Source organism: Brachyhypopomus gauderio, chromosome 18 (genome assembly GCF_052324685.1).
Source record: "Brachyhypopomus gauderio isolate BG-103 chromosome 18, BGAUD_0.2, whole genome shotgun sequence".
In the NCBI taxonomy this organism is placed as follows: domain Eukaryota; kingdom Metazoa; phylum Chordata; class Actinopteri; order Gymnotiformes; family Hypopomidae; genus Brachyhypopomus; species Brachyhypopomus gauderio.
The window spans coordinates 2,329,310-2,436,912 of record NC_135228.1 but is presented as its reverse complement, the minus strand read 5'-3'; the positions used below and the strand labels follow the sequence as shown (position 1 = coordinate 2,436,912).

At 41.0% G+C, this 107,603-nt stretch overlaps 2 protein-coding genes across 8 annotated transcripts; one reads left to right on the top strand and one right to left on the bottom strand.

The window, feature by feature from the left end:
• Window positions 1-14,117: 14,117 nt before the first annotated feature.
• Window positions 14,118-91,548, bottom strand: LOC143481733 (NACHT, LRR and PYD domains-containing protein 3-like). 7 transcript variants are annotated; one of them, XM_076979839.1, is made up of 23 exons: window positions 91,455-91,545; window positions 89,928-90,044; window positions 88,650-88,766; window positions 85,847-85,963; window positions 85,092-85,208; window positions 83,663-83,776; window positions 80,636-80,752; window positions 79,881-79,997; window positions 78,414-78,527; window positions 77,201-77,317; window positions 70,846-70,903; window positions 70,473-70,677; window positions 68,604-70,350; window positions 64,493-64,669; window positions 62,360-62,536; window positions 61,724-61,900; window positions 60,956-61,132; window positions 55,011-55,187; window positions 47,610-47,786; window positions 18,760-18,936; window positions 18,397-18,573; window positions 17,939-18,115; window positions 14,118-14,396 (listed from the first exon to the last, which is right to left on the bottom strand). In XM_076979839.1, the coding sequence occupies exons 2-23, from the start codon at window positions 89,993-89,995 to the stop codon at window positions 14,306-14,308; spliced, it is 4,692 nt and encodes a 1,563-aa protein (XP_076835954.1). In that variant the 5' UTR covers window positions 89,996-90,044; window positions 91,455-91,545; the 3' UTR covers window positions 14,118-14,305. The 7 variants fall into 7 exon arrangements, with proteins under 7 accessions (XP_076835954.1, XP_076835957.1, XP_076835955.1 ...); XM_076979842.1 differs by lacking the exon at window positions 89,928-90,044 and having other exon boundaries at window positions 91,455-91,548; XM_076979840.1 differs by lacking the exon at window positions 78,414-78,527.
• LOC143481768 (uncharacterized) lies at window positions 23,247-25,431 on the top strand. The gene is made up of 2 exons (XM_076979916.1): window positions 23,247-24,078; window positions 24,205-25,431. The coding sequence occupies exons 1-2, from the start codon at window positions 23,951-23,953 to the stop codon at window positions 24,881-24,883; spliced, it is 807 nt and encodes a 268-aa protein (XP_076836031.1). The 5' UTR covers window positions 23,247-23,950; the 3' UTR covers window positions 24,884-25,431.
• Window positions 91,549-107,603: the final 16,055 nt, after the last annotated feature.

Here is a 107,603-nt window from a genome sequence, read left to right as displayed (position 1 = left end):
TCTTGGCAACCTCTAATTCTATCAGTAGATCTGCTAACTCCTGAAGTTTTTTACTATTTGGAGATCCATACATTTTATTAAATTTCTCCTAGATTGTTTTTTAGACCAATCAGGGGTTGTCTGACATTTACAGATCTAATTCTTAATGCTTGCATTTGATCATCAAATCCGTCTCTTCGTTTGCTGACAGGCTGGGGTTTTCAGCTGTATTGATTAAGGTCTCCCTCCAGGCTTGGTAAAGTTCAGGTAAGTCATCAAACTTAATCAGTCCTGAAAATATTAGTTGGTTCTTAGGGAAGAATTTGGCAAGATCAGCTGCAGTGACCTTGTGATTTACATTGATCAGATGTGATGGATTGTTAGGAGGAGCAGTGTGTTGCTGTCTGTGTTGTGGTAAATCTGTGTAAATTTGTTTTATGTCCCCACGTTGGTGCGGTCATGTTCTATTGATGTTCAATGTTTGAGCTCCACTCTGGCTAATATAATCTTGTTGAGCTGAAACTATTGGAAATGTGGGACGATGGGTACGATTTCCTGGAGCAACTGCCAGAAAGGACTGAACCTGATTCAACGTCCTCTTGTGAGCCACATTGTTTGCCTTTGGATGGGACCTCTACTGTCTTGTCTTTCGTGTCCATGATGACTGACTGCAGTGTAGCTTGTCTGTCTTCAAATCCTTCCTAAATCCCACAGAGCGTCGTCATCTTTTTACTCTACGACTGCTAAAGTTTGTTGCAAACAACTACGTTTTAAGCTATATAGCTAGCGAACAATACTCTTCACTCTTGCATCCTCAAAGGAATAGACAATTGTTGTATTTGGCAGGATTTAATAGGGAAAAATGTAATCTCTTCTTGCAAAACTGTGACAAAGATCCCATGTACATATTGTCTCAAGTACATCCAAAAATCAGAGATGTATAGTAACGAAGTAGAACTACTTCACTACTGTACTTAAATACTAAAATGCTGTATCTGTACTTTACTGGAGTATTATTTTTTTGTCCTACTTCCACTTTTACTTCACTCCATATTTTCCACCAGTTTAATACTTTTACTCTGTATAGTTGCTGTATAGTTACTCGTTACACTTATAAACATGTTAGCTGGCGCTGTCACCGGGTCAAGCAATCAGGCTGTCTTATGAGAAAACTGTGCATGCACTGGTCACGTCCTGTTTACTCTGCTGCTGCATAATAAGCTTGTTGCCGTTTTAATGTACATATATTGGCACCTTCCACACCTTCAACATCGAGTGATCGTGGTGGCGAGTGTGAGGAAGGAGACCACTCTGGCCCTACCTAGAGACAGTGTTTGCGTTTGCTGGAGTGGGAGGATCAGTCCCGAAGACCAAGGGTACTCCGCCTCCGGTTCCGCCTGCAGTCCTGGGAGGGTTTGCGTCGTTGGTCGCGCTCATGCAAGAGGGGAGAGTGATCTCCTGGCTGCCAGTACCTGTGTGTCTGTTAGTCCCGTTGTGTATTCCCAATACCCTTTTCCCTCTTGTGCCTCTTGTTTTCGATGTACCTGTGTTTGTGTCTATAAGCATGCCTGTGTTTAATGTATTTTCCCCTGTCTTCCCAGGGAGGGTGTTCTAGAGCTGTTCGCAGCGGTTCCCACCATCGGGGGAGACTGCTCTCAGAGGCTCGTGATCCCGGCGGCTCCGGACCTGCCTGTCGGTGTAGGTTCGGGGCTTTCCAGTTGCGCGGGACGCTCCGGGAGTAGCGAGCCCCTGGTGGCGGGCTCTGTCATGGTCACAGCTTTGGACCCTTCCCTGTGGGCGTGTCGTTATGTCGTCTGCGTGCAGTTATGTCCATGTTTGTAGTTCCGTGGGTGTGGGTAGTTTGTGAGTGTGTTCGTAGTGGCACCTGTGCCTTGTCTCGAGATCACGAGGGTATGTGTTAATCACCTATATAATGTGCGTTCGCGCAATGTCTTGTGCTCGTCTATGTCTAATGCTCGTATGATTGTAAGAGTGCATGCGCAATCCATGCCTCACTCTGTTAATTGTGTCACATTAAACGTTACATGTTGTTACCGTACCCGCTCGTCTTGCCTGCCTCTTCCCACCGTAACAACTTGTATTTGTGGTCTTTGACAGCTTTGATTTATAAGTGATATATAAAAACAATTGATAATCAAACTTTGGATTGGTGGGGTGAGTGTAAATTGTTGACGTGGTTGGTGAGTGTAAATTTGGGGGGGGGGGGGGGGGTGTAAAATGGTCACAAATTAAGTATTATATCGCGATCGATCACCAGTGGTTGGAGAACTAGTAACTCATTGAATGATAGATGTAGATCAGAGATAAATAAACTAGATTTTTTTTGGCATGAGAAATCAGATGTATGGCGTGTGAGCGTGTGAAGACAGTCAAATGCGTGTGTCTCATGCTCGTTGCGTGAGAGTTGGCAACCCTGTAAATGGTATGCCATGTTGGTTGTTGTCGTGTGAAGTGAAAGACGTTAATGACAACTTGATGACAAAACTTGCACTTTGTTTGATTCATCTTTATCTTTTTCAAAATACTCCCGCACTTTTGAAGTTTTTTTAGTAGCCATTATAATCTCGGCAGACGGTGACATCCTGTAGCATGTTCAGCTCCGCTCATTTGGATTGTGCAACTGCAGGGTGTGATTTATTCATGTGTAGTAAGGAAAAAGCCTATTGTTAATGCATCATTTAAAAATTTTTATTAACAGAAATTATTTTATTTGACAAAAGGCTATATATAACGAAAACAAAGACATTTCATGTAACAACTAATGCTTAGCAGCATCATTGGGCACCATGCAGTTAGAATGGTACATTTGACTATGACGTTCATAGTCGACTAGAGTCCTCCAGTCAAATAGTCGAATCAGTGACTATTGCAGGTCACCCCTACTGATTACAGAACACTTGGAGAACCCATGTGAATAAAAGTTCTGTCCTACTTCCTGTTTACTTCCACTTACTGACTTCTTCTCCAGATTACCTATTCACTGCCACCTAGTGGTGGCTGCAAACCATAAAAATAAACCAATGAATCTGGATCCAATACAGTTACCATTGGTTGCGTTTGTTAGTTATACAGTTGCCAGGTTTTTCATGTGTATCCATGTAACAATGATGCCTCACCATTCACGTGCAATCCGCATCAGTGCGACTAGGATTCAGGAGGCTACTGCCGCTCCTTTCAATAAATTGTTCTCTCAGCAGCATTTGTGTCCTTTTCTTGGTTCTCGTTAGTTACACTCATCCTGAGTATTATAAAAACTTTCATTTCATAAATACAGAATTTCAAATAAAGGAAATACAAAATCTGCTACCTGAGTTTCAAGGATGAAAAAATATAATAACAAATATAATCGATACATGCATTAATAAAATATGTAAGTGTAATCATAAGCCTTATAATACACACACCATTAGTTCACTACAAGTGCTAAACAGGTGTGTGTTTAGTGTTTGTGTGACGTTCGGGGCTGGACGAAGGACGAGACACGGGAATCCTTGTCTACTGACGTCACGGTTCTTTTATTCACAAATAAAGCGCACGAAGAACATCGACTCAATCACAACAACGTGTAAACCATAGACAACGACGAGCACAGGACACTGCGTGAGCGCACATTAAATAGACAAACCACATTAGCCCCACGTGATTACGAGACAAGTCACAGGTGATACTGATTATTCACACGACATGCCATAACCACGGATATCCATAGACGCAGACGATGCACGTAGACTACGTCAACACATGCCCAAAAGGGAGGGGCCGGGGTCCTCAACGTGACAGACGCCCCCTCCAAGGGCACTACCCGTCCCAGGGTGCCAACAGGACCGAGTGCCCCAAACCCACGACGATGGGTGGATCCTACGTGCTCAGTCCTGCGTCTGGGAGGTGACTGCCCTTGGCGAAGCGTCCGTCACGAATCACACCCGAAGCACACACTTGGCGAAGCACACCCTCCCTGGGAAGACCGGGGAAAAGACGTTAGACAGGTTGAACGGGACTTTCACAAACATACACACAGGAACGTTAACACATAGAGGAACAAACGGGAAAAATGGGTTTGGTATACACACGGGAAGACTCACAAACACTGGGACATACAAACACGTAACAGGCGCCAGGCTACGCGCCAGGAGGAGAGCGATGAGAGGGGAGAGGTCGGGAGCTGCAGGTGCTGCGGTGGGCAGTCCCCCTCCTGCCCTCGCTGCGAACCCTCCGCCGGGTGCAGCATGGCTGGCGGACGTGCCCGGTGCAGCGCGGCTGGCAGACTCTCCCCCCAGCTGGTCGTATGGCCCCTCCACCTCGCTCCACGACCCTCCTCTGGAGTTGACAGTAGGCGCTTCCACTTCCATGTCCTTCGCCTCACTGTCCTGGCTCCAGCTCATGGGCTGCTCCGGGCTGCCACCCCGGGAGCAGTCCATGCTCTCTCCTCCAGAGCGATTAGAGGACAGGGTCCGCCTCCCTTTAGCCTTCTCGGCCGACAGTTCCGAGGGGGGAGGGCTCTCCTCTTCCTCCTCGTCATACGAGCCCTCGGTCGGAGGGTAATCCCCGTATTCCCCCTCCCCCTCGTCGTCATCGGGGTCCTCCTCCCCACCTTTCCCTACGGTGGCAGAGGGACCTATGGGTGGAGGGAGATAATCCTCCTCCTCCGACTCCTCTTCCTCTTCACCGTAGTCGATGGTGGTGTCCTCGCTCACCGACGGAGGGTAGTCCTCCTCCCCCTCTCCACCATAGTCAATGGTGGAGACGTCGTCTAGAGACGGGGGGTAGTCCTCTACCTCCTCCTCCACCTCCGAGTCTTCTGACCCGAACTCGCTCTCTGGGGTGGCACCTATAACACAGGAACCCACCCGCAGAGGCGAGGGGGCGCGGGAAGGCGAAGGGTGTAGCTGCCACCATAGACGCACCGCCCCCTCGCGGAACATTTTCGCTGTTTCGGGGTCCCTGCTGTCGAGCCCCCGAGCCGCGGCCAGTTGTTGAGCGCACACGGGGTCCTGCTCCAGCTGTTCCAGCGTGGGCGTGTTCTCCTGGTGTGGGGCTTCGCGGCGCGGGGGGGAGGAAGATGCGCGGTGACGCCGCTTGCTGGGGCGCTGTGCCTTCTTCGGCCGGGTGGCATAGCCTGGCATGGTTAGGGTGTCTCTGACGGCTCGTCGTTCTGTGACGTTCGGGGCTGGACGAAGGACGAGACACGGGAATCCTTGTCTACTGACGTCACGGTTCTTTTATTCACAAATAAAGCGCACAAAGCGCACGAAGAACATCGACTCAATCACAACAACGTGTAAACCATAGACAACGACGAGCACAGGACACTGCGCGAGCGCACATTAAATAGACAAACCACATTAGCCCCACGTGACTACGAGACAAGTCACAGGTGATACTGATTATTCACATGACATGCCATAACCACGGATATCCATAGACGCAGACGATGCACGTAGACTACGTCAACACATGCCCAAAAGGGAGGGGCCGGGGTCCTCAACGTGACAGTTTGAAGACAATAAGGGACTACATTGTTTATTATTCACAACTTCATGTGTCTGGTGCAGCTTCTTATTTGAAGGAAGAAAGAGAAAAACCATAAACTTAATTACTTACAAAACAATGTATATATGTAGCTACAGATCTGAAAACAAAAATACTTGCCATAGTAAAAAAAAAAAGTAAATGTAAACATACTTACAAATAAAACCCACTTCACTTACGTTTGTCATTATACATTTATACCGATAGAGGAAGATGTGTGTAAGGTTGGTGCTGGTGTTAAATTAGCTGAGGTAGATGACTTAGGCATAGGACATCCTGTTTATTACTTCTCTGGGACGTTTAATGAACACCAGTGCAATTATTTCACCATCAAACAAGAGACCCTAGTAATGATAGCCCTACAGAATTTCAATGTATACCTTGGTTCAGGTTCTCTACCAGTGGTTTTGCACTGATCATAACTCACTTGTATTCCTCAGTAAGATGTACAACCAAAACCAGCGGCTGCTGAGGTGGTCCCTCATCATGCAAAACCTTGAAATCCGTCACAAGAAATGATCCGAGAATGTAGTCGTGGATGCTCTATCACAGGCTTTAAATCACTTTTAAATCACTACCATTTTAATCGTGAGTGATTTTTCGTACTTCTGTATTCGATATTTGCAAAACAGGTTTGCGATTTTGTGGGGTGTTTGTGGGGTGTTACATGTCTGGAAATCGGCTGCCAGAGGTGGCTGCTTATGGCTCATGGGTGCACTGGTGTTTAGTATCGTTGCTCTTTGTCTGTGCTTGTATATGGTATACGCTTGCTACCTTGTTAGTCATCTCCCTCACCCTTTGTATTATCTGCTCCTTAGTTTAATCCTCATTTGCATTGTGTTTCACGTCGTGTGCATTTGTTATAGGCCATAAGGTGAAGACGTTTTTCGTTTAATCCCGTTCCCATATATGGGGCCCTAAATAATTCTTTCTTTAATAAAATGAACTATTGGTGCAGAGCGCAATAGTAAAAGTTCTCCATGTATAATTCTGCAGTTGTTTTTATTTGTGGTTTAAATCGGCTATAGTTCCTTCTTTGCGTAGTAGTCTTTTCTTCATGAGTGATATGGATTCGCAGACTTACTTCCCTCTAGACCAATCAGGTGGCTGCATTTTGGAGCTGAAATCCAAAATGTCTGCGCCCGTCTTGTCAAGACAGAGTAGTGGAGATGAAGAATTTACGACAACAAAGTCTTCAAAAGTGCTTAAAAGAGGTGCAAAACAATGTTATATGCATCTTACATCTTTAAAGAAAGAAGAGGCAATTGCATTTTCACGAACGCGGTGGGATACATTCAGGATTAGCCTCAAACGGTGGCTTGGCTTAAAGCAGTGGTTCCCAAAGTGGGGGGCGCGCCCGGCGGGGGGGGGGGCGCGGAGCTTGGAAGTGTCGCCCTTAGCTTGCTCACTGGGGGCTAGGACTCGGCACTTGTAAAGCTGCTTTGTGACAACAACTGTTGTAAAAAGCGCTACATACATAAAATTTGATTGATTGATTGATTGAAGTAAAACGTGCACATGTGTCAATATTAAGAGGAGAGGTGAATCACTGACTCGTACTCGTGCTGGTGGTATTCCACTTAGTCCATTCTCATCTCATCTCATATTCTCATCTACTAAAGGGGGGCACGGCAGAAAAAGTTTAGGAACCACTGGCTTAAAGGGTGAGAGCCAGAGGATAGCAGAAACATATAAACATTGCATAGAAATTTGTTTGAGAATATTCCAGAAGATCCTGGGTATCACCCCACTTGCTACCGCCATTTTATAGACAAAAAGCGCTTGGATGCGACCGAGAAGCGACTTCTGAAGCTCAGGATACGGACAGATGGGAGTCTCTGCCATCCCCTGATCCTTCTACATCTTCCCCAACAAAGAAACTTAGGTCCAGGACGGGCCTGCCAGTCCCTTGTATTGGTCCTGTGCTTCCTGCATTATGCATAATATGCAAGAAAAAGGACAAGTATCTAACTGTTGGAGGCAAACGCCAGAAGGACCATCTGTCACAGGCAGAAATATTTTCAGCAGGTAAGTAAAAAAATACAAAGTTATAAAAATGTATTCATTGCATTAATAACACGTGGAAGGCTAAGAAGTAAAATTATATATATATATATATATATATATATATATATATATATATATATATATATATATATATATATATATTAGGGGTGGGACGCGATTAAAAAAATTAATCGAATTAATCGGAAGCTTTGTAATTAATTAATCGAAATTAATCGCATTTTAATCGCATTTCAGTATTTAACATGAGAAATATTAATTTAAGTTTGAATGATGAATGAATCAATGAACATAATCATAAACTTCAACATCTTGTTTATTTTTCCACCAGTCTACTACACAGACCAATATATGTGTAGTGTGCAGAAAACAGTTCAGAACATTGGAAATTCTGATCAAAAATGTTGTTTAATTTTGGGAGTTTTGCTCAGGATATTGGAAGAATTGAAGTAAATCAGAAGATGTTTTTTAATAGCATTTTAGCAATTTCTTTAATTTCCCAGGCCTCTGCCACAGGCATCTCCATAGTGCCTAGAAGTGGTCTTCTGCATGCTCAAAGCAAATGACTGGACCTTCATCATCTATAGATTCATCATCTATATGAGCTGTCACACCAAGATAATTCTTGTTGCTAACAGAGGTCCAGTGATCCCCAGTCAAAGCCACATTTGTGGCGCTCTTCACAATAACCTGTTTTACTTCCTATTCCTCATCATACAGCTGCTGGATTTTCTTCGACATTGTCTTTCTGGGGTGAGTTTCCTTAAACGTTCTTAGCGCCAAGTACTTCGTTACCTCATTCTTACGTACGAGGTTAAGAAGTACTTGGCGCTAAGAACGTTTTGGGAAACTCACCCCTGGACGGTAGTTCGTAACTTGCATCAGTTGACGCAATGTGCAGCGCTTCTTGTAAGTCTTTATCTTCGACCACAGAGAGCGGACAACACAAATAATGTGACACGTCATGTATAAACGCGGCGGAGTCGCGCGCTACGGCCATTCGCAAAAGTTTAATCCAGTCTTAATGGTCCAATGAAGGTAATTTAAAAACCAGGACATTTCCTCACAGGATATGAATTACGGACGTTTGGTCACCCTATCGTATTAGGAATACATTTAGCAGCTAAGTTATCATTACTGACCTGCGCATTAAGCTGGGCGTACACTGTGCGATTTTTGGCCCATTTTCAGCCGATTTTTCACTCGTTTCGGCTCAATCGCGTGTCGTGCATCGTATAGTTTACACAGGTAAACGAGGAACGATTCACACCTCACGACCAACTCCCGATCAGAAATCGCAGCGTCGCAAGAACATCAAACGTGTGAAATTCAAATCGCTCCTCGTGAGAGTATCGCACTGTTGAAGCAGCTCCACGAGCCGACTCTCCCTGCGATTTAGTCGTACAGTTTGAGCTGGAGTACACGATTTAAAATATCGTACAGTGTACGCCCAGCTTTAGCCGCAACATGTTTTGCGTTGAGGTGGTAACGAAGGGTGGAAGTGCTCCTGTGATAAGCGAACTCCTTCCTACATAAAGTGCAAATAACACTATTTGTGTTTGTACTTCCATCTGGAAGTTTCTTATATTTAAATTTCCCATCCACCAGCATAGCCTCTTCAGTTATCTCCATCATGATCTTATTGTGCGTCCATATAATCTGTATGTCTGGAACTCGTGCACTGAGAAACATTCCACGGTGCAAAAGTGTCTCGTCCGTTAAATGCGTTAAAATGCGTTAATTTTTTTTAGTGCGTTAATTTTCCTGTAATTAATTAATCGAAATTAACGCGTTAAAGTCCCACCACTAATATATATATATATCAGTAGCGAACCGTGACCATTAAACCTGGGCCCGCTACACCCCACCCCCGATTTTTTTTTTCCTCTGCTAATAAACTGCACTAAAGAATAAAGAAAAAACCGAGACAACAGTATAGCTTTAGAAACGCGTGTAGTGCGTTCAAATAACATTTGTACTAGATAACTTGTTAAGCAAAATAAGTTTCCAAAAAAAATAAGGTTTCACAGCTCCGTGGTTCTCGCAAGCGGAATATGTAAATGAGGACGTCAAAGGGCCGAATCGAAACTAGCTAGCGGTGGTGCTAACGACAGCTAGCATCGCCACAGCGGGCGGAAATTATCATACAGTTAAGCCCGCCCACTAAGAGGGAAGATATGATTGGTCAATTTTGCTGTCATTTGAAACTGGTATTGCGCTGAATTATAACTGCCAGGCCCTCTGTAAACGAACAGCGGGCATCACAGTGCTAATAGGGGGAGACACAGGCTCACAGGCTTCCTCTTAACCCCTCACCTTCCAACACAGATTGAATAGACATGGTTGAATATTTTATTTGCTTATATTTTTGTATTTGTTTAGATGTCGATTGTAAAACTGTATAGATAAAATAAAATTGGATAATTATATATATAATGTTTTAAGAATATTTAGGCCCTCTGAGAGGGCGTAGAGGGCCCTGACGGTTCCCCACTGATATATATATATATATATTTGGGGTGGGCATAGATTAATTTTTTTTAATCTAGATTAATCTCACTGAAATCTTGAAATTAATCTAGATTAATCTATATTAAAATGGCTCATATGCGTGCTACCCAAGTAATGACTAAGGGCGTACTCACACTAGGCTCTGTGATCCGGGCCCGGTTCCCTGCTAAAGCAAGGTTCGTTTGGCTAATGTGAGCGCTCCAACCGTGCCCGGGCCCGGATCAGTTAACCGTGCTCGGGCCCGCTTGAAGAGGTGGGCCAGGGCACGATTCATGTGGACTCGGTTCGCTTCTAGTGTGAGCGCTATCCGTGCCCGGGCCCGCTTCGTGCCTCGTGTGATTGGTTCATTTCGCTGGAACTCAAATATGACGCCAGTGATGCGACGCTCACGTTAAACAGTCATAGCGGCAAAGCGATTAGCAGACAATCGTTGTGTTAAATTATCGATGAATCTGCACTCCAATGCAATGCAATTGCCTCTTCTGCACTCCCAAAACGACTCCAAAAATACAATAAAAAGAGAATCGTGAACTCCATAGTGTTGTGCGAGCGCGCTTTTATTCCAAATAAAGTGGCGTTGTGATGACGTAAGCGTGCTCGGGCCGGCTTGATGAAGCCAGTGTGAGTGCAGGCCGGAGGGGGAGTGGGGAGGGGGGATAACCGGGCCCCAGCACGGAACCAGTAAACCGTGCCGAGTGTGAGTACCTACACCCTAAAAGTCAGTCATTGAGATAGAGGGTGCATTAGACCAGGGGCTCATCTCCTGTTTCCAAAATGCATCAATGACTGCTTGAGGAAGCTTTTCTACTTTGACACTTGAAGAAAAAAAACTTAACGAACGTATCAAATTAACGAACGCTGTTAACGCCGTTAACGGCCCACCACTAATATATATATATATATATATATATATATATATATATATATATATATATATATATATATATATAAGATATAGGATGTATATATGTATGTGTGTGCATGTATAAAAGAGGGAGATATGAAAGGTAGCATATTAAAGAGCACCATTTGCCACTATTTGTCCTTGTTGTGGAAATGAAATATCTTCTTTCTTTTATTTTTTAAAGGCCAATTGCTGAAAGCTGCCACGATGAAGGAAGACACTAGCATACTTGTTCATATTCAGGACAAAGACTGTGTGTCCCTGGAGGTGTGATACCACAAGTCCTGTTACAGACAGTACACCAGATTCTTGTCAAAGTCCACTGCAGTGACTGGGACCCCAGAAGAAGAACAGTAAGTTGCTATATTTCATATTGCATCAACTAATAATTCTCTGCCCTTAATAACAGTGTTTATTTATTTTTTGCAGAAATGAGTCAACCTATGATGCCAGCTACAAGATCTTCTGTGAAAGATACATAGAATAATTGTAAACCAAGAGATACTGTCAAGTGTCCCGTTTTGGCCGGGACAGTCCCGTATTTTACCGCTCTGTCCCGGCGTCATCCCGTATTTTTATTTTCCCGTATTTGTCCCGTATTTTCAGTTTTCAATTTTCATTTTTTTAAAGCATTCATGTGCCGGTCCAAACAGAATTCTGTCACTAGCCTCACGAGAACTGCTACCCAGACTACTGCAGGTGGCAGTTCTCACGAGGCTAGTGACAGAATCTGTTTGACGCGGAACATGAATGCTTTAAAAAAATATAAAAATTGAAAACTCGCGGGTTTAGTGTCGACAGTGGGAGCAAACCTGGAACAACAAATCAGAGATGGATTTAACGAGAGAAGGCAGTCCTGCCAAAAAAGCTAAGTGTACGTGTAAGTACCTTGACGAATGGGACAGGGAATTTACTTTCCTAAAGAGGAGCATGAAGGGGCATAGCTACTCATTCTGTAAGATATGTAGCTGTGATTTTAGTGTCTCTCATGGGGGAAGGAACGATGTCCGTCAGCATGAACAATCTGCCAAGCACAAACGCGGGCTAAAGGCACAGAAATATGCCCAGGAGATGTCCTCATTTGTAGCTAGAAATACCACTAGAAATTTTATTTTTTTATTCATTTGTAGTTCAAAACATATTTAGGGTGTTTTTTCTTCACTTTTTGCCACTCCAAAGATGTCTTCGGCTCTCCTACAGCCTCGATTGCAGCTATATGCAAATAACCGATTATGCAAATTAGGCGATTACGTCATATACGGGAAATGTCCCGTATTTTTAAATACAAAACTTGACAGGTATGAAGATACTTACAATGACCCAGCTAAGAAGGATCTTCATTAATCTGGTGAAGGACCATGAAACACTTGATGCGTCAAACTACAGGTATTTTAAATTTCATAATTATACCATCTTTGCTACTTAAAAAATGTTGTGCATGAAAACATTTTTTGTTAATATATTTATATACACTTCTTTTACTGTTTTTATGTTGCAGGCAGGATAAATTGAAGAGGAGGTTAGCCCGTGACTTCCCCCAGCTGGTGTTTTACTCTCCCAGCAAGCGCAACATGTGTCAGATGGTTTGTGTTGAGACATTATCTGCAGATACATTGCTAGACAGGCTACCTCACCCATTACACACAGGAACAACTGAGTCAACTGAGATAAGCCAAACTGAAAGTGACTGTGAAAAAACCCAAATACAACAGCTGGTCAGGAACAGTCAAGTTTAGGTGCCTCAGTGAATACTACAGAGGACACAAGGACGCTTTATAGTGCAGTACTGTAGTCATCAAGAGCCCTGATACTGATGTGGCAATAATTGCTGTAAGTTTGCAGAGAGCTTTACCTTGTAGGTTGTATATTTTCACTGGATTTACCAACAGAACAAGCATCATTGACATAGCCAAGGTGTCATCAGCTCTTGGACCCAGTGTGTTTTCAGCGCTTATTGGGATCCATACATTCTCAGGATGTGACTCTACAAGTGCCTTTCAGGGCAAGGGCAAAAGAAAGACATTTTCTCTTGCCTCAGAGAAAAAGGAATACCTGACTGCATTTACAGATTTGGGCAGTAGTTTTAACCTGGATCAGTCGACCTTTGAACTGCTTTGCAAATATGTGTGCCAACTGTACGGTCAGACATCTGCCAAGTATCTGAACGATGCCAGATACAGAGCATTCTGCATGTCAACCTCAGCTTTGCCAGAACTATCCATGCCACCAACAAGTGATGCCCTGTATCAGCACTGCAAAAGGGCAAACTACCAAGCAGCAATAACGAGACACTCTCTGAAAAGTAATGTGTGTGCCCCTTCACCCATTGGCAATGGATGGCACCTTGAGGATGGAGAGTTAACGGTGACCTGGATGACTAAACTCCGCCCCTGAAAGTGTGTTGCAGGTAATTCACTGCAGTTGTAAGCAGGACAAATGTGAGACAGGGAGATGTTCCTGTATGTCTGCCAGCCTGTGTCGTACAGATTTATGTAGATGCCAAAATTGTGGAAATACTTTAAAAGGAACAGAGCACATTGCTCCATGGGATGATTACTCTGATGATGACAGTGAAATGGATGAATAATAGTAATGAGTAAGAAAAGAACTTTGGACTTTTTTGGGGGTGGTTAAAAGTGTTGGATTTGGGATTGAGGGACAGTAATGTATTCAATGCTAGAATGAACCATGCTGTGACCTTAAGAGACCATTCTGTACTGTGTATAAACATATTTGAAGCTGTATATTGCATTTATTGTAGTGTTTTTATATTATTTTATTATTGTATTCATTATTTAAAACGAAAGGGGGTGCAGTAACGTTTTGATTTATTTCAGCCACCTTGGACCAAAGTCTGTACTTTTTTTTGCTGTCTCTGATTACACAGTATCTACTGAACATTTTGATATATAAAACACCAGTGTATACAACATTATATTGTGTTTATGCTTTATTTTGTGTGGTGTCAATTTCTGAAGTTTAAGGAAAAAATCTGCAAATTTGCAATATTCCATAATGTTAATTCACACTTGAGTTTACTAAACCATTAATACTTCTCTTATATGTTTAGGTACATGTATAGGTCAGAGATATATTTTAGGTTGTGAAAATGGAGATTAATTAAGTTACAAGCAAAACCAGCAGCATAGAAATTTAGTTTTTTTTTATTCACATATATATACATTTATGCACTGTGACAAAAAACTGCAGGATATTTTACAAAGAACTTTTAACTCAAGGTCAATAAGGGTATTGTCTATTCAAAAACACTTTTAAAAAGTAGTGCCCAGAAGTGGGAACGAAAATCACTTTCTAAGCACTTTTTGCTGGTTCACCTTACGGCCTATTAAACCTGCTTTTATTAACATTTTTAGCATTTACGCCCACAGCACCGACCCTTTGGTTTGATCCGAGTAGTGCACAGACACTGTAAGATAGAAAATAGGAGAGAATCATCAGACATGAACACACAGTCAACACAGTCAGAAATCAGACTACACACATAAGCAAAAGCAGTGTACCTTGATGCACACAAAATGCTGGTAACTGCCTGGTAAAAAGTCTCTGTTCTAAATGTCAAACATTTGATGACTCCTACTTGAGTTTTGTATGAGCCATAGACCATATACAGTATATATAAAGTGGATTGTATGACTGACTGAAAAGTGAAGCCTGTATGTGTCAGGTTCCCTCTAGTGGCTGGCTGCAGTACAACTTTTAATCCCGACCATTCTTGTCCAAGTGAATGGCTCAGATGACAAACTTCAAATAAGTTTGGCTAGTTATGTTTTGTCAATTCTACATGAGCCCCTTGCGTAAGTATCTCTTTAGAAGTTTTTCATTATGATAAACATGTTTTAAGTAAGTTATACTGTGTTAATTACAGAAGTGTGGCGATGAGGTGATTGACAGGTAATGGCTGCGTTGATTGACGTCTAATAATGACGATCAAATCAAACAACATGAACGCACTCTACATAGTATTTCTTAAACTTAACTTGAAAGCTGTCTTATACCTCGTTTTTACCTTTGAAGTGTGAGTTAACAACAACATTTTTTAAACAATGCTTTGTTCAGCAGTTAATGTTGTAACAGACCCTTAAGGGTCTTTGCAGTTCTTTTAGTCAGTGGCTTAGTTTGATGAGCTAAGAGAGTGAGGTAGCAAGGTAAAAATGCAAGATTTACTGAAATAAAGGACATTATTTTATGCTGACCTGCTTCTAGGTTGTGTTTAACAGCTGGCCATGTTATCAATGTTTTACTGGTCATTGTCTAAACCTAGCCTGTTTGTTCTTAGCTTCATTTGTTATTGTCAGCCTGTTGGTTTTGAGCATTTTGTCAGAACTTAGCCCCCATTGTTATTATTTTGTCCGTATTTCTTATTTGTACTTCACTGTGTTGTTTTTTTAATCATGTATTCTCTGTATAGTAAACTGACCTTGGACCATAATAATGACTCGACTATGGATTTGCTCTTAATCTCTTTGCTCTTTTCATCGACTTCATTCTCAATGCTTATTGTAAAATAAGTCTGTATTATACCCAAGTTGTCATCACAAAACATTATGTACTGTATTTTTTCGACTATAGAGCACACCTCAATAGAAGCCGCACCTACAAAAATATCTACTGAACTGAATACATTTAACTGAACGGTGCCTGTAGCATTTCACGTGCGACAGATTTGGCTTTCAGCCGATGTTGTGTCACATTCTGACTCCCCTTGTTTATCCACGCATAAAGTCGCTACAGATTATATTGTCGATTTATGTTTCTATGCATAAATAAGAGTTAGACTTTAATGCAAACGGCATTATCTATGTCCAAAGCCACACTGGCTCAAGGGTGTTAATTATTTTAAATAAAATACAAACTGGCTATACCGAAGTTCACCTCTGACCACATGACTTCGCAATATTACAGCAGTATTATGTCTAAATATCTAGCTAGGACAAAACTAGAGTGCTCAATGAACAGTGATGATAATGAAGTTATAATCACTGTAACTCCTGAATATAATCTGTAGCGTCTTTATGCGTGTGCAAATGAGGGGAGTCGGATTCTGCCGGGGAGTCGAAATTTGGCACAACACATGTTGGTTTAAAAAAAATTCTTCGTCATGCCTGCTGCTTGCATGTGCTAAATAAAAATGAGTGGTGTGAAATTCAGGGATGAGGTGAGGCAGGTACTGGTGGTGGTGTTCTGGATACCTGAGATGAGACTTCAAATGCAGTGAGGGATGTGGCTAGGAAGGTACTTGGTGTGACCTCAGGACAGAGGAAGATAGACAAGGAGTCGTGGTGGTGAAATGGGGAAGTTCAGGAAAGTTTGAGAGGAAAGCGGTTAGCTAAAAAGAATTAGGATTTTCAGCGAGATGAAGAAAGTAGACAGAGGTACAAGGAGATGTGTCGCAAGGCAAAGAAAGCAGTGGCAGAAGCTAAAGAGAAGGCATATAGCAAGCTGTATGAAAAGTTGGACACTAAGGAAGGGGAAAAGAATCTGTACAGATTGGCCAGACAGAGAAACCGTGATAGGCAGGATGTGCAGCAGGTTAGGATGATAAAGGATAAAGATGGAAATGTGGCAGATGGTGGACAGGTCCAGTTACAAGGAGTTGATTTGGTGAAGGTTGGTGGAGTTTACCTACTTAGGGTCGAGGGTACAGAGTAATGGAAGAATGAGAAGGAGAGGTAAAGAAGAGAGTGCAGGCAGGGTGGGGTGGATGGCATAAAGTGTCTGGGGTGATCTGTGATAGAAGGGTGTCTGCTAGAATGAAAGGAAAGATCTATAGGACAGTAGTGAGACCTGCTATGTTGTATGGACTGGAGACAGACAAAACAGACAAAGAAACAGGTGAGGAAGATGGAGGTGTCTGAGATGAAGAAGTTGAGATTCTCATTTGGAGTGAGGAGGAAGTATAGGATGAGAAATTAGTTTATTAGAGGATCAGCACATGTAGCATGTTTTGGAGATAAGGTTAGAGAAGCGAGATTGAGATGGTTTGGGCATATACAGAGGAGAGAGGAGAGGTATATTGGTAGGAGGGTCTTAAGGATGGAACTTCCAGGCAAGGCAAGTGGAGGAGAGGCAGACATAAGAGGAGGTTTATGGATGCAGTTTATGGATATGAGAGTGGCTGGTGTGTCAGTGGAGGACACTCAGGACAGGGCCAGATGAAGAAGTTTGATCCGCTATGGCGACCCCTAAATGGGAATTGCCGAAAGAAGATGATGTTCTACTGTGTCGGTTTAGATGTTCGTCCTTAGTCTGGTTGTCGTTTGTGCTCCACTCTCCCTTTAGTCATTGCTCCACTTGTTGTTATCTTTCTCCCCTTTGCGTCCTCGTAGTATGTGTTGTTGTAATGTTCTCGTATGTGTTAACTTTTCTTAGATGTCTTGTAATCCCGCTCAAGAGTATTATCTATTCGTTGTCTAGTGTAATCCCTATCTGCATTCTGTTTCAGTTTAGTGTTTTGTTGTCTTCTTTTTAATAAATACTTATTAACTTGCATTTGCGTAACCCCTGCCTCTGACAAACGTAACAGAGCACTTTCTTCTTTGATTTACAACTTTGACCTACCACCTGATTAACTTTTTGCTCCGCCCCCTGACGGGTGAAGAAAAATCTACAGAAAAGCTGCACCTCATTATAAGCCGCAGGGTTCAAAGCGTGGAGAAAAAAGTAGCGGCTTATAGTCCAGAAAATATGGTACTCACTTCTGAACGCAAGCAAAAAATGTCATGCTCTTTTCTGAATGAAACGGTGTAACAGTGGTTGGTATTAGAATTCATACAATTTTTTGTAATAACACAGATAAATGAATATGAACAGGATTTTTTGGCCCAGATTTATTTTACTTGTCAGCTAACAAGCCTAAGAAATAAAAATGTTGATTTTTCTGAAACTGAAACCATTTAGAATGTGTGTGTGTGTGTGTGTGTGTAAAGAGCCAGTAAGTCAGTAACTCACTGTAGTTTCTCCAGTGTACAGTGTGGATCCTCCAGTAGAGCAGAGAGCTGCTTCACTCCTGCGTCTCCTGGTTTATTACGGTTCAGATTCAGCTCTCTCAGGTGTGATGAAGGGTTTGACCTCAGAGCTGAACACAGAGCGGCACAGCCTTCCTCTGTAATGCTGCAAGTAGACAGACTGTAGGGAGATGGAGGAAAAAAACATTTACAGCTGAATGCACATACACAAAACATCTCTCCCACACCCTTGTACACATACAAATGAAGCTGCACCACTCTTCAATAAACACTCCAAACACATGTACTATGTTGAGTGAGAGAGATGTCATGATATTGTGAATTTGTGTACAAAAAGAGATATTGACCACGAGATAGGGAACTGTGTGTATATGTGTTTTATGTAAAGTGTGCGTGTCTGTGTGTTTGTGTATATGAAGAGACATCAAGCCAGTAACTCACTGTAGTTTATCCAGTGTACAGTGTGGATCCTCCAGTAGAGCAGAGAGCTGCTTCACTCCTGAGTCTCCTGGATAATTGTTGTTCAGATTCAGCTCTCTCAGGTGTGATGAGGGGTTTGACCTCAGAGCTGAACACAGAGCAGCACAGCCTTCCTCTGTAATACTGCAGCAAGACAACCTGCAGAGAGAAGGAGAAAAACTCCTCACACTTACAGATCAACACACACTAACATAATTTAACAATGTCTCTCCCAACACCAACAAGGTTGAAATGAAGCAGTCCCACCCTTCACTAATCAGCTGCGCCTATGTCTGTGAGAGAGAGAAATACTGATTAAGCGTGTACAGACAGGCATTAACTCACTGTAGTTTCTCCAGTGTGCAGTGTGGATCCTTCAGTAGAGAAGAGAGCTGCTTCACTCCTGAGTCTCCTGGTTTGTTGAGGTTCAGATTCAGTTCTCTCAGGTGTGATGAGGGGTTTGACCTCAGAGCTGAACACAGAGCAGCACAGCCTTCCTCTGGAATACTGCAGTTAGACAGGCTGTAGAGATAAAAACACATACTTGGCTCAGTATGTTCACACATAAGCATATACAAAATATTTCTCTCAAACACATTCTCACACCCACACTAAGAAATACCACCAGGCATCTAAACTTTCTAAAGGCTTTTAAAAATGTAATTTAAGACCAAATTTGCAGAGAAAACACAGTAAACATAATTAAAATAATGCTGGGATTGGCTCCAGCCTCCCTGTGTCCCCGACTAGCGGGATTAAGCGCTACGGAAAATGAATGAATGAATGAAAATAATTTTGAATACCTCTTGAATATTTTCTAAACATGGCCATTGAGGAAGATTCTTTCAGACTAATGTTGAAGGCTGATCATTTTGAGAGACCCAAGAACACCGAATAAACCAAGTGGGCCAGAAACAGAAATGACAGAAAAATCGCTAGTAACAAATACAGATCCATGTATCTAATCCTTTCTTACGTTAGTGGGACGAACATCACTTTTATTTATACAAACAAGAGAGCGCAGACAGCGCACGTATAACACGGAAACAGACGGTAACATTTAGACTCTGACAACGACGAGCACAGGACACTGTGCGAATGCACATTAAATAGATGAACCCCATAAACCCCACGTGATGACGAGACGAGCCACAGGTGGGACGGATCATCACGAGACGTTACCGCACCTACGAAAATCCACAGACGCAGACAACATAAACACACACCCAAAAGGGAGGGGTCGGGGACCGCAACGTGACAGCTTGTTAATCATAGCATAGTTAGCTAGTGAGCAATGTTACTTCACTATAACATTCAGTTGTAGGTACCAAGATAAAGAGCTAATTAAGTGATTTCTGAGAGAATCTTGAGCGATATTTGCAAAATATGGATGGTTAAACCCGGATGCGAGTGAATGCTGGCGTGTTTGTCGCCACTGCTCCCCCTATTTATCTTTTTAACCTGCTGCTTGTAAAGTATTTTAAGGTCATAATATCACCTGCTATCATGTTGGGAACTGTCTGGACTTGTTATATGTGCTTTGCTCTTTATATTACTCTACTCCTTGTTTATTGTCCAACGGTAGCAGAGCGGCTGTTTTACACATCAGCTGAGCTCCATAGGCTCCGTCTACATCTGCATGGACCTCCACCATCAGCTCTCTTTGACCACCCGGACATTCTCTATCTGCCCAGTCGGAAATACATACATCGAGGTTCGCGACGGATTTTCTGCTGTGCTGGGTCCAGCTCTATTAAGTCTACCTGGACTACTGTTCGCCGTCCACACAAAAACGATGCTTACAGCTCAAATCATGGCGTTTTGATTCGCCCTACTCACCCAGCTAACGTATCTACTGCGGCTCCTCGTCATGAAAAGACCATTAAATTTGGTCTTTTAAACATCCGTGCTCTTACGAATAAGGGGCAACTTATCCAGGATATCATATCGGACTGTAAGTTGGACTTTTTATGTTTAACTGAAAAATGGCAACAGCCAAACGACTTTGCTCGACTCAATTATGCTACTCCTCCGGGATTTGTTTACATGGCGAAACCTCGTGATTCTGGCCGAGGAGGAGGTCTCGCGATCATCTACCGCGAGAAGTGGAAGGTAGCGCCAGTAACTGTCCAAGTATACAACTCATTTGAAGTTACTGTTGCCAGCTCTCTGGACCAACTCCCACTATTATCGCCACCCTGTATCGAGCCCCGAAGTATAATAAGGATTTACATTAACGAACTTGCTGATTTCCTGACACACCTGTCCACAGTTTCACCTAACATAATACTTGTGGGAGATTTTAATATCCATGTGGACGATGATAATAATCCTCTTAAAAAGGATTTTATATCTTGCTTGGACAGTTTTGGGCTACAACAATATATTGATTTCCCCACGCATGTTAAAGGACATACTCTAGATTTAATTTGTTGTTCAGGTGTTAGACCTGTTGACTGTAAAGCTGATTCCTTTCCTCTTTCTGATCATATGTTGCTATCATTTGTTGTCAATATCCCACTTTCTAAATCTAACCCTCCACATAACATAATATATTGTAAAATTAAGGATATTAATCTGAATCATTTATCTTGTTGTATCAATAGTCTTCCCAGTATTGATCCATCTTCTACTTCAGATGAACATCTTTCACATTACAATACATCCCTTCACAAGCTCCTAAATTATCTTGCTCCACTCAAAACCAGATCTGTTTCATTCACTCGCACTGCACCCTGGTTTACTTCAACTCTTAGACAGTTAAAAGCAAAAGGTCGCCAACTTGAAAGACTTTACAGGAAAACTGGTCTCACCGTACATAAAGAGATGTATTTAAATCACATTCTTGATTATAAAAATTCAATTTCTACAATTAAATCCACATATTATTCCAATTTAATTAGTTCAAATGAGGGTAATTCCAAGGCCCTCTTTTCACTAGTTGCAAAGATTACAAAACCACCAGACTCACTTCCTCCCCATTTATATTGTTCTGACTTTTTGTAATACTTTAGTATCATTCTTCTCCTCAAAAATAGTACATATCCACCAGCAACTACTTATACCAACTGTTCCTTTGGCATTAATTTCATCCGTTTGCATCTCCTAATCTACTTTCAGCTTTCACTCTTCCCTCAGTTAATGATGTTTCTAAATTAATTCAAAAATCTAAATCTTCAACTTGTCAATTAGATCCCCTTCCAACTGTTCTTGTTAAAGCTAGTCTCTCCTCTGTGTCCCCTCTCATTACAGACATTATACATTCTTCCCTTACCACTGGTGTCTTTCCCCTTGCTCTCAAAGCAGCTGTTATAACACCAATACTTAAAAAACCCAGTTTAGATCCAAATGATAATTTTCGGCCTATTTCAAATCTTCCATTTGTTTCCAAAATTCTTGAAAAAACAGTTGCAGCTCAACTCCATGCTCATTTGTCCGATAATGGTCTATATGAACAACTTCAATCTGGTTTCCGTCCACTTCATAGTACTGAAACGGCACTTCTTAAGATCACCAATGATCTCCGTCTTGCTGCTGATTCTGGTCTACTATCTATACTTCTTCTGCTTGATCTAACTGCGGCCTTTGATACAATTTCACACGACATCCTCCTCGACAGACTCTCTTCTTTAGGCATTGCAAATATACCTCTTCAATGGTTCCTTTCTTATCTCTCTGGCCGCACTCAGTTTGTTCAGTTAAAATCATGTATATCTCACTGTTTTGGTTACCTCAGGTGTTCCTCAGGGCTCTGTCCTGGGACCCTTGTTATTTATTATTTATCTTCTTCCCCTTGGATATATTTTTCGTAAGCATGATATTCAGTTTCACTGCTATGCGGATGACACCCAGCTGTACTTTTCAACCAAACCTAATGCTACACTCCCACCTTCATCTCTTACTGATTGTCTCCTTGAAATAAAACATTGGTTTACCCTCAACTTTCTTAAATTGAATTACAATAAAATAGAACTTCTACTGATTGGCACTAAATCAACATTAAGTAAATGTCATAATCTCTGCATTTCGGTTGATAACTATTCCATATCTCCCTCTCCTCAGGTTAAGAGTCTGGGTGTCATCCTTGATAGCACTCTTTCTTTCGTTTCTCATGTTAATAATATCCCTCGGTCAGCTTATTTCCATCTTCGAAATATAAATCGTCTTCGTCCTTCTCTCAATCATCACTCTACTGCTCTTGGTTCATAATCTGGTTACTTCTCGTTTAGATTACTGTAATTCTCTTTTGTTTGGTCTACCTCAGAAAACCCTTCATAAATTACAATTAGTACAAAAATCAGCTGCTCGTATTATTTCACGGACCCCTACAATGCATCATATCACACCTGTTTTACAGCAGCTTCATTGGCTTCCCATTTCTCATCGCATTAATTATAAAATACTCCTTTTAACTTTGTATAGGAAATATTGATTATATTCATGTGTGATTCATGTTAATCATGTCCATGCAGACATTATAGCACAGTCTGTGTGAAAAGTACTGCTTAGTAATTAACTGTAACCATATTGAAGATGTTTTTCTGTAAGACTGAAGTTTTCTGTGCAGCAGCAGAGTTAGTGATAATATTGCTTATCCGTTTTTAAGCACCCAAGGTTGAATCGCAGGGAAACTGATAACTGCTCCTGGGAAGCAGCATCCTTAGTTTTTTCTACACACACACTTTGACTATAAGAATCTGGACTGAGAGAGACAGTTCAGAGTTACTGCATAAAGTGTATGCTTCACATCATACTTTTATACTTTCATACTTTTATATTAATATATATATATATAAAATACTGCTTAATATATTATAAGACCTCGGCTTCTGTGCCATCAATTCCACCACAACTTTCAAAGCTCTCCATAATCTTGCCCCTTTATATCTTTTAGACCTCCTTCATATTGCTACACCAGTTTGCACCCTTAGATCTTGTTCTTCTATCTATCTCACTATTCCACCTGTCCGTCTTGCTACTATGGGGAACAGAGCATTTAGTTGTGCTGCTCCATGCCTTTGGAACTCACTCCCAGCTGATCTCTGCAACACAGATTCATTACCAAATTTTAAAATCAAACTTAAAACTCACTTGTTTAAAGTTGCCTATGACCTGTAAATTCTACTTGCACTACTTGTTTCTTTTTTGTACTTATTTGTCACGTTGAGGACCCCGGCCCCTCCCTTTTGGGCGTGTGTCAACGTTGTCCACGTGCTTTGTCTGCGTCTGTGGAACTCCGTGGTTATGGTTATGTCGTGTGATAATGTGTCTCACCTGTGAATCGTCTCGTAATCACTTGGGGCTAATGTGGTTTGTCTATTTAATGTGCGTTCGTGCAGTGTCCTGTGCTCGTCGTTGTCTAAGTCTGCACGTTGTGTGACTCGTGTGTGTTTCTCGTGCGCTGTTGTGCAATATCTATTTGTTATTAAAAGTGACGTCTGCCTCGAAAGCAAGGATTCCCGTGTCTCGTCCTTCGCCCTGCCCGCGCGTCACAGAACGACGAGCCGTTCAAGAGACACCGACAGAATGCCAGGCTATGCCACCCGGCCGAAGAAGGCACAGCGCCCCAGCAAGCGGCATCACCGCACGTCTTCCTCCCCCCAGCGCCGCGAAGCCCCGCGTCACGAGGCCACGCCCACGCTGGAAGAACTGGAGCAGGACCCGGTATGTGCTGCTCAGCTGGCTGCGGCTCGTAAGTGCCAGGACCCCTGCATGGCGGAAGAATTCCGTGAGGGCGCGGTGAGAATCTGGAGACATTTACATCTGCCTCCTTCCCCTCTCGCCTCTGAGGGTGGAAGCCTGTGTCGCCGGCGCCACCTCATCGACCCCGGAGAGCGAGTTTGGGGAGGGGGACTCAGAGGAGGAGCAGGAGGAGAACTACCCGCCATCCGTGGGCGAAGCTTCCACCATGGACTACTGCGGGGAAGTGGACCCCGTGGATTATGGGGAGGGCGAAGAGGAGGAAGAGGACTACCCTCCCTCCGTGGGCTCTTCTGCAGACGACCACGGTGAGGGCGAAGGGGACTATCCCTCCTCCTTATACTCCGCTCCCACCATCGACTACGGGGAAGGTGAGGAGGACTACCCTCTGTCCGTGTGCTCAGGCGTGTCCGAGTACACGGACAGTGAACCTTACACGGAGGACGAGGGTAGCCCGGTGGCATCAGAACGCTCCGTGAGGACCGTCAAAGGGAGAACCAGCCCGGCGGTGAGCGCATCCTCGGACCCATACGAGGGGAGCGCTATGGACTGCTCTCGGGGAGGGAGTTCAGCCGCTCCGATGAGCTGGAGCTTGGGCAGTGAGGAGGAAGAGGAGATGGAAGCCGAGGAAGAAGGCCACACTGCCCGCTCTTCACACCCTCAATTAATGACATCATTTGTTCCAACAAAAACTGATGCATCTGTATTTACCACTTTACACAAAGACATGACGCTTCACCTTCACAGGTCATTACTCCAATCAGTCTGATCTCTCCTTATACACAACCACCGAATAGCCCTTTGACTAAAGCTGAGTAGCCCTATAAGCTACTTCTGATAACACCTTGACAGCTTCAGTTACCATTTGGCTTCAAAAGCCAAACTGCACAAACAGTGTGGATTGTGCTACAAATCTCAGAACAATAACTGTCTCTACTGGCCTTGGATGGGCATGCCACCTATATTCACTTCAGTTTGGGTAGTTTGGGTCAGGTTTCGTTCTCTTTTCTTTATTTCTTTCCTTTGGCACGGTCTGCAGTCCTCTTACAGGAAGCGATTGTACTTGTGCTTAATTTAAGTAAACAAAGTCTGGCTAACACCTATATAATTTGTCTCCTGGTTCTCACTCAACTCACTCACACTCCACCATCATTATTTGTCATTATTTGTTCGGCCGCCTCTAGCCCTAGACAGGGGCGGGTAATAACTGTAATGTAAGAATGAAAACAAACTTGTACCACAAGTCTCTTAACAACATACTTCAAAAAGTAGCCTAGGGTTAGGGTCATTTTCAGTAGGCACTTTTCAGATCCACAATTAGTGATTGGGTGACTGAGCTTTGCCATGTTGATCATAGGAATTTTATTTCTAAAATATGAATGGGCCAACAGCAGACAACTCTGAATGAAGTTGAAGACCATGTAATTTCAAATTTTTAACTAGAAAGGCAAAGTTCGTGGAACAAACTTTATGTTGGCTTGACAAAGCAGCTAAAAAGGCTGTTTTGAATGTTGATGACCTAATGTTAAAGGTTGTTTTAATGTTATTAATGTTAAAATGATGTTAAAGGTTGTTTAAATGTTGATAACCTGCTAAATAATGTTAAAGGTTTAAATGTTGATAACCTGCTAAATAATGTTAAAGGTTGGTTTAATGTTGACATCTTGCTAAATGATGATGAAGGCTGTTTAAATGTTGATAACCTGCTAAATGATGTTAAAGGTTGTTTTAATGTTGATAACTTGCTAAAGAATGTTAAAGGTTGTTTAAATGTTATCACTGCTGCCCATCTGCCCCTCTGCTCCATCTGCCCCTCTGCTCCATCTGCCCCTTTGCCCCATCAGCCCCTCTGCTCCATCTGCCCCTCTGCTCTATCTGCCCCATCTGCCCCTCTGCTCCATCTGCACCTCTGCTCCATCTGCTCCATTGACCTAATGTTAAAGGCTGTTGTTAAATGATGTTGAAGGCTGTTTAAATGTTGATAATCTGCTAAATGATATTAAAGGTTGTTTAAATGTTGATAACCTGCTAAATAATGTTAAAGGTTGTTTTAATGTTATCACTGTTAAATGATGTTAAAGATTGTTTGAATGTTGACATCCTGCTAAATGATGTTGAAGGCTGTTTAAATTTTGATAACCTTCTAAATAATGTTAAAGGTTGTTTAAATGTTGATAAACCTGTAAAATAATGTTAAATGTTGTTTTAATGTTATCACTGCTGCCCATCTGCCCCTCTGCTCCATTTGCCCCTCTGCTCCATCTGCCCCCCTGCCCCATCTGCTCCATCTGCCCCTTTGCCCCATCAGCCCCTCTGCCCCTTCACCCCTCTGCCCCATCTGCCCCTCTGCTCCATCTGCCCCTCTGCTCCATCTGCCCCTTTGCCCCATCAGCCCCTCTGCTCCATCTGCCCCTCTGCTCTATCTGCCCCATCTGCCCCTCTGCTCCATCTGCACCTCTGCTCCATCTGCTCCATTGACCTAATGTTAAAGGCTGTTGTTAAATGATGTTGAAGGCTGTTTAAATGTTGATAATCTGCTAAATGATATTAAAGGTTGTGTAAATGTTGATAACTTGTTAAAGGATGTTAAAGGTTGTTTAAATGTTGATAACCTGCTAAATGATGTTAAAGGTTGTTTTAATGTTATCAATGTTAAATGATGTTAAAGGCTGTTTAAATGTTGACATCCTGCTAAATGATGTTGAAGGCTGTGTGTGTCTGTGTGGAGTGGGTATGAGGAACATGTTTGTATGTGGACGTGCGTGTGTGGGGGGAGGGGGAGAGACATTCAAAATAACTGTCACTATCTCTGCTTGTCTGAGTTGAGAAGCCTTGTTTAATGTGATTTGCACCCTCCGAACAAACGGTTGTAGTTCGGGACCTGTTTAACTTATCGCTTAACCGAAAATATTGTATGAGAGAGGACCCCTGGCTGATCATTTTGATGTAATTTGTGTGTTGTTTGACCCAATATTGTCTGATTTATGACAAGTTAAAAACAGAGGCAAATTGTGAAAAATCCCTTAACTGACACTGTCTCTGCCACTCTAGAATGTGATTTGCACCCTCCGAACAAACGGTTGTAGTTCGGTACCTGTTTAACTTATTGCTTAACTGAAGATATTGTCTGAGAGAGGACCCCTGGCGGATCATTTTGATGTAATTTGTGTGTTGTTTGACCCAATATTGTCTGATTTATGACAAGTTAAATATAGAGGCAAATTGTGAAAATCCAATTCTGATGTTGAGAAATTAACATGGGAGTTAATGGGGCCGTTTTTTGTGTCTAATGCCAAACAAATGCTCATAACTCTAAAAGTAATTGATCAAATGATTAGATATCTTGGTTTAACAGAAAGGACAAGTTTCTCTCCCATTTAAAATTTAAATGGAGTTTCTAGATGAAAGTGGAAGGAATTTACAGCTGTTTATCCAGGAGATTTTTGATGATTTTTCATGACAGCACACTCTAACTGGGGACATTTCTGAACATTCCGCCATTCATTCCCTATGGGGAAAAGTCCACTTTGAGGACTTGTCCTGCGGACACCGTATGTCCAATATGTCCCAAAAGCACAAGCACACTATTCCCGTATGAGATCTGCGATCCTGCAAATTTTCAAGGTTCTAGCTCAAAAACTGTGACCTGTGAAAATGACCGAAAATCGGAATGGAAGAAGTACAATATAATACTAGAAAGGCAAAGTTCGTGAACAAACTTTATGTTGGCTTGACAAAGCAGCTAAAAAGGCTGTTTTGAATGTTTGATGACCTAATGTTAAAGGTTGTTTTAATGTTATTAATGTTAAAATGATGTTAAAGGTTGTTTAAATGTTGATAACCTGCTAAATAATGTTAAAGGTTGTTTTAATGTTATCAATGTTAAATGATGTTAAAGGTTGTTTAAATGTTGACATCCTGCTAAATGATGTTGAAGGTTGTTTAAATGTTGATTATCTGCTAAATGATGTTAAAGGTTGTTTAAATGTTGATAAACCTGTTAAATAATGTTAAAGGTTGTTTAAATGTTATCACTGCTGCCCATCTGCCCCTCTGCTCCATCTGCTCCATCTGCCCCTTTGCCCGATCAGCCCCTCTGCCCCTTCACCCCTCTGCCCCGTCTGCCCCTCTGCTCTATCTGCCCCCTCTACTCCATCTGCCCCTTCGCCCCTCTGCCCCAGCTGCTCCTCTGCTCCATCTGCCCCTCTGCTCCATCTGCTCCATTGACCTAATGTTAAAGGTTGTTGTTAAATGATGTTGAAGGCTGTTTAAATGTTGATAATCTGCTAAATGATATTAAAGGTTGTTTAAATGTTGATAACTTGTTAAAGGATGTTAAAGGTTGTTTTAATGTCATCACTGTTAAATGATGTTAAAGGTTGTTTAAATGTTGACATCCTGCTAAATGATGTTAAAGGTTGTTTAAATGTTGATAACCTGCTAAAAAATGTTACAGGTTGTTTAAATGTTGACATCCTGCTAAATGATGTTGAAGGCAGTTTAAATGTTGATAACCTGCTAAATGATGTTAAAGGTTGTTTAAATGTTGATAACCTGCTAAATAATGTTAAAGGCTGTTTTAATGTTGACATCTTGCTAAATGATGATGAAGGCTGTTTAAATGTTGATATCCTGCTAAATGATGTTGAAGGCTGTTTAAATGTTGATAACCTGCTAAATGATGTTAAAGGTTGTTTTAATGTTGATAACTTGTTAAAGGTTGTTTAAATGTTGATAAACCTGTTAAATAATGTTAAAGGTTGTTTAAATGTTATCACTGCTGCCCATCTGCCCCTCTGCTCCATTTGCCCCTCTGCTCCATCTGCCCCCCTGCCCCATCTGCTCCATCTGCCCCTTCACCCCTCTGCCCCATCTGCCCCTCTGCTCCATCTGCCCCTCTGCTCCATCTGCCCCCTCTACTCCATCTGCCCCTTCGCCCCTCTGCCCCAGCTGCACCTCTGCTCCATCTGCCCCTCTGCTCCATCTGCTCCATTGACCTAATGTTAAAGGTTGTTGTTAAATGATGTTGAAGGCTGTTTAAATGTTGATAATCTCCTAAATGATATTAAAGGTTGTTTAAATGTTGATAACTTGTTAAAGGATGGTAAAGGTTGTTTTAATGTTATCACTGTTAAATGATGTTGAAGGCTGTTTAAATGTTGATAACCTGCTAAATGATGTTAAAGGTTGTTTAAATGTTGACATCCTGCTAAATGATGTTGAAGGCAGTTTAAATGTTGATAACCTGCTAAATGATGTTAAAGGTTGTTTAAATGTTGATAACCTGCTAAATAATGTTAAAGGCTGTTTTAATGTTGACATCTTGCTAAATGATGATGAAGGCTGTTTAAATGTTGATATCCTGCTAAATGATGTTGAAGGCTGTTTAAATGTTGATAACCTGCTAAATGATGTTAAAGGTTGTTTTAATGTTGATAACTTGTTAAAGGTTGTTTAAATGTTGATAAACCTGTTAAATAATGTTAAAGGTTGTTTAAATGTTATCACTGCTGCCCATCTGCCCCTCTGCTCCATTTGCCCCTCTGCTCCATCTGCCCCCCTGCCCCATCTGCTCCATCTGCCCCTTCACCCCTCTGCCCCATCTGCCCCTCTGCTCCATCTGCCCCTCTGCTCCATCTGCCCCCTCTACTCCATCTGCCCCTTCGCCCCTCTGCCCCAGCTGCACCTCTGCTCCATCTGCCCCTCTGCTCCATCTGCTCCATTGACCTAATGTTAAAGGTTGTTGTTAAATGATGTTGAAGGCTGTTTAAATGTTGATAATCTCCTAAATGATATTAAAGGTTGTTTAAATGTTGATAACTTGTTAAAGGATGGTAAAGGTTGTTTTAATGTTATCACTGTTAAATGATGTTGAAGGCTGTTTAAATGTTGATAACCTGCTAAATGATGTTAAAGGTTGTTTAAATGTTGACAAACTGCTAAATGATGTTGAAGGCAGTTTAAATGTTGAAAACCTGCTAAATGATGTTAAAGGTTGTTTAAATGTTGATAACCTGCTAAATAATGTTAAAGGTTGTTTTAATGTTATCAATGTTAAATGATGTTAAAGGTTGTTTTAATGTTATCAATGTTAAATGATGTTAAAGGTTGTTTAAATGTTGACATCCTGCTAAATGATGTTGAAGGCTGTGTGTGTCTGTGTGGAGTGGGTATGAGGAACATGTTTGTATGTGGACGTGCGTGTGTGGGGGGAGGGGGAGAGACATTCAAAATAACTGTCACTATCTCTGCTTGTCTGAGTGAAGCCTTGGTTAATGTGATTTGCACCCTCTGAACAAACGGTTGTAGTTCGGGACCTGTTTAACTTATCGCTTAAACGAAAATATTGTATGAGAGAGGACCCCTGGCTGATCATTTTGATGTAATTTGTGTGTTGTTTGACCCAATATTGTCTGATTTATGACAAGTTAAAAACAGAGGCAAATTGTGAAAAATCCCTTAACTGACACAGTGTCTCTGCCACTCTAGAATGTGATTTGCACCCTCCGAACAAACGGTTGTAGTTCGGGACCTGTTTAACTTATTGCTTAACTGAAGATATTGTATGAGAGAGGACCCCTGGCGGATCATTTTGATGTAATTTGTGTGTTGTTTGACCCAATATTGTCTGATTTATGACAAGTTAAATATAGAGGCAAATTGTGAAAATCCAATTCTGATGTTGAGAAATTAACATGGGAGTTAATGGGGCAGTTTTTTGTGTCTAATGCCAAACAAATGCTCATAACTCTAAAAGTAATTGATCAAATGATTAGATATCTTGGTTTAACAGAAAGGACAAGTTTCTCTCCCATTTAAAATTTAAATGGAGCTTCTAGATGAAAGTGGAAGGAATTTACAGCTGTTTATCCAGGAGATTTTTGATGATTTTTCATGACAGCACACTCTAACTGGGGACATTTCTGAACATTCCGCCATTCATTCCCTATGGGGAAAAGTCCACTTTGAGGACTTGTCCTGCGGACACCGTATGTCCAATATGTCCCAAAAGCACAAGCACACTTCTTCCAAATGAGATCTGCGAACATGCCAAATTTCAAGGTTCTAGCTCAAAAACTGTGACCTGTGAAAGTTACCGAAAATCGAAATAGAATAATAATAAGATGAAGAATAATAATAAAAAGAAGAATAGGGAGAACAGAATGTTGGCTTTGTCAAGCCAACATAACTAGAAAGGCAAAGTTCGTGAACAAACTTTATGTTGGCTTGACAAAGCAGCTAAAAAGGCTGTTTTGAATGTTTGATGACCTAATGTTAAAGGTTGTTTTAATGTTATTAATGTTAAAATGATGTTAAAGGTTGTTTAAATGTTGATAACCTGCTAAATAATGTTGAAGGTTGTTTTAATGTTATCAATGTTAAATGATGTTAAAGGTTGTTTAAATGTTGACATCCTGCTAAATGATGTTGAAGGTTGTTTAAATGTTGATTATCTGCTAAATGATGTTAAAGGTTGTTTAAATGTTGATAACTTGCTAAAGAATTTTAAAGGTTGTTTAAATGTTGATAAACCTGTTAAATAATGTTAAAGGTTGTTTAAATGTTATCACTGCTGCCCATCTGCCCCTCTGCTCCATCTGCCCCCCTGCCCCATCTGCTCCATCTGCCCCTTTGCCACATCAGCCCCTCTGCCCCATCAGCCCCTCTGCCCCTTCACCCCTCTGCTCCATCTGCCCCCTCTGCTCTATCTGCCCCCTCTGCTCCATCTGCCCCTTCGCCCCTCTGCCCCAGCTGCCCCTCTGCTCCATCTGCACCTCTGCTCCATCTGCCCCTTCGCCCCTCTGCCCCATCTACTCCTCTGCTCCATCTGCCCCTTCGCCCCTCTGCTCCATCTCCCCCTCGGCTCCTTCTGCCCCTCTGCTCCATCTGCCCCTTTGCCCCATCAGCCCCTCTGCTCCATCTGCCCCTCTGCTCCATCTGCCCCTTCGCCCCTCTGCTCCATCTCCCCCTCTGCTCCATCTGCTCTATCTGCCCCATTTGCCCCTCACCCTCATCTGCCCCTCTGCTCCATCTGCCCCCTCTGCTCCATCTGCCCCATCTGCATGTATGTATGTGTGTGTGTCTGTTGTGTATATGTGTTTGACTGTGTGGAGTGGGTATGAGAGAGATGCAGGTGTGTGCGCGTGCGTGTGTGGGGGAGGGGGAGAGACATTCAAAAATAACTGCCACTCTGTGTGGGGAAGCCTTGTTTTATGTGATTTGCACCCTCCAAACAAACGGTCGTAGTTCGGGACCCATTTAACTTATCGCTTCACCGAAGAGATTGTGTGAGAGAGGACCCCTTGCTGATGATTTTGATATATTTTGGTGTGGTTTGACCCTAAAATGACTGATTTATGGCAAGTTAAAAACACACAAAAATCTCAACAAAGCTGATTCTGATTCTCATACATTTATATGGGGGCCAATGGGGCAGTTTTCTGTGTCTGGTGCCAAACAAATGCTCATAACTCTAAAACTAATTTATCAAATGATTAGATATCTCGGCGTGCCAGAGAGGACAAGTTTCTCTCCCATTTAAAATTTAAATGGAGCTTCTAGGTGAACGTTTCAGGATTTTACAGCAGTTTATCCAGGAGATTTTTGATGATTTTTCATGACAGCACACTCTAACTGGGGACATTTCTGAACAGGCCGCCATTCACTCCCTATGGGGGTAATGTCCACTTTGAGGACTTGTCCTGAGGACACCGTATGTCCCACATGTCCCAAAAGCACAAGCACACTTCTTCCCAATGAGATCTGCGAACCTGCAAATTTTCAAGGTTCTAGCTCAAAAACTGTGACCTGTGAAAATGACCGAAAATCGGAATGGAAGAAGTACAATATAATACTAGAAAGGCAAAGTTCGTGAACAAACTTTATGTTGGCTTGACAAAGCAGCTAAAAAGGCTGTTTTGAATGTTTGATGACCTAATGTTAAAGGTTGTTTTAATGTTATTAATGTTAAAATGATGTTAAAGGTTGTTTAAATGTTGATAACCTGCTAAATAATGTTAAAGGTTGTTTTAATGTTATCAATGTTAAATGATGTTAAAGGTTGTTTAAATGTTGACATCCTGCTAAATGATGTTGAAGGTTGTTTAAATGTTGATTATCTGCTAAATGATGTTAAAGGTTGTTTAAATGTTGATAAACCTGTTAAATAATGTTAAAGGTTGTTTAAATGTTATCACTGCTGCCCATCTGCCCCTCTGCTCCATCTGCTCCATCTGCCCCTTTGCCCGATCAGCCCCTCTGCCCCTTCACCCCTCTGCCCCGTCTGCCCCTCTGCTCTATCTGCCCCCTCTACTCCATCTGCCCCTTCGCCCCTCTGCCCCAGCTGCTCCTCTGCTCCATCTGCCCCTCTGCTCCATCTGCTCCATTGACCTAATGTTAAAGGTTGTTGTTAAATGATGTTGAAGACTGTTTAAATGTTGATAATCTCCTAAATGATATTAAAGGTTGTTTAAATGTTAATAACTTGTTAAAGGATGTTAAAGGTTGTTTTAATGTTATCACTGTTAAATGATGTTGAAGGCTGTTTAAATGTTGATAACCTGCTAAATGATGTTAAAGGTTGTTTAAATGTTGACATCCTGCTAAATGATGTTGAAGGCAGTTTAAATGTTGAAAACCTGCTAAATGATGTTAACCCTCTACTGCACGCATTATTACACCAACATGTAAAAAATTTTTACAGTGTTTTTTATCACTTAAAATGAACTTAGATTTACATATTTAAAGTTTTTTTAGAAATATTTATTTTTTAAGGGGTACGTTTTGGTACGTTGCCATATGGCAACATTGTGCAACAATGGAAACAAGTATCATACAGATCATAGAACTTTCATAGATGAGTATAATTAGTTTTGTTCACTGGAAAATGTTACAATTGATTAATCAATGAGAAATTTGTAATAAAAAGTGACATCTCATTCCTAATCCATAGGGTTCAATATGACGTTGGTCCACCCTTTGCATCTAGAACAGCTTCAACTCTTCTGGGAAGGCTGTCCACAAGGTTTAGGAGTGTGTTTATAGGGAATATTGACCATTCTTTATAAGCGTATTTGTGAGGTCACATACTGATGTTGGATGAGAAGGCCTAGCTCTCAGTTTCCGCTCTAATTCATCCCAAAGGTGTTCTATCGGGTAATGGGCAGGCCAGTCAAGTTCATCCACACCAGACTCTACCATCCATGTCTTTGCGTTACTCCAAGGACCTTGCGTTGTGCACTGGTGCACAGTCATGTTAGAAGAGGAAGGGGCCAGCTCCAAACTGTTCCCACAAAGTTGGGAGCATGGAATTGTCCAAAATGTCTTGGTATGCTGAAGCATTCAGAGTTCCTTTCACTGGAACTAAGGGGCCAAGCCCAGCTCCTCAAAAACAACCCCACACCATCATCTCCCTCCACTTGTACATGCATGGCTTGGATGCAGCTGCTTGTCCATGGAAACCCATTCCATGAAGCTCTCTGTGCAATGTTCTTGAGCTAATCTGAAGGCCACATGAAGTTTGGATGTCTGTAGTGATTGACTCTGCAGAAAGTTGGCGACCTCTTCACAGGTCTTCAGCATCCACTGACCCCACTCCGTCAGTTTACGTGGCCTACCACTTTGTGCCATTTATCTTATGACATGGTACACAAAAGAATAAACATATTTGTAAGCATATAAGCATATCTGTAAACATATCTGTCTAGTCCTACACCATTTATCTATCTATGTGTCTGTCTAGCTCCACTGACTATATTGTTCCATTGTTGCACAATGTTGCCATTTGGCAACGCACCTAATTTTTTGAATAAAAAGACAATATTATCATAATTTAAACATTTTTCTAATAAAATTAAGTCATAACGCCCCACAGAATCTGTCAGTATTTTTTGTAATGCTGTAAATGGACGAAAAAATGGCAAAATCATTGTAGATTGAGCAGCTCTTCGTCAGGTGACCTCAGTATGGGAACAGTGTGGGAAAAAGCACGACTTTGGAAGGAATAAATGTCATGTGATGTCCCCCAAGCACATAATTGGTTAAACTAAGGCCCCAGGTTCTATGTAAAAGCCAATCAGTATTGAAGTTTCTTTTTAAATACCAGGAAATTGCAAAGAAATGGTATGTTGCCATATGGCAACACCGTGCAGTAGAGGGTTAAAGGTTGTTTTAATGTTATCAATGTTAAATGATGTTAAAGGTTGTTTAAATGTTCACATCCTGCTAAATGATGTTGAAGGCTGTGTGTGTCTGTGTGGAATGGGTATGAGGAACATGTATGTATGTGGACGTGCGTGTGTGGGGGGAGGAGGAGAGACATTCAAAATAACTGTCACTATCTCTGCTTGTTTATTGTGATTTGCACCCTCCGAACAAACGGTTGTAGTTCGGGACCTGTTTACTGATTACTATTACTATAATCATGATGAATGCTGTTTAAATGTTAACACTATTAAATGATGTTGAATGCTGTTGAAATGTTCAATGTAAACTTAAAATAATGCTGATGTCAGGTGAAAATGAATAAAAGGCTGTTTGGATGTTTCATGATTGATCATAATGAATGCTGTTTAAATGTTAACACTATTAAATGATGTTGAATGCTGTTGAAATGTTCAATGTAAACCTGCAATAATGCTGACGTCAGGTGAAAATGAATAAAAGGCTGTTTTGAATGTTGATGACCTAATGTTAAAGGTTGTTTTAATGTTATTAATGTTAAAATGATGTTAAAGGTTGTTTAAATGTTGATAACCTGCTAAATAATGTTAAAGGTTGTTTAAATATTGATAACCTGCTAAATAATGTTAAAGGTTGTTTAAATGTTGACATCCTGCTAAATGATGTTGAAGGTTGTTTAAATGTTGATAAACCTGTAAAATATTGTTAAAGGTTGTTTAAATGTTATCACTGCTGCCCATCTGCCCCTCTGCTCCATTTGCCCCTCTGCTCCATCTGCCCCGCTGCCCCATCTGCCCCGCTGCCCCTCTGCTCCATCTGCCCCTTTGCCCCTCTGCTCCATCTGCCCATCTGCTCCATCTGTCCCTCTGCTCTATTTGCCCCATCAGCCCCTCTGCTCCATCTGCCCCATCTGCCCCTCTGCTCCATCTGCCCATCTGCTCCATCTATCCCTCTGCTCTATTTGCCCCTCTGCCCCTTCGCCCCATCTGCCCCTTCGCCCCTCTGCTCCATCTGCCCCTCTGCTCTATCTGCCCCATCTGCCCCTCTGCTCCATCTGCCCTTCTGCTCCATTGACCTAATGTTAAAGGTTGTTGTTAAATGATGTTAAAGTTTGTTTAAATGTTGACATCCTGCTGAATGATGTTGAAGGCTGTTTAAATGTTGATAACCTGCTAAATGATGTTAAAGGTTGTTTAAATGTTGATAACCTGCTAAATAATGTTAAAGGTTGTTTTAATGTTATCAATGTAATGTTAAATGATGTTAAAGGTTGTTTTTTACATGTTGACATCCTGCTAAATGATGATAAAGGCTGTTTAAATATTGATAACCTGCTAAATGATGTTAAAGGTTGTTTAAATGTTGACATCCTGCTAAATGATGTTGAAGGTTGTTTAAATATTGATAACCTGCTAAATGATGTTAAAGGTTGTTTAAATGTTGACATGCTGCTAAATGATGTTGAAGGTTGTTTAAATGTTGATAACCTGCTAAAGGATGTTAAAGGTTGTTTCAATGTTATCACTGTTAAATGATGTTAAAGGCTGTTTAATGTGATTTGCACCCTCCGAACAAACGGTTGTAGTTCAGGACCTGTTTAACTTATCGTTTAACCGAAAATATCCTATGAGAGAGGACCCCTGGCTGATCATTTTGATGTAATTTGTGTGTTGTTTGACCCAATATTGTCTGATTTATGACAAGTTAAAAACAGAGGCAAATTGTGAAAAATCCCTTAACTGACACACTGTCTCTGCCACTCTAGAATGTGATTTGCACCCTCCGAACAAACGGTTGTAGTTCGGGACCTGTTTAACTTATTGCTTAACTGAAGATATTGTATGAGAGAGGACCCCTGGCGGATCATTTTGATGTAATTTGTGTGTTGTTTGACCCAATATTGTCTGATTTATGACAAGTTAAATATAGAGGCAAATTGTGAAAATCCAATTCTGATGTTGAGAAATTAACATGGGAGTTAATGGGGCAGTTTTTTGTGTCTAATGCCAAACAAATGCTCATAACTCTAAAAGTAATTGATCAAATGATTAGATATCTTGGTTTAACAGAAAGGACAAGTTTCTCTCCCATTTAAAATTTAAATGGAGCTTCTAGATGAAAGTGGAAGGAATTTACAGCTGTTTATCCAGGAGATTTTTGATGATTTTTCATGACAGCACACTCTAACTGGGGACATTTCTGAACATTCCGCCATTCATTCCCTATGGGGAAAAGTCCACTTTGAGGACTTGTCCTGCGGACACTGTATGTCCAATATGTCCCAAAAGCACAAGCACACTTCTTCCAAATGAGATCTGCGAACATGCCAAATTTCAAGGTTCTAGCTCAAAAACTGTGACCTGTGAAAACGACCGAAAATCGAAATAGAATAATAATAATAATAATAAAAATAAGAAGAATAAGGAGAACAGAATGTTGGCTTTGTCAAGCCAACATAACTAGAAAGGCAAAGTTCGTGAACAAACTTTATGTTGGCTTGACAAAGCAGCTAAAAAGGCTGTTTTGAATGTTTGATGACCTAATGTTAAAGGTTGTTTTAATGTTATTAATGTTAAAATGATGTTAAATGTTGTTTAAATGTTGATAACCTGCTAAATAATGTTAAAGGTTGTTTAAATGTTGATAACTTGCTAAAGAATGTTAAAGGTTGTTTAAATGTTGATAAACCTGTTAAATAATGTTAAAGGTTGTTTAAATGTTATCACTGCTGCCCATCTGCCCCTCTGCTCCATTTGCCCCTCTGCTCCATCTGCCCCCCTTCCCCATCTGCCCCTCTGCTCCATCTGCCCCTCTGCTCCATCTGCACCTCTGCTCCATCTGCCCCTCTGCTCTATCTGCCCCATCTGCCCCTCTGCTCCATCTGCACCTCTGCTCCATCTGCTCCATTGACCTAATGTTAAAGGCTGTTGTTAAATGATGTTGAAGGCTGTTTAAATGTTGATAATCTGCTAAATGATATTAAGGGTTGTTTAAATGTTGATAACCTGCTAAATAATGTTAAAGGTTGTTTAAAGGTTGATAACCTGCTAAATAATGTTAAATGTTGTTTTAATGTTATCACTGTTAAATGATGTTAAAGATTGTTTGAATGTTGACATCCTGCTAAATGATGTTGAAGGCTGTTTAAATGTTGATAACCTGCTAAATGATGTTAAAGGTTGTTTAAATGTTGACATCCTGCTAAATGATGTTGAAGGCAGTTTAAATGTTGAAAACCTGCTAAATGATGTTAAAGGTTGTTTAAATGTTGATAACCTGCTAAATAATGTTAAAGATTGTTTTAATGTTATCAATGTTAAATGATGTTAAGGGTTGTTTTAATATTATCAATGTTAAATGATGTTAAAGGTTGTTTAAATGTTGACATCCTGCTAAATGATGTTGAAGGCTGTGTGTGTCTGTGGAATGGGTATGAGAGACATGTATGTATGTGGACGTGCGTGTGCGGGGGGAGGGGGAGAGACATTCAAAATAACTGTCACTATCTCTGCTTGTCTGAGTGGACAAGCCTTGTTTAATGTGATTTGCACCCTCCGAACAAACGGTTGTAGTTCGGGACCTGTTTAACTTATCGCTTAACCGAAAATATTGTATGAGAGAGGACCCCTGGCTGATCATTTTGATGTAATTTGTGTGTTGTTTGACCCAATATTGTCTGATTTATGACAAGTTAAAAACAGAGGCAAATTGTGAAAAATCCCTTAACTGACACACTGTCTCTGCTACTCTAGAATGTGATTTGCACCCTCCGAACAAACGGTTGTAGTTCGGGACCTGTTTAACTTATCGCTTAACCGAAAATATTGTATGAGAGAGGACCCCTGGCGGATCATTTTGATGTAATTTGTGTGTTGTTTGACCCAATATTGTCTGATTTATGACAAGTTAAATATAGAGGCAAATTGTGAAAATCCAATTCTGATGTTGAGAAATTAACATGGGAGTTAATGGGGCAGTTTTTTGTGTCTAATGCCAAACAAATGCTCATAACTCTAAAAGTAATTGATCAAATGATTAGATATCTTGGTTTAACAGAAAGGACAAGTTTCTCTCCCATTTAAAATTTAAATGGAGCTTCTAGATGAAAGTGGAAGGAATTTACAGCTGTTTATCCAGGAGATTTTTGATGATTTTTCATGACAGCACACTCTAACTGGGGACATTTCTGAACATTCCGCCATTCATTCCCTATGGGGAAATGTCCACTTTGAGGACTTGTCCTGCGGACACCGTATGTCCAATATGTCCCAAAAGCACAAGCACACTTCTTCCAAATGAGATCTGCGAACATGCCAAATTTCAAGGTTCTAGCTTAAAAACTGTGACCTGTGAAAACGACCGAAAATCGAAATAGAAGAATAATAATAAAAACTAGAAAGGCAAAGTTCGTGAACAAACTTTATGTTGGCTTGACAAAGCAGCTAAAAAGGCTGTTTTGAATGTTTGATGACCTAATGTTAAAGGTTGTTTTAATGTTATTAATGTTAAAATGATGTTAAAGGTTGTTTAAATGTTGATAACCTGCTAAATAATGTTGAAGGTTGTTTTAATGTTATCAATGTTAAATGATGTTAAAGGTTATTTAAATGTTCACATCCTGCTAAATGATGTTGAAGGTTGTTTAAATGTTGATTATCTGCTAAATGATGTTAAAGGTTGTTTAAATGTTGATAACTTGCTAAAGAATGTTAAAGGTTGTTTAAATGTTGATAAACCTGTTAAATAATGTTAAAGGTTGTTTAAATGTTATCACTGCTGCCCATCTGCCCCTCTGCTCCATCTGCCCCCCTGCCCCATCTGCTCCATCTGCCCCTTTGCCCCATCAGCCCCTCTGCCCCATCAGCCCCTTCACCCCTCTGCTCCATCTGCCCCTCTGCTCTATCTGCCCCTCTGCCCCAGCTGCCCCTCTGCTCCATCTGCCCCTCTGCTCCATCTGCCCCTCTGCTCCATCTGCCCCTTCGCCCCTCTGCTCCATCTCCCCCTCGGCTCCTTCTGCCCCTCTGCTCCATCTGCCCCTTTGCCCCATCAGCCCCTCTGCTCCATCTGCCCCTCTGCTCCATCTGCCCCTCTGCTCCATCTGCCCCTTCGCCCCTCTGCTCCATCTCCCCCTCTGCTCCATCTGCTCTATCTGCCCCATTTGCCCCTCACCCTCATCTGCCCCTCTGCTCCATCTGCCCCCTCTGCTCCATCTGCCCCCTCTACTCCATCTGCCCCATCTGCATGTATGTATGTGTGTGTGTGTCTGTGGTGTATATGTGTTTGACTGTGTGGAGTGGGTATGAGAGAGATGCAGGTGTGTGCGCGTGCGTGTGTGGGGGAGGGGGAGAGACATTCAAAAATAACTGCCACTCTGTGTGGGGAAGCCTTGTTTTATGTGATTTGCACCCTCCGAACAAACGGTCGTAGTTCGGGACCCATTTAACTTATCGCTTCACCGAAGAGATTGTGTGAGAGAGGACCCCTTGCTGATGATTTTGATATATTTTGGTGTGGTTTGACCCTAAAATGACTGATTTATGGCAAGTTAAAAACACACAAAAATCTCAACAAAGCTGATTCTGATTCTCATACATTTATATGGGGGCCAATGGGGCAGTTTTCTGTGTCTGGTGCCAAACAAATGCTCATAACTCTAAAACTAATTCATCAAATGATTAGATATCTCGGCGTGCCAGAGAGGACAAGTTTCTCTCCCATTTAAAATTTAAATGGAGCTTCTAGGTGAACGTTTCAGGATTTTACAGCAGTTTATCCAGGAGATTTTTGATGATTTTTCATGACAGCACACTCTAACTGGGGACATTTCTGAACATGCCGCCATTCACTCCCTATGGGGGAAATGTCCACTTTGAGGACTCGTCCTGAGGACACCGTATGTCCCACATGTCCCAAAAGCACAAGCACACTTCTTCCCAATGAGATCTGCGAACCTGCAAATTTTCAAGGTTCTAGCTCAAAAACTGTGACCTGTGAAAATGACCGAAAATCTGAATGGAAGAAGTACAATATAATACTAGAGGGGCAAAGTTCGTGAACAAACTTTATGTTGGCTTGACAAAGCAGCTAAAAAGGCTGTTATGAATGTTGATGACCTAATGTTAAAGGTTGTTTTAATGTTATTAATGTTAAAATGATGTTAAAGGTTGTTTAAATGTTGATAACCTGCTAAATAATGTTAAAGGTTGTTTTAATGTTATCAATGTTAAATGATGTTAAAGGTTGTTTAAATGTTGACATCCTGCTAAATGATGTTGAAGGTTGTTTAAATGTTGATTATCTGCTAAATGATGTTAAAGGTTGTTTAAATGTTGATAAACCTGTTAAATAATGTTAAAGGTTGTTTAAATGTTATCACTGCTGCCCATCTGCCCCTCTGCTCCATCTGCTCCATCTGCCCCTTTGCCCCATCAGCCCCTCTGCCCCTTCACCCCTCTGCCCCATCTGCCCCTCTGCTCTATCTGCCCCCTCTACTCCATCTGCCCCTTCGCCCCTCTGCCCCTCTGCTCCATCTGCCCCTTCGCCCCTCTGCCCCAGCTGCCCCTCTGCTCCATCTGCCCCTCTGCTCCATCTGCTCCATTGACCTAATGTTAAAGGTTGTTGTTAAATGATGTTGAAGACTGTTTAAATGTTGATAATCTCCTAAATGATATTAAAGGTTGTTTAAATGTTGATAACTTGTTAAAGGATGTTAAAGGTTGTTTTAATGTTATCACTGTTAAATGATGTTGAAGGCTGTTTAAATGTTGATAACCTGCTAAATGATGTTAAAGGTTGTTTAAATGTTGACATCCTGCTAAATGATGTTGAAGGCAGTTTAAATGTTGAAAACCTGCTAAATGATGTTAAAGGTTGTTTAAATGTTGATAACCTGCTAAATAATGTTAAAGGTTGTTTTAATGTTGACATCCTGCTAAATGATGTTGAAGGCTGTGTGTGTCTGTGTGGAATGGGTATGAGGAACATGTATGTATGTGGACGTGCGTGTGTGGGGGGAGGAGGAGAGACATTCAAAATAACTGTCACTATCTCTGCTTGTTTAATGTGATTTGCACCCTCCGAACAAACGGTTGTAGTTCGGGACCTGTTTAACTTATCGCTTAACCGAAAATATTGTATGAGAGAGGACCCCTGGCTGATCATTTTGATGTAATTTGTGTGTTGTTTGACCCAATATTGTCTGATTTATGACAAGTTAAATACAGAGGCAAATTGTGAAAAATCCCTTAACTGACACACTGTCTCTGCCACTCTAGAATGTGATTTGCACCCTCCGAACAAACGGTTGTAGTTCGGGACCTGTTTAACTTATTGCTTAACTGAAGATATTGTATGAGAGAGGACCCCTGGCGGATCATTTTGATGTAATTTGTGTGTTGTTTGACCCAATATTGTCTGATTTATGACAAGTTAAATATAGAGGCAAATTGTGAAAATCCAATTCTGATTTTGAGAAATTAACATGGGAGTTAATGGGGCAGTTTTTTGTGTCTAATGCCAAACAAATGCTCATAACTCTAAAAGTAATTGATCAAATGATTAGATATCTTGGTTTATCAGAAAGGACAAGTTTCTCTCCCATTTAAAATTTAAATGGAGCTTCTAGATGAAAGTTGAAGGAATTTACAGCTGTTTATCCAGGAGATTTTTGATGATTTTTCATGACAGCACACTCTAACTGGGGACATTTCTGAACATTCCGCCATTCATTCCCTATGGGGAAATGTCCACTTTGAGGACTTGTCCTGCGGACACCGTATGTCCAATATGTCCCAAAAGCACAAGCACACTTCTTCCAAATGAGATCTGCGAACATGCCAAATTTCAAGGTTCTAGCTTAAAAACTGTGACCTGTGAAAACGACCGAAAATCGAAATAGAATAATAATAATAATAATAATAATAATAATAATAATAATAATAAAAAGAAGAAATCGGATAACAGAATGTTGGCTTTGTCAAGCCAACATAACTAGAAAGGCAAAGTTCGTGAACAAACTTTATGTTGGCTTGACAAAGCAGCTAAAAAGGCTGTTTTGAATGTTTGATGACCTAATGTTAAAGGTTGTTTTAATGTTATTAATGTTAAAATGATGTTAAAGGTTGTTTAAATGTTGATAACCTGCTAAATCATGTTAAAGGTTGTTTAAATGTTGATAACCTGCTAAATAATGTTAAAGGTTGTTTAAATGTTGATAACCTGCTAAATAATGTTAAAGGTTGTTTTAATGTTGACATCTTGCTAAATGATGATGAAGGCTGTTTAAATGTTGATAACCTGCTAAATGATGTTAAAGGTTGTTTTAATGTTGATAACTTGCTAAAGAATGTTAAAGGCTGTTTAAATGTTGATAAACCTGTTAAATAATGTTAACGGTTGTTTAAATGTTATCACTGCTGCCCATCTGCCCCTCTGCTCCATTTGCCCCTCTGCTCCATCTGCCCCCCTGCCCCATCTGCTCCATCTGCCCCTTTGCCCCATCAGCCCCTCTGCCCCTTCACCCCTCTGCCCCATCTGCCCCTCTGCTCCATCTGCTCCATCTGCCCCTCTGCTCCATCTGCTCCATTGACCTAATGTTAAAGGTTGTTGTTAAATGATGTTGAAGGCTGTTTAAATGTTGATAATCTCCTAAATGATATTAAAGGTTGTTTAAATGTTGATAACTTGTTAAAGGATGTTAAAGGTTGTTTTAATGTTATCACTGTTAAATGATGTTGAAGGCTGTTTAAATGTTGATAACCTGCTAAATGATGTTAAAGGTTGTTTAAATGTTGACAAACTGCTAAATGATGTTGAAGGCAGTTTAAATGCTGAAAACCTGGTAAATGATGTTAAAGGTTGTTTAAATGTTGATAACCTGCTAAATAATGTTAAAGGTTGTTTTAATGTTATCAATGTTAAATGATGTTAAAGGTTGTTTTAATGTTATCAATGTTAAATGATGTTAAAGGCTGTTTAAATGTTGACATCCTGCTAAATGATGTTGAAGGCTGTGTGTGTCTGTGTGGAGTGGGTATGAGGAACATGTTTGTATGTGGACGTGCGTGTGTGGGGGGAGGGGGAGAGACATTCAAAATAACTGTCACTATAGCCCTATCCGGACGGGATTAGTTTCTCAGGGGGTCCTGGGGTAATTTTCTCTTTTACGGGGGGTCCTCTGTGATTTTAATCCCGTCCGGAACGAGCATGTCCGTGTTTTTCTCAGACGTCCTCAGAGAAAATTACAGGCGGAATTACCTACTGTTTTTCGCTGTACTCCGTGGTCGTCTGGTAATTTTAGTCCCGTCCGGATGCACATGTCTGAGTTTATACATGCAGACATCACCTCGCGTTTAATAAAACAGCTATATGTCCACTGCCACGCACCGTAGTTACACGTTGGGCGCGCGTTTTCACGGAGATCCACGTAAAGACAGCGGCGAGCGAAAATGGATTTACTGGATTTTTTAATGGATTTATTTTATTTTATTTAACGGATTTATTTAGCTATTTACATTAATTAGCGATTTTTTATAATGTGTTTTCTGTATTGGTTTAACAAAATAGCTTAACTTAAACGGAGATCTTAAATGCTGAACTGAACAGTAGTAAAGTTAAAAGTTAAAAAGGAATCATCAGAGTTGGCAGTGTGACATTATTAAACATGCTATCACGTGACAAGGCGATGTCATGTGACCGAGAAAGCCAAAAACTCACGGGTCCTCCTGTTTTTTCAATTGCTGTCCGGATGCAAGAGTTTTATCACTGAGTACAAGGGTGAAATATTTTTCACAGACGTCCCCCTGAAAAACTAATCCCGTCCGGATAGGGCTTATCTCTGCTTGTCTGAGTTGAGAAGCCTTGTTTAATGTGATTTGCACCCTCCGAACAAACGGTTGTAGTTCGGGACCTGTTTAACTTATCGCTTAACCGAAAATATTGTATGAGAGAGGACCCCTGGCTGATCATTTTGATGTAATTTGTGTGTTGTTTGACCCAATATTGACTGATTTATGACAAGTTAAAAACAGAGGCAAATTGTGAAAAATCCCTTAACTGACACTGTCTCTGCCACTCTAGAATGTGATTTGCACCCTCCGAACAAACGGTTGTAGTTCGGTACCTGTTTAACTTATTGCTTAACTGAAGATATTGTCTGAGAGAGGACCCCTGGGGGATCATTTTGATGTAATTTGTGTGTTGTTTGACCCAATATTGTCTGATTTATGACAAGTTAAATATAGAGGCAAATTGTGAAAATCCAATTCTGATGTTGAGAAATTAACATGGGAGTTAATGGGGCCGTTTTTTGTGTCTAATGCCAAACAAATGCTCATAACTCTAAAAGTAATTGATCAAATGATTAGATATCTTGGTTTAACAGAAAGGACAAGTTTCTCTCCCATTTAAAATTTAAATGGAGTTTCTAGATGAAAGTGGAAGGAATTTACAGCTGTTTATCCAGGAGATTTTTGATGATTTTTCATGACAGCACACTCTAACTGGGGACATTTCTGAACATTCCGCCATTCATTCCCTATGGGGAAAAGTCCACTTTGAGGACTTGTCCTGCGGACACCGTATGTCCAATATGTCCCAAAAGCACAAGCACACTTCTTCCAAATGAGATCTGCGAACATGCCAAATTTCAAGGTTCTAGCTCAAAAATTGTGACCTGTGAAAACGACCGAAAATTGGAATAGAAGAATAATAATAATAAAAATAAGAAGAATAAGGAGAACAGAATGTTGGCTTTGTCAAGCCAACATAACTAGAGAGGCAAAGTTCGTGGAACAAACTTTATGTTGGCTTGACAAAGCAGCTAAAAAGGCTGTTTTGAATGTTGACCTAATGTTAAAGGTTGTTTTAATGTTATTAATGTTAAAATGATGTTAAAGGTTGTTTAAATGTTGATCACCTGCTAAATGATGTTAAAGGTTGATCACCTGCTAAATGATGTTAAAGGTTGTTTAAATGTTGATAACCTGCTAAATGATGTTAAAGGTTGTTTAAATGTTGATAACCTGCTAAATAATGTTAAATGTTGTTTTAATGTTATCAATGTTAAATATTGTTAAAGGTTGTTTAAATGTTGACATCCTGCTAAATGATGTTGAAGGCTGTGTGTGTCTGTGTGGAGTGGGTATGAGGAACATGTTTGTATGTGGACGTGCGTGTGTGGGGGGAGGGGGAGAGACATTCAAAATAACTGTCACTATCTCTGCTTGTCTGAGTTGAGAAGCCTTGTTTAATGTGATTTGCACCCTCCGAACAAACGGTTGTAGTTCGGGACCTGTTTAACTTATCGCTTAACCGAAAATATTGTATGAGAGAGGACCCCTGGCTGATCATTTTGATGTAATTTGTGTGTTGTTTGACCCAATATTGTCTGATTTATGACAAGTTAAAAACAGAGGCAAATTGTGAAAAATCCCTTAACTGACACTGTCTCTGCCACTCTAGAATGTGATTTGCACCCTCCGAACAAACGGTTGTAGTTCGGTACCTGTTTAACTTATTGCTTAACTGAAGATATTGTCTGAGAGAGGACCCCTGGCGGATCATTTTGATGTAATTTGTGTGTTGTTTGACCCAATATTGTCTGATTTATGACAAGTTAAATATAGAGGCAAATTGTGAAAATCCAATTCTGATGTTGAGAAATTAACATGGGAGTTAATGGGGCCGTTTTTTGTGTCTAATGCCAAACAAATGCTCATAACTCTAAAAGTAATTGATCAAATGATTAGATATCTTGGTTTAACAGAAAGGACAAGTTTCTCTCCCATTTAAAATTTAAATGGAGTTTCTAGATGAAAGTGCAAGGAATTTACAGCTGTTTATCCAGGAGATTTTTGATGATTTTTCATGACAGCACACTCTAACTGGGGACATTTCTGAACATTCCGCCATTCATTCCCTATGGGGAAAAGTCCACTTTGAGGACTTGTCCTGCGGACACCGTATGTCCAATATGTCCCAAAAGCACAAGCACACTATTCCCGTATGAGATCTGCGATCCTGCCAAATTTCAAGGTTCTAGCTAAAAAATTGCGACCTGTGAAAAGTGTCGAAATTTGCTGTAGAAGAATAATAATAATAATAATAAAAAGAATAGGGAGAACAGAATGTTGGCTTTGTCAAGCCAACATAATAAAAAGAAATCGGATAACAGAATGTTGGCTTTGTCAAGCCAACATAATAATTTAAAACTCATTAATGCCTTACATATGTAGAATGTGTGTGTGTGTGTGTGTGTGTGTGTGTGTGTGTGTGTGTGTGTGTGTGTGTAAAGAGCCAGTAAGTCAGGAACTCACTGTAGTTTCTCCAGTGTACAGTGTGGATCCTTCAGTATAACAGAGAGCTGCTTCACTCCCGAGTCTCCTGGTTCATTGTAGTTCAGATTCAGTTCTCTCAGGTGTGATGAGGGGTTTGACCTCAGAGCTGAAGCCAGAGCAACACAGCCTTCCTCAGCAATATTGCAGCCAGACAGACTGTAGAGAGGAGGAGGAAAAACTCAAACTTACAACTCAGTACCCACATGTCTCTCCCACACACATGCACCTATTCAGGCATACAGCAGGTAAAAAAATGTATATGTCACCACCAATTTCCTAAGAAAATAGATTTTTAAAGATGCTATTGATATTAATTTCTCACCAGATGTTGGCAATAACCCATCCAATCCACACATGCAAAGAAATAAAACACAGGTGTCCATCAATTATGTGTAATAATGATAAACCACACAGGAAAAAGGGATTGAACATGCTTACTGAAATGTATTTAATGCTTCTTACAAAAGTCTTTGATTGTGACAGCTTCAAGATGCCTCTTGTGTGGTGAGTCGCATGCATTGCTCAGTTGTGAGTTTGGCCCATTCTTCCACAAAACACTCTTCAAATCCTAAAGGTTCTGTGGGCACCTTCTATGAACTCTAAACATTCTAGCAACTTTATTTTCTTTTTCTGAACCCAGCTGAGAGTTTCCATGGCTGTGAGTTTGGGGTCATTGTCTTTCTGAAATGTCCACACACCATGTTTCGAGATCAAAAGGCACTGCATATCACCTGAAATCACCACACCACTGCAGTGAGGTTTGGAGGTGGGATTCATAGAATAGAATTTTTCATAGAAATTTTCATTTCATCTTAATTTTCCTGGTAGATGGCAGCAGATATTTTCAAGAATGTCTCGGTACATTTTTCCATTCGTCCTTTCTTCTATTCTATGAATCCCACCTCCAAACCTCACTGTTCGTATGGTGTTTGTGGGGTGATATGCAGTGGTGTGGTGATTTCAGGTGATATGCAGTGCCTTTTGATCTCGAAACATGGTGTGTATTATGGCATCCAAAGATATCAATTTTGGTCTCATCTGACCAAAAAATATTCTCCAGGTATTTCAGTCTCATCTAAATATTAATACATTTTATTTCAAAGGCACCTGTCACTCAAGAACACCTTACAAATATATACAATTTTAACAATAGACAACCTCAAAACAGGTGGCTAAGACAATTACATTGAGTCAATCAGATGGAAAAGGCAATCTTAAACATGTGGGTTTTGAGTGCAGACTTGAATTGTGAAAGTGAGTTTATATTACTTGTGTTGGGTGGCAGAGAGTTCCAGAGCTGGATAGCAGATCGGCTCACTACAACCCACAGAAGCTCAAGTAGTGCAGCTCATCCAGGATGGCACATCAATGTGAGCTATGGCAAGAAGGTTTGCTGTGTCTGTCAGCACAGTGTCCAGAGCACGGAGCAGATACCAGGAGACAGGCCAGTACACCAGGAGACATGGAGGGAGCCGTAGGAGGGCAACAACCCAGCAGCAGGACCACTACCTCCTCCTTTGTGCAAGGAGGAACAGGAGGAGCAGTGCCAGAGCCCTACAAAATGACCTCCAGCAGGCCACTAATATCCATGTTTCTGCTCTTTCAAAATCAGACTCCATGAGGACAGTATGAGGGCCCGACATCCACAAGTGGGGCTTGTGCTTATAGCTCAATGATTGGCATTTGCCAGAGAACACCAGGATTGGCAGATTCACCATTGGCGCCCTGTGCTTTTCACGGATGAGAGCAGGTTCAAACTGACATTCGCCCTCACAGTGGGGCGAATGGGTGATGTCTCAGCAGCATAGCCATAGGGCTGAGCACTGACTCAGGTTCATGTGTCAAACAGGTTTGCCCCACTCAGTGATACACCCTAACCCTAGCGACCTGTTAAAAGAGCTCTGGTTATAGGAGACTCACAGCTCTGACATGTGAATGCAGTGACCCCTGTAGAGACACCAGCAGCCATAGTCAAGTAAATCCCGGGGGCTAGACCGCCTGACATCAGGGCTATCCTAAAGGTGCTGGCTAAACGTGTGTTAAGAACCTGGGTGTTAAATGTGTTAAGAACCTGGGCGTCACCTTTGATAATGAGCTCAGCTTCAAATCACACATCATGACTACATGCAAGACAGCTTACTTTCATCTTCGAAACATCGCTAAGGTCCGAGATATGCTCTCTCCTGCTGACAGTGAAAAACTTGTCCATGCATTTATCACATCAAGGCTAGATTATTGTAACGCTGTTCTATCTGCTCTTCCAAAGAGCTCTATTTCGCACCTACAGCGAGTTCAGAACGCGGCTGCAAGGGTTTTGACCCGCAGGAGAAAGAGAGATCATATTACACCTGCACTCCACTCACTGCACTGGTTACCTGTCAGCTTTAGAATAGATTTTAAGGTTCTAGTCATGGTTTTTAAATGTCTTCATGGTCTTGCCCCTCTTTACCTAAGTGAAATGATTGTTAGATATGTTCCAGTCAGGTCTCTCAGGTCTTCAAACAGTAATCTACTGGTGATTCCTAAAAGCCGATTAAAGATTGGCGAGGGTGCTTTTAGCCACTATGGCCCAAAGCTCTGGAATTCTCTTCCTGAAGAGCTCAGAGGCATTTCATCCCTGCATAGTTTTAAGAGCAGTCTCAAAACATTCCTGTTTAGATCCGCTTTTAGTTAAGAAACTCTATCTTAATAGTTTTATCTTATTTACTTTACTTTTTATTATCTTACTTCACTTTTTACTTTTATGTTATTTTAATATTTTTATCTTTAATTTCTTTTAACATTTTCTTTTTGTCTTTTTGTCTTTGTCTTATCTCCTTTTAATGTTTCTTTTATTTATACTGTAAAGCACTTTGAGTTACATGTATGTATGAAAGGTGCTATACAAATAAAGATTATTATTATTATTATTATTAAACATAAATACTCCAAGATAGTTATACATGTCGGCACCAATGATGTGGGGTTGAGGCAGTCAGAGATTACTATTGATAATGTTAAAGAGGTGTGTGAGTTAGCGGGGACAATGTCAGACACTGTGATATGCTTTGGCCCCGTTCCGTCTACCTCTGGCTATAGGTATGTTCATTATTGCAAAAAATGCACAGTGCTCTGGGGCCTTTACGACCGCCACTTAAGTTAAGGTGTCCATGTTAAGGTCATTTGTAGACAGTGCCTTAGACGTTGCAATGGTAACAGGAGTATATTTAAAATAACGTTTTTAAAATTACATCTATTCCTGATGTAAACAAAGATGTAGATGTTCATCTTAGTTGCGAGAAATAAGAATTTGCATGTTTTGGCACTTTTAAATTAAAGGTATTGAAGAAAGAATTCCGAATATGTGAACATGAAACGAACTTTACCAAGTTTCTTATTATGAATATGAGTGACTTTTGATCCCATTAAAATTAACTTAAAACTATGTACAGTTATAAAGGAATGTGTCCTCTTATGGTCTGACAAAGATGTAGACTGTGTGAAAAAATCCGATATTTTTGTCTTTGCTATTTTCAACAAGCTAACGCTTAGTGCTAAAGTTTCAGCATGTTTTGATGGCCAGAGATGGAACATGTGAGTGGGAGCTACAGCATATCGATTGACTTAAAATACAAACTCAAAAGAAAATGGTGGACATTTTTCCAATGACAAAAAAAAATAATGCTGTTGTATTACCTGTTGCCACTGGTGAGTGATATAATTATATTACTCGCAAATTAATATTTATGGTCGTGATTGCGACCATTTTAGTCGCAATCTGGAGCCCTGCCATGTGCCTCTATCTTTTTTCAAGATAAAAGACGAGTACACAATTAGAAAAGTAGCCTATTACATTTTTTTTTACAAGCTGTCCGCAACCCACCCAGAACGTGTCCGTGACCCACTTTCACTGCTCTACATGACTCTTTTGGCATAAACTTTCAAGTAATTCTTGATTCAATAGGTATCACTCAGAATGTGGTGATTCCTACGCATAAATGTAGTTATACTTTAGACTTGGTCTTATCATTTTGTATTAACATATCCAGTTTAGCAGAACTTCCTCAGAGCGAGGCCATTTCTGACCACAGCCTCATAACGTACGAGTGACGGTATTCATTGGCCGCCCCGCTACCAAATTTAATGAACTATAACATTTAGTACCATAGCCACGCTCACTGATATTTTACTGAATCTGACAAACAATGATCCACCTGTAGCTCTGGAAGGACTAGAGCGTTTTACCGAGCACATCGAGACTTCTCCTCGTACAACTTTAGACAAGGTTGCACCATTGTGATATAACTGGCTACTGGCTCTTTCTAGTGTTGAAACTGAGAAGTGCAACAGCTTCTTGTGCGGGCCATATTCAATTGTATTTTCAGAATTTTCTGCGGGCCAATGAAAACTGGACATTGGACTACATTTGGCCCGCGGGCCATAGTTTGGACATCCCTGCTCTAAATAGTCCATAAAGAAACTACAACTTGTACATAATGCTGCAGCTAGAGTCCTAACCAAGGCTAGAAAATTCGATCATATTAGTCCTACTCTCTTGGTGTTACACTGGCTTCCGATTAAATATTGAATTGAATTCAAAATTCTTTTGTTGACCTATAAGGTGTTAAATGGTCTTGCTCCACAATATCTGAGTGAACTCATAGCATATTTTAACCCCTCTATCCTTTTGCGCTCTCCCAAAATGCAGGATTTCTCTTAATTCCAAAAATTAGTATGACTACACCCGGAGGCAGATCTTTCTCCTTTAAAGCCCCTCAATTATGGAATAGCCATCCAGCTCCAATTCAAGATTCTGACACAGTTCCAATCTTTAAATCTAGATTTAAGACTCACCTATTTAATCAAGCCTACAGTTAATATTCCCCTTGTGAACGTGTGGGGCTCGGGGGGCCCCAGACGTTGAGACTACTGGTAATCTGAGATGTTGATGCTGTCATCCAGCTGTGTCATCCAGCATCACTCTAGTTGTGACAATGACTTGACTGGAAAGCAATGTCTCAGTGAGCCCTCATGCCTGTGGTCACCTCTGAACCCCTCCCTTTAGTTATGCTGCTATAGATTAGCCTGTCGGAGCCACATGCTAATCACTGGCACGTGAGCTATGTATGTTTAAATCAATGGTTGTTTAAATTGATGTCCACATACTCAACCTGAACTGTATATCTTTTTTGCATACCTCTACCTAAGACGATTCCATACAAGCACCTAGCAGATGGTCTGGCTTGCCAGTGGATGTGCTGATGCTGGGGTTGGATGTGACATTGTTGCAAGTGGATGCGCTGATGCCAACTCCTACCGGAGGCTCACCATCTGCACTAAAGGGACTGTGACTACTTGGCCTGGGAACTAGAACTACAACTATATCTATAGAACTGCATTTGGACTACAAATACGGACTTCTTCTAGCTGTCCGCCCAATGGAGAATGGGTTCCCTTTTGAGTTTTGGTCCTCCTGAGGTTTCTTCTTAATCCCCACCTTTATATGGAGCTTTTCCTTGACACTGTGCCTCTGGCTTTCTCATTAGGGATCAACTGTAAAGCTGCTTGGTGACAACATGTGTTGTAAAAGCGCTATATAAATAAATTTAACTTGTCTTGACTTTAGCACATGACAGAGTTTATAGATAATGTGGAGAATGTTCTGCTGCCTGCAACATCCTCCAGCATGACCGGTTTAGGACAGAGGTACCCTAACTGTCAATTAGGTATCGTGATAAGATCCTCAGACTCATTGTGAGACCATAGGCTGGTGCAGTGTGCCCTGGGTTCCTTCTGATGCATGACAATGCAAGGCTTCAAGTGGCTGAAGTGTGTCAGCAGTTCCTGCATGATGAAGGCATTAATGTTATTTACTGGCCTGCCTGTTCCCCAGACCTAAATCCAAATCGAGCAAATCTGGGACATCATGTCTCGTTCCATCCACCAATGCTACATTGCACCACAGACTGTCCAGGAGTTGACAGATGCTTTAACACTAGAAGCGCCACGCCTCATTTACATACTTATACCTAGAAGCGCGGAGGGCCGGTCATCTGACCGCTTTCACCACCTCCTACTAGCGCCGTGTTGTTTTCACCTACTTAATAGACTCTATGAAGACTGGGCCAATCAAATCCCATAGCTCCAAAAGCAGCTCTGGGGGAAGACCGTCAAGGCCAGGAGACTTTCCTTTTTGCAAAGAAGACATCGCATCCTTCAGTTCATCTGCTGAGAGTGGGGCTTCTAAACTTTGAGCCTGAGCAGGCAATATTTGTGCATTTATCTATTGCCTAGGTGGCATAGTTGGCACCCAGTCAGGGTGTCGGTTGGCCGACTGGCTCCACATGAATACAGGACATGAAAGCGGAGTTAATTATTTATTGTTTTCTTTTAAATAATTGTACCTTTCTATAGTTCTTCACTACTGGTCCTTGGCTCCTGGAGAACTCTTCTGTTTTTTCAGTCCCCTGTTTGTAATCTTGCAGGGAACACCTGGTTGTGGCCAGTTTATGGTAACATTATGTTCTTTTGACATTATGGCCCCAACAATGCACACTGAAACCTTCAGTAGATTAGAAATTCTTCTGTAACAAATGCCATCAGTATGTTTGGAAACAATAAGGTTGCGAAAGTCTTGAGAGCTCACCGGTTTTACAGATCGTTAGATTGGAATCCCTATCCTTAGTAATATCTAGTCTAATCTCAACAGCATAAACACAAACATTGTCTCACAAGTGCAACAAACCTAAAAAAGTGAGCAAAACCAAATGTACAAAATACTAAAGCATAGGAAATGTGCCAACATACGAACTGGCAGAGAAACATTGAAACATCACATGGGAGATAGGGAACATGGAGCATCGATACGGATACTAATAAACTACAAAACAGCTGGAGACAATAAATGAGCCTTGAACAAACCGAAGAAACTATGTCAATGAAAACAAAGGCGGAGCTAAAGGAACAAGAGTGCTAGGCTGATAGGTAAGGGTGGAGCCAGACGTGACATCTTTTTTTATAGTGCTTCAGTTTGGATTGAACCAACCCATAATGTATGGACGTCTATATTTGATTTCATTGGACAGATGGGTTGTTATTGGATGGGGTTGTGGATTAGATGGATTAGACACATGGTGAGAATTTTATGTCATTAGCACCTTTAAAAATATATTTACATTTGGTCACATGTTCAAAACATATTTTAGCCAACTGTATATGCACCTATACACACTTTTGGTTGATTATACACACTCACAATTTAGATTTTTTTATAAAGAGAGATTTAGCAAGTTTGTGTGTATCTGAAAAAATACTGCCTGTGTATCTATGTCAGAGAGAAAGAGAGGATATTGTCTGTGTGTGTGTGTGTGTGTGTAAAGAGACAGTAAGTCAGTAACTCACTGTAGTTTCTCCAGTTTACAATGTGGATCCTCCAGTAGAGCAGAGAGCTGCTTCACTCCTGTATGTCCTGGCTCATTGTTGTTCAGATTCAGCTCTCTCAGGTGTGTTGAGGGGTTTGACCTCAGAGCTGAACACAGAGCAGCACACCCTTCATCTGGAATACTGCAGTTAGACATCCTGCAGAGAGGAAGATCATTTTTAAAGTCTGTTTTTGCTGTCTTTTCCTCCATGCTTGTATGAATTTACTTTGCTCCCTTTTAAACAAATCACTGATACATTTTAGATTTTTTTAATTTTTAAAATTTCCTTTCATTTCTCATTCATTTCCTTTCCATTTGTTTCTCATTCCTTTCATACTTTACTGGGTCTATACTCAACCTTTGTCAGTATTCTCTCAGCCTCCCTGCTCCAGTTTTCCCTTTTGTTTTGGCATGTCAGGGCATGTTTTCCTACATAAATATGCGAGTTCAAATACAACACTATGCAACCTGACATGGAAGCATTTTTGCTTTGAACTGCCTTAATGATATTCTGTCATGGTAGGCCAGTCCAGATCCTCTGGGGAGACGCCCACACAACGACAACTCACACGTCACTCCCTAAAGACCTGGGCCCGTATTTATCAAACTTCTTAGAGTGGAATTTTGGACTTAAGTGCTGAAACATTCTTAGATTTGCTCCTACTCACAGAGTTAAGTGTAAGTGCCAGTTATCAAAACTCTCAATTATAAGAATCACTCTTACTCTCCCGAAAAGTTAAGACTGCTCCAGAGGACTCATAAGTCCTTAAGAGTTGCCACCAGAGGGCTGAGATGGCACTGAGAAGACAGAGACACGTGCGAACCTTCATTTTAGCTACACATTTCAATTTTATAGATATATAAATATGCACATAAATATGCACAATGCACAAATATGCACAATAATTAGGCATGATAAGCATGGGTTTAAATTTTTTTCTTCCTTTCATTTTTTTCGTGCAAGTGTGTAATATTCATGCTGCGATATTAATACTTTTATTTTAAGCTTTGACGTCTGCCTTGTCAGTTATTGTATGTCATTTGGGAGTGAGTCCTCTGCCAGACTTCCTTCAGACGCTCACTTTTCCTCCGGCCATTCATGACTGGTGGTGTTGGGAAGCGCTGTCAGAGAGGGAGGGGCAGATGGAGAATCTGCGCTCAAGCCAGCAGGGTCTGGACCACGAGCTTTAATACTGACAGATTATTTTATTATCATCAATTATTTTATTAGCATCACAGTGTTTGTGTGCAAATCTAAATAAATGATAAAAACATTGTCTTTGAGATATACTTTAGAATTTCATTCAATTTCATTAATGCAGGATCCATTCCACATATCACCACAGTGTCTTCCCCCATGATACGCTGCACCACCTCACAAACTGTGTTAAGAAGCTTGCCCGGTGGTCCTCCGCCTGAATGTGATTCAGTTAGAATGTATGCAGTCTCCAAAATAAATCTGAGAAAATATATGAATAACAAAAGAAAGAAGGGAAAATTATAGGTCTGCATACCAGTGTGTGTCACATAGGACTTAAAGGTAGATATGAAATGTTTTTTTATTAGGATTATTTATTAACTATGTAAATACGCTGTGTTATTTCACAAAATTATGACTGCAACATTATTAAGTTAAATGTGAAGGTATTTCAACATTTTCAGAATTTTATCTTGACATTTCTCAGGAAATATTATTGAACATGAAATCCGATCCAGTGATTTTGAAACAATGTCATCCAGGATCAGCTTTGCAGCACAGCCAGGTGTCGTAAATCAGCTCTGAGACTGACACTTAAGACTTACTTACTCCTACACTTCGCTTAAAGTGAGACTGAGAGGCTTGATAACTAACTTTTAGTCTCAGCTTTTAACTAAGAATTATTTTAGACATAAGTCAATTCTTAGCAGCATTCTTAGGAGTAATTCTAAGAAGTTTGATAAATACGAGCCCTGATTATTAATGCATAGCACCTGCACCTAATCTGCTGCTGCCCTTTTTTAAGACCTATCCAGTGCTGCGTATTCCTCTCGAGTAGTGGTGATTCCTGGAGGCCTACAATCCACGAGAGAGTACAAGAGAGATAGAGACTTTGCATTTGTATTTATTTCTTGGTTTTCCTTAGAGCTGCTATTTTCAAGTCTTTATTTCACTATGGAAACTTTGCACCTCTAACACCGCCTCCTGCTGCCTCTGTCCTATCCATGATGTAACGTGAATTGTTAAAGCAGCTGATTAAATTGTGTCAATTTTTAACAATCTTTAATTTTGTCACTACCAAAACAATAACGTCCCTATCCAACTTTACCAAGTGTTTCAGTAGTGATTGTAATGATAGTGACAATTTTAGCTATTTTTAAGAATAACGTTAAAATAAAATAAAAAAACATTTTATTATAGAAAATATGTTTGGTATTGTCAATTCCTAAAGTTACGTCCTGAAAGACTTCGCAAAATATATACCTAACTACCAGTGGCGGATGCTGGTCTTTCAAGGAGGGGAAGCTCAATTTCAGCCTACATCATAAAATGTGTCGGTTTATTTATACGTAAATTCTACCCTCCGTTCCTTTTCAAGAAAATGATCTGTGACCCTGTCGTACCAACAAGGTGTCAGAAAGAGTGATAGTGTGACGTTCGGTGCGGTGGCAAGGACGAGACAGGAATCCTGCTTACGCATACATCACTTGATCTGTTTATTACAAACAAAAGCGCTTTCTAGCGCATGGGCAACATTGACTTCACACACACAACGTGTATACTTAGACAACGACGAGCACAGGACACTGCGCGAGCGCACATTAAATAGACAAACCACATTAGCCCCACGTGATTACGAGACGATTCACAGGTGATACACATTATCACATGACATAGCCATCACCACGGAGTTCCACAGACGCAGACAAAGCACGTGGACCACGTATACACACGCCCAAAGGGGAGGGGCCGGGGTTCTCAACGTGACAGACGCCCCCTCCAAGGGCACTACCCGTCCCGGGGTGCCAACAGGACCAAGTGCCCCGAACCCACGACGATGGGCGGATCCGACGCGCTCAGTCCTGCATCTGGGAGGTGACTGCCCTTGGCGAAGCGTCCGTCACGAATCGCCTAGCACACCCTCCCTGGGAGGACGGGGGAAAAGACCTTAGATACACTAAACGGAACATTCACAAACACACACACTGGCAGGCTTACACATAGTGGCACAAGAGGGAAGAATGGGCACACAAAGGGGAAGACTAACAAACACTGGTACACACACACACGACATAGGCGTCAGGCTTCGCGCCAGGAGGAGAGCGAGTTGGGGAGAGAGATCCGGAGCCACTGGCGCTGCGTTGGGCAGTCCCCCTCCTGCCTTCGCTGCGAACTCTCCGCCGGGTGCAGCGCGGTGGGTGGACGTGCCAGGTACAGCGCGGCGGGCGGACGCGCCAGGTGCAGCGTAGCTGGCGGACGTCTCAGAGGCAGCGTAGCTGGCGTCCTCCGTGTAGGAGTCGCTCTCGGATATTCCCGAGCCCACGGATGGGGAATAGTCCTCTGCGCCGTACTCCACTGTGGACCTGTCGTCCTCCGAAGGAGGGTAATGGTCCCGCTCCTCTTCACCCTCCTGGACCTTGGGAGAGAGGCCCACAGGCGGAGGGAGGTAGTCCTCCTCCTCTGACTCCTGCTCCTCTTCACCATAGTCTATGGTGGTGTCGGTGTAGATGGAGGGAGGGTACTCCTCTTCCTCCTCCCCCTCCCCAACGCAGTCCACGGTGGGAGCGGAGTAGATGGAGGGAGGGTAATCCTCCTCCTCCTCTGACTCCTCCTTGGAGTCCCCCTCCCCGAATTCGCTCTCTGGGGTGGACTCCGTAGCACCGAAGACGCATGAGTCCACCCTCAGAGGCGAGAGGGCGCGTGCTGGAGGGGGGTGTCGCTGGCGCTCACGCCAAATCCGCACCACCCCCTCACAGAGCTCCTTTGCCAACTCGCGGTCCTGCGTCCTCTGTGCCGCGGCCAGCTGGAACGCGCAGACGGGATCCTGCTCCAGCTGTTCCTGCGTCGGTGGGTTCTCCTCATCTCCGAGCTCGCCCTCTGGTGGCGATGCCTGGTAGAACTCCGGGACGCTCACTCTTATGGGTGAGCTTTCCCGGGAAGGTGCGGGGTGCCTCTCTCGCCACACTCGGACCGCAGTCCGGTGGTACTCCTCCTTCAGCTCGGGAATAGTGGTCTCCCGAGCTGCGCAGAGCAGGTAGGAGCACTCTAGGTCCTCCATGAGCTGCGTTCGAGTCGGCGGAGCTTCGCGGCGTGGGGGAGAAGATGAAGAGCAGTGATGCCGCTTACTGGGCTTCTTGCCCTTCTTCGGCTTCCCCTTGTAGCCTGACATCGTTAGGGTGTCTCTGACGGCTCGTCGTTCTGTGACGTTCGGTGCGGTGGCAAGGACGAGACAGGAATCCTGCTTACGCATCCTGCTTACGGAGTTCCACAGACGCAGACAAAGCACGTGGACCACGTATACACACACCCAAAGGGGAGGGGCCGGGGTCCTCAACGTGACAGATAGAAGTCAGTCTCCAAACACAAGCAGCTACAACAAAAACCACCAGAAATAGAAGTTCGATTTGTCGCTAGTCGTTTTTAACAAAGAAAATGCCACTAAGAGGAAAATCTCCGGTTCAACTCAGAACAGAATGAAAAAAAAATTAAAATTAAATGCTCCCACGGAGGTTTACACCAAAAGATCGCTGATTCGCTCATTTCGCTGTCAATCAAAAAGGGATTCAGCATCAGACAGATCATCCAATCATCATGCAGAAGCTGAGCGTCCGGGCCAGCAGAGGCCAGCCCACTGCCCCATAGACCCCCAGAGACGCTGAGCGTCCGATGGGCGGGACAAAGCCCAGCATTTATCCAATGGCTCGTCTCGTTTTGCTGCACTCTTTGCTTCACTATGGAACTCTGTAGACGCTCAGCGTCCACACCGTTTAAAGCACTGTGAGGCTGCGGGACTGAGTGAGAGGAAAGCTGCGTCGTTACCAGTGATAAGAAGCTGATTCTGAACAAAAGTTGAGCGCGTTGTAGCGCATATTTAGTCAATGACGCACACACAACAGTATATGTTTGATCACTTATTTTTTTGACATTTTAGGGGAAGCTGAGCTTCCCTTGCAGTCTTAGAGCAATCGCACCACTGCTAACTACTCATCATCTCATGGACAGAGATTTTGTCTCACTTCTTGGTGTAAAATTCAGGTGTGTGGCCAACGTCACGCTACAGCCCCTGACCCCTCCCCTTTGGGCGTGTGTTTATGTTGTCTAGTCGTCTGCGTCTGTGGATCTTTATGGGTGTGGTTCTGTCTGAGTGTGTTCATCGGTCTCACCTGCGGCTCGTCTCGTGATCACTCGGGATTTATGTGGTCTGTCTATTTAATGTGTGTTCGCGCAGTGTCCCGTGCTCGTCTTTATTTGAGTCACTCACATTAGTGTGTTTTGATGTTATGTGCGCTGTCTGTGCTACATCACTAAAATAAAAGTAACGTCTGTGTTTGAGCCGCACTTCGTGCCTCGTTCTTCTGGCCTCACCCAGCATTACAGCCAATACATAGGCCTACAGTTTGATCTAAAATGCTTTGTGTTTTGGTAATGATATAAAAATATGGCACAGTGTTTTTAAAATAAAGATTATATTGAAAAAAATTTACACATTTTCATAAGAAAATCCCTTGTAAATGATGATTTTGTATCTATCTTATCTTATTCAGTTAATACCTTTAGTTTAAGTAGATCATAATTTAAATATTGCAAATAAGTTTGAATGCTTAATTTTTTATATTATTTTGGCTGTGGAACTACAGTGTGAACCAATTCGGTAGAATGGCCCGTATACTGTATATAATGTTTGTGCATGCGTATGTGCATAAACAAACTGTAAGTCAGTAACTCACTGTAGCTTCTCCAGTTTACAGTGCGGATCCTCCAGTAGAGCAGAGAGCTGCTTCACTCCTGAGTCTCCTGGTTTATTATGATTCAGGTTCAGCTCTCTCAGGTGTGATGAGGGGTTTGACTTCAGAGCTGAAGAGAGAGCAGTACAGCCTTCCTCTGTAATGCTGCAGTTATGCAGCCTGCAGAGAGAAAAACCAAACACTTCACTCTTAGCTTAAAACATGCACACCAGTGGCATTTGACGGATTTTTCCCCAAAAAAATTCAAATGACGGAAATCCATCGTGGTGACGGAGAACTTTAACCCATGCACTAGGCGAACCTTTTTTTTCTCGCGGACATGTCGGTACGACGGAATTCCGGCGTGGCGCCTGAAAACTATCAGGCCTGTGTAAAGTTACAGAAATTCAGTGGATATAATTCTTGATCTTAAAAAAAAAAAGAAATAAAAATCTATAATGGCGAGTATTAGGAGTTTCATGACAGTTTTAAAGTACATAATTTATGTCCAAGTAGCATTTGTTCTCTGGATAATTTGATGGGGTGCCCAGCGGCGCCTATTGACGAGCCACCGCCAAGGCGCACACACACATACGTCTCCCGCACACAAAAACATGGATAACACACACACAATGTAAGTGCGTGTCAGTATCAGTGACAGTGATAATGTGCAAAAAATAGCTACAGTGATGTTTGTGGGAGAGGGGATTGCAGTGAATGTGTGTGTATGCACATGTTTGTAAATAAACAGACAGGAAGTCAGTAACTCACTCTAGTATCTCCAGTTTACAGTGTGGATCCTTCAGTAGAGCAGAGAGCTGCTTCACTCCTGAGTCTCCTGGTTTATTGTAGGTCAGATTCAGCTCTCTCAGGTGTGATGAGGGGTTTGACCTCAGAGCTGAACACAGAGCAGCACAGCCATCTTCTGTAATACTGCAGTTAGACAGACTGTAGAGAGAAGGAGAAAAACTTCTCACTTACAGTTCAACTTCCTTACACACACGCACACAGAATATCTCCCACACACATGTTCACACCCACACTCATAAATGAAGCTGTACCACTCTCCACAAAATCACCCCAAACTCATGCAGGTGTGTTTGTTGGTGACAGAGTCAAATTCAAATTTATTTATATAGCGCTTTTTACAACACATGTTGTCACAAAGCAGGTTTACAATTATATGGGTCCATATCCCTAATGAGCAAGCCAAAGGCAACAGTGGCGAGGAAAAACTCCCTATGATGGTGGGGATTAGGAAGAAACCTCTGGAGGACCAAGACTCAAAAGGGAACCCATCCTCAATTGAGTAGCCTGATAACACAAGTCCGTATTTGTGGTCAAAAAGAGATGCACAGCTAGAATGTGTTTGTGTGTATATAAAAAGAAAGTAAATCAGTTACTCACTGTAGTTTCTCCAGTTTACAGTGTGGATCCTCCAGTAGAGCAGAGAGTTGCTTCACTCCCAAGTCTCCTGGTTTATTCTGGTTCAGATTCAGCTCTCTCAGGTGTGGTGAGGGGTTTGACCTCAGAGCTGAACACAGAGTAGCACAGCCTTCCTCTGGAATACTGCAGTTACGCAGCCTGCAGTGAGAAAGAGAAAACTCCTCATACCTACCGCTAGGGATGTCATGACATAGTTGGTACTGTTTTGGCAAGGCAGGGTGGATGCAAGTGCAAGAGATCTTGATATATAGATTTAATATAAGTATACATAAAGACACTACAAACAAAAAACACATCAGAACCAAACACTACTGAAAGTAATAACACTACATGTATAACTGAACAAACGAACACGTTAAGTAACAGAAACATGGACAAGATAGCAGCTGAACCACGAGCAAGCATGACCAAAAGAAATACCCACAAAGTACTTACAATGACCAACAACACAACTGGCAGAACACATGACAAATACTGTAGTGAGCTGTGAAGGGGTGTGTTCAGGGTAGAGAGTGCACTGAGTGCACCTGTGAGTAATTGGGGACTGATGAGGGTGAGCTAGATAAGGGGATGGGTGATGTGAGGGAGGAAGGCTTGTTTTGGGCAAACTTTGGCGAGACAGCATCTGTACTTAGAGTGGTGCGGGAGGGTGTTGTTCGCTGCGGTTAGTGCAGCCGGCGACGAAGATAGATGGTTGTGGGGTGGATTAGGGGGTCCTGTAGTGTGTGGTGGTGCCTGCCCATTTTATGGTGTGCTATTTAAGTGGTCTGTTGGGTTGGCTGTTTGCGGTGATAGTGACATTGAGTGTTGCGGTGGGGTGGTGTGATATCTTAAGGATAGCGTGGCCTCTGATTCCACGTACATAGCGATCGCCTGACCTGACCTATATGTTTTTGTTATAATTAATAAAGTGATATAAAAACTATCTCGGTGGTGTGTGTGGTTATATTCAGCCTCAGGGACCGGACCTTCCCGGTTTAACAAAGGTGGTGGCAACAGTTTCGCTACCTCGTGAATTTAGGATAATTATAACAATACACAGACAAACCAATAACCCAACAAGACACACCTGAAAACCATGACGAGGGGGTGGAGTACAAGATTGGGACATGAAACCAGATACAGGGGTTGCCGTGGGGACCATAACAGGTACCAATATCTCTGAAACTATGATTATTGATACCGGTTTCAATACCACAACAAAACAATAAGGCAAAAATGTAATTTAAAAAGTATTTCAACTGTTACGTTGCATGTGATGAGGAAACAGAGGTGGACACAAATGCAGAGTAGAGCGGACTTCATAAAAAGAACAGCTCACGTTAAAAATTGTACATATTGATACAGAGAACATCTAGACAACGCGAGGACAGCGAGGCTTCATGAGAGTAAGAGCTCAACAAGACGAACTAAACGTTTGTGAAGTCTAAACAGAAAACTCCACTATTTCATAAATACACATACACAAGCAACGAACATAATAGGATACTAAACAGACAACACATAAAAATCATAGCCAGACTAACCAAAGACAAGAATCAAGAAAGATAACAGAACTAACTGAACAGCACCAAACACCTAGAAATATACTAAATGACAGAACCATGCATACAATCAAGAACAAAGCAATGTAATGAACCACCAAGACAGACAGAAAACAAAGGATATAAATACCATTTCTAATGAAAACTAAACAAGACACAGCTGAAAAGAATGACAATGGGTATTAACAAAACAAACCACAACAAACAAATGGAACTTAAATATGATTGACACGGAAGGCAGAGCCAACCGTGACATCAACAAGAACATTTTCATTTGAATTTCAATTCAGAGGTGGAGCCTCTTTGGTTAGTTTTTTGCAATTGCTTACACATTAACAATCAAAATAATATCTACTTCCTGAAGCCTGACACTCAAGAAACAAAACATCAGCACTATGTGGCACACTCAGCCTCACTAGAGTTTTGCAAACTGCTAAACACCCTTATCTAATTCCATAATGAAATAGTATCTCCAGTGTGCAGTGTGTGTGTGTGTGTGTGTGTGTGTGTGTGTGTGTGTGTGTAAAGAGACAATAAGTCAGTAACTCACTGTAGTTTCTCCAATTTACAGTGTGGATCCTCCAGTAGAGCAGAGACCTGCTTCACTCCTGTGTCTCCTGGTTTATTGTTGGTCAGATTCAGCTCTCTCAGGTGTGATGAGTGGTGAGACTTTAGAGCTGAAGCCAGAGCAACATAGCCTTCCTCTGTAATATGGCAGTTAGACAGACTGTAGAGAGAAAAACCAAACACTTCACTCTCGTGCACACGTGTACCTGCACATACACATACAAACACACAAAACTACATGCTCAACATACTATCACAGCCATTCCCACACAAAAGAAAAACACTGGATTATAAGGACTCTCTTCTCTTTCTCTATGTTTACATCAGATCTTTTCAGAGTGAGTATAAAGCTGTGAAATTTCCTATTTCTGCATTTGTGCAGGGTAGCAAATGTACACTTGCGGTCTACATTTAGCTAGTATCGTGGGTGGAGAATGTGCAAAAAGAAGAAAGCAGACACCATTTGAAGACTTTAAAATCAACAAAATTGAATATGGACATTCTGAAAAATGAACTATTGAAAACAATTCCAACAATAAATGCTATAAATGTAAATGTGAAAAGTAAAGGTATGAGCTACCCAATTGCTTAGCTTCATTCATGTAGATACTGTCAAGTGAAGCATCAGAAATGGAGTTTTGCCTCTTTATGCTAATATGTTATTACATGATCAACTAATTGGACACCACTTACCCACTACATCTACACAGCCATACTGCCAATAATTCCACACCCAAATTAGTAACCAACAGAGGTGGGTAGAGTATTCAACAATTTTACTCAAGTAAAAGTACTGTTACTTGAACCAAATTTTACTCAAGTAAAAGTAAATGTATGCATCCAAAAATTAACTTGAGTAAAAGTAAAAAAGTACTTTGACTATAAGCTACTCAAGTAGTGAGTAAAATGCAGAGTACTGTCTCGTGTCAGTAAATTACATCATGGAAAACAATGACTTTTAATGATAATGAAAATAATTTATTATAAATAAATATTATATATAAATTAGGGGTGGGCATAGATTAATTTTTTAAATCTAGAATAATCTCACTGAAATCTTGAAATTAATCGAGATTAATCTAGATTAATTATTTTGTAATGCCAGTGTGTCAAAAGCAGTCATACATAATGTATGTATCTAACAGCTAGCCCTGGCAAAGAGGGATTATACCCGAGTGTCACGGCCTCCAGCCCTGGGAACTCCACTTCCCAGCATGCACCACCACGAATGCAGAGATCCGCCTCCCCAGAGTATTTGACACCTGTATCTCGTTAACTAGAGCTATATAAGACCTTGCCTGAGAATGCATAGTTGCGAAGTATTGCCGACAGTCACTTGAACGCAGGGCCGGCGCCAGAACATATACAGTGAGGGGGCGTCAGAAAATTTCGGGGTGGCGAACACAAGTTGTTGAGGGGGGGGCGCCATGTAGCGATTGTTGTAAAATAAATGGGTCTTATTATTTACATTGAGGGGGCGGGACACCTCGCCTGAGGGGGCGACCCTGCTTGAACGCATACCAAGCCTTTTTCATAGTCTGATTCCCTGGTTTGACCTGTACTTCTATTCACGTTCTCTCTCTCGGATTCGTCCTCTGGTACCTCTGCCCTATCGGATTGATCTTTGTGTTTAAACCTGGACTGCCTTCGACCTCTCTTTGGAATCCCCTTTTGCTTATTAAACTATTCTTCGAGTAAAGTCTGCAAGCGTCTGTGTTTCGTTATGTTCCAAGCGTCACACCGAGAGATAATTCATTTGAGATATTGACTTGATAAGTAGGTTACCATTCGCAGAATTCCTGCAAACTACTAAAGCATTTATTAGGCAAAGCAAGACTCACTCACGGTTTGAAAATCGTTGATGTAAACTTATATATAGTATATATTAAATAATATTAATAAATTAAGTACACTGAAAAAATAAAGCATTGGCTCAATGTAATAAAATTGAATTAATCAATCACACAATTTTTTTTTCATTGACTCAATCTAAAAAACAATTCATTTAGTCATGAATTTAGTTTTTTGGATTGAGTCAATGAAAAAAAAATTATGTGATTGATTAAATCAATTTTATTACATTGAGCCAATGCTTTATTTTTTTCAGTGTATATATTTTAAGACTTTGGAAAGTGAAACACTTTCACTTTTGTTCAACGGACGAATTCCGTTTTGTCTTTACACATAATCAGTTTGAACTTTGTGATTAATTTAGTTTTGAAAACTATTGATCTTTATTTAGTTATACTAAATATTAAATGACATACGAATATTTGCGACACCCGCTGGCAGAAAAGAGAATCACAGTCTTGAAGTATAGGCTCACCAAAATTGGACAATAGAAGATTGGAAAACCATTGCCTGATCTGATGAGTTTCAATTTGTGCTGCCACATTCGGATGATAGGGTCAGAATTTGGCATCAACAACATGAAAGCATAGATCTATCCTAACTTGTATCAACGTTTCAGGCTGGGGGTGGTGGTGGTGCAATGGTGTGGGGGATATTTTTCTGACACACTTTTGGCCCATTAGTACTAATTGAGCATCTTGTCCACGCCACAGCCTACCTGAGTATTGTTGCTGACCATGTCCATCCCTTTATGACCACAGTGTACCCATCTTCTGATGGCTACTTCCAGCAGGATAACACACCATGTCATAAAGCGCAAATCATCTCAGACTGGTTTCTTGAACACGACAATGAGTTCACTGTACTCGAATGGCCTCCATAGTCACCAGATCTTAATCCAATAGAGCAAATTTGGGATGTGGTATAACGGGAGATTCACATCATGGATGTGCAGCCGACAAATCTGCAGCAACTGCGTGATGCTATCATGTCAATATGGACCAGACTCTCTGAGGAATGTTTCCAGTACCCTGTTGAATCTATGCCATGAAGGATTAAGGCAGTTCTGAATGCAAGGGGGTTCAATCCAGTACTAGCAAACCTAATACCTAATAAAGTGGCCGGTGAGTGTATACCCTGTGTTTGGTCTTTTGTGTTGCGGTTCATTGTGGTTAATTTTACAGCCCTGTTGTCTGTATGTGGTTACTGTCTGATTGCTTAGGTTTGTTCTTTGTTTTATCATATTTAACTCTTTGTCAGACTGACTTTACAGATTTGACCCTTGCCTGTACGTACGACCCTTCTTATGGATTGCCCTTTAATACTTTCGCTCTCAGCATTTGTATCCACATTATCGCTACATGATACCACGGGCATTACAGAATAAACAGCCAAACAAGAACACAGCGAGAGAGCGAGACTCTGTTAAGTTCAATCGTTGTAACGAGACTCTAGCTGCTTCAGTGAAGTTTAAGTCTCCAGTGTTACCGCGCAAACGAACCAGAGACATGGATTTTCATAAGCACTGTGAGTCTACCCATCTTGCCCAACACTACAGGGAGGAGCGTCCTGTAGTGCAAGACGTGGTTAGATGGAATGAATGTTTAGAGGGGCCTTGGCTCGGTTCTCATTGGGCTCTCAAACGCCAGTGTGAGTTCCCAGTGCTGCTCCTCTCATCGTTTGTCATTTAGCACTCTGTGAGGCCGTGGTCGTTACAGAAAAGCCTGAACTGAAAGCCGATGAGGTGGTTTTTGATCATACAATACTACAACATGGAAGTTCTTTACAAAAAGAGGACTGACATTTTTTTTTTTTTGCTCATGCCACCGTTTCATTCTCACATATGATTAACTCTGATTTTCACTGATTTCAAAGGTTTGATGCTACTCCACATGCTTGCATTCTTTTTTTACCACCTCTCTTCTGGCCTAGATTTTACATAAGGGGGTCATCACACATGAAACCAAAGAACACATCAAACCATCACACATTTTAAACCAAAGATGAAACTTAAGTGTCTCCTCATACATAAGTGATGTTGGTTATCTGTGATGATAAGGGTCTGTGATGATACATGCTACAGTAATTACAAAGAGTTTAGGAAACATATTGAGCATTAACCTTATGATGGTGTTAAGAATGTTCTTACACTTACTATTACACTATTACACTTACTATTACACTTACTATGCTTAGTATACTCACCGCAGTGCTGTAATTTGTTTATGAATGAAAATACTCACTCAGCTTTTCTGGATGCTGTGACCACTGGCATCAGTCTCAGTAAACATTCCTCTGATGGGTCATATTTCCTCAGGTCAAACTCATCCAGCTCCTCTTCTGAGTTCAGCAACACAAACACCAGAGCTGACCACTGAGCATGAGAGAGTCTGGCTCCACGGAGACGACAGTCACCTCTGCTCAGATACGTTTGGACTTGCTGAACTAGAGAATGATCTTTCAGTTCATTCAAACAGTGGAACAGATTGATGGATTTATCTGTAGAGGGATTCTTACTGATCTTCTCTTTGATGTATTCAACGGTTTCCTCTTTGCTGTACAAGCTGCTTCCTTTGTGTTTCAGTAGGTCTCGTAAGAGAGTCTGATTGGACTCCAGTGAGAGACCCAGAAGGAAGCGGAGGAAAAGGTCCAGGTGTCCATTCTCACTCTGTAAGGCCTTGTCCACTGCATTTATTAGAAACTCAGACATTGTTGATTTTTGTGGTTCCAACACATTCCTATTGTTGGAGATGAAGGAGAGAAATTCATATAATGCAGCCAGAAACTCCTGAACACTTAGATGTACAAAGCTGAAAACCTTGCCCAGGTGCAGTCCAGACTCCTCTCTGAAGATCTGGGTACACACTCCTGAGTACACCGACACTTCTTTGACATCAATGCCACACTCTCTCAGGTCTTCTTCATAGAAGATCAGATTGCCCTTTTCCAGCTGTTGGAAAGCCAGTTTTCCCAGTGCCAAAACACTCTTTCTAGTCTGGTGAGGGTGAGTGTCAGTTTTGCCATGATACTTTTTGTCTTTGTGTTTGATCTGAAAGATCAGGAAATGTGTGAACATCTGAGTCAAAGTCTTGGGGATCTCTCCACTTTCTGCTTCACCCAACATTCTCTCTAGAACAGTAGCTGCAATCCAACAGAAGACTGGAATGTGGCACATGATGTAGAGACTTCTTGATGACTTCATGTGTGAGATGATTTTATTGGCCAGGATCTGATCACTGATTCTCTTCCTGAGGTACTCCTCTTTCTGAGGGTCACTGAACCCTCGTACCTCTGTTACCTGGTCAACACACTCAGGAGGGATCTGATTGGCTGCTGCTGGTCGAGAGGTTATCCAGAGGAGAGCAGAGGGAAGCAGATTCCCCTTGATGAGGTTTGTCAGCAGCACATCCACTGAGGTCGACTCTGTTACATCCCACAAGTTCTCATTGTTCTGGAAATTTAGAGGAAGTCGACACTCATCTAGACCATCAAAGATGAAAATGACTTTATAAGCATCACAGTCTATTAAATTTAATTCTTTTGTTTCTGGGAAAAAGGCATATAGGAGATCCATCAGACTGAACTTTTTCTCCTTCATTAAATTCAACTCCCTAAAAGGAAGTGGAAATATGAACATGACATCCTGATTGGCTCTTCCTTCAGCCCAGTCCAGAATGAACTTCTGCACTGAGATTGTTTTCCCAATTCCAGCAATTCCTTTAGTCAGCACTGTTCTGATGGGTTTGTCTTTAAAGAGGTCATTACATTTGATGGGTGTCTCCTGTGTTGCTGGTCTCCTGGATGCTGTCTCAATCTGTCTCACCTCATGTTCATTATTGACGTCTCCACTCCCTCCCTCTGTGATGTAGAGCTCTGTGTAGATCTCATTCAGAAGGGTTGAGATTCCATGATCTGAGATTCCTTCATTTATTTTTTTACATTTATCCAGTAGTTTGTGTTTGAGCTTTTGCTGATATACCGAGATTACCTCTAAAAAACAGAAAAACATGACAATTATTTTACTTTATTATCTTCGATGTCAAGAACACTCAAAATTCTTGAAAAAACAAACAGGACAAAATTTGGTTAGGTTCATGACCCAGATCTCTTACTGGTCTGTAGTGTGTTAGCGAGGTCTATCTGGTTCATGTTCCTCAGGACGTGCAGTGTGATCTTCAGCGCCCCCTCTCTGACACTGCTCTGATCCTCTTCATCTTCCACCTCTTCCCCAGAGCATGCTGGGTAATCTAGACTCAATAATTTCTTAAACTTCTTAAGTTCCTTCTTCACCAGAGAAATTACTTTATGCTCCAGCTCCTGGTTATGAAAAACAGCAGCAGGCATTCATGGAAACACCACAATGTTACAGAGAGAGTTGAATATATGATTTAATTATATGAATATTATTTATTATTTTTATGCATTATACTTACATTACTTACTGCACATATGTGTTCTCACACACAAACAAAAATGTACACACACCTTGAATATGGATTCCATATATTTTTTGTGGTTGGGTCTTAACTTTTTCTTTTGAACACTGTGGACAAGCACAACACTGAGTTTATTGGAGAACAGCATATTAATGCCTGTACAACACACCATTATATCCACCAATATATATTATACATGATTATATGTAATCAACACTTGTGTTTCTGCATTTCATAACATTTGCATTTACATTTAGCAGACATTCTTATCCAGAGTGACTGACAAAGTGCTTTGCATCTGTTCACAGAATTCATCCTAGTTGGTAGTATAGATAGGTCAGAATTCAAGATACCCTTGAGCCAGACTACTACTAAACTAGTACTACTAGTCACACTTCCTTCGAGACTGTAGGACAGACAGTAATGATGTAATGACTCAAATAATCACAGATCCAAAGATCACAGAGACCTAGAAGTGCACATCTGTGATATATGATTGTCTATGTGACCAAAGAACAATAAAATAAGGGTTAGTGAACATTTGAGCAACAGCAATTAGTACAAATGAGCCAATGAGTCCATGTTGATGCCTAAACATGGGAGGTTACAACATTCCAAGTGAGGTTCAAGGAACAAATAATGCCAACAGATTTAATGAATTGTTACATAAATGTTAAACTCCCACTATCCATGTCTATATGCATACCTCTGGTCTTGTATTAGTATAAGACTGTAAGTCTTACTTAGATATGATCAAGTTACTATAAGAATCTGTCATAATGTGACACTGTTTTAGATGAACTAAGCTTAGTCTGCTTTAAAGATGTGGTCCAGGTTGATACAGTGGGGAGAACAAGTATTTGATACACTGCTGATTTTTCAGGTTTTCCCACTTGCAAAGCATGTAGAAGACTGTAATTTTGATCATAGGTACTCTTCAACTGTGAGTGATGGAATCTAAAACAAAAATCCAAAAAAATACATTGTATGATTTTTAAATAATTAATTTCCATTTTATTGTGTGAAATAAGTATTTGATACACCAGAAAAAGAAACTTAATATTTGGTACAGAAACTTTTGTTTGCAATTACAGAGATGAGACATTTCCTGTAGATCTTGACAAGGTTTGCACACACTGCAGCAGGGATTTTGGCCCACTCCTCCATCCAGATCTCCTCCAGAGCCTTCAGGTTTCGTGGCTGTCGCTGGGGCACACGGACTTTAAGCTCCCTCCAAACATTCTCTATTGGATTCAGGTCTGGAGACTGGCTAGGCCACTCCAGGACCTTAAGATGTTTCCTACGGAGCCACTTTTAGTTGCCCTGGCTGTGTGTTTTGGGTCGTTATCATGTTGAAAGACCCAGCCACGAACCATCTTCAGTGCTCTTACTGAGGGAAGGAGGTTGTTGGCCAAAATCTCACGATACATGGCCCCATCCATCCTTCCCACAATACGGTGCGGTCGTCCTGTCCCCTTTGCAGAAAAGCATCCCCAAAGAATGATGTTTCCACCGCCATGCTTCACGGTTGGGATGGTGTTCTTGGGGTTGTACTCATCATTCTTCTTCCTCCAAACATGACGAGTGGAGTTTAAACCAAAAAGTTCTATTTTTGTCTCATCAGACCACATGACCTTCTCCCATTCCTCCTCTGGATCATTCAGATGGTCATGTGCAAACTTCAGACGGGCTTTGACATGCGTTGGCTTGAGGAAGGGTGTAACGTGGCTCGCGCCACGGAGCGAGGAGACGGACACAAATGCTGAGATGAGCGAGATTTAATGCCGGGAATACCAAACTCAAAGTCATATATACAGGCAGGGGTCATCACGGGCAGGCTATCCAGACATGAAACGTAGACAGGCATAATCCCGGACGAGGGAAACAACAAGGCAGGCAAACAACGGAGGACGGGTAAACCAAAACGCACACAACACGGCAGAACTCACGGCAATGAAGATCAGACAACTACATGAACAAAGCAAACTGACAGAGTAGACAAAACCACGGATGACTCGACTGGGGGAATGACGGGACTTAAATACATAGAACTGAAACAAGGAACAGGTGATAACAATGACACGGGGGCGTGGAAACAAACGAGGAATCACGGAGACAACGAGCAGGGCGGGATAAACAGGCAAGGAATAACAGAAAACACGAGGAACAGACATTGGAGTGACAGCGGGGAGAGGGGGGCGTAGCCCTACGTGACAAAGGGCACCTTGGGTGCACTGCAGGATTTTAATCCTTGACGGTGTAGTGTGTTACTGATTGTTTTCTTTGAGACTGTGGTCCCAGCTCTATTCAGGTCATTGACCAGGTCCTGCCATGTAGTTCTGGGCTCATTCCTCACCTTCCTCAAGATCATTGATGCTCCACAAGGTGAGATCTTGCATAGCGCCCCAGACCGAGGGGGATTTTCCATTATTTTGCATTTCTTCCATTTTCTAATAATTGCACCAACAGTTGTTGCCTTCTCACCAAGCTGCTTGCCTATTGTCCTGTAGCCCATCCCAGCCTTGTGCAGGTCTACAATTTTATCCCTGATGTCCTTACACAGCTCTCTGGTCTTGGGCATTGTGGAGATGCTGGAGTCTGACTGATTGAGTGTGTGGACAGGTGTCTTTTATACAGGTAACGAGTTCAAACGAGGGCTTCTTAAAGAAGAAGTAACATGTCTGTGAGAGCCAAGATTCTTACTGGTTGATAGGTGATCAAATACATATTTCAAACAATAAAATGGAAATTAATTATTTAAAAATCATACAATGTATTTTTCTGGATTTTTGTTTTAGATTCCATCACTCACAGTTGAAGAGTACCTATGATAAAAATTACAGTCTTCTACATGCTTTGCAAGTGGGAAAACCTGAAAAATCAGCAGTGTATCAAATACTTGTTCTCCCCACTGTATTAGCAAGACTATGTGGACATGTAACACACTGATCCGTTGGATCTAAACATTTCGCTACACTTCCTACGTGCACACACACTGCTACTTCTCACATCCATTCCCCTGATTCCATTCTCCAGATAAAAAGACTCCAATATGGAATTGTTTCATAATCTTGTTGACAACAAATTTATTTTGTTCAGTTTGTTTTTACAGTAAAGGTCTCGTTTTGATTCGTGTTTCCGTGATGGCCACACCCTGACATGTTTAGTCCTCTCTGTCTGAGTTTTCTGTTGTTCATGAATTTTATGTGATGGCGCATTTTAATGTGTCACTTTCAAAGTAAACATCTTTGTGACTCACACCTGCATCCAGCCATGATTCGTTCATCTTTTCTGGGTAAGATAATCTTTGGGTAAATGTGTGTAAATGGCCAGATGTGTCCAATGTGTGAAGCACAGATGTTCAGTAGAACACACATTCCTACATCATCATTACCTGAACTCAGCACAACACTCACATAGGGCTGTGACGGTATGGATTTTTTCTTACCGGGGTGAGGTAGCAACGTATCCCCCCCCCCCCCCCCCCCCCCCCCCCCCTCATCATTACCTGAACTCAGTACAACACTCACATTCCTGCATAGGCTTGTCCCAATCCGATCCAAATATCGTCGCAGATATTTGCAAAAAATGCATATCGGCATCAGATTGGCAGGCACGAGAAAATGCCGATCTAGTCCAATCCGGGATTTCCAGCGCACCAATTTAGATAATCCATTCCAGTTTTTGCTGTGTTTTCACCAGTGAGAGTAAAATCCGGTCCGCATTTTCCAGCATACTCTCAGCACACGAGCATAGCGTTTCCCTAATTTAGCTCAGTGGCATCTCCTAACCATTAAGACGGCCATGTAAATTTGAAGTTATCTGTAAAAATGTCAGTTGTGTGGGATGATTTTACCTTAAAGGACGACAAAGACAAAGAGGTAGAGTGCAACATATGCCACAGTAAAGTCAAGTGTGGTGGTAAAGCTGTAAGAACTTTTAATACAACCAATCTAATCAAGCATTTAGCGAAATACCACCATAAACAACATGAAGAGTTTCCAAAGAAAACCGAAGACATATTGAAATGCTCATCATTGTAAAAAAGAATCTCCCCATCATGCTTGGACTGTAGGAAGGGCAAACAGTTGGAATTGAAGAGAGTGTGTAGATGAGGATTGAGCAGCAATGTGTGGAGGAGATTGGGGAGTAGAAGGCATTTTGCTTTTAAATAGTTTACGATATTTACACTGATTTTATTTTTAAGCTTTGGTTTACACTTGTTTAAGAGCACTGATGAGCACAGCACTCATGAGTACTGATGCTGTTAATAGACTATTTTCTACTCAGGTTGTGTGTTTTGCTTTTTTAAAACAATTTACAATATTATTTGCACTTATGGCTTTTTAAGCCTTGGTTTACTGATGCCATTTCTTTGTTATTTATTATTATTATTTTGTCTATTTTGAGTTTATTCATTGCTAAATAAACAGTTCAGTTTCTCCTTACCAACCATTGTGTATTATTCAAACACACCTAATTCAGCTGGCTACTTGTTTTCAAGAGTAAAACGCTTTTCAACATGAGTTTAACAACAAAGTAAGTTGGCTAAATAACTTAAACTTTAATACATGCTAGGATAGGCCGGTATCGGTATCTGCCGATAATGGTATCGGATCGGAAGTGCAAATAAATATCGGTATCGGATCGGAAGTTCAAAAAGCTGGATCGGGACATCCCTATTCCTACATCAACATTAACTGAACTCAGTACAACACTCACATTCTTACATCATCATTACCTGAACTCAGTACAACACTCACATTCCTACATCATCATTACCTGAACTCAGTACAACACATTCCTACATACTGTAAGCCCCACCGCTGTGTGCGGACCGGGAACACACAGCCCAACATGTGTGCAGGCTGCCACACTGGGGTGCGACCACGGCTTCCACCGACCACCTCCCGAACCTACCTCTTCGCTCGGAGCTGACCCCTGCCCTTTTCGCTAGGGGTCACCCCAGACTCCTGGGGAGTGAACCCCTCCCGGGGGCCCCTCATCTCAAGGTGGACTCCTCCACCCAACCCAGGAGCGCCAGAGACCAGGGCCCTGGCAATGCGCATCAGGGACACGCTGGTCACCCCGAGCTCGAAGGGGAGAGTCTCCGCCTGGAGACCCCACTAGGTCCGGGAGTGCCGCAGTCCACCACCAGGAGTGACCTGCAACACATCACACACACACACACACAGACAACATACAACACATAACGTGCACTTACTCCGACCTTTGACCCCCCTTTACCCAGGGGGGAGGGGACCCCTTCTTGGCTTGAGGAGACACACTGTCCGTACACCCCAGGTATCCTCAGCCTACATAAAGGGTACAGGGGCTCCTCCTTGCTCAGGGGTCCCTCCCAAACGGGCAGGTCTCCTAAGGGAGTTGCGCCTTCTGAGCCACATGTCGTGGCTCAGGAATCCCATAGCTCCCCCCTAAAGACATATTTAGGGGGGGCCCCTCCGGAGAATCACCTCCGGAGAATCAGTTGGAATCACCGCCGTGTTACTTACGGTTCTTACACAAACAACATTTAAACACGGCGGGACGAGTGGGGACCGACTCAACACACTCTCAGACAATACACGACAAACACACACCACGTAGACAAACACTCACCACGAGACATGACCACGAACGAAGGAGAAAGTAAAGGAGACTGGCGGCTTCCGAAGGGTGGCTGGTTATTCTGTGATGGGCAGGGTGAGCAACTAAAAAGGAAGCGATCACGCCAAGTCTCAGGGAAGTAGGATGGTTTAATAGAAAGTGTGCAAACCAAAAACCCGTGCATTGTTCCAAATGAAGGAAATAATAACCAGCAGTCAACTGGTACAAAGACAAGACATATATAGACAAACAAACGACCCTCAGGTGAGACGGATCACAGGTCCCGCCCACCTGAGGGACGAACATCACGTGACCAAAACTGGACGGCTGCCGCTGTAAATGGGGGCGACCGGCAGGGGGCCCCCTCACAACGTGACAGTATGTCTATGTGTATTTTACATTCATTGTTAAGAAATTATAGAAATATGTCAAACAGTACAGTAATTCTAGCAAATATTTTGGTCCTTCTTATTTATTAAGTGTAAGTGATATTCAAGTTGGCCACATAAAACAAACGGAAGAGCAGCTCAATTTCTCAGTCAAATTCCCTACGTCAGCCTAACCTGAACACAGTAGAACACTCACAATCCTACATCATCAATACCTGTGATCAGCAGAACACTGACATTCCTATATAACCACTACCTGAACTCAGAACACTCACATTCCTACATCATCAATACCTGAACTCAGTATAACGCTCACATTTCTACATCATTACCTGAACTCAGTAGAACACTCACATTTCTACATAATTACCTGAACTCAGTACAACACTCACATTCTTACATAATTACCTAAGATCAGTAGGATTCTCTCCTTCTCTGAAGTGATGTGGAGGCTCCATTGACCAGTCACTCTTCATAGACACACAACTGGGATCAGGTGAGTCTAATCTGTTACCCTTAATCAGACTAAAGCATACAATGAATAAGATATTAATACCAAAATAAAATAATGTGTGTTTAAACAGTGGACATGTAATTTAATATGTACGTATGTCTATTGATACAATGTGTATTTTACATTAATTGTTAAGAAATTATAGAAATATGTCAAACAGTACAGTAATTCTAGCAAATATTTTGGTCCTTCTTATTTATTAAGTGTAAGTTATATTCAAGTTGGCCACATAAAACAAACGTAAGAGCAGCTCAATTTCTCAGTCAAATTCCCTACATCAGCCTAACCTGAACACAGTAGAACACTCACATTCCTACATCATCAATACCTGTGATCAGCAGAACACTGACATTCCTATATAACCACTACCTGAACTCAGAACACCCACATTCCTACATCATCAATACCTGAACTCAGTACAACACTCACATTCATACTCATCATTACCTGAACTAAGTACAACACTCACATTCATACATCATCAATACCTGAACTCAGTACAACACTCACAATCATACTCGTCATTACCTGAACTCAGTACAACACTCACATTCATACATCATCATTACCTGAACTCAGTAGAACACTCACATTCCTACATCATCATTACCTGAACTGAGTATAACACTCACATTCCTATATAACCACTACCTAAACTCAGAACACTCACATTCCTACATCATCATTATCTGAACTCAGTAGAACACTCACATTCATACATCATCATTACCTGAACTCAGTAGAACACTCACATTTCTACATAAATACCTGAACTCAGTACAACACTCACATTCCTACATCATCATTACCTGAACTCAGTACAACACTCACATTCCTACATCATCATTACCTGAACTCAGTACAACACTCACATTCAGTAGAACACTCACATTCATACATCATTACCTGAAATCAGTAGAACACTCACATTCATACATCATCATTACCTGAACTCAGTACAACACTCACATTCCTATATAACCACTACCTGAACTCAGAACACTCACATTCCTACATCATCAATTCCTGAACTCAGTACAACACTCACATTCCTACATCATCAATACCTGAACTCAGTACAACACTCACATTCATACTCATCATTACCTAAGATCAGTAGGATTCTCTCCTTCTCCGTGATGTGGAGGCTCAATTGACCAGTCACTCTTCATAGACACACAACTGGGATCTGGTGAGTCTAATCTGTTACCCTTAATCAGACTAAAGCATACAATAAAAAAGATATTAATACCAAAATAAAATAATGTGTGTTTAAACAGTGGACATGTAATTTAATATGTACGTATGTCTATTGATACAATGTGTATTTTACATTCATTGTTAAGAAATTATAGAAATATGTCAAACAGTACAGTAATTCTAGCAAATATTTTGGTCCTTCTTATTTATTAAGTGTAAGTTATATTCAAGTTGGCCACATAAAACAAACGTAAGAGCAGCTCAATTTCTCAGTCAAATTCCCTACATCAGCCTAACCTGAAATCAGTAGAACACTCACATTCCTACATCATCAATACCTGTGATCAGCAGAACACTGACATTCCTATATAACCACTACCTGAACTCAGAACACTCACATTCCTACATCATCAATACCTGAACTCAGTACAACACTCACATTCATACTCATCATTACCTGAACTCAGTACAAGACTCACATTCCTACATCATCATTACCTGTACTCAGTAGAACGCTCACATTCCTACATCATCATTACCTGAACTCAGTATAACACTCACATGCCTATATAACCACTACCTGAACTCAGAACACTCACATTCCTACATCATCAATACCTGAACTCAGTACAACACTCACATTCCTACATCATCAATACCTGAACTCAGTACAACACTCACATTCCTACATCATTACCTGAAATCAGTAGAACACTCACATTCATACATCATCATTACTTGAACTCAGTACAACACTCACATTCCTATATAACCACTACCTGAACTCAGAACACTCACATTCCTACATCATCAATTCCTGAACTCAGTACAACACTCACATTCCTACATCATCAATACCTGAACTCAGAACACTCACATTCCTACATCATCAATACCTGAAATCAGTACAACACTCACATTCCTACATCATCAATACCTGAACTCAGTACAACACTCACATTCCTACATCATCAATACCTGAACTCAGTACAACACTCACAATCATACTCGTCATTACCTGAACTCAGTACAACACTCACATTCATACATCATCATTACCTGAGCTCAGTACAACATTCACATTCATACTCATCATTACCTGAACTCAGTACAACACTCACATTCCTACATCATCATTACCTGTACTCAGTACAACACTCACATTCATACATCATTACCTGAACTCAGTACAACACTCACATTCCTACATCATCATTACCTGAACTCAGTAGAACACTCACATTTCTACATAATTACCTGAACTCAGTACAACACTCACATTCCTACATCATCATTACCTGAACTCAGTAGAACACTCACATTTCTACATAATTACCTGAACTCAGTACAACACTCACATTCTTACATAATTACCTAAGATCAGTAGGATTCTCTCCTTCTCTGAAGTGATGTGGAGGCTCCATTGACCAGTCACTCTTCATAGACACACAACTGGGATCAGGTGAGTCTAATCTGTTACCCTTAATCAGACTAAAGCATACAATGAATAAGATATTAATACCAAAATAAAATAATGTGTGTTTAAACAGAGGACATGTAATTTAATTTGTATGTATGTCTATTGATACAATGTGTATTTTACATTCATTGTTAAGAAATTATAGAAATATGTCAAACAGTACAGTAATTCTAGCAAATATTTTGGTCCTTCTTATTTATTAAGTGTAAGTTATATTCAAGTTGGCCACATAAAACAAACGTAAGAGCAGCTTAATTTCTCAGTCAAATTCCCTACATCAGCCTAACCTGAACACAGTAGAACACTCACATTCCTACATCATCAATACCTGTGATCAGCAGAACACTGACATTCCTATATAACCACTACCTGAACTCAGTACAACACTCACATTTCTACATCATCAATACCTGTACTCAGTAGAACACTCACATTCGTACATCATCATTACCTGAACTCAGTACAACACTCATATTCATACATTATCATTTCCTGAACTCAGTACAACACTCACATTCATACTCATCATTACCTGAACTCAGGACAACACTCACATTCCTACATCATCATTACCTGTACTCAGTACAACACTCACATTTCTACATAATTACCTGAACTCAGTACAACACTCACATTCTTACATAATTACCTAAGATCAGTAGGATTCTCTCCTTCTCTGAAGTGATGTGGAGGCTCCATTGACCAGTCACTCTTCATAGACACACAACTGGGATCAGGTGAGTCTAATCTGTTACCCTTAATCAGACTAAAGCATACAATAAATAAGATATTAATACCAAAATAAAATAATGTGTGTTTAAACAGTGGACATGTAATTTAATATGTATGTATGTCTATTGATACAATGTGTATTTTACATTCATTGTTAAGAAATTATAGAAATATGTCAAACAGTACAGTAATTCTAGCAAATATTTTGGTCCTTCTTATTTATTAAGTGTAAGTTATATTCAAGTTGGCCACATAAAACAAACGGAAGAGCAGCTCAATTTCTCAGTCAAATTCCCTACATCAGCCTAACCTGAACACAGTAGAACACTCACATTCCTACATCATCAATACCTGTGATCAGCAGAACACTGACATTCCTATATAACGACTACCTGAACTCAGAACACTCACATTCCTACATCATCAATACCTGAACTCAGTACAACACTCACATTCATACTCATCATTACCTGAACTCAGTACAAGACTCACATTCCTACATCATCATTACCTGTACTCAGTAGAACGCTCACATTCCTACATCATCATTACCTGAACTCAGTATAACACTCACATGCCTATATAACCACTACCTGAACTCAGAACACTCACATTCCTACATCATCAATACCTGAACTCAGTACAACACTCACATTCCTACATCATCAATACCTGAACTCAGTACAACACTCACATTCCTACATCATTACCTGAAATCAGTAGAACACTCACATTCATACATCATCATTACCTGAACTCAGTACAACACTCACATTCCTATATAACCACTACCTGAACTCAGAACACTCACATTCCTACATCATCAATTCCTGAACTCAGTAGAACACTCACATTTGTACATAATTACCTGAACTCAGTAGAACACTCACATTCCTACATCATCAATACCTGAACTCAGTACAACACTCACATTCATACTCGTCATTACCTGAACTCAGTACAACACTCACATTCATACATCATTACCTAAACTCAGTACAACACTCACATTCATACATCATTACCTGAACTCAGTAGAACACTCACATTCATACATCATTACCTGAACTCAGTAGAACACTCACATTCCTATATAACCACTACCTGAACTCAGAACACTCACATTCCTACATCATCAATTCCTAAACTCAGTACAACACTCACATTCCTACATCATCAATACCTGAACTCAGTACAAGACTCACATTCATACTCATCATTACCTGAACTCAGTACAAGACTCACATTCCTACATCATCATTATCTGTACTCAGTAGAACACTCACATTCCTACATCATCATTACCTGAACTCAGTACAACACTCACATTCAGTAGAACACTCACATTCATACATCATTACCTGAAATCAGTAGAACACTCACATTCATACATCATCATTACCTGAACTCAGTACAACACTCACATTCCTACATCATCATTACCTGTACTCAGTAGAACACTAACATTCATACATCATCATTACCTGAACTCAGTAGAACACTCACATTCATACATCATCATTACCTGAACTCAGTAGAACACTCACATTTCTACATAATTACCTGAACTCAGTACAACACTCACATTCCTACATCATCATTACCTGTACTCAGAAGAACGCTCACAATCATACATCATCATTACCTGAACTCAGTAGAACACTCACATTCATACATCATTACCTGAACTCAGTAGAACACTCACATTCCTACATCATCATTACCTGAACTGAGTATAACACTCACATTCCTATATAACCACTACCTAAACTCAGAACACTCACATTCCTACATCATCAATACCTGAACTCAGTACAACACTCACATTCCTACATCATCATTATCTGAACTCAGTAGAACACTCACATTCATACATCATCATTACCTGAACTCAGTAGAACACTCACATTTCTACATAAATACCTGAACTCAGTACAACACTCACATTCCTACATCATCATTACCTGAACTCAGTACAACACTCACATTCCTACATCATCATTACCTGAACTCAGTACAACACTCACATTCAGTAGAACACTCACATTCATACATCATTACCTGAAATCAGTAGAACACTCACATTCATACATCATCATTACCTGAACTCAGTACAACACTCACATTCCTATATAACCACTACCTGAACTCAGAACACTCACATTCCTACATCATCAATTCCTGAACTCAGTACAACACTCACATTCCTACATCATCAATACCTGAACTCAGTACAACACTCACATTCATACTCATCATTACCTGAACTCAGTACAAGACTCACATTCCTACATCATCATTACTTGTACTCAGTAGAACACTCACATTCATACATCATTACCTGAACTCAGTAGAACACTCACATTCCTACATCATCATTACCTGAACTCAGTATAAAACTCACATTCCTATATAACCACTACGTAAACTCAGAACACTCACATTCCTACATCATCAATACCTGAACTCAGTACAACACTCACATTCCTACATCATCAATACCTGAACTCAGTACAACACTCACATTCATACTCGTCATTACCTGAACTCAGTACAACACTCACATTCCTACATCATCATTACCTGTACTCAGTAGAACACTCACATTCATACATCATCATTACGTGAGCTCAGTACAACACTCACATTCATACTCATCATTACCTGAACTCAGTACAACACTCACATTCCTACATCATCATTACCTGGACTCAGTACAACACTCACATTCATACATCATTACCTGAACTCAGTACAACACTCACATTCCTACATCATCATTACCTGAACTCAGTACAACACTCACATTCATACTCATCATTACCTGAACTCAGTACAAGACTCACATTCCTACATCATCATTACTTGTACTCAGTAGAACACTCACATTCATACATCATCATTACCTGAACTCAGTAGAACACTCACATTCATACATCATTACCTAAGATCAGTAGGATTCTCTCCTTCTCCGTGATGTGGAGGCTCAATTGACCAGTCACTCTTCATAGACACACAACTGGGATCTGGTGAGTCTAATCTGTTACCCTTAATCAGACTAAAGCATACAATAAATAAGATATTAATACCAAAATAAAATAATGTGTGTTTAAACAGTGGACATGTAATTTAATATGTACGTATGTCTATTGATACAATGTGTATTTTACATTCATTGTTAAGAAATTATAGAAATATGTCAAACAGTACAGTAATTCTAGCAAATATTTTGGTCCTTCTTATTTATTAAGTGTAAGTTATATTCAAGTTGGCCACATAAAACAAACGGAAGAGCAGCTCAATTTCTCAGTCAAATTCCCTACGTCAGCCTAACCTGAACACAGTAGAACACTCACATTCCTACATCATCAATACCTGTGATCAGCAGAACACTGACATTCCTATATAACCACTACCTGAACTCAGAACACTCACATTCCTACATCATCAATACCTGAACTCAGTACAACACTCACATTCATACTCATCATTACCTGAACTCAGTACAAGACTCACATTCCTACATCATCATTACCTGTACTCAGTAGAACGCTCACATTCCTACATCATCATTACCTGAACTCAGTATAACACTCACATGCCTATATAACCACTACCTGAACTCAGAACACTCACATTCCTACATCATCAATACCTGAACTCAGTACAACACTCACATTCCTACATCATCAATACCTGAACTCAGTACAACACTCACATTCCTACATCATTACCTGAAATCAGTAGAACACTCACATTCATACATCATCATTACCTGAACTCAGTACAACACTCACATTCCTATATAACCACTACCTGAACTCAGAACACTCACATTCCTACATCATCAATTCCTGAACTCAGTACAACACTCACATTCCTACATCATCAATACCTGAACTCAGAACACTCACATTCCTACATCATCAATACCTGAAATCAGTACAACACTCACATTCCTACATCATCAATACCTGAACTCAGTACAACACTCACATTCCTACATCATCAATACCTGAACTCAGTACAACACTCACAATCATACTCGTCATTACCTGAACTCAGTACAACACTCACATTCATACATCATCATTACCTGAGCTCAGTACAACACTCACATTCATACTCATCATTACCTGAACTCAGTACAACACTCACATTCCTACATCATCATTACCTGTACTCAGTACAACACTCACATTCCTACATCATCATTACCTGAACTCAGTAGAACACTCACATTTCTACATAATTACCTGAACTCAGTACAACACTCACATTCCTACATCATCATTACCTGAACTCAGTAGAACACTCACATTTCTACATAATTACCTGAACTCAGTACAACACTCACATTCTTACATAATTACCTAAGATCAGTAGGATTCTCTCCTTCTCTGAAGTGATGTGGAGGCTCCATTGACCAGTCACTCTTCATAGACACACAACTGGGATCAGGTGAGTCTAATCTGTTACCCTTAATCAGACTAAAGCATACAATGAATAAGATATTAATACCAAAATAAAATAATGTGTGTTTAAACAGAGGACATGTAATTTAATTTGTATGTATGTCTATTGATACAATGTGTATTTTACATTCATTGTTAAGAAATTATAGAAATATGTCAAACAGTACAGTAATTCTAGCAAATATTTTGGTCCTTCTTATTTATTAAGTGTAAGTTATATTCAAGTTGGCCACATAAAACAAACGTAAGAGCAGCTTAATTTCTCAGTCAAATTCCCTACATCAGCCTAACCTGAACACAGTAGAACACTCACATTCCTACATCATCAATACCTGTGATCAGCAGAACACTGACATTCCTATATAACCACTACCTGAACTCAGTACAACACTCACATTTCTACATCATCAATACCTGTACTCAGTAGAACACTCACATTCGTACATCATCATTACCTGAACTCAGTACAACACTCATATTCATACATTATCATTTCCTGAACTCAGTACAACACTCACATTCATACTCATCATTACCTGAACTCAGGACAACACTCACATTCCTACATCATCATTACCTGTACTCAGTACAACACTCACATTTCTACATAATTACCTGAACTCAGTACAACACTCACATTCTTACATAATTACCTAAGATCAGTAGGATTCTCTCCTTCTCTGAAGTGATGTGGAGGCTCCATTGACCAGTCACTCTTCATAGACACACAACTGGGATCAGGTGAGTCTAATCTGTTACCCTTAATCAGACTAAAGCATACAATAAATAAGATATTAATACCAAAATAAAATAATGTGTGTTTAAACAGTGGACATGTAATTTAATATGTATGTATGTCTATTGATACAATGTGTATTTTACATTCATTGTTAAGAAATTATAGAAATATGTCAAACAGTACAGTAATTCTAGCAAATATTTTGGTCCTTCTTATTTATTAAGTGTAAGTTATATTCAAGTTGGCCACATAAAACAAACGGAAGAGCAGCTCAATTTCTCAGTCAAATTCCCTACGTCAGCCTAACCTGAACACAGTAGAACACTCACATTCCTACATCATCAATACCTGTGATCAGCAGAACACTGACATTCCTATATAACCACTACCTGAACTCAGAACACTCACATTCCTACATCATCAATACCTGAACTCAGTACAACACTCACATTCATACTCATCATTACCTGAACTCAGTACAAGACTCACATTCCTACATCATCATTACCTGTACTCAGTAGAACGCTCACATTCCTACATCATCATTACCTGAACTCAGTATAACACTCACATGCCTATATAACCACTACCTGAACTCAGAACACTCACATTCCTACATCATCAATACCTGAACTCAGTACAACACTCACATTCCTACATCATCAATACCTGAACTCAGTACAACACTCACATTCCTACATCATTACCTGAAATCAGTAGAACACTCACATTCATACATCATCATTACCTGAACTCAGTACAACACTCACATTCCTATATAACCACTACCTGAACTCAGAACACTCACATTCCTACATCATCAATTCCTGAACTCAGTAGAACACTCACATTTCTACATAATTACCTGAACTCAGTAGAACACTCACATTCCTACATCATCAATACCTGAACTCAGTACAACACTCACATTCATACTCGTCATTACCTGAACTCAGTACAACACTCACATTCATACATCATTACCTAAACTCAGTACAACACTCACATTCATACATCATTACCTGAACTCAGTAGAACACTCACATTCATACATCATTACCTGAACTCAGTAGAACACTCACATTCCTATATAACCACTACCTGAACTCAGAACACTCACATTCCTACATCATCAATTCCTGAACTCAGTACAACACTCACATTCCTACATCATCAATACCTGAACTCAGTACAACACTCACATTCATACTCATCATTACCTGAACTCAGTACAACACTCACATTCCTACATCATCATTATCTGTACTCAGTAGAACACTCACATTCGTACATCATCATTACATGAACTCAGTACAAGACTCACATTCATACTCATCATTACCTGAACTCAGTACAAGACTCACATTCCTACATCATCATTATCTGTACTCAGTAGAACACTCACATTCCTACATCATCAATACCTGAACTCAGTACAAGACTCACATTCATACTCATCATTACCTGAACTCAGTACAAGACTCACATTCCTACATCATCATTACCTGTACTCAGTAGAACGCTCACATTCATACATCATCATTACCTGAACTCAGTAGAACACTCACATTCCTATATAACCACTACCTGAACTCAGAACACTCACATTCCTACATCATCAATACCTGAACTCAGTACAAGACTCACATTCCTACATCATCATTACCTGAACTCAGTAGAACACTCACATTTCTACATCATCATTACCTGTACTCAGTAGAACACTCACATTCATACATCATCATTACCTGAACTCGGTACAACACTCACATTCCTACATCATCATTACCTGAACTCAGTAGAACACTCACATTCCTACATCATCATTACCTGAACTCAGTACAACACTCACATTCCTACATCATCATTATCTGTACTCAGTAGAACACTCACATTCGTACATCATCATTACCTGAACTCAGTACAAGACTCACATTCATACTCATCATTACCTGAACTCAGTACAAGACTCACATTCCTACATCATCATTATCTGTACTCAGTAGAACACTCACATTCCTACATCATCAATACCTGAACTCAGTACAAGACTCACATTCATACTCATCATTACCTGAACTCAGTACAAGACTTACATTCCTACATCATCATTACCTGTACTCAGTAGAACGCTCACATTCATACATCATCATTACCTGAACTCAGTAGAACACTCACATTCCTATATAACCACTACCTGAACTCAGAATACTCACATTCCTACATCATCAATACCTGAACTCAGTACAACACTCACATTCCTACATCATCATTACCTGTATTCAGTAGAACACTCACATTCGTACATCATCATTACCTGAACTCAGTACAACACTCACATTCATACATTATCATTACCTGAACTCAGTACAACACTCACATTCATACTCATCATTACCTGAACTCAGTACAACACTCACATTCTTACATCATCATTACCTGTACTCAGTACAACACTCACATTCATACATCATTACCTGAACTCAGTAGAACACTCACATTCCTATATCATTAATACCTGAACTCAGTACAACACTCACATTCCTACATCATCAATACCTGAACTCAGTACAACACTCACATTCCTACATCATCAATACCTGAACTCAGTACAACACTCACATTCATACATCATCATTACCTGAACTCAGTATAACACTCACATTTCTACATAATTACCTGAACTCAGTACAACACTCACATTCTTACATAATTACCTAAGATCAGTAGGATTCTCTCCTTCACTGAAGTGATGTGGAGGCTCCATTGACCAGTCACTCTTCATAGACACACAACTGGGATCAGGTGAGTCTAATCTGTTACCCTTAATCAGACTAAAGCATACAATAAAAAAGATATTAATACCAAAATAAAATAATAATGTGTGTTTAAACAGTGGACATGTAATTTAATATGTACGTATGTCTATTGATACAATGTGTATTTTACATTCATTGTTAAGAAATTATAGAAATATGTCAAACAGTACAGTAATTCTAGCAAATATTTTGGTCCTTCTTATTTATTAAGTGTAAGTTATATTCAAGTTGGCCACATAAAACAAACGTAAGAGCAGCTCAATTTCTCAGTCAAATTCCCTACGTCAGCCTTACCTGAACACAGTAGAACACTCACATTCCTACATCATCAATACCTGTGATCAGCAGAACACTGACATTCCTATATAACCACTACCTGAACTCAGAACACTCACATTCCTACATCATCAATACCTGAACTCAGTACCACACTCACATTCCTACATCATCAATACCTGAACTCAGTACAACACTCACATTCATACATCATCAATACCTGAACTCAGTACAACACTCACATTCATACATCATCATTACCTGTACTCAGTAGAACACTCACATTCATACATCATCATTACGTGAACTCAGTAGAACACTCACATTCATACATCATTACCTGAACTCAGTAGAACACTCACATTCCTATATCATTAATACCTGAACTCAGTACAACACTCACATTCCTACATCATCATTACCTGAACTCAGTATAACACTCACATTCCTATATAACCACTACCTGAACTCAGAACACTCGCATTCCTACATCATCAATACCTGAACTCAGTACAACACTCACATTCATACTCATCATTACCTGAACTCAGGACAACACTCACATTCCTACATCATCATTACCTGAACTCAGGACAACACTCACATTCCTACATCATCATTACCTGAACTCAGGACAACACTCACATTCATACTCATCATTACCTGAACTCAGTACAACACTCACATTCCTACATCATCATTACCTGTACTCAGTACAACACTCACATTCATACATCATCGTTACCTGAACTCAGTAGAACACTCACATTCATACATCATTACCTGAACTCAGTACAACACTCACATTCCTACATCATCATTACCTGAACTCAGTAGAACACTCACATTTCTACATAATTACCTGAACTCAGTACAACACTCACATTCTTACATAATTACCTAAGATCAGTAGGATTCTCTCCTTCTCTGAAGTGATGTGGAGGCTCCATTGACCAGTCACTCTTCATAGACACACAACTGGGATCAGGTGAGTCTAATCTGTTACCTTTAATCAGACTAAAGCATACAATAAAAAAGATATTAATACCAAAATAAAATAATATGTGTTTAAACAGTGGACATGTAATTTAATATGTACGTATGTCTATTGATACAATGTGTATTTTACATTAATTATTAAGAAATTATAGAAATATGTCAAACAGTACAGTAATTCTAGCAAATATTTTGGTCCTTCTTATTTATTAAGTGTAAGTTATATTCAAGTTGGCCACATAAAACAAACGGAAGAGCAGCTCAATTTCTCAGTCAAATTCCCTACGTCAGCCTTACCTGAACACAGTAGAACACTCACATTCCTACATCATCAATACCTGAACTCAGTAGAACACTCACATTTCTACTTCCTCCTAAATCCTCTTTTTTCCCTGAGACTTGGCGTGATCGCTTTTTTTTTATTTCGCAGTCCCTGCCATTCACATAGTTATTATGAATCAGATATGCTTCATTATTTTTTCATAAACATTGCTACTGCTTCAAAATGCCGCCTGAAGACCTTGGGCTTTCAGATAATAAAATTAATGCAGGCAATTGCAGCTTCTATATAAAAATAAAGACTTCTTCATAAAATACTTTAATGACCGCTGGCATATTGTTAATGTCACGTTGAGTGAGCCTGAAAGCCACCAGAGGGCGTGCGTGCGCACTGACACACCCACACTCACACGGCGGAGAGTGTAAAGTTGTGTGTCGACTTCGAGTGAAACTCGTTTCCTTATCTGATCAACACATTTACTTGTAATTAACGTTTTTATAGAGGTCCCAGAGCCGGAGTGGCTAATCGGGAGATTCGGGAGGATTCCCGATGGGCCGGCTCATGTCAATCTCTAGTTTGGGCCGATTGGGAAGGAAATATAATTTTGGGCCGGATTTGGGCATGAAACTCCCGGGCTGAAAAAGTGGCCCACTCCGGCCCTGAGAGGTCCCATGTGTTAATTTCCAGAAACTCCACAACACCTCCGTTTAAGATGTTGCGGTGCACGTCCTGTGTATACGTCAGTTAAAAATTTTTCAACAGTTATTCTATTACCATGGAAGCAGTGTTAACCATTTTATAAAGAGAGAAACTCGTTTGAGATTAAAACACGTAACCTAGGCCAATGTTAAATAAACCTAGGCGCTTTAAATAAATTGACAAATATACACATCTAAGTGTATTTTTATACAACTCGTGTAAACAAAATACATGGAAACATTTCGATTCGGTGGAATTTCTTAGAATACTTTAGTTTAGCTATGGTGAGTCAGACTACGTTTGTTCGACTATTTTTCCTACTAGCTACTAGCTACTGCAACAAAATAGTACCTATAACCTTTAACTTTTTAAACTACATTCTGTTAAACTTCTGTGTATAATGCAGGTTCATATTCTTAAATAACTTTAAAGTATTAGATTCAGATACTCACCGTCTTTCTTTCCTAAATACATTTTGATTCCCCTGTTCCACTAAAAATGTAGCAGCTGGAAGTTTCACTTTCACTTTAAACCTGTTTACGGTTACGGTCTGTTCCCCCAATATTGCGCATGCGCGAAATCATTACGCATTAATCTGCTGCTGTCGCCTTTACTCGACGTGTACAAGTTTATAACATTTGGGTTTTGGTTTTGTTTCTCTAGCTAAACTTATCTTTGTAAAACTGGTTGCAATTAACTGTACTGTAAAGCTTAGAATGTATTTTAGCACAGTATTTAGATGTATATTTAGTTTTTAGTTTTCGCTACTTTTTCAGGCTCCGTCTATTTTAGCTAGCTTGCTTGCTAGATTTAATGCGTCGGATCTCATTTACATGATATATGTAAATATGTCGTTGCTTTTAAAGACATGTATTGCTCACACATTAAAGGTTGTTTTTTACAGACTGGTTGGTTAGTTGGTTGCTGTATCCAGGATGTCCTACAGCCTAAAATGACTTTTGTGTCAGACACAAATATAATTTACCTGAACACCTTGAGGATTCCTAGGGTCATTTAAATTCTTGCCCTGGTTTTACTGTGGGCCTGATTGTAGTGGGACTGTGGTCCAGGTGCAGGATCTGAATAGGGAGTCATGAGGTATAGGGCAGGAAGGGATACCCTCTGTTTCCATGAAGGTAGCTGTCATAGTGTCCTATAATTGCACTAGGGTTTGCAATGATTTAACTATTACACTGCATGTGAACAACACATAGCAAAACTACCACAGGCCTACACTGTTCAAATGTGTTGTACAGTGTGGAACCCTGGCCATCAGAACTTTCATTCTAGTTACCTTATACTTAGCCTGATTGTGTGATTTGTTTGTGACTTGTGTATTCATCTGTATAATTTGTTTATGTGTAATTTGTGTGTTAACGGGCCGCCCAATGGAGGATGGGTTCCCTTTTGAGTCTTGGTCCTCCCAAGGTTTCTTCCTATTCCCCACCATCTAGGGAGTTTTTCCTTGCCACTGTCGCCTTTGGCTTGCTCATTTGGGATTTGGACCCATAGTATTGTTAACCTTGTAAATCCTGTAAAGCGCTTTGTGACAACATGTGTTGTGAAAAGCGCTATACAAATTTGATTTGATTTGATTTGATCTGAATTCAACATTTGTGATGAGGTGGGAATCATCACATGATCTTGATAGGGAGGAGAATGGTCAGTTACAATAGCTACATTATTTTTGTTACCATTAAAGATAATTACATTATTCATTAAGTGTTATAAAGGTTAGTACCTGTACATTAATGCTAGGGATGGATTTTCTGTTTGTGTAATCGACTTCATGTTCTAATGGTGCTGTAATAGGTAGCCTATGTGGGTTCCATCAATGCACCAATGACTCTAGGAAATCCTAAAAAATTAAATGGAATGAAGTTCATTACATATTGCTTCTCCTTTGCGTAATTTATTTATTGTCTGTGTTAATCAAAGACAAACCTACGATGTTGTGGAATTTCTCTTTGATGAATGAATGAATGAATTGTTCAACTTGTATAGCGCCTTTCTAGAACCCAAGGTCGCTTTACAATTTTTATACAGATACAACTCTTACACACCCAATCACACACCGGCGAGAAGCGGCAGCCAATTGCGCACAGCGTACTCTCAACTGGGATCCACAGCGCCCTGGGGGACTGAATGGGGTGCAGGGGGGAGAGGACAGACCCTAGTGGCAGAGCACCATCCACCACTGGGCATACAAGCACACACACATTCAGACAACTGCTTTTTAATGGACATGAAGAGACAGACACACAGTCAGGGAGAATTTTTGTCAGGGAATCAGGGAATGCCAATTTACCTAATCTCCATGTTTTTGGACTGTGGGAGGAAACCGGAGACCCCGGAGGAAACCCACGCAGACACGGGGAGAACATGGAAACTCCACTCAGATAGGGACTTGAACCCAAGACCCCAGTGCTGAGAGGCAAACGTGCTAACCACCAAGCCACCGTGTTGCCCTAAATGTCCATAACTGGCTGGTTTTAATGTCAGTCATGGTCAGCTGGTTTGGGAACTGGTCTTGTGGCTGGAGGGTTGTGGGTTTGATCACAATTAAAAATCACAATTGACAAAATATGGCACGTTTTCGCATTACTTTTCGGACAGACCGACAGAGCCTTTACTGACATGTTCCGCATCCCCTGTTACTAAAGTAAGTAATGGATTGTGCTGAAAAAAAAGAAAATCATCTGAAAATGATAGTATGCCTATGTCTATTCAGGGTTTTATAACGCTTTCCAGATGAAGAGCTTGGCAAATAAACTGAGCTTCAAGATCCTCAAGTAAAGGACATGTCGTGATGACACGTGTTTGTAACTCGGGTTTAGGTTTAAGTAAACCTTCCAGCAAGCAGGTTAGTTTCAGAGCGTAAGTTGATATAGCAACTGACACTGCTTTCTGGAACTGAAAACTCCGGGTTTTAGTCAACTCAGAGTTAACATACCCAGAGTTAGACACTTATACTCTGTAAAATACTTTGTAGTGCAAATACAACTTTCTTTGAGAAATACTGTACTTTAAAATGTAGAACGCACATTTCTGCACACATGCCAGGTTAATTATATTATTAGTAGAAGAAAAAGAACAAGCCTGGTTTGTCAGATCCCAATATTACAACGTATTGCATGAATCTAGACTAACCAAATATATAGAACTGTAAATGTAACCCCAGTGAAATGTAACCCCAGTTGTCGCTACTTTGTAAAAAGCAACAACGATGGTGCATGAACATTAACGGGTTTACTTGTGACAAAAAGCCTGTTGTGATCATAATGTGTATTGAGTGTTTCTACTACAAACTTTTTAAAAATAGCATCATCCCTTTCCAAAGTTGTTATGGGATCGCTGCTGATTAGTGAGTGTAATATCCACAGGGTGATCCATGATCTCTGGTTATATGATACAGTAGTGAGTGTAATATCCATGATCTCTGGTTATATACAATAATGAATGTAATGTCCATGATCTCTGGTTATATAATACAGTAGTGAGTGTAATGTCCATGATCTCTGGTTATATACAGTGATGAGTGTAATGTCCATGATCTCTGGTTATATGATACAGTAGTGAGTGTAATGTCCATGATCTCTGGTTATATGATACAGTAGTGAGTGTAATATCCATGATCTCTGGTTATATACAATAATGAATGTAATGTCCATGATCTCTGGTTATATGATACAGTAGTGAGTGTAATATCCATGATCTCTGGTTATATACAATAATGAATGTAATGTCCATGATCTCTGGTTATATGATACAGTAGTGAGTGTAATGTTCATGATCTCTGGTTATATACAATAATGAGTGTAATGTCCATGATCTCTGGTTATATAATACAGTAGTGAGTGTAATGTCCATGATCTCTGGTTATATACAGTGATGAGTGTAATGTCCATGATCTCTGGTTATATGATACAGTAGTGAGTGTAATGTCCATGATCTCTGGTTATATGATACAGTAGTGAGTGTAATATCCATGATCTCTGGTTATATACAATAATGAATGTAATGTCCATGATCTCTGGTTATATGATACAGTAGTGAGTGTAATGTTCATGATCTCTGGTTATATGATACAGTAGTGAGTGTAATGTCCATGATCTCTGGTTATATACAGTAATGAGTGTAATGTCCATGATCTCTGGTTATATAATACTGTTACGACCCGCCCCTGTCTAGGTAGGGGCGAAAGACACGGAGGGGTGAAGGTGAACTGTTAGAACTAGGACACAGACACAAAGGTTTCAATTGCCACGCTTTACTTTGTGTTGGACAACAGACAAACAAATAAACTTCTTATAAGTGGACTGAGGACCGTGCCAAAGGAAAAAATAGTGGATGTAATGTAAGGGCCCAACTAAACTGTCCACTTATAAGAACATACAAACCAAAAACATCACATACAAACACCAACCAAACAAAACAATAACGTATCTCAATCTATTTGCCGTCAACATGCCCATCTCTATACTCGTCACGCGCTACTAGAATCACGTCTCTTGGCGCGTCCATAAAATCTCCTTACTCACGACAGTTGGTCATAGTCTACGCGTTGAGCTACAATTAACACTAGAGCTCCTAGAGAAGCGAAAAATTTCACAGGGCTTGGTAGGGTCCATGTAGCCCACTCCCCTGCTGTGAAGGGATTAAAAGGATTTCACAACTCTAGATGGAAACCTGGCAAGTAAACGCTCTTAGCGCGTTTTACAATAAAATGTTCTCACAACTCATAACGCACATGGTCACAAGCTCTCTACGAGGCTCTGCGAGTCTGTCTGCAAGTCTCAAAGTCTGCAAGTCTGAAAGTCTATCTTACCAGTGCGCGCTGTCCCGATTTTAAGACCCATACCACGCCCCGTTAGAGAGCCTAGACACACAACCATTGGCCGGTGCCAAACGAGACGCAGCAGTAAGCAATCCGACTTAACAAGTCTAACTTGGTAACACAGATGCCCGTAACACCCCCACCCAAAAAGATAACACATCAGTAATACATTGTGTTCACATAATCAAAACAGACACTCAACCGACAGCCCGCGACAGGGCGTCTGCAACAACATTGTCCATCCCCTTCTTGTGCTGAATGACGAGGTTGTAATCCTGGATGAGAAGAGCCCAGCGCATTAAACGTTGGTTCTTATTATGCATCCTCGAGAGAAAGACAAGGGGGTTATGGTCCGTATAGACAATAACAGGAGAAGGAGTAGATCCCACATATACATCAAAGTGCTGTAGGCCTATGGCTAAAAGCAACGCCAGAGTCTCCTTCTCGATGGTGGAATACCGTCGTTGATAGTCCGTAAACTTGTGGGAATAAAAACAGACACGATGTTGTAGACCGGTGTCGTCAGTCTGGAGTAGTACTGCTCCGGCACCGAGATCACTTGCGTCCACCTCCAACTGGAATGGCCTAGTAAAATCAGGGGCAGACAAAACCGGTGCAGAAGACAACAAAACCTTGACACTGTTAAAAGCGTGATCACAAGCATCATTCCAAACAAATGGACAAGAAGGGCTTAACAACTTGGTTAGTGGACAAATAACATCCGCAAAGTTCCTACAAAAGCGCCTATAATTTCTTCCTGCTTTCCTCCTGTACAGACGCTTTTCTGCCAGCTCTGCCTGTCCTTTACTGTTTTTTCATTTATTGGAGTTATAACTACAAGTTAAGTTATTTTTACAAGTTAAAAGGATCCATTACTCATTACTTCACTTGGTAAGCTTTTTACATTTATCTGTAAAGGATAATTTAGCATTTTTGATACTCCGACAGTCCGACACTGCGAGTGAACTGTTTTTGTGCCTCAACCTTGTGAGTTAGTGGTTTTAGTGCACCGTTCTATCAGTAACTGATACTTTCCCAGCTGTGAAATACCTGCCAGAACTTCTTGGGTGTTTATTTTGCACTTGATTTTTAACTTGGATATTTGAGCCTTGTGTGCCCAGTTCTCTTGATATTGCCTCGATTATGGCTCATGCTTCCACATCATCTATTTGCTCTGAGTGTATCAAACTGTCTCAGAGGGTGGCGGAACTTCAGGAAAGAATCCATACCTTACATTCTATAAGGGAGGATGAGGAATATCTGGACTCGATTCTTGCCACACAAGCTGCTGATAAAACCGTCCCTGTAACTGGCAAAGAAAGAGACGTTTCTCTGCATTGTCGCTGGGATGTACTGGGGGCAAAGCCTAAGCTCATCTTGGCCTCAACTCCTAATCCCATTAACAACAACAATGATAAGGGCTGGACTCTTGTTCGGGGGAAGGGACGTTGCAGAAACCAGCACAGCAGCGATGGCAAGCAGCTATCTTCAGAACAGAACATTCCTTTAGATAACAGATATGAAGCTCTCTCCTCAACTGGAGTAGCAGGAATAGAGCAGTCTGACCACAACATACTGCCTCCCTCTCCAGGACATCAAGGACATCAAACACACCCCAATCAGCATCACAGAACCAACTCCAGTCTGGCTGCTAAGCAACAGCAACAGCATGCAAATAACTCTGGCCATTCGCGGACCAACCACCAGGCTGCCAACTGTGTTAGCCGGCAGCATGCTAACAAGCATGCTAAGAGTCGTCCCAACCACCAGCCTGCAATCCGTGCCAGTCGACAGCTAACTAATGAGCATGCTAATAGGGTTTGCCATCGGGATGCTAACCATGTTAGCAATCGGTGTGCTAACCATGTTGGCCATCGGGATGCTAACCATGTTAGCCGCCGAGGCATTAACGGTGAAAGGAGACGAGGAACACCGCCACAGCCCAAAACGCTGCTGATTGGGGACTCAGTTATCAGAGATGTATGGAGCAACAGTATTAAGGCCTTTTGCTTTCCTCGTGTTACTGTCTGTGAAGTGATACCCATGATTCCACGCATATTGCAAGACCATCCAGCTACGGAAAGACTGATTGTGCATGTCGGCTCTAGCGATGTTTACAAACAACAGTCTGAGATTCTGAAACAGGATTTTAACCATCTGCTCGACATTCTGGAGTTTTCCCAGTGCGAAGTGTTCATTTCTGGACCAATACCTACTGCACGTCGAGGCAGTGGTCACTTTACCAGACTGCTGGCTCTAAACAGCTGGCTCACTACAGCCTGTGCTCATCGGAAGGTAAACTTCATTGACAATTTCAACATCTTTTGGAGTCGTCCTGAGCTTTTTAAACCGGATCAGCTTCACCCTAACAGGGCTGGGACTCAAATGCTTGTGGATAATCTAATGTATGGAATCACTCACATGCGGAACCTGCACCCAACCGCCAGCAGTAACGTCAGTAATGTCAGTCAAAGGAGCCCACCATCTCCTGTCAGAGAATCTGTCCACAGTCTCAGAGGTAAACTCCAGGAGATTGATGAGGTTCCGCAACACTACAGTCTGCAGTCTTGTAGGAACTCACTTACTTCTCCTGCACACTCAGTGACTCAGGTCTGACACACTGGAACCCATGCTCCTAGTAAGTGCTACATTCCAGTTATTTTAAATAGCCGGTGGCATGGCTCTCAGAATCGAAATAAAAATGTAATCAGAAGAAAACACAAGGGCACAAAACATTGTAACAAACAAAATTTGATCCCAGTGAAATGCACAAGTGATGTAAGTGATGCCGATCAAACACATCAAGTCTTCAAAGTCTCCTTACTAAACGTCCGCTCACTCACAAACAAGACTTTTATAATAGCTAAATTAATTGAAGATTATTGTCTGGACTTTCTTTTTCTAACAGAGACTTGGCTTGATAGCAATGGAGCAATAGTGCTAAATGAAGCTTCGCCTCCTGACTTTAACTATTTTAATGTCTCTAGAGTAAATAAGAGAGGTGGTGGTGTTGCATGTTTTTACCATAAAGCATTCCGATGTAAGCAGATCTCATTAGGGGAACATCCTACGTTTGAATATCTGGCAGTACAACTCAACAGTACTTATTCAGTTCTTTTGATTGTTATCTATCATCCTCCCAGACTACATGCAGACTTTCTTGAAGATTTTGAAGAAATGCTTTCAAGGATTTTAATTGATTTTGATTATGTTTTAATTGCTGGGGATTTTAATATTCACATGGATATATCCACAAATCCAATCACTTCAGAGTTCATGAGGATGCTTAACTCTTTTGATCTCATACAGCATGTATCAGGCCCAACTCATAAGCATGGCCACATTTTAGATTTGATCATTTCTAAAAGCATAGAGGTTAATAATACTGAAATTATTGATGTTGCAATTTCTGACCATTTTGGCATATTTTTCAATATGTCATTATCTACTAGAACACTCAGTGAAAAGCGTACAATAACCAAGCGTTATCTCAGTGCTGGCAGTGCCGTGGCCTTCACAGACATGATACAGTCCCTCCCTCCCCTCTCAGAAAATGGGAATGAGCTAGTTGAAACATTCACACACAGAGTTAGGAACTGTATTGATGCTGTGGCACCAAAGGTAACTAAAATTATCTCTGGTAAAATTAGGATGCCCTGGAGAAACACTCCTTCTATTGTAAAATTTAGGCAAGAATGTAGGCAGGCTGAGAGACGTTGGCGAAGGTCAAAATTGCAAGTACATTTTGATATTTATAAAACAACATTGCACAATTACAACAGTGAAGTGAAATCAGCAAGGGAAAACTATTTCTCTACCTTAATCAATTCATCAAATAATAACTCGGCTGTCCTGTTCAGAAGTATTGATCAGCTAGTAAACCCCACCTCCTGTGTCTTCCCTGAGACTGTTTCAGTTGAAAAATGTGATGAGTTTGCAATATTTTTTAGGGACAAGATCACTAGTATAAGGCAGAACATAGCAACAAGCACTAATAGACTATCAAACCTTATATCAGTTACTCAGCCTAACTTTAATATGTCTTATTTCAAAGAAGTTGACATGGTAACACTACTTGATGTGATTTCATCACTAAAATCCTCTACTTGTGAACTGGACCCTTTACCTACATGCTTTTTCAAGCAGGTTCTGAGCTCATTAGCAAATGAAGTTCTAACGATTGTTAATCAGTCTCTGCAATTGGGTGAATTCCCTAACTTTTTTAAAACAGCAATGGTTAAACCACTATTAAAGAACAGAAATCTTGATCCCACAATTCTCAATAATTATCGACCTATATCTAACCTTTCCTTTCTTAGCAAAATCATTGAAAAAGTTGTGTCAATCCAGTTGAATGATTATGTAAAAGTAAATCAAATAAATGACACTTTTCAATCTGGTTTCAGAGCTCTCCACAGCACTGAAACAGCCCTAGTTAAGGTAGTAAATGACTTGAGATTGAATAAGGATGCAGGCAAACTCTCAGTCCTTTTTCTGCTGGATTTAAGCGCCGCTTTTGACACAGTTGATCATGAAATTCTTCTTGATCGACTACAGAGTTGGGTAGGCCTTAGTGGCTTAGTCTTAGACTGGTTTAGATCGTACCTAACTGGGCGTGATTACTATGTAGCATTAGGTACCTCTTCCTCCACACGTCAAAAAATAACTTGTGGCGTCCCCCAAGGATCAATTCTTGGGCCGTTACTATTCAACCTATATATGCTTCCGCTACCACATATCATTAATAAACATGGTATTAGTTATCATCAATATGCAGATGACACTCAACTTTACATTTCTCTAGAACCTAAGGCCCTAAAATCAATTTGCTCACTGTTTGACTGCATAGATGATATACAGACATGGATGTCTGACAATTTTCTGCAATTAAATAAACAGAAGACAGAGGTTCTTGTTCTTGGCAGTGATTCACAAAGGAATGATGTCCAGACCTATTTAAATAAAATGAATCTGAATGCCAGACAATGTGTTAAGAACCTGGGCGTCACCTTTGATAATGAGCTCAGCTTCAAATCACACATCATGACTACATGCAAGACAGCTTATTTTCACCTTCGAAACATTGCTAAGGTCCGGGATATGCTCACTCCTGCTGACAGTGAAAAACTTGTCCATGCATTTATCACATCAAGGCTAGATTATTGTAACGCTGTTCTATCTGCTCTTCCAAAGAGCTCTATTTCGCACCTACAGCGAGTTCAGAACGCGGCTGCAAGGGTTCTGACCCGCAGGAGAAAGAGAGATCATATTACACCTGCACTCCACTCACTGCACTGGTTACCTGTCAGCTTTAGGATAGATTTTAAGGTTCTAGTCATGGTTTTTAAATGTCTTCATGGTCTTGCCCCTCTTTACCTCAGTGAAATGATGGTTAGATATGTTCCAGTCAGGTCTCTGAGGTCTTCAAACAGTAATCTGCTGGTGATTCCTAGATGCCGATTAAAGATTGGCGAGGGTGCTTTTAGCCACTATGGCCCAAAGCTCTGGAATTCTCTTCCTGAAGAGCTCAGATGCATTTCATCCTTGAATAGTTTCAAGAACAGTCTCAAAACTTTCCTGTTTAGATCTGCTTTTAGTTAAGAAATTCTAGTCTATTATTTTATAATTTGTCACTTTATTTAATTATTTCTTTTTACCTTTAATTTTAATATTTTATTTTTATCTTCTTATATTTACTTATCTTAATTAGTTTTATTTACTTTACTTTTTTATTATATTGTTTACTTTACTTTTTTACATTTTATGTTATTTTACTTTAATTTCTTTAACATTTTCTTTTTGTCTTCTTTTTATGTTTCTTTTATTTATACTGTAAAGCACTTTGAGTTGCATGTATGTATGAAAGGTGCTATATAAATAAAGATTATTATTATTATTATTATTATTATTATAATACCCAGCCATACCCAAAAACCGGCGGAGACTACGCCGAGATTGCGGAACTGGATAATCCTGGATAGCCTGAACTTTTGCGGTTAGGGGGCAAACTTTGCCATTGCCAACCAACACACCCAAATAAGACACAGTAGCTTGTGCAAACACACATTTCGACAGGTTAAGAGTTAAAGATGCCTGCGAAAGACGCTCAAATACTTCCCGTAAAAGCTGAACATGACTACTCCAATCGGCACTAAACAAAAGCACATCATCCAAATAAGCCGCACAGTCAGACAGATCACCTAAAACCAAATTAATAAGCCTTTGAAACGTAGCGGGTGCGTTCTTAAAACCAAATGGCAATCACAGTATACTGCAAAAAGTTGTCAGGAGTTACAAATGCAGATATGTTGGACGCTTCCTCCGTTAGTGGCACCTGCCAGTAGCCTTTTAATAGATCTAACTTGGTCACGTAAGCAGCAGAACCAACCTTGTCTATACAATCATCCACTCTGGGCAGTGGATACGAATCAGCAACAGTAAGTGCATTAACCTTCCTGTAATCTGTACACAAACGTGAACTTCCGTCTGGTTTGGGGACCAAGATACAAGGAGAGCTCCAAGGACTAATGCTTGGCTTAGCCAGGCCATGCTTCACCAAATACTCCACCTCAGTCCGCATGGCAGCTCTCTTTTCTGCATTAGCTCTATATGGGTGCTGTTTGACTGGCTTGTCACAAAGGACCTCAACATGATGTGTGGTTACGGTGGTTTGTGTGGGCACATCATTAAATAAATGTGTGTAGTCATGAACCAATTCCATAATGTCGTCTCTTTGTGCTTCATCCAAATACACCAGAGTTAATGGCAATGCAGACAATGCTTGAGAATTGGACAGCTGAACAGGTATTACAGCACGAGCACGCAATGACGCAGCATCCACCTCAGTAAAACCAGCATTATCCACCAAACCCACAGAAGACACTGGTACTCCATTGGTGATGTCATCATCCGACTGATCCCTAGAAACATAAGACTTCAGCATGTTAACATGACAGAACTGTGTGCCAGTTCTTTTTTCAGGGACGTTTATCACATAATTGGTGTCACTCAACTTTTCTTTCACCAGATAGGGTCCCGCAAACTTTGCTGAAAAGCAAGAACCAGGCACAGGCAGTAAAACCAAAACTTTATCACCAGGCTTAAAATCACGGCGAACGGCTTTCTTGTCAAATGCACACTTCATCTGTGTTTGAGTGGCTTGTAGTGCTTCTCTTGCCACTTTCCATGCATGATACAGGCGGTCTCTGAAAGTAGACACATACTCCAATACAGACCTTCTCTGTTCATGAGAGGGTTCTGACAGTAAAAACTCTTGAAACGAAGTAAGAGGACCACGGTACAAATGACCGAACACCAAATCTGCAGGACTAAAACCAAGAGACTCTTGAACAGCTCCTCGGAATGCAAACATTATAAACGGAAGCCCTTCATCCCAGTCTTTCTGTGACATAAAACAAAAACGCTTGAGTGCAGCTTTCAATGACTGGTGGAACCTCTCCAGAGCACCCTGAGACTCAGGATGATAAGGGGAGGAAACAACATGCTTCACATTTAATATACTCATCACCTGCTGAAACAACTTAGCAGTAAAATTTGTACCCTGGTCACTTTGTATCTCTTTGGGTAACCCAAACAGAGAGAAGAACTTCATTAGGGCCCGCACTATGACGGGGGCTGTAATCTTCCTCAAAGGAACTGCCTCAGGGAACCATGTAGCCGAACACATAATGGTTAACAAATACTGATTTCCAGTCTTTGTTTTAGGCAGAGGACCGACGCAATCAATGATTACTCGTTCGAAAGGCTCACTCATAATGGGCACTGAACAAAGAGGAGCAGGAGCAACACCCTGGTTTGGTTTACCAGTACACTGACAAACATGGCAGGATCGACAATAAGCAATAACATCTCTTTTGAGACCAGGCCAAAAGAAACACCTCAAAACGCGTTCATATGTTTTCGTTATACCTAAATGGCCAGACCACGGACTGTCATGTGCTAAACGCAGCACGTGTTGTCTATAAGAAACAGGCAGCACTATCTGATCCACACTACGCAAACCCGCATTCTTGATGTCAATCCAGCGACGCAATAATAAACCACAATCAAGGTGATAAGACACAGAACCACACCCACTATCACCAGCTACTGTTTTTCCTACTTTATCCAAGCACTGGAAAAGAGAAGGATCCGACTGTTGTTCTTTAACGAGTTGTTTTCTACCAGCACTACACTCTATCGTCGGCAATAGATCCTGCCCTTTTGTGTCGTGACTTGTACTGACACTAGGGTTGGAAAAGCAAGTCCCCACCTGATCATCAGCTAGAAAAGTATCTGACAAATCAATATCTGCGTTTTTACGTGCCTGAGCGCGAGTAACAGCACATGCAGGAAACACAACAGGATCTACAATACTACTCGGAACAGGTGCGTCTACGACTTCAAGGCTGGGAAACACCTGACCTCCTGCAAGGTCATTGCCTAAAATCAAGTCCACACCGTCGATAGGCAGAGTGTCACATATCGCCAGCGTACACTCACCTACCACGAATTCCGAGCTCAAGTGTACAGTATGGAGGGGCACTTTAATGTAACGTGTCCCCAAACTACTACACACAACATGTACACCACTAAAAGACTGCGCAGAAAAAGGTAAAACGCTAGCTAAAAGCAGTGATTGGGCCGCACCAGTATCCCTTAAAATTCGAACAGGAGTAGCCGTCTCATCTTTATGTAAACTCACGCCACCCTTAGACATAAAAGGCTTGAAGGTGGACTCCTTAACGGACATGTTACAAGGGGCCTTGTTCACAAACGCAACGCCAGTAGAGCCACCACCTTGCGGTTTCCCTTGTCTCTCTAATTTTCGCTTCAATATTAAACACTCTCGAGCGATATGACCACTTTTGTGACAATAATAACATTCGCGGGACGGAGACGAACGTACCAGCGAGCGACGCATATGTCCCGACGTAGGCAACGTATTCTCTTCCTTAGGGCAAGCACCAACAACTTTGGACACAGGTTTGTGCGTGAGCACGAACTCATCAGCGAGCACAGTAGCTTGCGAAACAGTCGTCACGGAGCACTCATTTAAATAAACCACCACCCGTTCAGGGAGGCAATTCTTAAATTCTTCTAACAAAACTAACTCGCGCAAAGACTCAAAATCGACCACCTTATTTGCACTACACCATTTATCGAAGAGTACGCTCTTATCGCGACCGAACTCGACATACGTTTGCGTTGGCAGTTTTTTTAACTGTCTAAAACGTTGTCGATAAGCCTCAGGGACTAGTTCATATGCTCGTAAAATAGCCGCTTTAACCACCTCATATTGCAGGCTATCTTGTAATGACAGACTAGAGTAAACTTCTTGGGCTTTTCCCACAAGTCTACATTGCAACAACAAGGACCAAACTTCACTAGGCCAACCAAGAGTTACCGCAATTCGCTCAAACACGCTAAAATAGGTGTCAACTTCAGCTTCTCTAAACGGAGGCACCAGGGATATCCATTTACTCACATCAAATGCAGGCAATCGAGACGTATTCACAGCAGACGCAGTCGGTGTAGGCAGGCGGAGAGGAGACGTGTTTGAACCAACGATGACGGCGGGAGGAGATGAGGGCAGCGCTACAGCGGCAGATTGAAACACCGGTTGAGCGGCACCTAGCTCAAGCTCACGTAAACGCACCTCTCGCTCGAGTTCCAGCCGACGTACCGCCAGGTCGAACTCGAATTTCTGCTTCCGCACCTCAGTGCGTTCTTTAGCCTCCAACTGAACTCGCGCCAAGCGCAAATCCAGCGGTTCTTGACCACACAGAGCAGAGAGTCACTCATCACCGGTGAGCCAGGTGTAAACGGGGGCAACACGCCCACTGCCGGACCCTCAGCTGTTTCCATGTCCGCGTCCTGAATTACAAACGGGTCGTCCTCCGCTTCACCACCCTCACACGAAACAGAAGAGAGTGCCCCGCACGTCGTGTCTACCACAGCCTGTGTACTCAGAACCCCTCCTTCGACTAAGTGGGTAACTACTAAATCACGTATCTCTTTCTTTAACATGGAGCGAACGACCGAAATGTTGTACTGCCCAGCTAACGCAATTAAATCGTCCTTTCTGCAGGCATCCAATGCCTGAAAACTAGGAGCCTCGAGGAACGTACTGACCTGAAATTGAGACATTGCAGCTTTCTCCCCAAAAACCACAGGGTAACTTACCAACTATGGGTTATGAAACACTCACGAACAGCAACACATCACTATATGGTCACCAGACGCAAACCATGGCCTAGAACAGGCAATTCACCTTACCACACCGTGGGCGGGAACATGCAAATTTATGCAAATCCCGGACGAGCCCCCACATGTTACGACCCGCCCCTGTCTAGGTAGGGGCGAACGAACAAAGAAAGACACGGAGGGGTGAAGGTGAACTGCGAGAGCTAGGACACAGACACAAAGGTTTCAATTGCCACACTTTACTTTGTGTTGGACAACAGACAAACAAATAAACTTCTTATAAGTGGACTGAGGACCGTGCCAAAGGAAAAAAACAAATATAAAACCACTAACCTACCTGACCAAACCTAACCTCAATAACATACATACATGGCACGTGCCCCTAAACTAGTGTTCTAACAGAGGGTTCCCCTACGTGGATGTAATGTAAGGGCCCAACTAAACTGTCCACTTATAAGAACATACAAACCAAAAACGTCACATACAAACACCAACCAAACAAAACAATAACGTATCTCAATCTATTTGCCGTCAACATGCCCATCTCTATACTCGTCACGCACTACTAGAATCACGTCTCTTGGCGCGCCCATAAAATCTCCTTACTCACAACAGTTGGTCATAGTCTACGCGTTGAGCTACCATTAAAAGGATTTCACAACTCACAACGCACTTGGTCAAGATCGGTCAAGGAAACTCTCTTAACGCACGCTACGATTTCGCACAACTCATAACGCGCTGGATGGAAACCTGGCAAGTAAACACTCTTAGCGCGAGATACAATAAAATGTTCTCACGACTCATAACGCGCTAGATGGAAACCTGGCAAGTAAACGCTCTTAGCGCGTTTTACAATAAAATGTTCTCACAACTCATAACGCACATGGTCACAAGCTCTCTACGAGGCTCTGCGAGTCTGTCTGCAAGTCTCAAAGTCTGCAAGTCTGAAAGTCTATCTTACCAGTGCGCGCTGTCCCGATTTTAAGACCCATACCACGCCCCGTTAGAGAGCCTAGACACACAACCATTGGCCGGTGCCAAACGAGACGCAGCAGTAAGCAATCCGACTTAACAAGTCTAACTTGGTAATGCAGATGCCCGTAACAATACAGTAATGAGTGTAATGTCCATGATCTCTGGTTATATGATACAGTAGTGAGTGTAATGTCCATGATCTCTGGTTATATACAGTAATGAGTGTAATGTCCATGATCTCTGGTTATATAATACAGTAATGAGTGTAATGTCCATGATCTCTGGTTATATGATACAATAATGAGTGTAATGTCCATTATCTCTGGTTATATACAGTAATGAGTGTAATGTCCATGATCTCTGGTTATATGATACAGTAGTGAGTGTAATATCCATGATCTCTGGTTATATACAATATTGAATGTAATGTCCATGATCGCTGGTTATATACAGTAATGAGTGTAATGTCCATGATCATTGGTTATATACAATAATGAGTGTAATGTCCATGATCTCTGGTTATATGATACAGTAGTGAGTGTAATGTTCATGATCTCTGGTTATATACAATAATGAGTGTAAT

Coding starts and splice junctions, on each gene's coding strand:
- LOC143481768 (XM_076979916.1), top strand. CDS start 23,951: ATGCCACCCGGCCGAAGAAGGCACAGCGCCCCAGCAAGCGGCATCACC. Junction 24,079..24,204: donor AAGAACTGGAGCAGGACCCG/GTATGTGCTGCT, acceptor CTCGCCTCTGAG/GGTGGAAGCCTGTGTCGCCG.
- LOC143481733 (XM_076979839.1), bottom strand. CDS start 89,995: ATGAAGAGTGACTGGTCAATGGAGCCTCCACATCACTTCAGAGAAGGA. Junction 61,133..61,723: donor TGTAAACTGGAGATACTAGA/GTGAGTTACTGA, acceptor TTCTCTCTGCAG/GCTGCATAACTGCAGCATTA. Junction 18,574..18,759: donor TGCACACTGGAGAAACTACA/GTGAGTTAATGC, acceptor TTCTCTCTGCAG/GTTGTCTTGCTGCAGTATTA.